Below are 144,179 nucleotides of genomic sequence, written 5' to 3' on the forward strand. Positions count from 1 at the left end.
ACCTCTCTGTGTCTCACTTTCTTCATCTATGGGGACTTCCTCCTTGAGCTGGCAAATCGATTACATGAGTTGCTGAATGCCCAGTACTCAGGAACATGCCTGGCACACAGTAAGCCCTCGATAAACATCAGCCATATTTATTATTGTCCTCAAAGAATTGTAAAATGCTTCACGATCAAGGAAAAAATGTTAGAAGCGTCACCCCTCTCACCATAAAAGGATCAGTACTTGGGGGAAAAATAAAGGTGATACAAGGAGAGAATCCTATCCATAAGGACCTCTCAGTGGAAACAAGGTGATAAAACTCATGAGTGCGATATTTAAACTCTTGAGGCTCAGTTTACTCATTTGAAAGGGAGAAAAAGATAGGTAAACCCTCTAGCAAACCAGGGTAAATTCCTAACAAGACCAGGGCAGAAAGAGGCAGAGCCAAGTTCAGAGGAAAGAAAGAGAGGTAGGAGGTCACCGTGAACTAGACCAGTCAGGGATAGTTTCAAAAAGGCGCTAGCCAGGCAGGACATCTGATCGGCAGAGAGCACAGCACACACAAAGGTGTGGAGAAGGACCTGTAAGAGATCCTCGAGGGTAGAATTCACATGGGGAAAATAATACAGAGTTGCAAGATCAGAAGGCCTGGAAAACCAGACTAAGGAATGTGAGCTTGATTTTATAAGCAATATGGACACGCTTGAGACAGAATTCTGGAAAGGCAAAATCTGCCAGAAGTGTACAGGTTGAAAGGGAGGAAATTAATAAATGCAATCTAGCACAAGAAACGATCCTGGGGAACAGCGTTAAGGTCAAGATCTCCCTGCCCCGCTGCATTCTGGAATTTCATTCACCATCAAGAGCCCCTGACTCTTACTTTCTAAGTTACTGTAACTAATCTCTTCTTGTGCACCTGCCATGTGCCAAGTCTCAAATTCTAATCATCATGCAAGGTTGACACTATTATGCCCACAGAAATAAAGCCCAGGAAGGTCAGAAAACCCAAGATCCCACAGGGGTGAGGGGTGCAGCTGGGCTCCCCACAGCTACATCTTTTCTACTTTTAAGGATGAAGTGCTTTTCATTTGGCCCAGAGGGGCATTGAGGTGTGGGCAACTGTTGCTAAGCTTAATGGAGACTCAGTGCTCATTTTTGAACGTTCAGTTCCCTGCAGATGATATGAAAATGTTACGTAGTAGTCACTCTGCAAAATTTTGAAACTCATCAAGAAGGCATCCTCACAGAAACAGAGAGGAATAAGAGTGCACTTACGGTGATGAGCGCAGAGTAGTAACACATAGGATTGTCGAATCCTTCTATTGTACCCCTGACACTAATATAACACTGCATATTAATTACACTTCAATAAAAACTAAATTTAAAAATTAGAAAAAAAAAACAAGGGTTCCTGGGTGGCTCTTCAAATTGAGTGTCCAACTTCGGCTCAGGTCAAGATCTCACAGTTCCGGAGTTCGAGCCCCGCGTGGGGCTCTGTGCTGACAGCTCAGAGCCTGGAGCCTGCTTCAGATTCTGTGTCTCCTCCTCTCTCTGCCCCTCCCTGACTTGTGCTCATTCTCAAAAATAAAGAAACGTTAAAAAAAAATTTTTTTTAACTAAAAAAAATAAAGTCTCCTATTTCTTAATCAATTTCAATGGAAGGGCACATTCAAGGCAAGTGTCCTTAGAGGTGACCCCACTTAAAGCCAGCAGAGCTAAAAAAGCAAACACTGCCCTCCCTTGCCACCACTCTGATTAAACAGTGGAGGCCCCGCCCATGCTGGTTCGTGCCTGATTTGAGAGGTGAGAACAGCAAGCCACACGTTATGGGGAGAACAGCCCCTCCCTGCCAGGCCAGGGAGATCAGAGCTCCCTGCTGGTAACAACTGTCCAGCTTACAGCTGCTCTGAGGGCTCTGCTGTCCCCAACATGGCAGGGGCCAAAAAATGAGTATCTGACAACAGAAACCTTGACCGAGTGTGCAGAAAAGGCAAGGCGCTATAACTCCATTGTGAAAAAGGAGGATCCCAGCAAACGGCCCGACTCTATTTTACCGCTGTCAGAGGAGTCGGCTTCAGGATCTGCCGGAACAAGGAGCCCCCAAAAATAAGTCTTGATTTTTTTTTTTTTTGCTCGAGGCAATAAATATCACTGAGACCTAAAACAAAATAAAAATACTATAGAAGCGGGGAGAGAAATAGGCTCAAGAATGACTTCCAGCTTAAAAAGCTATTTGAACCCTAGGTTAACAATCAAAACCAAGACACCTTCCCAAATTAAGTGGAAACAAGGAAGGTGATTCCACCTGAGAGTAAGAAATGGGTGTAGCTGGGACATTTTCACCAACAATGTATCTCAAGACGTTAATAACCTGCCTTCTATGCTTGTATTCATGACACTTACGGACATTTTACATATTTATTCTGAAAATCAAAGCAGTCCTATACCTTCCATCAATAATCCTCAAAAGATCTTTTGTTTACATGGCCAGGGGGCCATACCTTTTCCTAAAATAGACAAGTCCAGCTCCTGTAGGTGTTCAGCTGCCCCTCCACTACCCTAGCTGCTGCCTACGTGGCCCCAGGGACATGGAAACACCATCCACTTCAAAATATCAACAACATGTTTGCAAAATAATCTTGCCACTTGGTTGAGCCTTTTCTGTTTGCTTAAAAAAAAAAAAAAAAAAAAAAAAAAAAAAAAAAAGGGCTTCTGGTTACAGACATACCCCAACTTAGTTTCTGCCAACACCAACCTTTTTAACAGCTTAACTCCAAACGCCGAAAAAACGAGTTTTCGCAGAAGTGCGCACACAATTTAATTGAGAGAAGCCATGAAAATGTAAGGTCACGAAGGAACTGCATGGGGAGTGTGGGGCCCTCGGCCTCTCCAATCCCGAGGAACATTCTGAAGTCGGTAGCCATCAGCCGACGGCACAAACCTCACGGGCACCTCGCTGGCCTGCAGTAAAAGCCCTGATGGCTTTTTAAAGCAGGCAAGCGCAGGCCAGAAGGCTGTGCTTGCAACATGCACAGGAATCAATTCCACGAGGCAACGCTCCACGGGCTGGCTCCGTGGTTCTCAATTAGGAGTGACTTCACTCCCGGTGGCTCATGCAGCAACGTCTGGGAACATTTCGGTTGTCACAACTTGGGGGTTCTGCCAGCACCTACTGGGTAGAGACCGGTGATGTTCAACATCCTACAAGGCACAGGGCCGGCTCCCGACAGCAAAGAATGAAGGGAGCCACAAATCACAATGGAAAAAGTTAGCAAAGACACCAGTTACCAGGGCACTACTTAGCGATGAGTCGGTACGGTTTTGCCGTCCTTGGAAACCTATCACTTCCACGGTTACTGTTTCTCCTGTGACAGGACATCCCATGATTTTCTTCACTGGAGAATTTCACGAAATTTAACAAAAGGATGGCCTGTTAGAAGACACTACCAGAGACAGACAGGATCTATATTAGGAGTTTGTCTCTAATACAGCACCGTGTTGCCTCCCTGACTGGCCTTGATGGCCTCCCAAGGTCACTACAATTATGGGTGGAACTTTGTTGATTAGAATATTGTACTACAAATACATCACAAGATTAAAAGCATAAATCGTTTTTTTGTTTTTTTTTAATGTTTTTATTTTTGAGAGAGAGAGAGAGCGCAAGCGTGAGCATGAGCGGGGGAGAGAGAGAGAGAGAGAGAGAGACACACACACACACACACACACACACACGCACACACACACAGAATCCGAAGCAGGCTCCAGGCTCTGAGCTGTCAGCACAGAGTCTGACACAGGGCTTGAACTCACAGACCACGAGATCATGACCTGAGCTGAAGTCGGACGCTTAACCTACTGAGCCACCCAGGCGCCCCAAAAGCATAACTTTAAATAAATGAAAATTTCCCCCAAATACGTGAGTCACCAGCAACAGAGAAAAAAGGCTCTGGATTCTGTAATAAGCTCTTCAACCTTGGGGTTGTGACTTGACATCTGTAGGCTAAGATCCATCATCCAGAAAACTGAAGGGGATGGACTAGATGATCGCTAAAGGCCAGCTTCATATTAATCACTGAAATAAAATCCAACAACCAGGTCTCCTTACACTTAACCAAGGTATGGTGTAAGGAAAAAGTATTTCAGAGAAAGTGCTGGCAGGTCACAGCTGTCCCATGTTATCCTGCAGTTCCCCCCCACTTGCACTAGGGGGCAGAGTTCTGCCCAGGGGGAGGTCACAAGCCCCCTCCCCTCCTTGGTCCAAAAACCAGCTTCAACGGGACTGAAACCCCCAACAAAACCGAATACAAATCCTACCGCTCGCGAGCTTTCCCAAGGGACCCAGAACACACAAAAAAATAAAAAAAAAAAAAATACGAATTAGTGTCCTGCAGGCGGAGCCCAGGTTTTCTTACAGATGAAAGCAATTAAACACAGCCCACTGGTCCATCTTTGGTTAACCTGCAACTCCAGGAAAAAGTTCTGGTGTTTTCTTACAGTCATGAAAACAAAGCTCTGTGGGTTAAAAAAAAATGCTATAGTCTCAACCACAGATTTCCTTAAAAGAAAAAAAAATATATGAATGGATAATTCCTTTCCAGTCTGCTTTTCACGGCAAATGTGGGTATCACATATGAGATGCCACCTTGAAAAAAGTGGATATTGCTGTTAGGCAAGAATGTATTTATTACTTTGGCCATTAAATACAGTTGTCTAAGAATAAGGTAGGCATCCATCAGGGGGAATGACTTGAAATATTATATCCAATTAAATAGGATAAAGCAAGTTAGCGAACAGGGGCAAGCCCTCACCAATCTAATTTGCTGGAAGATTCCAAAACTGTCCTGGATTCACGAAACGTCCCCTGGCTTCCAATGAAAGTCACATCAGACTCCCTTAAGTCAACTCAGTTTACTTTGAGCCACTTCAAACCTCAAACTTAAAACAGAATTTATTAAATAAACACAACCAAGAAAGGAGAGGGGGCCAAGAAACCACAGTAACTCTCCAACCCAGGGAGGGGGAAAAAAAAAGAAAAAAAAGGTTCTCAAGTCAAGGGTTTCAAGTAACCGTGGTGTCCCGCCCTCAATGGCCCTAAAAGGGGCATCAGCTTAAACGTTAAAAATAATCATTGTTTGCCCTAAACGATTTTCTTTAAATTCGAATTCACAATCTGCCAAGGACCGTCAGCACAAGCACATGATCTTTTGATCTCTGCCTCTGGAGTGATCTCAAACCCTGAATGAGCACATCTTGGGGAGCGCTACCACCTAGACTCCAAAGGTCCCGTAGGCAGAGAACACAGTGAATGATTAAACCCTCGCCTCGCTTCTCGCACTTCATTAAGCCGTCTCCTCTGGAAGGGTTTGTGCCCCTCTCACAGGAAGCCGGCACGTTTTGCAAAGGAAATACCAGACCAGAACTTTCTTGGAGAAAGGCACGTCCCGGTAGAACATTCGATTGGGCTTCGCGCACCCCGGCAGCCGCGGCCCGGCGCCCGGCGCCTCACCTCGCGCGGGGCGCCGCAGGGACACCCGGTGAGCCAGCCACCCACGCGGAAGGAGGCTCACCTTCGCTACGTCCCGGAGCGCGGGACAAAACAAAACCTGCCTCGGCTTACTCATCCGGAGACTCCCCGGGGGTGATTTCAGGCGACTCCCGGAAAGTTTTGCCCTCCCGGGCTTAGTTAGGACAGGGTCCCGAGCGTGCGCGCGGCGCGGTGGGTAGATCCCTCCCGGGGCGCGGGGGCCAGGTCCCGGCAGGGTCGCCGGCGCGAGCGCACTCACCTCGGGGAAGAAGTTGTCCATTGTTCCAGGGCGCTCCCCAACTTGCCCGAGTCCCGCGTCCGGCTCGCGGAAGTCAGCCCAGCAGACGGTCCGGGGAAACCATGCGTGTCACGGCGCGATTCCCAGGAACCCGAGCCCGCGGGGCTCCCCGGCTGCCATCGCCTTACCCCCTTCTCGTCTTTCGCACCTTTTGTTTGCCCAAACCCAAGTCTCTAACTCATCCGTCCCAACTGCAGCCTTTGTCTCCCTGCCTCCAAGTTCCTTACTTCTGCGCGCAGCGCTCGCGAGCGGAGAACAGCTGGTGACACATTCTTCCCCCGGGCTGGGGGAGGGCGGCGGGGGTCTTGGGAGCGCGCCCCCTCCTCCTGCGCCCCAGCCGGAGGCGCTCGCCGCGACAGGGGGACAGCGGCCACAAAGCGTGCCCGGAGCAGCTACCCCAGCGCGAGCGCCGCCGCGGTGAGGGTTCGGGCGCCTGGACTCAGCCGGCTCACCGCAGCGCGGAGATTTGCAGACAGGAGCACTCGCCCCGCCCACCAGCCCCGCCCCGCCCCGCCCCTCCAGGCGCTGGGCCCCGCCCACTCGCCCGCCCCTCCAGGAGCCCAACCCTCAACCAACCCCGCCCCGCGCTGCGGCAGGGTCCGGCCCCGCCCACCCCGCCTGGGGCGGACGCCGGCTCGGCGGCGAGAGGAGAGGACAGGGGAGGGGACGGGAGGGCCGGGCTGCACCCTCTGGTGTCTCCGCCTCCCCATCCAGGCGTGGGCGGAGGAGTCGACTCTACCCTCTGGTGATAGAGACCAAATAGTCACCGGGGAGGAGGGGTTGGGGGATTCTTTTGTGCCTTTGATCTTCAGCGGACCCTGGAACCCGCTCAACACGGATCTCATTAATGCAGCTCGGCAGATGAGCGACCCCGGGGAAGGAAGCGCGGTCGGCCGAGCTGCCCCGGCTGTTGGGCCAGATCAAAGCGGAGAACGGAGGCTGCTCAGAATTTCTAGAAGCTGCCTTCCCGTGTAGAGTTTCTGTCCTGCAGTCGGGTTCACAGACGTTTTCCTTAGCAGCCGGGGAATGTAGTTTTGTAACCTGGAAGAGGACATGGCCAGTTGCACCAGAAAAAAATGTAACCCTTTTCCTAGACCTGAAGGAAACAGGCAAAGGGAAGTGAGGTGAAGGATCAAACCACCTGATACGGAGTTGTTTCCTCTAAGGCAGGTCCTTAAACCTGAGCGTGCACAGGAACCACCTGGGATCTTATTAAAGTACAGGTTGGAATTCAGTGGGGCATTTCTAATAAGCTTCCAGGTGCCCTCAAACGGAGGCACCAGGCCCTGTGCTGTCTGCAAACGGAAGCCCGTCTGTAACAGGTAGAAAAATTGAGAGCAAAGGTTTAGGAACTTTTGTAGCCATTTAAAAATGCCTCGACAGCCAAACAAATGACCGGAGGACTCTCTCAACCGAGTGTAAACGAGCTTTGGTATTGTCGGATTCGTGGTGAGTCATGCCTGGCACAGCGGAGTTTTCCTATTGGTACCTGGCAAATTGGAAACAAAAACGACTGGTTCTTCGCCACAAGTGGTTTGCGAAGTTCTCTGCAAGGGATCTGCCAACTGCTACTCATCCTTTAAAACTCAAGTCAGAAAGTCACATCTTCCAGGGGCAGTCTTCCCAGAAATGCCAGGCCACTTACCCAGCCACACAACACGGGGTGTGCCTTATTCCTAAAACTGTTGAGGACACTGTATGGCTTAAGGTTTTTTTGTTTTTTGCTTTTTTTGTTTTTTGTGGTTTTTTGTTTGTTTGTTTTTTTGGTTTGTTTGAGGTTTTGTTTTGTTTTGTTTTTCTGGTGTCCTGTCTTTCTTCAGTTGGGAGAATTGAAGCTCGTTAACAGAGGGAACTGTGCTTTAAAATTTGTATCCCCAGCCTGTCTCAGAGAATGAAGGGATGTAGCATCCTTCTGTAATCCTTAGGTGAAAATCCAAGTGTGTCTGTAACCTGAATCTCAGAGCAGTGTTTCAGCATAAATCTCCTCATACCCACCCTGCTTCCCTTTGGAAAGAGTCAAGGTGTAAATTAATTGGTGACAGTGTGCTATGCTAGTGCCCTGATTCACGTTTACACACCTAAGCCATGGAAGCTTGTGTCCCGGGTTGCCAGCAAAATTAAGATGGGGCCAGGATAAATACCAACAATCCCAGGCACCAGCCAAAGTGCTCAAACGAGTCCTGGGGCCACCTGTGCCCAGATGCTGGCGTAAAACAATTAACAGTCATTTTGGTGTTAATCTGTATAGAACATCTCTCAAGAGAAATTACCAGGCAGCTTGTTCAAGCAAGTGTGTGGGTGTGGCTGGGTTCCCGGCATCAACCCAGCCACCAATGTCCTGCTCGGCTTTGGCCATGTCCTTTCAAAGTCACTTTCCAGTACTGGCTTCTCAATTGTAACAAATGTACCACACCAATACAGCACGTTAATTACAGAGACTGGAGGGAGGGGGGCGGTGAGGGGACACTTCCCTTTCAATTGTTCTGTAATCCTAAAACTGCTCAAAAACATAAAGTCTATTAATTTTTTAAAGGTCACTTCCCTGTTGATTAAGAAGATATAGTTAATAATTACCCCCACTGTGACTCATATAAAGAATTGTGAGCCAGATCCAATACATAAGGGTTGAATTTTACTGAATCATTATATTTCTTTTTTATTCTTTTTTTTTTTTAATTTTTTCAACGTTTTTTATTTATTTTTGGGACAGAGAGAGACAGAGCATGAACGGGGGAGGGGCAGAGAGAGAGGGAGACACAGAATCCGAAACAGGCTCCAGGCTCTGAGCCATCAGCCCAGAGCCCGACGCGGGGCTCGAACTCACGGACCGCAAGATCGTGACCTGGCCGAAGTCGGACGCTTAACCGACTGCGCCACCCAGGCGCCCCTAAATTATTATATTTCTTTAAAAAAGTTTACACCACCTTATCAAAATCTCCTGAAAGTTGTTACAAAAGAAAAAAATATATATATATGTATGTATATATATATACATACATATATATATGGGCTGGGTGCCTAAAAATCGGCATTTTAGTAAGTACCCAAGTAGGCAATTCTGAGTTTGAAAATCACTCCTTGTGGTTATCAGAATTCATCAGATTTTCTGTATAAACGTACATTCTCCAAAAGGCATAAAGATGAACTGCAACAGTAAGACTGTTGAACAAACAGCAAAGTGCATGTTATTTTAAGCATTCGGAAGCCATTGTTGAAAAGGACCATGTTAAATTTACAAGGGCCTAGACAAAATTGGACAGAGAAGGGGAAGCGATTTAAATCGATAGATCTCTAAGAATATCTATTCTTCTTACCAGTTTTTTAAAGTTATGTGCTTCCTTTTAAGAAGCTGTCTTACCCATTGGTCAAAGCTGATTAGGCTAAGACAGTTAAACCTTGACCTCTAACAAGTGACAGGCTCAAGAATGTGTGTGTGTGTGTGTGTGGGTTTTTTTAATGTTTATTTTTCAGAGAGCGACAGAACATGAGCAAGGGAAGCCCAGAGAGAGACACAAAATCTGAAGCAGACTCCAGGCTCTGAGCTGTCAGCACAGAGCCCGATGCAGGACTCGAACTCGCGGACCTGGAGATTATGACCTGAGCTGAAGTCGGACGCTTAACCAACTGAGCCACCCAGGCACCCCAAGAATGTTAATGACAGAATGGGCACATTTCCGGAGACAAAATTCTTCTCAATTATCCTTATTTCTCAAAGACTCCATGCTAATTGTCATTTTCAAAACAAAACACCAAAGAAGCTCAGGCTACATTCTCTTATTTAGCTGCAAAAATTAACCCACACTGCTGAAAAATTTATTTTAATACAATGGGGGCCATTTCCCCACACAAAGGGAGAATCATGTAGGGTATATAATGAATGAAGTAATATGATCTCCCTCTGTTTTTGTTTTCCACCGTGTGTTTGTTTGATTTTATTTGAAGTGTGTTGTCTTAACTTCCTTGGTGATTTCAAATCGAGTTCTTTGTTGTTGTTCTGTGGCTGCTACCGGTTCCTAATCTGGTTGTGTCTTCGTGTATAGAACCTTTTCCATTACTTTTGTTTTTATTAAATACTCACCTGTAATTGCTCCCGTCAGAGTAATGGTTTAATTACTAGGTATGGAAAGGGAAAGTGCAGGAAGGTTCTTTCACACAAATTAGAAGTTAATAACTGACACAACTCTAAAATCCTGTTTTTCATGCTCCACCAAACAGCGGGTGTTCTTTGGGTTCACCTATAATCTTGGATATTTTAAAAATTAAATGTATTTGCTTTTCTGAACAAAAATGAAGGGCGTTTTTACATGTTCTTGAAACTTGTAGACAAATGTTTGTGTGTGTGTGCGTGTGTGTGTGTTGATTTCTCATAACTTGCAATTCAAAAGCCCTGAAGGGATTTTTCTTTTCATGTGAAACTGAGAATGATTGGGAAAGATTTGCCGAGAAAGAATAAAGTTGGCGGTGAAATGATGTGAAGTGTTTTACCCTGTAATAGAACTAAACAAGTACAAAAGAATCAACAGAAATCAAGCAGGGATAAGACACTCAAAAAAAAAAAAAAATGAATTTGCTACTCTTCCTTGTTTTCTAAACACGATGGACTTGGGCTAAGATGTAATTGACCTCATCAGAAGCAGGCCACTCAGTGGATAGTAGATTCTAACTAAATCCCCATGGCTCCAGACTACAGAGGGAATGCTTTCTAAATTGACGGCCCACAGAAGCACAGAGGATGGTTTTCACAAATGAATCTGTTTCCTTTTAAAGTGCGAGGTCCTGGTTCTGTTGAATGTGATAAACGAATGGAATCCAACTCCTTGAAACCCTCCAGGGTGATATACTCTGCCTGCTTAGAGACTGTGACGGCCCCCATTCTCCTTGATTTCTTTGTATCTTCCTGCTCTTTCATTGTTCCAGAGCGGCTCTGAAGCGGACTTTCCGTTAATCACAACATGTTTACCACTTCCCAACCTCGTGTCTTCGCTTACTCTCCTTTCTTGATTTTTCAGTTTTTCCTGGTTGTGTTATTCAAGCCAATAAATGTGTTTGTGTCTGTTCCACTTGCAAATGGCTGTTTCTGGGGCCCCTGGGTGGCTCGGTCGGTCAAGTCGAGTTGGGCTCCTGTCACCATCGCACAGTTCATGAGTCGAGCCCCTACTCAGGCTCTCCGCTATCCACGCAGAGCCCTCTGCAGATCCTCTGTCCCTCTCTCTCTGCCCCTCCCCGCCTCAAAAATAAACATTAAAATAAATTTAAAAAAATTTTTTTAATGTTTATTTTTGAGAGAAACAGACACAGAATGCGAGTGGGTTAGAGGCAGAGAGAGAAGGAGACACAGAATCCGAAGCAGGCTCCAGGCTCCGAGCCGTCAGCACAGAGCCCGACGTGGGGCTCGAACTCCCGAGCCGTGAGATCATGACCTGAGCCCAAGTCGGACGCTCAACCGACAGAGTCACCCAGGCGCCCCTAAAATAAAATTTAAATACATGGCTGTTTCCTAACCCACTTGCTCTCTGAACTCCTGGGCCATCTCTTCAAGCCCCGGCCTTGTCACTTTCTACGCCTTCCTCTCTGAGCCATCAGCTCTCCAACCCCTTACAATCAGATATTTGCCCGCAATTCCACTCTCGAGAAGATCACCGTGACCTTGAAATAACCAAATTCAACAGCCCGTTCTCAAATGTCATCTCCCTTGACGTCGCCCCTCCTCTGGAACTCTCGAACTTGTCAGCTCCTGGGCCAGCTTCCAGAGCGGGCAGCCTGGAGAGAGAGCCGCACAGGACCCGACGGTCAGAAGGGGCCCTGGGCTTGGGTTAATACTCTGTTGTGATGTCTCAAACTCCTTACCGACCTCTGAAACAAGGGGCCCCGTTCTTCCGTTTTGCACTGGGCCCTGAAAATTACGTAGCCGGTCCTGCCTAGCTTCGAGAGCGCTGCATTTGTCCGGCTTCCCCGTCTCTTGGAGCGCTTTCGCTGCCACTTTTACGGGCCCCTGCTCTCCCTCCGCCTCTGAAATACGCTCAAGCCTGAGCACACTTCCTCTTCCCCACGCTTACGTGGCTGCCGCACGCGGTCCGTCACTTCCGGTCTCCTCGGAAATTGATCCCACGTCCGTAACTCAAGCTCTGAGAAGTCCCAGCCACGTATTCCCACACCCCTGTTGATTGTTTCCTCCCCGACTTCCTTCTCCCCCCTTCACGTGCCCGAACTAACTCTTCACTGTCTTCACCACCATCTACCAACCGGCCTGTATTGATTCGTGGAACGATAGAATTCGGCCACCTGGATGAGCAGGGCTCTGTCACCTAGAGCTGCCCCGGGTCTTCTGATGATCCTATCACGTGCTGAGAGGGCCTTCATGATGTGAATCCCTCTAGCCCAACGGAGAATATTCAAGCTTCTTTTGCTCCAAACATGTGACTTCAGTTCTATCAGTCCCACGCACCCACTCGAGGTTTCCCCTCCTCGGGGGAAATGGGGGCTTGGAGGGCAAATGGGGGTGACCCTGTTTGTGACAGAGTTGAGTGGATCTGTGGTCAGCCGTGAGGGCAGCGACTACCCGGCCAGCAGGAGCGGCAGCAGGTTCCTTAGCGGGGGTAGGCGGGGAGGCCCCCGACTCACCAGGCCCATTCTGGGCTGTGGTTCTCAGAATTGTTTTTGGAGACCTAAAAACCCACTCCTCCAGCCCTTCCAAGGATACAGCAAGCCCTGTAATACCCTTTGTAGTACCTCTTAATTCAATTTGCGGTCTGGAGCCTGCCAATACCTTAGAAGAGCATCACCTTAAGGGCCAGGCAAGTGCCACCTTTAGACACCTTTCGACGTGGGCTGCTTTTCTCAAAGTGGTCTCAGTGCTCCTTTGGTGCCTGCAACTGTCTGGGGCCAGCTGGGCCATCCACGGGAGCCACCCTGGACCCAGATCAGTCCCGTGTGGATTCAGTCTTCATTTCTCCTCTTTGGGGCTCTCTCCGACCCTCTCCCCCACACAAGGTGTCATCCAGAAGTCCAGGGCTGGCATGTCTCGGGGACCCTCTGGAGCCCGTGGCTGGACCTCAGTCCCAGGAGGACAGCCACCTGGATTCTCCTGCTGGCCGGTGCAGTGTGTTTTTCACAGGATTGTGAGGGATGGGGCCACCTGAATGAGGCTAACGAGCCATGCTTGAGTGACTTTCACTCACCGAGGGCGCAGGATGACGACAGTAGTCCCGGCTACCAACAGGAGAGCCGGCACCCGGACCCTAAGAAGACTCTTCACCTACGTTTGCCGGAACAAACAAATACTGAAGGGTTCTTATTCTAAATCTCCGTGGAGGGGTCACTCTACCTCCCATGGGCCCATGAATTTTGTAATAAATATTTAAATCAAAGTATTTGTATATATACAGGGGTTTTATATACCTTCAGGGCAGCCTTGAACACCAGCACAGAAAACAGCTCAAGGCTGGCATGCAAGAGAGAAACTTGGGGGCGGGGGGGGTAAGACTCAGGAGCTACGTCGCAGGGCCAATCCTCTGCAAAATCAGATAAGGGCAGAAAGTTGTTTGTATAAGAATGTCCAGGATAGAGTTGTTTACAGTAGTTAGGAACCTGGACACCACCTTAGCGCCTCTCGGCAGGAGCCCGGCTGAGTAAATTGTGACAAATGTGCCTAGCAGACACCCTCGGGGTTAGAGATCTGCTCCTGTGCAACAAGCTACCTAAAACTCAGTGGCTGCAGACAACAATGACTTATTATTTCCCACAACGCCGTGGCTTGACTTGGCTTGACTGGGCTTCATGACTTCAAGGTCAACTGGGTTCTCTCCGGCAGCTGCAGGCAGACAGGTGCTCAGCTGTGGCTGGTCCTCAAACACGGCGTCCACATACGGCAGGAACCTGGTGGGGGGAGGCAGCCGGGACAGCTGGGCCACTCTCTCCACGTGGTCTGTCTTCGCACCGTGACAGGGAGAGGGCAGGATTCGCAAGACCTTTTGAGAACTTGCACAGAAGTTACACGACATTGTGCGGGCCGCATTTTATTGGTCAAAACCTGACCTAAGGCCAGCCCAGATTCCGGCCTCTCTTGATGGAAGAAGCTGCAAAGAACGCGTGACCTCGTTGTTTGTTTTTTGGTTTGTTCGCCATTTTAAAGTGCACGGTAGCGTTTCATGTGCGCAGTGCGTTTGGTAGCATTTAATATATTCACGGTACCTGCACCTCCCTAGTCCAGAACATTTTCACCCCCAAAGGAAACCTCAAACCTATTAACCAGCCACTCAGATTCCTGTCTACCCCCAGCCCCCAGCAACGGATTTGCTCTCTGTCTCTATGGATTTGCCTATCCTGAATATTTCACGTAAAGGGGAACCACACAGAGCTTTTGTGACTGGCTTCTGTCACTCAACACAGTGTTTTCAACGTTCATCCATGCTGCCACGTGTTTTAGTACTTTATTCACCTTTCTGATTGAATAATATTCCATTGTATGGATAGACCACATTCGGTTGATCCGTTTGTCAGTTGACGGGTCTTTTCATCGTTTCTACCTTCTCGTTAAGGCGAATGGTGCTGCCGTGAATACTCAGGTACCTGTTTTCAATTCCTTTGCAGAATCCAGTTCAACGAGGGGTGAAATTGCCGGGTCGTATGGTAATTCTACGTTTAACCTTTGGAGGAGCCACCAGAGTGGACTCATCTGTGGCCGTTTTAACCCATCATACTACCCATATTTATTGATGCGGAAATATGACTAGGCAAAGAAATGACATGTTATATCTGCACGTTATAAACATTTAAAACTGGCCATGGCTTAAGGCAGACAAGTTTGTTTTTCTCTCATAAACCAAGCCAGGAGGCCTGGGATGTTGCCCAGTCTTTAGGGACACTGACTCCCTGCAGTACGCCTCCGTGGCTCATGGCAGTTAGGGAGCCCCGGCTTTCGAGGCAGCAGGAAGCAGTGAGTGATGAGGACTGACAGAGCGGACACACAGCATGCCCGGGTTCCCCGGGACGGTCGCACAGGGTACCTATTCGTATGTGGTTGACTAGAACTTAGCCGTCAGCTGCGAGGAATACTGAGAAATATAATATTTATTCTGGGTTTCTATTTACCCAGCCAAGAACTAGAAACTGGGAGGAAGAAAAGGGCTAGATGCTAGGGAACAGCCACCTGGCTCTTCCCAGCTGATAAAATGAATTGTGTAGAGAGCTTTGAAAGAAACAAACCCAGGGGCTTCTGGGTGGCTTAGCCGGTTCAGTGTCCGACTCCTGATTTTGACTCAGGTTATAATCTCACGGTTGGTGAGGCCAAGCCCCACATCAGGGTCTGGACTGACAGTGCAGAGCCTGCTTCAGACTTTCCTCTCTCCCTCTCTCTCTGCCTCTTTCTCTCTCTCTGTCTCAAAATAAGTAAATAATCATTTTAAAATGTGTTAAAAAGAAAAGACAAAAGCAGATATGTTTAACAGATGTTATTCCTAGATAACAAGGACAAAGACCATTAGAAATTATTCTTTGACCCTATTCTAGATTTCCTGATTTTTTGGTGACACCTATGGGATCAGAAAGCTATTCCCGTTTTGAAAAATAAAATACACATTTTTTTTCTGTAAGAGCAGCATTTCATTTCTTCTTCTTTTTTTTTATTATTCAAACAATGTTATCGTGCATCTGTGATGTCAGGTATCAGGAGATATAAAGATGAGCAAGACAGGATCTCTAAAGAAATCAATAGACCAGCTGCAGAGAGATACTGAAAGATAATTTTGAAATGACTCTGGAAATTTCTATCATAAGAAGCATACACAAAATTTTAAGGGCAACGTTAAGATACGAAGTAAAGCTTGGGGAGCGTTATGGGCTGAATTGTGCCCCCCCCCCCCCCATTCACAACTAGTAGTCCTAGCTCCTAAAACTCTAGAATAGGACTGTATTTAGAGGTAGGGCCTTTCAAAAGGTGATTAAGTTAAAATGAGGTTGTTAAGGTGGGCCCTAATCCAGTAGGTCTGGTGTCCTTATAAGAAGAAGAAAGGGGCACCTGGGTGGCCCAGTCCGTTGGACGTCTGACTTTGGCTCAGGTCATGATCTCACTGTCCGTGAGTTCAAACCCCACGTTGGGCTCTGTGCTGACAGCTCAGAGCCTGGAGCCTGCTTCAGATTCTGTGTCTCCCTCTCTCTCTGCCCCTCCTCCACTCATGCAGTCTCTCTCTCTCTCTCTCTCCCTCTCTCTCTCAAAAATAAACATTAAAAAAAATTTTTTTAATTCTCGACAACATGGCAATCTGTTGTCACGAGTCACTGTGAGTGCACCCCTGTTTACATCGACTATTTCATAAATTATTGCACTTGCCCTTGGGGGGGGGCAGGGATCAGGACTCAATAAGGGAAACCTTGCAAATTGTGTCATCTGACTGAGGAGGTGAACCTGAGGAACGTGCTGAGAAGGTAGAGGCTTGTGGGAAGCAGGAGGAATAATGTTCACGGCTGTCGTAGTAGTTACGTCGTCACACAGGAGTTGTGATTGACTGAAGCCCTCCAGAAGAGGGGTAAGGGCATTTGGGGAACGCAGGAGGAAGACAATGGAAGATGGCAGGGAGAGAGGAGATCCAGGGGTGGGGCTGGGGGGCAGGTTCAAATTCGATGGCCCTGCAGGCTCAGCTCCTTAGTAACCAGATCAGACCCCACGCACCCTTGCTCTGCTAACTACTCAGTTGACTCGGGTGACTCACTGTTGTCTCGAAAGCCAGAGCATCACAGCCTCGAGAGATGGAGGGATTCTGGCAACTACAAACCTCCAGGTGTGGTGGGGGGTGGGGGGGTTGGGGCGGTGAAGAAAAGCCGCACATCCGTGGTGATGCAGGTCTCGGTTGGGTACCAGAGGGAAGGCATCAACAGAAGATGCAGGAAAACCAGCCCGGGGGCCCTCCGCTCCCTGAGATCGCAGACACACCCAAACGGGGACTCCTCTGTCGTCTCTCTGGAAGCCAGCATCCCACCTGCAGCTTTACGGCCTGCAGCCACCAGACCAGGGCACCGCCTCGTTCTCTCTGGGCTCCGTCTTTCCCTTCCCTCGTCATCCTGCCCCACCAGAACCATCTTCTTCCCTCCCAGACCCTCCTGGCCGGCAGACAGCTGCTCTAGGAGCCCCACCTTTAAATCTGTCATTTAAGGCAACTCGTCCTTCAGTGGCTCCCCTGTGGCCTTCCCAGCAAAGCATACCCAAGGGATTCTGTGTCCTGGGGTCTCCACGCCTTATCGACACTTCCTCCTCAGCTCGCCTCCCCACCCCCCCAACTGTCCGTGTCACCAATGATTGCTCTGCTCCACAGCATCTAGAACAATATGTTTTTTTAATGTTTATATTTGAAAGAGAGAGAGAGAGAGAGAGAGAGAGAGAGATGCAGAGCAAGTGGGGGAGGGGCAGAAAGGGAGGGAGACACAGAATCGGAAGCAGGCTCCAGGCTCCGAGCTGTCAGCACAGAGCCCCGCGCGGGGCTCGAACCCACACACCGTGAGATCATGACCTGAGCCAAAGTTGGATGCGTAACTGACTGAGCCACCCAGGCGCCCCTAGAGTGATATCTTAAAGTGTAAATCAATACTCTACTGTTGCACCAAAACTCTGCAAGGGACCTCTTTATATTTTATCTACTTTTTAATTTTCTTTTGAAATTCCAGTGTGGTTAACACACAGGGTTACCTTAGTTTCAGGTGGACAAAATAGTGATTCAACATTTCCATAATTCGTGGGGCCCCTGGGTGGCTCAGTCGGTTAAGCATTGGTTTCTTGGTTTGGGCTCAAGTCGTGATCTTGCGGTTGGTGAGTTCGAGCCCCGCGTCTGGCTCCGTGCTGGCAGTGCAGAGCCTGCTTGGAATTCGCTCTCTCTTCTCTCTGCCTCTCCCTCACTCGCGTGTTCTCTCTCTCTTTCTCTCTCTCAAAAATAAAATAAACTTAAAAAAAAAAGAAGGTAGTGTTCTTAATCCCCTTCACCTCTTTCACCCATCCCCCTACCCACAAGGGACTCCTTTACAGTTATCACCAAATACCGGCTCCTTTTGGGCTGACAAAGCCCTGCGGGACAGCCTTCCTGCCTCTCCCCTGCCCAGCACCACGCTGGCCACCCGGAGCACATCAAACACGGAGCTTGATCCTGCCCCTGGCCTTTGCACGTGTGTCTCCTTTACCCTCGATGTTCCCTCACCTTCCACTCAGCCTATTCACTCTGCAAGGCTGCCCCCTCCACTCAGGGCTCAGCTCGAGGCAGCGTCGAACCTGCCCATCTCATTCTGTGTGCCACACCTGTCATGTTGTATGATCCTGCCCCGCCTAGTTTTTCAGGGCGTCTGTCACTCTTTGAAATGATCTGATAGTCTCTTTGTGTTCCTGGGGCGGGGGGGGTCAGCAACCCCGGGGCCAAAGCTGCCACAGAACCTGTTTTGGAAATGCAGTTTCATCAGAACGGCCGCTCCCCTTCGTTTAGACGGTCTGTGGGTGCTTTGGGACCATGGAGCTGAGTAGTTGCAGGTGAGACCGTGCGGCCCCCAGAGCCTAAAATATTTACTCTCTGTCCCTTTCAGAGAAGATTTGCTGATCCCTGGTTAACTTGTTTACTGTCTGCCTTTCTCTCCGAAAATGCCAGCTCCCTGACAGCAGGGGATTCGTCTGTTTCCCCGCTGTATCTCAAGCCTTCGGAAGGATGTCTGTCACTATTGCCTAAAGGAGAGGGTGATAACGAAGGAGCGATAGAATTGTTAGCTAAAACTTGCGTGTTAACGGGCTAAGCCTAATAATCGTTACAATACCCCTGGGACTGCTACCAAGAATAAGGGCTAAGGCATATTAGCAAGAGCTAGCGTGTCGGGAGATGCTCTAAATGCATTGCTGGCAATTCGGTTAATGCTTGCATCAACTCTGCAAGGGAGGACTCATTCTACCAGTTTTGAGTCCATTCTACCAGGGAAAACTACTCATTCTCCCAGGGAAACTGAGGCTCTCAGAAGGCAAGCAGTTGCCCATTTTCCCGGTGTTGACACACGGTAACATGACATCTCTTGAACTTACGCTCTTTCTTCTGTCCCAACCTGGAAAGACCATGAACTTCAGAGAAAGAGACCCTGGCTCACAATCGGACTTTGCAAGCTCTACAACTTTCTCCTTGGCCATTTGGCTGGTGTGAGGCTGGGAAGTTACCACCTGGTCTTCAGGAATGTAAGGATTGAATAAGATAAGAAACACATAATGTAGCACCTGATACATAGTGAGTACTCAAAAATGTTATTAGCTTCCTTCTGTTGTTTTTCTTTTAAGTTTATTTATTTATTTTGAGAGAGAGAGAGCATGAGTCGGGGAGGAGCAGAGAGAGACAGAGAGAGAGAGAGAGAGAGAGAGAGAGAGAGAGAGAGAGAGAGAGAATTCCAAGCAGGCTCCCGTCAGCACAGAGCTCGATGCGGGGCTTGAGCTCACAAACTGTGACATCATGACCTCAGCTGAAACCGACTGATCTCAGTTGGATGTTCAACCAACGGAGCCACCCAGGTGTCCCAGCTCCCTTCTGTTTTTATAGGCAACGACGGGCAAGTTTCCTTCAGTCTGCAGTATCGCTCGCACCCGGCAGTGAGTTTCCCTGGGCAGATTGTGTGGGGCCAGCTCTCCCGCTCAGCTAGGCATTTGTGCCTGTGTTTCCACAGCAGGGCTGGCCCTCACCTGGGTTGGGAGGCTGACAAGCACACTTGCCCCACAGTTTCCTCCTGCTTAACCCTGGAAACTCCCTTTGGTTGGAAACAGGCCCACCCCTTCTTCAACTGCCTTCCCTTCGGGACCTAGAGTTCTGTTGGGACTCCTGTTTCTGCCTTCTCACATCCAGCCCCCCCGTTCTGGTCACTGCCCCAGAACAAAGAGAAATGGAGACAGAAAGCAATACCCAGCAAGGAGTAAAATTATCTGTGCTTGTGGCACTGGTGCCTGATTAAGCTCAGGGAATGGTGCAAGCGGGGAAGGTCGTGACGAGTCTTGCAGGAATCTCAATAGGTTAAGAACAGGATCAGTTTAATGTTGTCAAGAGCATGTTGGGGGTGGGTTGGGAAAAGTGATGGGGAAATATATTTATACCGTGGGTTGTGAATTATGGGCCTCTCCGAATTAAAGAAGAGAAACCAAACCGGGGCAAACTTAAGTGGAAAAAATTTAATTTGCAGTGGACCGGGCAGCCTGTAGAACCAGAGAGTAGACGCTTCTTCTTCCGGCGCCATGTTGAATAGCAGCACGGATCACCGCGAACATTTTGACCCCACTGGGCGTGGTACAATAAGCATCCTTCGGAGTTCACGTAGATTCAAGGTGAGGGATGTTCTCCAAAGAAACGTGACTAGTACTCCTCCAAGCGCCGGAGTCATCGAAAATGAAAGATTGAGAAGTTGTCACAAACCAAGGAGGCTCAATGTATGGTGGGATCCTGGAACAGTCAAGGGGACATTGGTGGCAGAACCAGTGAAGTCTGAAGAAAGTCTGACGTTTGGTTAATAGCAGTGTACCGACGCGGGTTTCTTCATTTTGACCAATGCACCAAGGTGAGATGTCAGCAAAAGAAAAGGAATTCTCTGTACGACTTTTGCAACTTTTTTGTAAACTGAAAATTATTCCTCCCCAAAGTGTATTGTTTGAAAAGTCCATACATCTGCCCACAAGAAAGTAAGGGATATCCGCAAAGGCCCAAAGGAAGACAAGGCCAAAAGGCACCAGAAAGGGATTCCTGGTGCCAAAGAGGAATAGTGGACTAAACTTCCATGAGTCACAGCAGGGACTCTTGCATAAAGCAGCAATCCTCAAAGGGCTACACCCTCAGAAGCACGCAGCACCGAAAGTTGCCAACTGTTGTCAACGATGCTGACAAGAAAACGTGGCCATTTAAGCCTCGATGTGAGGTACAAAATAGAAACTCTGCTGAAAGCACATAAACACCAGCAACTATCATTCTGATTTAGAATTTCAATTTATACTACCTGTCGTGGGTAGAATGGGGACCCCTGAAAATCCATATGTTGAAATCCTAACCTCCCGGACCTTGGAATGTGACTGTACCTGGAGGTAGGGCTCTAAAGGGGTTATTAAGTTAAAAGGAGACCATTAGGGTGGACTCTAATTCAATACGATGGGTGTTCCTAGAAGAAATATAAATTTGGACATATAGAGAGACACCGGGAGCACGTGCTCACACAGAGGAAACATGACTTGAGGACAGAGCAAGATGGCTGCCGTCTGCAAGGCAAGGAGAGAGGAGGCTTCAGGAAAAACCGGGCTTTCCAATACCTTGATCTTGGACGTTTGGCCTCCAGAATTATGAGAAAATGAATTTCTGTTGTTTAAGCCACCCAACATGTGGAACTTTGTTATATGGCAGCCCTTACAAGTGGCCCAGGAAAACCCAAGGAAAACAGTAATTTTAAGCACATGCACAGGTTAGAACCCTTTAAAGGCAAATCTAGGTAAGAATTCACTCTCATCTCATCATCCTTAGAATTTCCACTGATGAAGATAAGCCGTACGTGAACGCACAACAAAACAGAAAACCTACATAATCAGTAGTTTGTGTCTCATTAAAATAAGGAAGTAAGCAAGGTGCCTGGGTCGCTTGGTTGCTTAAGCGTCTGACTTCAGCTCAGGTCAGTCTCACAGTTCGTGAGTTCGAGCCCCATGTCGGGCTCTGTGCTGATGCCTGGAGCCTGCTTCAGATTCTGTGTCTCCCTCTCTCTCTGCCCCACTCACTCTCTGTCTCTCAAAACTAAATAAACGTTAAAAATTTTTTTTAAAAAAAATAAGGAAGTAAGCTGTCCAAGGCTGGTCCCTGGGCTCCAAGGCCCTTGGGGCCCTCTATTTTCAGTATTTTCTATCAAGCTCATTGGAATGAGTCTGAAACAGTGGAAGAAGAAGGCGGGATGACATCCAGTACTGACTTGCTGGGAGTTTTATTATAAAGGGAAGCAGGGAAATGGAGAGGTATGTAGAGAAGGAAGTAAAGACGAAAGAGAGGTCTTATTTTAAGATGGAGAAGTCATGTTTGGATGCCGATGGGAACGGCACAGTTGAAAGGGACAAGAAGGCAGATAGAGGGGAGGGGAACATCACTGCAGAGATGTCTTTGCGTTGGTGAGAGGGAAGGAGGGTTAGTCCCGGGACTGTCCAGGAAGGGGGCTGACGAGGAAGGAGGGCTTCAGAGAAGAAAGAGCCCCCAAGCTCTGAGTTAGGACCATGTAGAACTGAAGAAAAAGCTCACCTAACTAAAACTTGAGGGTCTCTCCCCGTTGAGGAATGGCGGCAACACATTCCTATGGTCCCATGGTTTTGTAAATCTCTTATGGGATGTTTTCCTTGTGATGGATTCACCATAAGACAGTTGTATCTTTCTACTTCAAGTCTGCTGCGTCACATTCCTGTACATTCTGGGGCATTAGCGTAGAAATAGAACCAATGGGATAGATACACACACGTGCAAACACACCCATTTATTTTTTGAAAATTGGCTCAGGTGATTTAGGCAAGTCCAAAATCTGCAGGCTGGGCTGGCAGACTGGGACCCAGGGAGGGGTGGCAGGCTGAATTTAAAAGCTGACAGCTGGGGCGCCTGGGTGGCTCAGTCGGTTAAGCGTCCGACTTCGGCTCAGGTCACGATCTCGTGGTCCGTGAGTTCAAGCCCCGCATCGGGCTCTGGGCTGATGGCTCAGAGCCTGGAGCCTGCTTCCGATTCTGTGTCTCCCTCTCTCTCTGCCCCTCCCCTGTTCATGCTCTGTCTCTCTCTGTCTCAAAAATAATAAAATAAACATTAAAAAAAAATTTAAAAAAAAACTGACAGCTGTCTGTTGTCAGAATTCCTTCTTGCTCAAAGAGGTCAGGCTTTGTTCTATTAAAGCCTTCAAGTGATTGGACACGACCCACCTACATAATAGAAGGTAATCTACTTTACTCAATGCACCGTGAAAGGATTCCCATTATTTGGTTGATTAATATATCCTCACACATTTATCTTTTTGTGTGTGTGTGTGAGACATGTACGTTCTACTCATTTAAGTAGATTTCACTCATACAATACAGTTTTATCAGCTATAGCCATCATGCTTCATGTGAGATCCTCAGACCTCACTCATCTTCCAGCTGAAAGTTTGTACCCCGATAGCAACTTCTCTGTATTTCCACCACCCCCTAGGCCCTGACAACCACTTTTCTGTTGCTAGGGGTTTGCAATGTTTTTCCTTAAAGATTCCACTTAGAAGCGCTAGCGTGTTGTATTGGTCTCTGTCTTATTTCACTTAGCATAACGCCCTCAAGGTCTATCTGTGCTGTTGCAAGTGGCAGGATTTTCTTCTTTCTCATGACTCAATGATAGTCCATTGTGTGTGTGTGTGTGTGTGTGTGTGTGTGTGTGTGTGTGTGTGTCACATCTTCCCCATCCATTCATCTATTGATGTGCCATTAGGTTGTTTCCATGTCTCGGCCATCATAAATAATGGTATGATGAACATGGGGGTGCAGATATCTCTTCATCATAGTGTTTTTATTTCTTGTAGGTAAATACTCAGAAGTGGGATTGTGGGATCATGCGGTAGTTCTATTTTTAATTTTTTGAGGAACCTCCCTCCTGTTTTCCACAGTGGCTGCACCAGTTCACATTCTCACCAACAGTGCACGAGGGTTCCTCTTTTCTTCAAATATACTTGTTATCCCTTGTCTTTTTGATAATAGCCATTCTAACAAGCGTAAGGTGATATCTTGTGGTTTTTGATTTGCACTTTCCTGCTGATTAGTGATGTTAACACCTTTGGATACATATGGACCATTTGTCCGTCTTCTTTGGAAAAGTGTCTATTCGGTTCCTCTGCCCATTTTTTAATCAGATTATTTTTTGTTCCTAGTCATTTTTTTTAAAAAAGTTTTATTTGGTAAAATATATATCACATAACACTTGCCATTTAAACCATCTTAAGTGTATAATTCAGGGCCATAAAGTACATTCCCAATGTTGTACAACCATCACCATTGTCGCCTTCCAAAATATTTTCATCCCCCCAAACAGAAACTCTATAACCACTAAGCAGTAACTCCGTTCATTATCCCCCAGCCCCTGATAACCTGTATTCCATTTTCTGTCTTTATAAATTTGCCTGTTCTAGATATTTCACGTACACGAAATGTTATTCCTTTTGTTGCTGGCTTATTTCATTTAGGATCACGTTTTCTTCTTTTTTTAAGGTTTTATTTAAGTTTCAGTTAGTTAACATGCAGTGTCAAATTCGTATCAGGTGTAGAATATGGCGATTCTCTCTCTCTCTCTCTTTCATTTAGGATAATGTATCCAAGGTTTTATCTGTGCTATAGTATATATCAGAACTTTATTCCTTTTTATGGCCGAACAATAGTTCATTGTCTGGATATATCACATTTGTTTATCCATTCATATGTCAGTGGACCTCTGGGTTGTTTCCGCCTTTCGGCTAATGTGAGTAATGCCACAGTGAACATTGGTATACAAGTATCTGTTTGAGTCCCTGCTTTTAATTCTTTTGGGTACATACCTCAAATTGGAATTGCTGGATTCTATGGTAATTCTGTACTTAGCCTTTTAGGATCTGCCAAATTTCCTACTTACTGTTTACAGCCTACCTGTTATACATGAACAGCCACTGAGCTCCAACATATAATAATACCTAGAGTCAGCTTCTTGGCCACGTGACCTGTGCCATTTCACAGGGCTCCATGCTGAGAAGAGCCCGTATTCAGGAGGATCCCATGCTCAGAATGGCCCCGTGCTTGGTTAAATCTCTGCTGCCACCACGTTGAAGTTCTTGGTAACCTTGCCTTTGGACTTGTGTTCTAGAAGTGAAGTCCAACAGGACGATGGAGCACGTGCGCAGAGGAGAAATTCACCGGACAGGTGTTCTCGGCCGTTCCTTGTTGCCCTGTTTGCATATAGCGTCCATAATGCCCATGAGGTCAAAATTCTGGAGGACCCAGAATGCACGGGAGTTCAGTGAGACTCAACGTGAGTACAAAGCAAGTGTGTCAGTCTATGGCTGAGTCAAATGGGTGCGGGGGTTACCGAAAACCCCATGTGGCCTCAGTTCTGTTCAAATCTAAACTTGTTTTCAATACAGAATGAAAGCAATGGTGTTTTAAGAAATCACCAGGAACCCTGGTGTCATATTCTTTCCTGTTCATACTACTTCCCCGTATTCACCAACTTTCATGCCAAAAGTGATGATCTAGAAGGAAGGGGAAAGACAGTGCCGCACATAGTTTCTTTCCCATCCAGTCCTTCCTTACTCAGAAGTAAACCACAGGTAGAGACGGGGGGATATGTGCGTGCAGCCAGAAGGGGAGTGGAAATGCTGTGGTTTTCTGCACCGTTTCCACTGTCCTCGTCAGAATGAAACACCTAGGACACGTGTACAAACAACAAAACACGAATTGTGTAAATTCAGTGATTTTGCACAACTCAGACACTGATGTTTTCATTTAAAATTGCTATTGCATAACATAAAAATGGACAGTAAGGTTCCTGCTAACAATTTAAAATTTCTAAATAGCAAATAAAAACCACCATGACACGTCAAGAGAGAGAACATGGAAACAGGAAAAAGGGTTTTCTTTTTTTTTTTTTTTTTTTTTTTTTAAATTTTTTTTTTCAACGTTTTTTATTTATTTTTGGGACAGAGAGAGACAGAGCATGAACGGGGGAGGGGCAGAGAGGGAGAGGGAGACACAGAATCAGAAACAGGCTCCAGGCTCCGAGCCATCAGCCCAGAGCCTGACGCGGGGCTCGAACTCACGGACCGCAAGATCGTGACCTGGCTGAAGTCGGACGCTTAACCGACTGCGCCACCCAGGCGCCCCAAAAGGGTTTTCATTTCAGTGCTTGCAGTGGCACTTTTTCCTCGCTTCTTGAACGAAAGGTCACGGATTTTCATTTTGCACTGGGCCCCGTAAATTATGTAGCCGGCCGTGACAGCCCCTTATTCTCAGATACTACAACAGTAGTTTTTCTGTGCAATTAGGGTAGTGGGGGAGGGATGAGGTAGGTCTTGAGGTGCCACGGTATTATTTTAGGAAGGGTGGAGCTGACCACGGTTTCGTGAAGGAATGCACTTCAGAAAATAAGTATACAGATGAAAGAGCTTGCAGACTCAGGCTCTCATTATATATTGTCTCAGCGTCCCTGTGCTCAAACGAATGACAGATATCTTATGAGAGAGAGAGAGAGAGAGAAGAAGAGAGGAAAGGCAGAGGAAGGCCAGATCAGTAAATATAACATATCCCACAAATAAAATTCAAGAAGTATAATAGGAACAATGATAGGCTCTATATTCTTTGATACTGTTATGAAAGACTAAATATATATATATATATATATATATATATTTTATCAGAAATCAGTATACACTTCAGTCTTATGGTCTGATGTATATTTAAGGAGGCTTTATTTTGATTAACTGATCCCACAATAAAAAAATAAACTGCCTCATCCTTTTAGATTTTTTTAACAAATATTTTATGGAAATCCAAGGAAGCCAACAGATATCAGAAATAACATCGGAATCAGAAATAATAGTCCTGCTCTCCTTTGGCAAATTAAATTCTTTTTTTCTTTGAAAGCTACTCTGAAAATAACATAAAACATTTTGGATTAATGACTTTGAAAAGCCTGTGGTTGGGGCGCCTGGGTGGCTCAGTCAGTTAAGCCTCCGACTTCAGCTCAGGTCACGATCTCACGGTCCGTGAGTTCGAGCCCCACATCGGGCTCTGGGCTGATGGCTCAGAGCCTGGAGCCTGCTTCCGATTCTGTGTCTCCCTCTCTCTCTGCCCCTCCCCCGTTCATGCTCTGTCTCTCTCTGTCTCAAAAATAAATAAACGTTAAAAAAAAAAAATTAAAAAAAAAAAAAAGAAAAGCCTGTGGTTATGGCTAAGATGAGGAAATACAGGCTGAATGGTGATATGTCTACATGTGCTATATTATCATAGTTTTTTGGGATCCATGTGGACCTGGGGAGCATTGCCATAGGTTGATACTGGTGACTTTGTCTGCATAAACTTTTTTCAAATCAGTAATTTTGATAAAAACACAGAAGAAATGTTTATCAGATTTTAAAGTGATCAAGTGTCCATTGTAAAGCATGATTGGATCAAGATTCTTAGCGATCGTGAAAGCCTTGAAGGCTTGGCCACTACAGAAAAGATGAAATTGAGTGCGAATGAATAAGAAATTCCGTTTTGATTTTAAAAACAGGCTCATCCATAGAAAGAGTTTGTATCAGTCAGGATAGGCTAGATTATGCGGTAGTAATAAATCACACCCCGAAATTCTAGGGGCTTAACGACAAGCTTTTATTTCTCGTTCACCTTACACATCCACAGTGGGTCATCTGGGAGCTTTGCTTTGTGTTTTCCCCACTCTGGAATTCAGACAGTTGGAGAAGCTATCATCTGAGCATTGCTAGGCACGGTGACAGAGAAAAATCTCTAATCAGTCCTTAAAGCCCCCCAGTGCAGCAGACTCATGCATCGCACATCACCTTGGTCAAGAAAGTCACATGACTGCTTCTCGGGAGAAGGCAGTCCAGCCCTCCCACATGCCTGGAAGGAGAAAACAGTCCTTATGACCCCCACAGTTTAGACCCAGCACAACAGTCGTTGATAGGAAAAATAGGGTGAATGTACTGGCCGATGGCAAAATTCGGCTGATGAAAACGTTAATATAGTCTTAAGAGTGCGTTGGCTGAGGTATCACTGGTGGGCTAAATAATGGCCCCGAAGATATCCAAGCCCTGATGGCCAGAGCCTTTGATTGCTGCCTTTTATGGCAAAAGAGACTTTGCGTCTGCGATGAACGATTTTGAGATGGGAAGATTATCTTGGATTATGTGGGTGGGCCTTACCTGTAATCGCAAGTGTCGTTCTACGAGAGGGAGACAGTGCAAGCTAAAGATGGAGAAAGGCAGAAGCAGAGCAGACATCTTGATTTCAGTCCTGCAAGCTTCATTTTACACTTCTAGAATTTTTTTTCAATGTTTATTTAGTTTTGAGAGACAGAGAGAGACAGAGCGTGAGTAGGGAAGGGGCAGAGAGAGAGGAAGACACGGAATCCGAAGCAGGCTCCAGGCTCCGAGCTGTCTGCACAGAGCCCGACGCGGGGCTCGAACCCATGGACTGTGAGACCATGACCCGGGCCAGAGTTGGGCGCCTAACCGACTGAGCCACCCAGGAGCCCCACATTTCACGCTTCTAAAGACCAGAAACGTAAGACACTGAATTTATCTTGTTTTAAGCCACTAAAGTTGTGGTAATTTGTTACAGCAGCAATAGGAAACTACTGCAGTGTTTAAATCAAGAATTCTTTTGGGGGCACCTAGGTGGCTCGGTCGGTCGAGAGTCCGACTTCAGCTCAGGTCACGAGCAGGCTCAAGCCCCACGTTGGGCTTTGCGCTGGCAGCGCTGAGCCTGTTCGGATTCTCTGTCTCCCTCGCTCGCTGCCCCTCCCCCACTTGCGCTGCCACACTCTCTCTCTCTCAAAAATAAACACACATTAAAAAAAATAATAAAACAGAAGAGTTCTTTTGTTCCCAGACAAAACAAGTAGACTAATAAAGAGGCTCAACATATACAGAAGCACATCATATACAGAGTTGCTGAAGCCGCAGGAAAAGTTTCACCTGAAACAGAAAATACAATGGAGGCTTTCATATATAAGGGCTGTCTTGTGGATTTGGGTGAGGCCTGCTCTGTTGTGGACACAGAAGCCAGAACTCGATCAGCGAGCGGTATCGTCGTAGGGTTTGGCTCACGACAAGGTTGAAGCTTGTTCAACATTAGAACAGGCCCCGGGATATAGACTGAAAGATGCTGGGTGACCACCAGTCAAGGATATTGTCAGAGAGAGTGCTGAACTGGGCAGGAAATTTGGATCGGTAACTTCTCGAGTCCCTTCTGATTTTTCCCCCTTCTGTATCTGATCATGATAATTACCTTGATGAGCAACCCATAAGGGAGTTTGCGGGTGTGGGAGGTCCTGGGGCTATGCTAAGAGGGGGCATTATTGGTCCCGGCAGTCAGTAGAGGTGTAGATTAAAGGGAATAGATAGAATTCAGATTAGAATTCAGATGTCAGGAAGCAGGAAGGTGCCCCGTCACAGAACCTCAAAGGAGCCACTAGGCAGAAGACCTAGAGAAAGGTAAGTGTGGAAAAGGCTTTGCCTGTAGGTAAAGCTCAGGTTCAAATGGGTCAAAAGGGAAAGGCAATTCTGGCGTGAACCCTGTGAATATTTTCATATGTATTAAACTCTCAATGTCAACTGTGTACTAAGGTTCAAGGTTAGATTTTTTTTTTTAAGTTTATTTTGAAATATTTTTTGAGAGACAGATTGACAGCAAGTAGGGGAGAGGCAGGGAGAGGGGGGCAGAATCCCAAGCAGGCTCCACACTGTCAGTGCAGAATCCCATGCGGGGCTCGAACTGCCAAGCCGCAAGGTCATGACCTGAGCCCCAAATCAAGAGTCGGATACTCAACCAACTGAGCTACCCAGGCGCCCCAGGTCAGGGTTAGATCTTAAAGGAACCTCATAAGTTGCCTTTCCTCTTCCCTCTATCTCTTCTCATTCTCTTAGCGACACCCTCTCCTCCAGCCACTCTGAGTTCTCGTTCCTCTGAGCACCCCCTGCGTCATCATCACCTGGGTGGTAGTTAATAATGCCAAGATCACCAAGGTGGGGCCTGAGAATCTCAATTCTTAGCCAGCTCCCTAGTTGATTTTTTTTACTCCTTGAAGTTTAATATCCAACTCCTTAAATACTAACACTCTGAAATTCTACCCTTAGAATCTCTTCCTCCTTCCTTTTTGCTCTGGCTAGCCCATCACGCGGCATGTAGGAAAGAGATAAGATATTTGTGACACAAATGAGTAATGTCACCCAAAGTCCTTCAACTATTGTCTATGTGCTAATGAGGAATTCCTAAAATCAGATCTTTAGGCCCCATCTCTCCTGAGACTTAGACCAAACTCCCAGCTCTCTATCATTCAACAGATACCCCAACCTGAACAACAGTTTGCAGAACTGAGTTCATTGTCTTTTCTCTATAACCCCTTTCTCCCTTGCAAACACATTCTTTCTTCAGTTTCTCCTTAGTTACTATGGCCACCAGCTACCCTGCGTTTCAAGGGGGAAAAAAATGGAATCTTATTTTACTCAACCCCATTCCCACCGGGATATTCATCAACCCCAAATGTTATTATTGCAACATCTCCTGATTCTGTCCCTCTTCATTCCCCACTGTAGTTACCCTAGCTCAAATTTGTGTTTTTGTTGCCAGGAAAACTGCAAGAGCCTCACCAGTAATCTTTTAATTACTGATCTCGTCCCATGGCCGCCATTTTTATCACAACACAAGAATTAATGTCCTAAAAGAAAATTCAGTCCCATTAGCTCCCTCTCCTTTTTGGTAGGATGACTTTCAGAGTCTCTAGGATGACGAGCACAATGCTTCAGTGGGTTTTCAGGCTTATTCTAGTTTTGTCTTCCTTCCCATTCCCCCAATCACCCATGAACCTTAGGGACCCAGTTATACTGAACATCTCATGGTTCTGGACTAAGCCAGCTTTTGACACCTACATGCCTTTAAACATGCTAGGTCCTCTGCCTTAATTTCCCACCTTCCCCTCTGCCTGGCACTTTAAGACCACCACATCTCTCTTGAATAAGTTTTTCAGTGAGGGCATACATCCATAGCCTTCTAACACTCTCAGCATCTGTTCATGCCTCTATTAAATTACAGTATTGCCACAAATAGAAATGAGCTATGTATCTGCTCTCTCCCCCAGCAGGCTATGATCTTCTAAGGAAAGAGCCTGTGTCTTTTTTATCTGTGCATTTCCAGTGCACAGACATAGAACCTGTTACATAGTAGCTGCTAAATAAACGTTTATTTGTAGATTCAATCAAATCAATATCGGAAATGATTTCAGGGAGATCCCTAGAATGGGTCTATTTTGGAGGGCATCCCAGACACCACCTAGCACCCAGGGCGAGTAATGCTGCCTTTGGATATTCTCACTGAGATCTTAGAATTGTAACTGTATTCTATCTCTCCTTCCGTACTTGGGATAGATGAAAACTATTCGGTGATTTTTTTTAAAAAAATTGTATTTAAAGACTTAACCTTTCATAGAACTGTCTAGATCTGATTCTTGCTCCAATTCACATGAGAGAATCTTTTTAAGTCTTATTCTTAGAGTTTAATATGGCAACAGTAGGACAAGCTATGAATTATTGCGATGGGGGATGAAAGTGCTTATTCAGTTCATTCAGCAATCAAATATAACTACATCCTGTATGAATTAAGACTACCAGTTTTCTGTGGGGGATGTAACTGCCAAGGCTTTCTCCCTATTCTGAAAGACCCTTCCTGGAACTTGCAGTCCATTCCTTCACATCTGTCTCTCTGCCCGTTGGGAGGTCATGACTGTTGATGATCGGAATCAAAGGAAAAGCAGAGAATCACCACCAGTCCGGTAGGGACTTAAAAACCTGGTCTGGGCAAATATGGAGCAGTGACTTCAAAGCACAGAATCTCTCTCCTACCTCAAGGCATGAATAAAACATAATAAAAACCAGGGGAAAAAGTTCTTGGCAAGAGCCAAAGAGGTACCGCCTCATGCCATTACCTTCAAAATGGCTTAGGATGCTAAGAAGAGGAACAGAAGATTCTGCTGTGGTTTTCCTCAGTCTCTAAAGTGCTCGTCAAGCTTCCCCAATTTGGAAAGGTGGGAACTGACTGGGTAGGTCCAGGGAAAAGAGGAGGGAAAAGTAGCAGGAGCCAGGGCCTCATCTTATACCACCCCAGAATTGAGCAGAGTGCAAAGGATATATCAGGCTTTCTCGTTTTCCAGGGGATACCGCTGAACTGCGGGGCTGAGCTAAGTCTTGCAGCAACCTCCATGAACATAGGCTACACCCACCACTGGGTGGAGTGAACCTCGGCACAGAATCCTGAGTGAGAACATCTCAGACAGGAGAGAGGAGCCAAGTGTTGGGTGAGTTATGATTTTCTATTTTCGTCTTTGTATTCTTCCTCATCGATAAATGTTTTGTAATGAGGGTAGGCCTTTAAAAGAGGAAAGCAATGAACTCACAATCATTTAAGAGAAAGAAAGAAGCCCATGGAAAACCCCAAACCCAAGAAATCCCTTTTTTGGCTTTTCCTAGAAACCCTTAGGGAAGGAATCCCAGTTTGCCAAGGCAAACTCAGCTCTCCCTTGGACTAATTAAAGTGATAAATCACCTTGTGAGCTTTCTTCCTGTCGAAGTAAACAGAGTAAGCCATCACTTGTCTAACCTAATACATCCAGAGACCGAAGCAATGGGGAGTTAAGGCTAGTTAATGAGGGGAGCCGGTTGGAAAACCTCCAACGAAGTACTAGCAGGTTTCAAGGACAAACGCATTTGGGAAGGGAGCTGGATTTTTCATACTGTCCTGGTGGGGTTTCCATTTCTTCCTCAAGCCAGATAGAGCCGGAGGGACAGATTCATACAGAGTTCCACTGCCAAGCCAGAATTCCTTATGGGAGCTTAGCCTCCGGGTCTCCCTTCCCTTGGAGCCCCAGGTAGTCTTGGCCCCACGTACCCCTCGCATCACTTTTCTGCCTGGGAGGCAGTCATATTTCAGGAGTCAAAAGCACTGAACAGGCCTGTGTGACTCTAGCTGCCACGGGCTTACATGACAAAACCATTTACATATGAGAAAATGCTAATGTGACTATTTAAAACAAAATCCTATTAACCAATAATATAACCATGACATTCTCCCTGGGAGGATTTATATTCCTTACACTTTTCTCCCACCCACCCCCCCCCCCGGCCCCCATTAGCAAAATAGACACATACTATTTATATATCTGGAAAAAATAGATAATTTGCAACGGCATAAGACATTCTGAAGGGGATGTTTAAAATATTTGTATCCCCTGACCTTCTTCCCTCTGCCTTCACCCACAACAGAACAGTAATTCAATTAATTTCTCCTGTAGAAAGTTAGTCCTTAAATGAGGACAACCGGCGAAGAAGGCCACAGAGAACAAATAAAAGGAAATAGCTCCATCAGGCAGCTTGTGGTCAGCGAGAGGAATTTGCTGTCACCGAAGGTCAAATGCAGTCGCTGGCTGTCTTGACAGGCCAGGGAAATGAGACGTTTTGGGGGGCGATGGCTGGAGGGAGGGAAGGGGTGGCTGGCGGGGGGGGGGGGGGGGGGGGGAGGGGGGGGAAGGCAGGGAAGGGCCGCCCGGATTCTCAACTGTTAAAAGAGGAAGTGAGAGGTCCCGCTTTAGAGCGAAGAGCGTCACCTCTAACTGGTAACAGGAACAAGGGCCCGACCTTGATTTGAATATTCAGAACAAGACCTCACTGATAAATTGCTCGAAAAGTGAAGCTACTTGCGTTTTGCTGCCGCATTTGACCTTTGCTCTGCCCAGTGGGCTCCCAGGAAGCAGCCATCTGGAGGTAGCTGTTATTCATGAATGCACTTGGCACTTGGGCGTTTACTGAGTTTAAGACGCTTTGGTGTGGCAACACCAAAGAAAATAAGACGGAGAGCTCAGAGTCTACCCAGGAAAACAGACATTGTAAAGAAATAATTGCAGAACAACCTATCAACACTGTGATGCAGGTGAGATTGAAGAGCCATGAAAACCTAGCTGTTACACATTTTGCTGAGTTGGGGACCACGTGTTTTCCTAAACGTTCTTAAAGTAAGAATCATCCTGAAAAACTTGCTGGGAAGGGATGCCTGATTGGCTCAGTCGGGAGAGCATGGGACGCTTGATCTCAGGGTCTCGAGTTCAGGTCCCACTTTGGGCATGGAGCCTACTTAAAAAAAAAAAAGTTGGGGTGCCTGGGTGGCTCAGTTGGTTAAGTGCCAGACTCTTGATTTCGGCTCAGGTCATGGTCTCAAGGTTCGTGAGATCGAGCACTGCTTCAGGCTCTGCGATGACCGAGCAGAGCCTGCTTTGGATTCTCTGTCTCCCTCTCTCTCTGCCCCTCCCCCGCTTGTGTTCTCTCTCTCTCTCTCTCTCTCTCTCTCTCTCTCTCTCTCTCTCTCAAAAATAAATAAACATTAAAACAAAAAAAAAAAGTTAAGAGAAAAAGAAACTTGCTGAAAAAATAGATGCTTTGATTCCAACACAGATCTACAGAATGAGAAGGTCCGGGGAGAGGCCGGGAATCTGTACACAGATGTTCCCCAATGCGCGATGGTTCGACTTTGCAGTTTTTCGACTTTCCGGTGGCGTGAAATCAATATGCAATTGGTAGAAACTGTCCTTCACGTTTTGAATTTGGATCTTCTCCCAGGCTGGAAACATGTGGGACAATCCTGTCTCGTGAGGCTGGCCAGTGGGACAGCTCCCAGTCAGCCAGGCGGTCGCCAGGGTCAACAACTGATACACTGACAAACTTTTGTACCTCTCTGTGCCTTTCTGTTCGTTACTTTCAGTGCTGTAACCAATACATTACATGAGATGGTCAGCATTTTATGATAAAGTAGGTTTTTGTGTCAGATGATTCTGCCCAACTGGAGGCTCATGGAAGTGTTCTCTACGAGCACATTTATGATGTTCAGTAGGTTAGGGGCGTTAAATACATTTGGGGGGGGGGCACCTGGGTGGTTCAGTCAGCTGAGCATCTGACTCTGGACTTCGGCTCAGGTCATGATCTCCTGGTCTGTGGGATTGAGCCCCTCACTGGGCTCTGTGCTGGCAGCACGGAGCCTGCTTGGGATTCTCTGTCTCTGTCTCTCTCTGTTCCTCCCCTGCTTGCTCTCTCTCTTTCTCTCAAAAGAAACAAATAATAAACTTAAAGAAATAAATGCAGTTTAGACTTAGGATATTTTCTGCTTACTACAGGTTTATCAAGATGTAACCCCCTCCTACGTGGAGCGAGATCTGGGAGATTGTTACCCAAGGGTTTTTTTGGTAGCCTGGGTGGATAGGAGCTTGTCAGGTGAAGTGGGGGAACAGGTTTCAGCCAGGATAAGGAAGAGCCCCTCAGAATCCCGGGGCTGTGTTACAATGCTGATTCGACGTAGTAATTCTGGGTTGGCCCATGATCCCATTTCTTTTTTTTTTTTTCTTTTTTAATTTTTTTTAATGTTTCTTTATTTCTGAGAGAGAGAGAGAAAGAGAGAGAGCACGAGCGAGCATGAGCTGGGCAGAGGAGAGAGAGGGAAGCACAGAATCCAAAGCAGGCTCCAGGCTCTGAGCTGTCAGCACAGAACCTGATGCGGGGCTTGAACTCATGAACCGTGAGATCATGACCTGAGCCGAAGTCAGATGCTCAACTAACTGAGCTACCCAGGCGCCCCACCATGATCCGATTTCTAACCGGGTCCCAGTTCTGCCAAAGCTGCTGGCCAGCTGACCACACAGGATTTCTCATTGTCTTTATAATACAGCACAAACAATCTGTACCCAAGATCCTTTTGGTCCAGCCTCTCCCGCGTCTCTAGTCTATTCTCTGTCCTTCCCATCCTGTACCCCGTTCTGACGAATTCACCCATTTGTCTACAGACATTCACATGTATCTTCCCTTCTACCCACCCTCTATCTCCTCATTCAACCAACTTCTGGTTCCAGTTTTAGGTTCCTATGCATTCTTTAGGCCCCAGCTTAACCAGCATTTCTTTTCTTGAAGCATCTCCTGATCTCCCCACGTCTGGGTTAGGCACCCACCCTGAGCATTCTGACAGCACTTGCCGCTCTCCCTGCCACACTGAGTTGGCAGTTACACGTTTGCTTGTCTGACTGGCTCACAACCCGATGACCTGTGTGGCTGGCTTGCAAGGAAGGGCTTCATCAGGAGACATTCATGAATTGAATCGAATTAAATGGAAGGTCCACACCAAACGGATGGAAAAGCATTTGCAGAGCTCAGAGACTCAAAATCGTGCAAGATGTTTTGGAGACCCAAGGAAGAGTTTAGTGAGACCAGTGCTCGTAAATCACAGGGAAAAGTAACGAAAGACATAGCAGGGAGTGAGCCCCACTGAAGGCCATGGGCTGGCTCTGTAGACAGCAGCTGATATTGGAGCTTGGGATCTTGGGCTTAACCTTTCTTGAGTCCTAGAACCTTCGAGGGTCTGATGAGAGGTATAGATCCCACCCCAGAAGAATCCCCGCACAAAAGAACATGTTGAAAGAATTCTTTGAACATCTTGAAAGAATTATGGTGAGTTTAAAAGCCTGAAGCCTAAGGACCCCAGGTTAAGAAGTTTGATTTTAGGGGTGCCTGGGTGGTTCAGTTAGTTAAGCATCCGACTTTGGCTCAGGTCATGATCTTGGGGTTCATGAGTTCAAGCCCCACGTTGGCTCCGTGCTGACAGCTTCGAGCCTGGAGCCTGCTTCGGATTCTGTGTCTCCCTCCCGCTCTGCCCCTCCTCCCACTCATTCTCTCTCTCTCTCTCTCTGTCTCTCTCTCTCTCCTAAAATAAATAAACATTAAAAGAAAATAAAAAAAAAAAAAAAGAACTTTGACTTTAAAGGAGACCCTGTAGGGAGAGTAACTCTGGCGGAAGAGGGTGGCTTAAATCAGGCCTGGGGGGCTGTTTCTTAAATAAAGTTAATGGAACACAACCACACCCATTCATTGAGGTATTGTCTGTGGCCGCTTTGAGCTACAAAGACAGTTGAACAGTTGCAGCTGCGATCTTAGAGCCTAGAAAACCCAAAATGGTCCTGACTAACTCTTGATGGAAAACACTTGCTGACCCCTGGATTAACGCTCGGGAGCATGACCACGGAGCTGGCCCTGCGCATGTTCTGGTCTGGTGGGTTTTGTACACATAGATCCTGCTAGTGGTGTTTCGTCTCGTTTTGTTTTGAAAGAACTTTATGCGTTTTAAATTGCTTTTCCTTTGCCAGATTCAAGAAATAAATAAACAAAACAAAACAAAGCAACACAACCCAGAAAAGCTGAATGCCAGATAGTGGCATGGTCGGTACATTTTTTTTCAATCGGGGGGCATGAGGCTGGCTCAGTCGGTTAAGCGTCTAACTTCAGCCCAGGTCATGATCTCGCCATTCGTGGGTTCGAGCCCCACACCGGGCTCTGTGCTGACCGCTCAGAGCCTGGAGCCTGCTTCGGATTCTGTGTCTCCCTCTCTCTCTCCTCCTCCCCTACTCGTGTTCTCTCTCTCTCTCTGTTTCAAAAACAAACATTAAAACAATTTTAAATTATGTAAGTATTTGAAATGGATTACTTGAAGGTGGATCCAGCCTTTTCCCTCTGTTTTCTTCAAGAATGCGAGTGGCAGCACAGGATAGGAGAGCCCCCTCTGTGAACTTGCCTAAGTTATTTAGCCGCTGGTGCCTCAGTTTCCCCTTTTGTAGAATAGAATAACAGATGCTCATTGCTTCCCGGAGTTGCTGTGAACAGTAAATGATACAGGGCAGATCTGGACAGTTCTCGAGAAGCGTAAGTGACTAACAATGCTGGTGTTTGAAAGAAGTCACAAGGGCTGGTGTCTCAAGCATTTTATTCCCAGCCTGGATTTGACTCCGTTTACATCTGCATAAAAAGGACTCCAATTACAAGGTAAATCAGCCGTGTTGAGGAAACCGAGACCATAGTCCGGGGCCTGGCACATATTTGGATCTGAATAAAAGCTTGTCCAATGATTGCTTGTCAATGATCAATAGATGATGACCCGTGAGAGCCTTTTATACACGTCAGAAGATGGAATTGCCTTTTAATGAATTAAATGAGAATCCCATTTTCGTACCTTTAAAAATACAATGCACATAATGTGGAGACGATCAACACATAAGCAATTCTGAGCAAGATTCTACTGAGGTGAGAAGCAGATTATGCAAAGGATCACTAATCTCTAAGTCTTAAATTAAAAGGAAAAAAAAAAACACCAACCTCTGTGAAGACGCGGGGCAGGTATGCTTGGCTGACAAAGAAATTTACCATTTTCATTTACCCAACATCCTGCCCTTTCTCATCCTCCTTCCCCCCTCCAGTCAGTCATAATTCATTTTCATTCCCATCAGAAATATTTAAAGAACCCTTTGTAACAACGCCACAGCTGTAGATCAGGGCTGCAATTTATCTCTTAAATCCTTCATAGGGACCTTTTGTTTTCTGCCTGCTCCTAATCTCTCAGGGTGGCTGTTGAAACAATTTATGGGTGTGCTCGTGTTTCCTCCTTTTTTTTTTTGTTTTGTTTTGTTTCTTTTAGATTCTTTATCCAAGGTTCCCAAGCATTTAAACATATTTGTTCTTTTTAGAGAAGTTTTCATTTGTTGGAAACTTTTTTTTTTTTTTTTGGTCCTTTCATGTTAATTTCTCTCTTTCTTTTTTTCTGTGGAGGTAAAAACAGATAACATGAGATCTACCCTGCTCATAAATTTTAAGTGTAAGTGCACTGTTGCTCACTGCACGCACAATGTTGCAGTGGACCCATAGAGCCTCTTCATGCTGTAAAACCGAAACTTTCTACCTGTTGAACAGCAACCCTCCGGTTCCCTCCCCCCACGTTAGAGCATATATTTATTTTTTTTGACACTGATATATTGTGAAGATCACTGAGATTATTTTAGGACAGGGGGGGTAGAGGGAAGAGAGAGAAAATGTGAGAAGAGAATTGATCTGTTTTCTAAAAGATACTCCCTATCGTGAATACATGGCACCTAACTGGGGGGCGTGAGAACCTTTTGAACTTCAGAGTTAAAAGAAAATGTCGAATCTGCCAGAATCACAGTGGCAAGAAAGGCCATGGATAATAAAGCGCAGACTGAAATTGGGAGAACTGAAGAATGAAGAAAGCTTTGAGGGAACCCAATGGACTGTGCTTCAGTCTGGGAGTCCAGCGTCTCTGGGACTCTGACTGCCAGCCACCGTGGTTCTCTTGGGAACCTTCTGGATCATTCTTCTCCAGGCACAAACACGCAGGCCTGGCTTCTTTCCTAGTGAAAAGAGTGGTCATATCCGGCACCTTTCCAACACATTGCACAGTTCTGGGGCTACCTGTCCCCTCTGCTTTTACCACGAGAACAAAAAAAGAGAACCATGGGACAGAAAGCTGACGTTGTGTCCTTCTGTAAACAAGATTTTTTTTTTTTTTTTTACCTTCAGAACGAAGATTTATGAAGCTTAATTGGTACATTTCTATAAAGCGCTTTGATATTTTGAGAAGGAAAAAATGATCCATGAGTGGGCTTAATCGAGCCTGAAATGCAATTACCTAAAATAAAGCCACAGTAGTTTGGGACTAAAATCTTTTGTTTCTCTTTGAAGACCTGGTTTTTTGAAAGTATGAGTTAACCACCAGCTGCAGCGTAGGGTTCACTCTGGAAAATATTTAACTTTCCTCTTAAGATTTACTTTAAAACTCTTCTGGAAACTAGAGCCGGAAAGAGTCCAGCCCACGCCACAAATACCATAGATACAAGCGTATTCCTGCCATGAAAATTGTTCTTTGGAAGTTGTTGTCATCGTATGAAAATCTGTGAAGCTGACATGATTGGAGTCAGGTTGAGAGACTTAGAGAGAGAGAGAGAGAGAGAGAGAGAGAGAGAACAGCCATTAATTTCATGTTTTGCCTGGAAGAACAAGACTTGAGGCCAGGCATGGGGCCCATGGTCCAAGGCATTTTGGACACGACAGAGGAATAAATTATAAAACAAGTGAAAAAACAAAACGGTGAGGGATAGCACCATATGGTTACCAAATTTTTGTTTTTATTGAACTCTCCCAAATTTTGTATTCATGAATTTCAAAATAGGACCTCATGTTATTTATATTCTCATTTGTTATATATATATATATATATATATATATATATTTTTTTTTTTTTTCTCATTAGTTTTATATATGTATATATATGAAACAAGAAGACAGGGAGATATATGATCTTTCTTTGCCTTCCTTCTTCCTTTTCTCATCTCTCCCCGTAACCTCAACCTCGTTGCCTCATCCCGGGCCTGGTTTTAAATGTGGTCGGAGGTAGTGATCGTACTGCAGTTGAACCACAGTGGCTCTTGGGAGGGAGTCACCGTGGGAGGCAAAACCGAACCTCCTGGAAGGAATTTTGCGCGTCAGCGTCTGCATGGACTGGCGTTCTGTCGTGGTTTATGATGAATGCAGGTGTGGTGCTGACACCCATGGGCAGATGGGCAGACGGGAAGAAGGAACCCTTAACACTGTGACACCTTGATGTCGCCCACACATGCGATTGCCCAGGGTGTGAAGACGTGATGAGGAAATTAAATGGGACACAATGAGATAACTGAAGGAAAGGGAAATAGATGCTCTTCCTTGAACAGCATACAGAGCAGTTGCCTTGGTGAACCCCTTGCTTTTTTTTTTTTTTTAGGTTTATTTATTTATTGAGAGAGAGAGAGAGAGAGAGAGAGCAGGGGAGGGGCGGGGAGGGGGCGTTGGAAAGGGAAAATCCCAAGCAGGCTCCACGCTGTCAGCAAAGAGTGGATACGGGGCTCAAACTCACAAACCGTGAGATCATGACCTCAGCCGAAACCAGGAATCAGCCGGTTAACCGACTTGAGCCACCCAGGCACCGCCCCCTCCCCCCCCCCCCCGCCACTTGTGTTTCTTATTATCGAATATTATGATATCTCTTCTGACAGCCGGCTGTGTGCAGAAGGCACCTGGATAGGGGCAGACTTTTGGCAGGGTGAAGTGGGCTTATTCTCCACCGTGGCATCTCACAGAGGTCCCCTCCCTGGGCTTTGGGCCAACGGCAGTGCTGCAGCCTTTGTAGTGCCGGTTACCCCCAGAACGTTCTCTCTTTTCTGTTAAGTAGATGAACACCGTTCTCTTTCCGATTTATGAATGAGTTTTTCCTGGAGAGCTGGTCACTTTTGTTTGGCATAGGACTATTTTTTTTTTCTTTTCTGTTGTTGTTCTTTTAGGGACTTTTTTATTACGTCCTCGCTCATTTCCTGCAGCTGGGTATGATTTGTCAGTTATTTCAACAAGCCAGTCCCTTCTTCTTCCCATTAGTCAAGAAGAAAAGGATTGAGGGGAAGTGATCAGGTGTCTCTCCTCCATTTCTCTTTCATTTTTCCCTTCTCACTCTCCAGTGTTGATTTCCAGGACCAGACCCAGCTTACCTGAATGAATCTTAGTTTCATTTCTTTATAAGTTTCTTCAGTATGCACCTGCTGGTCCTGTCATGACTGACAAGATCTACATTCTGAAAGCCCGAGTTAATTCTAGAAGGCAGGCACCTTGTGAAATAAAAATTGGCAGGAATCGGGAAGAGACGGGTTGACGTGAACAAAGAGGAAGAAAGGAAGAAAGCGGAGACAGGAGGGAGATACGCAGTTGAAGGAAGAGGAAGTGAGAACAAAACGGGAAAGAAAAGGATGTGCTTTTAAAAAACAAGAACGAAAGAAAGATTAACTCAGAACCTAAAGCGTGCAGAGGATGCTACCAGGTCCCCGGGGACCATGCAGATTGATTAGTTTTAGTCTCTATCCATCAAGAATTTACAATCAAGACAGAAATAATATTTAAAAATATGCAAAGACCCATCTGTCTTTGGCTTTACTCATTTCCTGAGATACATAGGAAGAGAGGTGTTTTGAAAGTCGGTAACATTTCACTTCTCTATTGAAGAGCTTCAAGTCGGTGGGAAAATCTTAAAATCTGATATCTAAGGTAAAGCAACAATCTGTTTTTTGTTGCTTATAAATCCCCTTCTGGCTTGCAGCCCAGGCGGGAAGGGGGTGGGTGGGTGGGGGCTTCGTGGACATCCAGGGCGTGGGGGGGGGGGCAATTCCGGGGCTGTACCCCATCCTCTCCATCCAGAAGCCAGAACATTCTATGTCAGATAAGTTGGGGGGGGGGGGCAGGGGCAGGGGAAAGGACGCATTTTCTCCTCCTCCCAAAGCTGTTAACGTTCTGTTCTCCAATAAGCTATTGTAACAATTGATCTCTGCGTGGTGAATCGGATCCTGGCTGCATCTTGCTGAGCGAGACACTTCAGCGAGCAGAATTCCATTACAGGCGACCTCTTCTCTCCTCCTAATGGACAGTCGTCTCTGAACCACAAGGGCTTGGTGTCGGCCCAGGTCACTGGCTCACAGCCTCAGCGGCACACAGAGCAGTCTGGGCAGGAGAGCGAGAGGGACAGTACTCCATAAAAGGCGGCAGTGTGCTGGGTGGGGTGGGAGGCAGCCGGGCACATGACCTTGACGCGCAGAAGGAAGTCAGGGAAAGGAAGTTTGCCCGCGGGCTGCTGGTGATATTTTTGGCAGCGATGTTCTCACTACCTGCGCCGCGTGTTTGCGTCTGTTGTGATGTTTACGGCAGCTTGAGAAAGAATAGGTTCTAAATCGGGATATGATGACCTTCTCAGCTGGAGGGAGACCTGGATCTAACTGAGAAACAAATTTGGGATTGGAGATGTTGTGTTCTCTCCGAGTTCAGGTTTAGATGTTAGGATAAGGAAGGGGGCAACGCTTCCAGAAGACAGACAGGTTTGGCTTTGTCCGGTCCCTGGAAGAAAAAACGGCCACGTTTGAAGTGAGCCTCACGGTTGTTGTGTCTAAAAAGATTAAGGGCTCCGGGCTTTGCTCACCTCTCATCACGTCCTTTTACGCTTTTAGGTGGGTGGCTGGGTTTTCCCCCAAGATTCTGTTTTAGTTCAGCAAGCGTTTGGTGCTCCTGGAGGATAGATTTCCTATAAAACCGTTTTTGGGTTTTGATCACCTTTCAAGATGAATGGCTTTTTTTTGAGGGTTGTCCCTGGAAAGGAGTTTGAAGGCTCTGTAAAGGCTTTCTGTGCTCTTACACTGTGCTGCCCTCTGTGTTCGAGGGATAAAGTCACACGACACACGTGATGGTTTCTGGACTTGTCGGGAGCCCCTCGCAACACAATTCAAGATAGTTTAGGCCTGGGCTGGAAGGAAACGATGAATGCTTTCCTCCGAGGAGAGCGAATGGGGGTCTAGATGGAGGGGCCTCTGGGCAAAACCCCACTGCCCGGGAGGATAATTAGTGGGTAGATAATGGTGAGCAGAGACTGTTCTTATAGAAAGTTCCTTGTAATTACCCCCCGGCAATATTCTTAGGACATCCTTTCCCCTTATTAAAGGGTTGTGAGACCACTGAATGATCAATGTTTGGCCTTTTATCTTAAGGAGACTTCTCTTTCTCATTTTTGCCTATCAAGAGTATAATATCCCCAAAGCAGTGGTTCGTTTGTTAATCCACTTCTAAAACCTTCTCTATACTCACACCCCCACACACCATGTATAAATTACATTCATGTATTTTACATATATACACACACACACACACACACACACATATATTTAATAAAATAAAATGCATAGAAAGGATGTTTAGAGATCTTAGTGTGGGGGTGCCTGGGTGGCTCAGTTGGTTGGGCGTCCCACTTCGGCTCAGGTTATGATGATCTCACGGTTCGTGGGTTCGAGCCCCTCGTCGGGCTCTGTGCTGACAGCTCAGAGACCGGAGCCTGCTTCCGATTCGGTGTCTCCCTCTCTCTCTGCCCCTCCCCCGTCCAAGCTCTGTCTCTGTGTCTCTCAAAAATAAACATTAAAAAAAAATTAAAATAAAAAAGATCTTAGTGTGTATCACCCAGTGAGATTTAGGGATGAGAGAAGTTTTCAAAAACCAGACTCTGATGATAACAAAGGTATTTATTTATTTTGAGAACTCACTGAACATCCACACCCCCATTTCACACTAACGACCACCCCCCTCCCGTTTTAAATGTCTTTATTAGAGGTTTGAGGGGTAGGGGATAGGGATCGACTGTACTATCCAAACTCTACTTTTCCCTATTGGTATGAGAACAAAAAATGACTCTTGCTGATGGAATTCAATTGTCAGGCTCTAAGTCACGTGTTTCGGACTCCACTAGCTCTGCACCTGCCTCCTGCAGCTTCTGGACCCGCACCTCTGCCTTTCGAGAATCAGACACTGACCTCATCGTGCTGTACGTCCCATTATGCCCACTTGGCTTTTACAGCAGAACAATAAGTAGTCTTTTTCTGCCTCACCATTTGCCCTTGGGTGCTGAAAAGTTGCTTTGCTGGTTGTCCATTCTTGACTTATTTAATTCTCCCTATTTCCTTCAGAGGGTCACCATTTTGCCTGTTTTCTGATGTGTCAGCTCAGAGACATCTGAGAAAGGGGAGAAGTTATTTATTTAAGAACTTGATAAATAAGGGGGTAAAAGCTTTTTATGGGAAATCAATCAACTGCCTCAAACTTAGAACATTCTTGATCATCCATGCTTAACTATTTATGAAGAGAGATGCTATGAAAATACATATACTTAAAAACCACCAGTAAACCCACGGTACAACTTCTTTCTCTAGCACTCTCGTATTCTGAAGTAGAGCCTCTTTGCTTTTTCTGTCCAATGTTTGATTTTTATCAAGAACCACAAAAATGTACCTAAGGCAGTCTGGAGAACAAGTGCACTGAAACAGAGAATCAATACCGGTCATCACTCACAAATGTAACACTCAAAATTTGAAAACTTGAAAATTAAGTATAAAAAGGTATAGGCCTTCCTTGCTTTGGTAACCCATTGCCCTTGTAACGATTACCATATTTACCAAAACTATTGAAAAAGCAAAGGGCAAATTATAGAGACAGAAAGTAGAATGGTGAGTGCTAGAAATTAAGGAGGGGGATGGGGAGTTGGCGTTTAATGGGTATAGAGTTTCAGTTTGGGAAGATGAAAAAAATATTGGATGTGGATGGTCGCACCACAGTGTGAAGATACTTAATGCCATTGAACCGTCCACTTAAAAATGGCCAAAATGGTACATTTTACATGTGTCTATTTTATCGCAGTAAATAAATGGAAAGGAAGAAAATAGAAAGAAAAAGAATGTTGCTAGCATGTCTGTATTCAAGTTATCAGTTAGTGGAATGAACTAGAACATTTATTGCTTGAGCCTTAGTGAAAAACAGGCAATAGTCCTCTTAAAATTATGGTTGGGGCATATCTCTGCAAAAAAAGAAATCTCAACAGCTTAGTATTTATAGGATACACCACTGGGAGTAAAACACATGTGAAAAATATCATGATAGAAGGCCTTTATTTAAAGTGTGGTTGAAGGCCGCTGACTCATTGGATAACTGGAGTATTTGTGGCTTGAGTAATGGCAGAGCCTAGAATCTTGGAGTTAGTTAGACTGTTTCTTCCTTGGGAAAAAAAAAAAAATGAAAGGGTCAAGTAAATTCTATCCAACTCTATCTCGGATATTTTGTTCAACAATGATTTTGACCAACCTCAAATTCCTCAAATAAGGGAGGAATGTTCAGTGTTTTTGTAACCTTGATTCACTGTGATATTATTCCAAACCAGAAGGCATACCCATCTGGGGGCAAGAGGTGGAAAGGAAAGAGCTAAATCAGGAAACTGTTTTTGTTAGTAGATGATGGATGCCTTGCGAATGGGGGTCACTGCCACTTCTGATCTCATCCTTAGAAAAGACACTCTTTAACCAGCTGGGCAAATATCCAGACTCAAGTGTGAAGCAACTTGATTGACTCAACTAAACACCTGAAGGAAGTCCTAAATTATTCTGATATGGTATATCGATTATTTATGTTCCTAAATTTGCATTTGTTTCTGTGTGTTATTTGGCTGTGTTAGAGTGATAATTTATCAGTTAGGTTCTTGGAACTGCCACGCTCACAGTTACTATTTTCTGTGAAGTCCCTGGTACTAGGTTAGCAGGGATCTGGTCATCTTAGGGATGCTGCTGACCATGGTCAAGCAAGGATGTTTTGGAGTCAGATGTCCTGGGAATGAACCCCAGTCTGCCCCTTTCAAGATGAGACCTTGGGAACCTGCCCACATCTCTGTGCTTCAGGGTTCTTGCCTATAAAACGAAGATGAGGGGCGCCTGAGTGGCTCAGTTGGTTAAGCGTCTGACTTCAGTTCAGGTCACCATCTCGCGGTTTGTGACTTCAAGCCCTGCATAGGACTCTGTCAGTACAGGGCCTGCTTTGGATCCTCTGTCCCCCTCTCTCTCTGCCCCACTCCCACTTGTGCTTCCTGTATTTCTCAAAAGAAATAAAAAAAGAAAAGCGAGGATGATCGCAGTAGGTCTTACATCACTGGTTGTTATGAAAATATGGTTGACCATGGGGGAGGGGAAGGAAAAAAAAAAAGAGGTTAGAGTGGGAGAGAGCCAAAGCATAAGAGACTCCTAAAAACTGAGAACAAACTGAGGATTGATGGGTGGTGGGAGGGAGGGGAGGGTGGGTGATGGGTATTGAGGAGGGCCCCTTTTGGGATGAGCAATGGGTGTAGTATGGAAACCAATTTGACAATAAATTTCATATATTGAAAAAAAAAAAGAAAATATGGTTGAAAACATGTAAAAATGTTTAAAACAGAGCCTGGTGTGGAGGAATTGGGCTGTGAGAGTTAGCCATTATTACCATTATTTGTTGTCTCTTTGGAGGAAGACATGGCTACGCAGTGATAGTATAGGCTGGTGTGGTAGTCCTGTGGCCTGTGAGCCAGAAACCATTTCGTATTTGCATTGAAGAGTTCAAAACTTGACAGCTATACTGAATCATCACTTTGTACGCTTTAAGTGTATTACAATTAAACTTATCAATTACAAATTATAAAACTGGAAAGGAAAGGAAAGGAAAGGAAAGGAAAGGAAAGGAAAGGAAAAGAAAGACTCCATGGCTGTTGTACACATGGATCACTGAAAATAAAATACTGGATTTAATAAATAATTTCTACATTCATTGAATGAGTCACCACGTGCCAGGCACCGGGGATACCAAGTCAATTACGGCGTGATTTATTATGGTGCTTAGTCTAGTCTATTATGATGCTCTACTCTCGTAAGTAGAGACACTTACACGAAGAGATTGTTATGCAATATGTAGGTGTAAAGATAGAGACGTGTGCAAGCTATGAAATGAATGAAGACGATCCTCAGAGGTGGGACAGAAGGTGGATAGGAATAGAGAAAATTCCTGAAGAAAGCAATCCTGGAAAATAACTGGGTTTGTCAAATAAGAGTTGACTTGTAAAAAATGTGTAAATGTTTTCGTCTGTATCTCAAAAAGATAAGGACTCTCTCCCTCTCCTGTAACCAAAATACTATTATTACCTCTAAAGGAGATGCCAATGGTCGCTTAATTGTAATGAAATATCTGGTCAATTATCAATAGTTTCATATATGTCATGTTATTTTTCGTTGATGTTTTGGAATCGGGGTGCAAATGAGCACATACCTTGTAATGGGTACAGTCTCTTAACTGTCCCTTAATCTGTGCTACCTTCCCTCTCCATCATTCTCTCTTTTTATTCCTTATAATTTATTTGAGGAAGAAACTGGGTTGTTGATCCCATCGAGTTTTCCATAGATGGATTTTGCTGATTGCGGCTCCACCGTGCCATATAACATTTCCCTCTATTCCTTATATTCCCTAGAAATATCTAGTGAAATATAGGTATTTCACTAGATATATCTATCTGCTTGTCCCTTTTTTGGGGATATCTGCAGCTGTTTACACTCAATGGGTAGATCGGGGCGTGCACAGGGGGATGAAATGGATCTATGCTAATCCTATCACTTCTTCTTTAGCTGGAATTCTATAAAGAGAGGTTTCTCTTCACGTATTGTTTGCTTACTCAGTGGTATAGTTGGACTAGGAAAGACAAGATGAGTGCCTGATGAAAACCCATATTAGCAGTGGCCCACAAACTTGAAAGTCAATAAATTCGATTTAGCATACAGTTTTACTAAAGCAGGAAGGTGAACTGATGGGTTTTTATAAATATTTGATACAGGAAGAAGACTTTTCCGCCTGTAACATAGCTTTAGAAACACTTAAACATTCCCCCAAACGTTTAGTAAAAATAGGTGTTTTTTTTTTTAACAGCAATTACAAAAAGATAATCTCGCTAAACTGAAATCCTAGACTACATCTGATATCAGTTTTCAGTGACCTACTTACTGCATGGCATGATTTACAGTTGAGGTTTATTGCTTTAGCGAAATGATGCTTTGGCCCTTCGCTTAAAAATAAAAAATAAAAAATCCTCTCAGCTTTATTCTCTGGTATGGAGTGAAACCTTTACCGGTCAAAAGTGGCTCAAGGTTAAGTCATTAAAACAATGTTGTACCTCTGGCCTAAGAGAGATATGACCTTAGCATTGATGTATACAGTCCCCTTTAATCCAGTCCCAAGTGAAATCAGCTCTTTGCATTCACTTGGTGCCATAAAACATTAAGGGCGTTAGAAACATAAGTCACTTCTGAGCTCCTGGGTGGATTCCTGTGTGACTTCAAGGCCCCAGTTCAAGTGACCTCGTCTCTGACTTCCTCCAATGGGAGACGGGTCACCCCAGATCCTGACCAGCCTTCCTCTTGCCCTCTCCCTCCAAATCACTTCATTCCTTTGTCTCCAACTACATTAGATCTATTCAGTGTTTCCCTTTTTAATGCCTGCACGATTTCTTAATTTCTACAAAGAGCGGATTGATTCCCACCCCCGGAATATGCCAGCAGGAAGCAGCGGGGTGTGCGTATTGGATGGGCCCCAGTTTAAGGAACCAGCCAACAAGGGGAATATTGTCTTCCTTTTCATGCTTTCTTTTATTTTTTTGGAGCATTTTTCTTTCTTATCCAGATTGGTCTGACCTCAGCACAATACAGCTATATACTACTTTTAACGGCGAACTTGGACGTCACCTGGTTCGTGTTGGTTGGTAGTTTTCCTAAGAACGTAATACAATAATCCCAGTGGAGCCACGCCGGTCGCTTATTACTCTGACCCTGATAAGAATACGTTGTTGGGGCTATGATGGTGTCTCTTATTTTTAATCCAGTTGAAAATGGAAGCACTAAAGAGCTTGGAAATATTAACGAGAAAATTTCCGGCTTTACGTAGCAGAGCCCCGCTCCCCCACAACGAACTAGAACGAAAGTATTTTGCTCCAGTTTAACCTAAACCGAAAAATTCTCCGCTGAGGCTTTCGAGCTAGGCTTTTAGGAGTCACATGACACACACATACACAAAATGGAAATGCCCCAGTAGATAAAATTAACATTCTCTTATTGCACCTGTAGTGCAAACAGTTATAAAAAGAGCCGCTGGATAATGTGCACTCTCTGATGATTTCAATGCAGCTGTGCTCTTTCCTATTTTAAAAATCCCGAGGGTTCAAGCCCAATCTAATCCTTTTATTGTCAAAGTTTCTTTCAAGTGATCAGACCCTTGGACATGTTCTCGTTCGGGACGGATCGGCTGTCTTGAATCTAACCTACGTTATTAAAAGACCGCTCATATGCCTCCAAGGCACTTCTAGTGTGTGCGTATTTAAAATTTTTTTTTTTAACGTTTATTTATTTTTGAGACAGAGAGAGACAGAGCATGAACGGGGGAGGGGCAGAGAGAGGGAGACACAGAATCCAAAACAGGCTCCAGGCTCCGAGCTGTCAGCACCGAGCCGACGCGGGGCTCGAACTCACGGAGTGCAAGATCATGACCTGAGCCGAAGTCGGTCCCTCAACCGACTGAGCCACCCAGGCGGTTTGTTTATTAACAGTGTTTGCTTATTAACAGATAGAACTTGCCATCGTATGCTGGTCCTGACTAAATGAACCCGTGCTAGAGCTCCAGAAGGGTGTTAAAAGCAGGTGCGGCTATTTTCCTAAAGGACATGGCTTTCCTGTCGTATTTTACCACGGGGCACAGTCGCGTCAGGATGCGTTGTGAGACGGCACCGTGATTACGAGAGGGAACCACCTAGCAGCTGAGCTCTTCTTGTTGGTCTCATAAAAACAGAAGGGAGAAAAGTCTCCCTCTGTTGTGGTCATCCCGTGGGGTCATGCTAGAAGGCCACCGACAATTGGGTTTGGAGTTCAAGGCTGCTGGTGCCACACAGGCAGCAAGGAGCTTTCCGGGGAGGGCAGGGCGGGCTCAAGTAGGTGTTTCAGTTTCATCTTGTGCATTCCCTGCACCGGCCTGTCCTCTAAGGGCCCCGACTTCTTTCATTAGAGAATGCTAGCAGAAAACCAGATTTAGATGTGACGTGAGCTTACTGCCATGGGGTTGTCATTGCTTCCGGGTGGCCCTCTCAGCCGACAGAGCAAGGAAATACATGTGCTTGTGCGAACCCTTGTATATACATCTATAAATATCTGTATACACTTCTGTATGTACCCATTTTTAAAAAATAGTTATTTAGAGAGAGTGTGCATATATACTCGTGTACATGTGGGGGCGGGGCAGAGAGAGAGAGAAAGAGAGAGAAGAGAGAGGGAGAGAGAAAGAATGCCAACCAGGCTCCGTGCTGTCAATGCAGAGCCCAAAGCCAGGCTTGATCCCATGAACCAGGAGACTAGGACCTACACCAAAATCGAGAGTCGGACTCTTTACTGACCGAGCCGTCCAGGCGCCCTGCATCCATTTATTTCTATGGTAAGCTAAACATTAGTTCATAATGATGTCTACAACCCGGATCAGTACCACATGGATTATTCTAGTCTTCTTCCCTTGCTTGCCTGGGTAACCTCCCTCTTCACCAGGCAGAATCCTGGCTCCCACCATCTGCCATTCATTTGTTAAATTGTTCAGTTCGTTACGCACGTGTGTTTTTTTCAGAATCGTTAATCTGATTTGGGGATATTTTCAAGCTTTGTCTTCCAATTCATTTCCTGAGTTATATTTCCCCAATTGTATCTTTTAAAATTATTGGCAAGATGTCTTTTTCTCTCTCTTACAAAAAAAAAAAAAAAATTGGATCGATGTCTTCTCTTCTCTTCCTAAGGGTATTGATTACAGTTTAAACATTTCATTCTGTCTTCAGGATTGTCTCTGTTTCTTCTTTAGCTTTTTTTATTTGTTGGTATGTAGCCTTTGTCTTTTGTCTGGGAGCCCCTTTCTTCAAATACCTGATGATCTTTGGCTATTGAAATGTGTTCAATTGTAAGGCACGCTAATTTAGAAGCGAGACAAGTGCCTCTATAAAACACTAAATAATTTCCTGTGTCAACTTTCTGTACTGATTGATTAGTTGTTAATTATGAAAAGAAACCAAAAAATGCTATTATTGTTGCCATGTTCAGCTATCTGTGACCAAAAGGTACTCTCTGAGTTCAGTCAGAATCAGGGACCAAAACGTATTTTTAAAATATAAACTACCAAGGAGATTATAGTGATTGCTACATTTATATGATAAATAGCTGGCTGGATAGCCAGCAAGCTATCGAATGGGGCATTAAACAAGCTGATCGTCAGCTGTGTATCTTGAAATAGGACTTGTTGGTGGATGGGCCGCTTCAAGGCCGAGAGAAAGCATTTTTACGGGGACCCCCTAGAGAAGAGCGGTCACTTTATAGCCAAGACGACATGTCCCCTAAGGAACCAGTGCACACACAAGCACCCGCTTCCCTGCCCAAGTTTATGAAACAAGATTTAAGTTTCCTAAATGCAAAAGACCCTGATGTTTTCCATTTAAAAAAGGTCATGACCCACTAAATTGATTCCACAACCCAGGAATGATCCAAGATCAAAACTTGAAAAAAGTTCGCCCAAAAACTTCTGTGAATTGGTCTCTACCTGTGGCTTCACCTTGGTTTTTTTTTTTTCTTTTTTTAACAACTCCCTACCAAACACGCTTGTCATGTCCAAAGGACTTAAAATTCCTGGAAGTACTGTGATCTCTCTTCACTCCAGATTTTGCACATGCTGTTCCACTGCCTGATAAGTCTTCTTCCCTTTTCTGCCGGGTAACTTTTTCATGTCCCGTAGATTCAACACGGCCACTATTTACCTCGGGGAAACTTTCTTGATCTTTTCTTCTTTCCTGTTCTCCACTCATCCCTGGACAGAGGGAGTTTTATCTCACCTGTTCTCTTTTTCTTTGTTTCCATAGCAGCTAATACATATGTCATTATCATATCTAACACACACGCGTGTGTTAAAATACCCACTGATTTTTATATCTGTGTCTCCCCTGAGAACATATAGTCAGGGCCTTTATTTTGTACTTTGTCCTTTGTTCTGGAGTTCTGATCAGACAAGGACTCAGCTGAGAATCAGAGATTAGCATATACCTTCTGCCTCTACCTATAAGACTTCTAGTACGCTTTGCCAGGGCATACAGCTTAGATCCAAGCTGACTACTCAGAAAGTTATTCTATAAACTCTACTAGCCCTGCCCTAAACCTGCATCAACACCGAGCCATGAATCTAGGTCTCATACCCACTTGGAGTAAAGCTGATTCCACAGAGGGCAGGAGCTGTCCCCACACCACGGGAGACAGTGAGCCGTAGACATGAACCTCCAGGCTTGTGTTCAGAAAGATGGTAGGCCTCTGACTCTGAGCCAGATGTCCTCCCTACATGGGGACAGGAGTGGGGAGAGGACGCCAGTCTTGGGCTCATCTGGCTAAAGCCATCCCCTTCCCAGTGGGATAGGAAAGACAGGCGGAGGAAAGGAAGAGAGGCGTTTCTCCAATACTGTTTCATACTGGATGTGTAACACGGCTCTGTTCCCCTTCGGAGGACATTCCCTGTGGCTCCAGAAGTTGAGTATCTCATTCTTATATCTATGTCCTTAGCATTTAGTGAAACAGTCATTGGGGTGTGATGTAAGCTCGGCATTTATGGTTGGAAAATAGATGTGGATAATGATGTTGGGATTTGTAACAATGGAACACACTATCTTCAGGACGAGATGATGGGGAAAAGGAAGAAGACAAAGAATACAGAGTATAATATTTTGGTGGTTGATGGCTTCGAGTGATTACTTGTCTTACTGGATATCTTAAATGGAATAGAGATGGAAGTTATTAAGGAAGAAATTGAAGAATTGTGAGACCGGCATATTAGAAGTATCGTTAGCGTGAACATTAATACGGTAAAAGATGATGGCAGAGAATTAAATAAGGAGTGAGATTAAGTCCTGCTAAAATAATCTGAGGGTCCAACAGAATATTCTGGAAGCTTATAGATGGCTGGACAGGAAGGACAAAGTCGTTATTGTGTTAAAAATAAATACTCCTGTATTACACACACACACGCACATTTTTTTGCACACACACACATACACACACTTTTTGCAATTACTTTTGATGAATGCTTTGTGGTGGTTGTTTTGAAATGCTTGCTTTTAGGATCAGAAATTAAATACCGCCACAGAGAGTGATGCATTTTGGCTAAAATAGGAATGATGTTTTAGAAAGGATAATACTAGCTGCTATAACAAACAAACACAAAAACATTGTACAAAATGTACAATGGCTCAATCATGATAGAAGTTCATTTGTTATTCATGTAAAGTTCGAAATGGGTGTTCTTTATTGGTGGGTGGCTCTTCTCCAAAGGTGATTCTGAGATCTAGACTCTTTATATCTGGTGCCTCTGCTCTAAGATAATTTGGATATGTCCATTATTAACATAATTACATTTTCCTTACAGTTTTTAAATGTCACATGCCCCTTCTATTGTTGCATGTTACCTTTAGAACATGTCAGCCCAGAGCATTTTTTTTTTTTTACTTAACCCTCGTGGTGGTTTCTGATGACTTACAAATTTAAAGTTGTTTTTAAGGCCATTGGATTTGGCCCTAGTTAGAATTAGGCAACAAATTGTGGGTCATAAGTGGAACATTGTGAACGTGTAAAAGTCAGGTTTATTACTATTTAACGAATTTTCACAAGAATAACAATATCCATTCATTTCAGTAGAAGACAAGAAGTCATTTTCATTTATATTGAGTAGATGGCATCTCTCATTCAATTACAAAATTTGACAAAGAAGAGAAGGGCTTAGCTCAAAAGGAAAACATAAGTAGTTTAAGTTATTTGATAGCCAGAAATGTTCGCAAGGTACCTTTGTCCACACCTACCCCAGTGTTATTTATTTTCCGTCATAAATTTCCCAATGTGCCCAAACTTCTTAGCAAATCCTAGCCCCAGTCCCTAATGCGTAGAACGTTAAAGGAAAGACTGGCAAAGCAAGCAAGGCTGTCTTGGGAATCGTGACTTTAGATAGGATGAGGAAGGAATCAAGATCACTATACCTTGGTGCAAGGGAAATTTGCCCCTTCATTTGATACATGAGGATGATGCGACCTTGGTAGATGGAGGTACTTATTCAGGGCCTCCTGGATACTTCAGTTCAGAGAGAGTGTGGGTAGCGAAACAAAGCATGTCTTTACGCTAGACATGAGACACCCTTTGATGTAATAGAAACACACCAGAGCAGCAAAGCGTTCAGTGGACCAGAAAGGAGATGAAAGGCAGCTGGCAGCATGGCAGGGAAGAGTCTGGAAGGGGATCACACAGATGTGCTCACAGATACAGTCTTCCTGCGTCCTTATTTCAGTAAGTCTAGCCGTGCATAACCATTCACTTACTCATTCACGTCATTCAACAAGTATTATTAAGTTACTATTATGTGCCGGGTCCATAAATACCTGTTTTCATGGAGTTTATCTTTTAATGGGAACATTCTCCCCCATACTCAGTGCTTTGGGTGATAAATTGACAAAAGCCTGGAACTAAGGCAGATTGGGGTAGTTAAGAAGGTCCACAGATAAGGTATAAAATGGGTACTTTTAAAAGTTGCACCATTACACCTTCAACACAATGACTAAAATTAAAAAAAAAAACCTACAATACCAAGTGTTGGGGTAAGAATATGGAGTAACTGGAACTCTAATACGTTGTTGAAAAGAATGAGTTCAAGCCCCGCGTCGGGCTCTGTGCTGACAGCTCGGAGTCTGAAGCCTGCTTCGGATTCTGTGTCTCCCTCTCTCTCTGTCCCTCCCCTGCATGTCTCTGTCTCTGTCTTTGTCTCTGTCTCTGTCTCTGTCTCTGTCTCTCTCTTTCAAAAATAAACAAACATTAAAAAAAAAAAATCCCAAGCCTAGATATTTACCCAAGAAAATGACAATACAGGTCTATTAAAAGAAAAACTTATATTAAGCACGTTCACAGAGTGTTTATTTGTTGTATAGACATTGTAAACTGGAGACAACCCAAATGTTTGTTCATCCATAGGAGAGTAGATAAACTATGATATATTCATACAATGGATGCTGCACAGCAATTAAAAAAAAATTCGTTGCAGTACTAAATATCATCTAAGACTATACTCAAAGAGGAAGAAATACAAAGGATAATTACTTTCAGGGGAAACTTTTTTTCTTTTTGCTAAGCGTGTCATCAAGAAAAGACACAGCAGGGAGAGAAAAGGCTTCCAGACTGGCTCTGAACTTGGAGTCTGACAGTTGTTGATCTGAGGCAGGTCTCTGGCTGTCCTTGCTTGATGTCCTGGTTCCTATCAACTAACTGGGCTCCAATTTGGGGACCTGGTTATTTGACACTGGGAAGATTGTCAAACTTTACTTTGGACGAATGGGGCTGATAGTGCACGCTACCTGACTCCTGGGAGCGTTGCCAAGACCCGTAAGAAGACAGGACTCGGACAGTGAACGGCTCTGGAGAGCTGATCTTGGATTACTTATTTCCACTGCGGCCCAGAGGGCAAGCTACGGTCTGCTAAATTCACCCTTTCTCAGACAAGAACATTCCACGTTTGGTTCCACATTTTAAAGGCCCTCCTGAAGGACTTTTATGCCTCATTTCATTAACAGGGCCCTGTGTTATTTTTGAACATTGGGGCACATCAGAAGTATGGTCATTTATTGATCAGACTTAGAGGGAAAGGAAGAGTTTGAAGAGCTTGCAGGAAGCCTGTGGTGTCAATCTGAGATCCATTTATATCTGATCCAAGTTGAGTAAATGAAAGCGAGACTTAAAAATATAAAGCTATTCTCTTTCTCAGTTTCCAACTACGGCCAGGACGCCTGGGTCCTGGTTTTGTTTTGTTTTGTTTTGTTTTGTTTTGTTTTCAGCTTCTTGAGTTCATCCTTTTCTTCAGTTCCTGCAAAAACCAACTTGTCTTTCTCAGACATTTGGTTCTGTTACTTCCTCTTCCTTGGTCCTCAATTCCAAAAGCATCCTTGTTGGTCTGGAATAACATGGCATCATGTCCGAGGGGTAAGGTGATCAGAAAGTCCCTGCAAGTCCTCTCTGCCTTTTGGAGGTTGAAAAAATGAGAAAGAAAGGTGAGAAAAAAATAGACAGAGATGAGAGCCGGATGCTGGGGGAGCAGTTCTCATAAGTGGTGAGTTCATGATAAGTTTATAGAGTTTATAGGTCTTCTCTTGCAACGTGATAGCGATTGAGACTGTCCCGTGAGAACAGAGGTTGTTCATTTAATTGAATAAGTATGTTAAGGCAGGGAATCACTTTAAAAACTGATACAATTTCTTCTACTTTAAATATATGTATATGTGTGTGTATACACACACACACACACACACACACACACACACACATACATATATATGTTGAAGACCTTTTTGGTTTTGAGTTTAGGTCCACTGATTGGAGTATAGTGCCATTTTGCTTGGTAAATAATATTCCCTAATATACTACCTAAGAGTCTCCTTATAATGGAGAGAGAATTTAAGGACACCGTGAGACAACCAAAGTACACAATCCTTCTAGGTGTTTTTTAAGTTTATTTATTTAATTTGAGGTGGGGAGGGGCAGGGAGAGAGGGAGAGAGAGAGAATCTCAAGCAAGCTCTGCACTGTCAGCACAGAACATGATGTGGGGCTCAAACTCAAGAACTGTGAAATCATAACCTGAGCTGAAATCAAGAGTCAGACGCTTAACCAACTGAGCCACCCAGGCACCTCAGTCTTTCTGGATTTTTGGGACCTCCCCTCACTTCCAGTCATTTATGGCTTTCTCCCATATTTTCTTTGACAGCAATGGTTATTGTCTCAATTTCATTCCATCTTTGCACAGTATTCTGTGTTTCCGTTGAAAAGAATACTCTTTCCTCTTATACTCCTGTTTCGTTACTTTTCATAATAGTTAATGAGCTAATTAAATCCTTAATTAAAATAACAAGTCTAATTTAGATTTAAAAAACCAAACAAACTTGGAAACAAGTACAGCTAACTTTGACAGGCACACAGCTAGCTGGTCGCATCGGAAATTTGTGGCTCTACCAGAGAGAAGCTTACTGGCTTTAACAGTTCAGCGTGTTGTGGGTCTCAGTGGATTTGCTTTACCGATGGATTTGAGAGTGTTGATTAACGCAAGGAGTTGGTTAAGCAGAGATACTTTTCCTCTGCTCTATGGTTTGCAGAACTGATTGTGCTTCCAGAATTGAAAAGTGGAGGCCTTGGTCTACCGTCATAGCATAAATATGGTGCCTGCTTTATATGACCTGAGGTAGTCTGGTGAAAATACCTTAGAGTCCACATCTTAACTGCAGTGATAGGAAGTACGTGAAATTCCACCACAGACTTCTTGTGGCTTTACCATAAGCATTGCCTTATACAGGTATTCTCCTTGAAACTAATTAAGTTTAGTTTAATTCGTTTAATTTTAAACTCATTTTGACCATCGTTACCCAGCTTTATCATTAATGTATTCTTTGAATTATCACTCTTATTGTTGAATCAGTTTTACTGCCAGGAAGAGCTTGGGAAGAGTAAAAGCTTCAAGGGAGAGAAAGAGTGCTGAAAATAGAGAGAGTTGCCCAAAGAATTGTCTTCTTCATGAACCTGCCCAACGCTGGCCCTGACTAGGACCGCTTTAGCTAATAAATGAGAACGGTCTAGAAATTTTGAGGCTCTACCATTTTCCAGCTCCGTGCTAGCTTCTGGGGATGCAAAGGGGTGCTGAGTGATGAACTCTGTAAATATTTACTAGCACACTCCCGGTCCAGAGTTTTAGGGAAGGCATACATGGAACCATGAGGTTTGACTACAGAGGACCTTACACAGTGCTTGACAGAAGTAAGGACGGAGCAAGTCATTTCTGGCTGGGGGACTTGTGGAAGGACTCCAGAAATTTACACTTGGGCTGGGTCTTGGAGGGCGAGTATGTGTTTGTCAGACCAGGACGATGGGGTAGGGCCCCCAGGCAGAGGGAGAGAAGTAACATGGCCTACTCAGGGAATGGACATGTCATGGCTGAGCAATTGTTTGCTTATAGGATAAGCATGGTGTGAGCTTGTATGAGTCAGGGTTCTCCAGAGAAACCGAAGCAGTAGACTGTGTGTGTCCACACATGCATGCACACACACACACGTATGAGAGAGAGAGAGAGAGAGATCTTCTAAGGAATTAACTCATGCAGTTTTGGAGGCTGAGAAGCCCCGAGGTCTTCAGCAGGTAAGCTAGAGACCCAGGGGAGCCAACGCTATAGCTCCAGTTCCAGTCTGAAGGCCTGAGAACAGGAAAGATGATGCTGTAGGTTCAGTCCAAATGTCTGACCAAATATCTGGGCACCCCGTGGCCCAGTCAAGTTGACATATAAAGCTAACTATCACAGGAATCGTAGGTGAAATCTTTGCTCTCTTCTCCTGATACAAGTTAGAATGTGGGACACCTCTCTCCAACCTAGTTGGACTCTTCCCCGTTGGGACCGACAGTCTATAAACACGGCTGAGCTGCCATTAACCCAAACCATGTAGGTCAATGAAGATGCCTCAAGTGGCCATGACTTCCACTGAGAATTCAAGAACGTTTTCTAAAAATGTGACCTTTCAGGGGCTTAGTGTCCACTTATATCAACTGGTAATATTTGTAGGATTAAATGTGTAGAATTAAAATTACACTGAAACAAAGCACTGACAATTTGGGGGGCTATTTTCATACCATAAGTGTTGATTTGTTGAGCTGTTCTTGGAAACCTATGCACACCCCTCCCCACAAATATCCATGCCTTTTTGCTAAATATTGCACAACCAGCTAACTTAGAATATTCCCTCACTCTGCACTGTGACCAGCTCGAGCATTTGGAATTTAATAACGGGCAGTGACTTATTTAGTTGAAAACTTAAGGCAGCTGCAAATTCATTCTATACTTAGAAGGAGTAATAGCCAAATTCCTCATTTGGGCTGTGTCCTTTGAGCTGTAGGTATTTAGTGACGATTGAAATGATGGCAATTATAATAATAGCCAACCTGTGTCAATTATGGTCAAGTTGCTTTATGTTGATTAAATTTGCATTCTCATTGTATGGGTAGATAAACAGACTTACTGGATTTTAAACTTCAGTTGTATTGGCACATCTAATTCCCTAAGATGCTAGACTATCTCTATCTGCTTTCATTAATGTTGATAGTGAACCTGAATGATTTCTAGTTCAAGGTGGATTTCACCATGTCTACATTATCCACTGTACCTATCGATTAAATTAGTCAACCGCTATTAGCGAGATTTCAAAATAACTTCTTTGTGTCAGTGAGAGGAGGGCTACTTCTTCAGGGGTTTGTGGATAGCTCATGGATGCAGATGACTTCTGGAAAGCTAATTATCTGGATTATTCATGGAGCATGTTATTTCTATATTTCTATGTAGAAAAATAAGTATAATCCTAAGAGGGAAAAGACACAGGCATATATACAGAAAGGGGCAGAGATCTGCTCACTGTTTTGTCCGGGCCATAGGCTGATGGTAAAAATGTAGCTTTAGTCAGCTTTTGGTTATAGCTTTGAGTCATTTACATTCTGCTTACCTGGTTACAGCCCTAGGACCTGGACCCAGTGACAAATCCCCCATCGCAAGTTAAGATGATTATTTGGTCGTACTCGGATGAAACAAACTCAGAGACAGTGGAGGAAATTCCCCATCCCCGGAGGAAGCTTGGGGGCCATAACATCCTGTAGACACACGCTAGGGCGCATCCGATCCCCTAGAACTCCCAGATACACAGTCTGTGCTGAGGGCAGGAAGGTTGCCTTTGCTCACCTGTGTCTGTTTTTAACAGTTTACAAAACCTTTTGTAAGAACAAAGAGTATAAAACACACTGGGCTGACTGAGGAGAAACAAATATGCATGTTGAACGTGGTGAGCGTTCTGCTGTGTGCTCAGCGTGAGATATCCCAGCTCTGAGTGGGAAAATAAATAATGCCATTCCTTGAAAACCACTGGAAGGAGAATGTGGGGGAGGCATACATAGACGAAGACTCCCATAACTGTCAAGTTCTCACTGAGAATTCATTCATTCATTCACTCACTCTTACAGCCAATAATGATTAAGCTCATGTAAACGCCAGGCACCCTGATCACAACCGGAAAGATAATTCAGAAGAGTTAATCTCTGCCCTCATGAGTTTATAGCAGGGGTAAGGAAAGGGGGAGTAGACAGCAGGAAACAAGTAATTTTGTTTATAGTTCTACAGAAGAGACACGGTAGGACATGGCTGTAGATCAGTCTCATGAACAACCCAATCTAGATCGTTTCCAGAAGAGCTTTCCCAAACAGGTTAAATGTAAAGCCAGGTCAGAAAAGTGAGTCAAAGTTAAAAGGGAAAAGGGCAGTAGGAGGAAGCATGGGAGGAGCTGGGCAGGTGGGAGGAATCTCATGGTGCCTAATTTTCGTGGAATTAATTGGCAGGAAGTTAATTTTAATAGCTTGCCTTTCGGAGACCTTACCAAGTGCCACCGCGTGTGCTGAGAGCTTTATGAACATTGTCACAATTAATCCCTTATGGTGACCTCTGGGAGGTAAATATTATTATTCCCAATTGAAGAAAGGCAAGGTCTAGAGAAGTCCAATGACAGTAAGGGGAAGAAAAGGAAGCAAGGTTTAATGTCCACATGACATTTAAAAGGGAGAAAGAGAGAGAAAGGCAAGAAATTATAGATGGTAGGCATCCTTAATCTCAAGCAGCGTTGGCTGTCTTTTCTCACGCTCTGTGTCCGGACTCAGTCCACCCACATGTGAAGTGTGTCTTTTGCTGAGTCTGGGACTCTAGCAGCTGATGCTAAAAGAGACTTTTGTGCTTCTCTAAACTATCCTCTTGGTTGGAGCTGCTGTAATAGGATGCCAAATGATGAAAATTTATTTCTCACAGTTCTGGGGTTCGGGAAGTTTGAGGTCAGGGTGCCAGCCAGGAAGAAGGAAAGGAAAGGAAAAGAAAGGAAAGGAAAGGAAAGGAAAGGAAAAGAAAGGAAAGGAAAGGAGGAAGGAAAGAAGGAAGGAAGGAAGAAAAGAGGAAAGAAGGAAAGGAAGGAAGGAAAGAAAGAAGGAAGGAAAGAAGGAAGGAGGAAAGAAGGAAAAAAGGAAAGAAAGAAAGGAAAGGAAGGAGGGAGGAGAGAAAGAATCTTTTTTTTCCATATGGAAATTGAATTCTAAACCTCCTTCCTTATTTGTTGTTAAATTCACAATACTATTATCCCCCTTTTAAAAACCAGTTCATGGAGTTTTGGAGACTTGCCAACTTGACCGGCGGGCACGGTTGGGGCATCCCGGGACTTCTGGGTCTTTCTGCATCAACCACTCCAGTGAGTCTGCTTGTTTCCTTCTGGCGGCTTGTCCTGCACTTTTGGGGAGCAGTCGTACCTCAAGTTTGGGGGTGCACAGTGATCCCAAGGGGTGAAAGAAGCAGATTTCAGCACATCTAGTTCCTCTTTAGCTAAATAGATCATCATTTAACGGATAGCCAAGACAACTCACTGTTAATCTGTCCTACTTCGGCTTTTAAAAACTGAGCAAAAACAGCATTTTATGAGCACAAAGGCATGTCAGTTTCAGACTTATGACGACGTTAACTAAAAACAGCAAATAATAAAACGAAGCGATTTTGAGCCACACAAATGCGAACTTGGAAGGCGCGGGTGACACTTGTAATTGCTTGTCGACCTTGGCAATCTCCTCACACTGTTGATTTGCTTTGGGTGCCCAGCACTGAGAAAAATCCTGAGTGACACAGCTGAATAATAGCGGGTTGTAAACATTTAGGAAACCCCTCATCTTGCAGTCTTGGGATACTTTCCGATTAAAATGAATCCAGAAATTTGGGAGAGGAATAGCAGGAAACGTTTGTTTCAAAGTGCAATCGCTTCTATCTTCTTGATTTGTTTTTCGTTCACTCATGATGGCATAACCGACCATTCTGCCATGACTAGAATAGGTGTGACCACCATGCCTGGGGCTCGTCGGATATTCCAATGGAGGGAGCATGTGCTATAGGGGTATGGACAAGAGTGGGCTTAACATTTTTTTACTTTTCTTTTTTTTTGCCATTTTACCCATTTAAAAATTTTTTTTAAATGTTTATTTTTGAGAGAGGGAGGGAGAGACAGAGCGCAAGCGGGGGAGGGGCAGAGAGAGAGGGAGACACAGAATCCAAAGCAGGTTCCGGGCTCTGAGCTGTCAGCACAGAGCCCGACACAGGGCTTGAACTGATCAACCGTGAGATCATGACCCCAGCCGGAGTCAGGCGCTTAACCGACCGAGCCACCCGGACACCCCATTTTAACCATTTTTAAGTGTACAAATCAGTGGCATTAAGTACATTCACAAGGTTGTGCCACTGTCACCGCTATCCCCTACTTTGCTGTGGTTTTTAAATGCAGTTTATTTATTTATTTTGAGGGAGAGAGAGAGAGAGAGAAAGAGAGTGAGCAGGGGAGGGGCAGAGAGAGAGGGAGAGAGAGGGAGAATCCCCAGCAGGTTCTGTGCTGTCCACAAAGTCCGATGTGGGACTCGATCTCATGAACAGTGAGGTCATGACCTGAGCCGAAATCAAGAGTCAGACGCACCACTGACTGAGTCACAGGGTGCCCCTCCCTTGCTTTGTTTTTGAAAGTTATTCCCAAGGGTCTATGTCAGGACACTTTGAAAGAGGCACGTGTGATATTAGTCATTATCTGAAAGCCATCATTTGTATGACTGCTTTTAATATTATTAATACTTATTATTAATTATTAATTATTAATACTTGAGCTCACATCAATCCCAATGTTGATTAATCTCTTCAATTTAAACTTGACTCCCCCCCCCCCTTTAAGATTAGAATTCTCCTGGATTGTCATGTCCTGGTAGTGTTGCCAGAAGATTCGGAACCCTCGGGGACGCCGGGATTTGGAACTTGTGATCTGACCTGATCCCTCGCTAGTGTCTTCAAGACTTTAATTAGCTTTTACCCTAATTTCTTTAGTTAGTATCTCACCCGGTCCCTGAGCTGGTCTAATGACCTGAAGCCTCATCAACTTTTTTCCGAAGAAAACCAGAACATTCACTCCTGTGACATTCTTTTGTACGTTTTTTTTTTTTTTTTTTTGGTCAGAACAGAAAAAAATGGAGTAAAAAATCAACCACATTGTTCTTTTATAGACACAAGAAATAATAATTGTTGATGAAAAGGTCCCATGGTACTGAGGTTCATTTTCACAACAGCCTCATGAGGATATTGTTATTGCCGTTGTAGAGATGGTGAGACGGTAGCACAGAGAGGTTAAGCAGCCTGCTGCAGGGCACACAGCGAGATGGGTGCACAGCAGGAACACAAGTCCAGGCAGCTGGCTCCAGGGCCCACGCCAAACCCCTGAGCCCCAGGACCCTCCCACTGAGAGCCACTTTTCTTGGGAGACCACCGTGCCTCCTCCCCGGAACTCCAGCATCTGGGGAAAATGTGTGTCACAGACAAGCAAGGCACAGGCAGACTGGGCACAAGGTTGTTCTGAGCGGTCCCCACCGAGAGAACTGCGTCTGTGGGCTAGGAGAACAGGTGGTGTAGACAAGTCGGGGCAGGACCAGCTGTGTAGACCAGAGGGCCCTGGGCAAAAAGGAAACGCAGGTCTCTTTATTCAACAATTCCTAGGAATTTAAGAGTGACTGCAGAGCATCGACTCAGGTGCAGGGAGGGCCCTTTGGAGCGGGGGACCCTGCGTGGCCGTGTGGTCTCCCGTGGAGCCTCCTGGCGGGGCTAGGGTGGGGACTCCCCTACCCCAGAAGGAACTGTGGCCGTGTGTTTCTGGTGAGTGAGTCTGAATCCAGAAGCTGACGTGGGGGGAGGCTCTTGAGAGAGTCCTTATCAAGGCATAACTCAGCGCATGACGAGTCTGAGATGGCAGCTAGATCTGCATCGTGCCAGTCGGCATCAGTACCTGAGGGAGGGTTTGCCGACCGCGTGGACATAAGCAGAGACACAGCTATTAAAACTGAGAGCTGGCTTAGAGAGATTAATTTGATTTATTTTCTTTTTAACTCCCTTATTTTGTAAACAAAATAAGACCCAGAAGAGTGGTGGAGGGGGGGGATGTCTAATAGAGAAAGTTCTAGAACTAGAACCCTAGTGTCTAGCTACTAGCTCACCACGTCTTTCTCGTCTGTGACGCACCTTTTCCCCTGATATGGGAGTTCTGGGGCGGATTCATGGTGGCCTCCCAGGAGGAGGGGTTCTCAGTGGGAGGGTCCTGTGGCTCAGGGGCTTGGTGGGGACCCTGGAGCGGGCTGCTTAACCTCTCCGTGCTATCTCATTATCCGGACCATGAGATGACAACAGTATTCTCGTAGGTCTTTTGTGAGGACTGTAAGAAGTAATACACCTAGAGGGATTAGCATAAAGAAGTCAATACTCAGTGTGTGCGTCCTCCAAAATTCACACTGTCATGTCCTAACCCCCAGGGTGCTTCTCTTAGGAAGTGGGGCCTTTGGCGGCTCATTGGGTTTAGATGAGCTCCCAAAGGTAGGAGCCCCGTGATGGATTCGTGTCCTTATCAGAAGAGGCAGAGACACCGGAATTTTTTGTCTTGTGCTTTTCTCTCTGCCAAGTTCGGGCACAGCAAGAACGTGGTAGTCTACAAACCAGAGAGGCGGTCTCGCCAGACACAGATCAGCCGATGCCTCGCTCGTGGACTTCCCAGCCTCCAGAAGTGAGAAAGGAATGTCTGTTGTTGAAGCCACCTGGTCGATGGCTTTTTGTTAGGGCAGCTGGATCTGACTAAGACAATGATCATCGGCTACTACTGCTTGGAGACAATAGAACTGGCCGCCACTTGGTCCCGGCAGGTTACCCAGCGACTCCAAGTTGCTTCCTACATATACAATGGAAACAATTGTAGGTACCTTCCAAGGTCCCAACGAATGCTTAGCACCCCATCTGACAGATTCGGCAAACAGAATAATAGCAGTTTTCAGCAATATTAGTTGTTACCTAAAATCCCAAGGTCTAGAACAGCCAAGTTTTTACAAAGAGGACCTGCTTTTCATTAAGCAGAGGCTAAAAAGAGGACCCGAAGGCCCATCTCCCGCCATGCGGCCCCCGAGGGACCGCTCACCCCGAGGCCCATAAGTCAGTGATGCGTCGGGGTTGAGCCGCTGAGCTAAGTCCCCTTAAATGGGTCATTCACCCCTAAGGCCGTTGAACACATCTCATTTCTAAAATGCCTGTTGATCGTTGACCCCAAAAGCTATCAGACTAGCAGGGGAAAAATAAAAGCAAGCATAACAAACAACCGGGCCTGTGACATCTGGCTAGCCGGGCAAGATAATGTCAGGAGAGAATGCGGTTTATAACATTTACAGACAGGGCTTAGGTCCAGCCGGCTCCAACCGGCTGAGGTGTCCCTGTTGGGGGCCCAGTGGGTGGTGTTTGCAAAATGACCTTGAAACCAGCCTGGGGAGGGGGGGGGGGACCCTGCTTGACAATCATGACTAATATGTGTAAAATTCAAAAGCATTTGGTGGATCTGAATTCACTTCAAGGGTATTAAAAAAAAAAAAAAACAACTCAGAAAATACTAAGGATGAAACCAGCAGTTTCTAGGCTAGTTAGAAAAGGAGTATTGTGAGTGACACCAGGACAAAACAAAACAAAACAAAACACTTCAATTAAGATTATTTTTCTCTGTTGGGAGATGTGATTTTAAAACAATGACCTTCACATCCTGCTTACATCAACTGTTAAAAATAACATTTGGGGTGGTTTTTTTTTAGTCTCTCCTGGGCATAAGCTATGCAACGAACCACCTTTGTACATAGAGCAACTTCTTTGGAGGAAAAGAGAGGCTGGAATTTCAGAGTGTGGCTAAATAATGCAGAAATGCGAGAGCCCCACTCTGACCCCGCTGACAGCCTGGAAGATTCATCCTCCCGGGATTGCGTGCCCCTCCTTCCCTTCCACGATTTCACACAGTTCCAAGCGTGTGTCTTGTACACCCTTGTGCTCTGGGCCCTGGAGGGAGGCAGAGAGGAGAAAGCTCCATGTTGGAGGCTCTGTTCTCTCACTCTTTGCTGTGCAACCCCAAGCAACTTGTGTCTTCTGTTTGCTGAGGCTGAAACCAGAATGACTGCTACTAAGTAGGAAGCTAACCAACCAGATTCATAACCTTGAAACTCCTAGACGAAATTTCACGGGAGACTTCATGCTTGTGTTAACAGTCTTCCAGAAGTCTTGTTCCAGTCCGAGGACAGCTTCTAAAATGTTGACTGCCGTCTGTTTGGCAAACATAGACTGGATAGTTGAGCAAAGCGCAACACGAGAATAATGTCTGGGAACTTGTTAGAAATGCGCATTCTCGGGCCCCAGGCCCACTGATTCGGAAGCTCAGGGGCCCGGGGCCCAGGGATCTGTGTTTTCACTGCCAACTGTGGGATCCTGGCACGCTCCGATGGCTGTTTTCCATAATTTCTGCATTTCCGGGCCGTGTCGTTTTACTGAATTGTTTGTTCTATGTAACATTTGGTGACGAGTCCTCTGACTGACTTCCCTATACAGTTTGGGTTTTCAAGTATGACCCCCACTGCTGGAACCCCGTGCCACAAGCGCTCTCCAACTTGACAACACCGTAAGCCATTTTCCCGGGAGCACCTTAAACATGTGGTTTCCCCCGAAGACGCGAAGGCTGTGATGAAGGAGGAGGACAAAGTTCCATCAAACAGTCTACAAGACAGGCCGATGTGCAGATTATTCATGAATTACGGCATTACAGTATTTACCTGCTCCGTGGTTATACATGTGCCGGTCAGGACGAGAGAATACATTATGTGCATGGCAGTGTCAGGTGAGCTAAGTCGTATGTAGAAATGTCCCTTCTCCAGGGACAGCATGATCACTTAAGTGCTGCGGGGTGTCAGCCGCCTTTTGGGGGCCCTGCCGTTTGGAGAATGAAGAAGCAATGTTGTGCTGGACGAAGTCAGAAGCCGCTGAGTATATCCTGCTGGTATTGGCCGCGGTGGGAGAATTTACACCGTGGAGACTGACAAATGCTAGAAATGAGGGCTTTAAACATTTTTGATTTTTGAGGGTGGGTTTACCAGCAGGCCACTGGATTTAGGAGCATATGGAGCTTTAAGGTGGGTCGCATTCACTAAGCTCCTCTCCTCTGGAATAGCAGTGTTTGAAATACTATTGGTTTCAGGATCAAGCCTCTTCTTTTTTGTTGTGGTTTTGTTTTGCTTTTTTACTGTTTATTTATTTTTGAGAGAGAGAGAGAGACAGAGAGAGAGGGAGATAGGGCATGAGTGGGGGAGGGGCAGAGAGAGAGAGAGAGGAAGACACAGAATCCCAAGCAGGCTCGAGCCGCTGAACTGTCAGCACAGAGCCCGACACGGGGCCCGGACCCACGGACCACGAGATCGTGACCCGAGCTGAAGCTGGACTTTTGACCGGCTGAGCCACCCGGGCCCCCCAGGATCAAGACTCTTCCTTATGGCGGGCAAGATGGTACCCACACTGGGATTCGAAGCAAACGTGTTGGAGAATTTCCTTATGCCTCTTGATCATTGCTGTTCTCGCTTCTGCGATGAGGCCTCCGCTAGACCCCTGAACGGTTTTTGCAGAGGATCACCTAGGTGTCTGCCAGGCACTCCTGTCTCCTGGAAGTGCCAGAGGTGATGGGCTCGGCCACTACGGGTGGCCCCCTCCATCCCCCCTCACTCTCTTTCTCCTTGCAGTCTACCCCAACAGCAAGCGGACGACCGGAGGTCTTAGAGAAAGGGCGATTTCCATTCACTTATAGTTAATGCTTCCTGAGCACCTACTGTGCTCCAGGCACTTAGGGGAATAACTCTCCAAACATGGCCTCATTCAGTGTTCACAGAAGCCCCCAAAGATAGATACCATAAATGTCACCATTTTCCAAGTGAGGAAGCTGAGGCTCAGAGAGGTAAGCAGAAGCCAAGATCATAGAGGATTTGAACTTGATATGTCTGATTCCTTTAACCCACGTGAAGCCAGCTCACAGACCCTGAAGTCTACTCGGAATTAATCTTGTGCCCAGTTCTTTCTTCCTCTGGACTGTGTTATCTCCCTGGAGCCCGTTAGCCCTTGGCGCAACAGGTATCTGGTGGGTTGGCCCCAGACGTGCTCAAGTCGTCTCAAGCCCAAGAAAGACTGTAGTTCAGGTTCTAGGTAGGACAGACTCCCTCCTCCCCCAACGAATCAATCAGCGATTTATTGACTGCCTGCTGTAGAAATTTTGCTTCGTAGCCACCCATGGAGCTTTAAAGACATAGAGATGCTTTGGGCTCTGACCCAGAAATTCTCATTTATTGGTTAAGGTGTAAGGTCTGGGAGTTGTTAATAGGCTTTTCAAGGGGGCTAGATAATTAGAAAATCCTCCCAGTGTTACATACCTAGAAACGCCAGACAAAGTTTGAAAAACACATCCTTTTAAATTGTGTAAGTGAGCTCTTGAGACAGTAAAATCCTCTGGGGCCCCAAATCATAGAAGGAACCGAAACCCGGACTGGTGAGTCCAGAATTCTGTAGCCATGCCTGGTGACAGGGTGCTCTGAGGGGAGGAATGTAGCCTTTTAGCAATCAATTAGGAGACTATTAAAGCATCGCTTATTATTTGATGCACACAAAAGAATAATACTCTTTTATTTTTTACACTTTATTTGTTTATTTTGAGAGAGACAGAGAGAGTGCAAGTGGGGGAGGGGCAGAGAGAGAGAGGGACAGAGGATCCAAAGCAGGCTCCGTGCTGACATCGGTGAGTCCGACGCGGGGCTCGAACTCACAAACCGTGAGATAGTGATCTGAGCTGAAGTCGGACGCTTAACCGACTGAGCCACCCAGGCGCCCCAAAAGCGTATCACTCCCTAAAACATATTACTCAAATTCGTTTATATTGTTTCCAAATGTAGTTCATTCACTTCACGGCCGTGTAATATTCATTCATTCTCCCATCGTGGACACTTGGGATGGGCCAAGGTTTTACTCTCATGCAGTTATGAACAGGCACGTAAATGTCTCCTGGTGCGGGTGTATGCCAGATTCTCTCCAGGAATAGAATGTATTTAAAATGGAACTGAGGATTCTTGCCCCCGAACTACCTCTGCCTACCCCTTCCCCATGTCACCCGATGACAGCTTCATCCTTCCACTTGCTTGGTACAAAACTTCGACGCCCTCTGTATTAGCTTCCGATCGCTGCTGTAACAAATTACCACAAACGTTGTGACTTAGAACAATGCAGATTTATCGTCTTATGTTTTTGAGATTAGAAGTCCAACATGGGTGTCACCCAGCTAAAATCCAGGCTTTGGCAGGGCTATGCTCCTTCTGGAGGCTCTAGAAGAGAATCTGTTTCCTTGCTTTTCCCAGTTGCAGGAGGCCGTCTGCGTTTCTGGGCACGTGGCCCCTTTTCTCCACCTTCAGAGTCAACATCGTTGAGTGGAGTCTTTCCCAAGCTGCCGTCTCTCTGGTTTTTCCTCGTAGGATTATATTTGGTCCAGCCAGATAATCTAGGATAATCTCCTGATTTTTTTCTAAATGTTTATTTATTTATTTATTTTTGAGCGGGGGGGGGGGGGGGGGGGGGCGGGGTGGGGGGAGGCAGTGCAGAGCCTGACATGGGGCTTGATCACACAAACCATGAGATCATTACCTGAGCTGAAGTCGAACACTTAACACGACTAAGCCACCCAGGTGCCTTGATTTGAAGGTCATTTGGTTAGCAACCTTAATTCCATCTAAAACCTTAATTCATTTCCTTGTGTCATGTAAGCATGTAAGTCACTCAACATATTCACAGGTTCAGGGATTGGGACATAGGCATCTTTTTTTTTTTTTTTTTTTTTAAGTAATTCATTTTGTTATTGAAGTATAATTGACATACAGTATCCTGTTAGTTTCAGGTGGACACCATAGCGATTCAGCATTTTGATACATTACGAAATGATCCCCACAAGAAGTCGAGATACCATCTGTTATCATACAAAGTTATTGCAATAGTATTGACTATAGTCTCTATGGTATACTTTACATCCCCATAACTTATTTGTTTTATACCTCGAACTCTGCACCTCCTAATCCCTTTCATGGATTTCACTCTCCCTCTGACCCCTGACCTAGGACACAGATGTCTTTGTGGGGCCATTGCTCTGCCTACCGCACCATTCTTGATGACTCTCTCCCGTAATAAAACCAATCTGTTAGGAGACCCTGTGGGCTCCGTTTTCCACATAACTTGAAAATCCAGCCACTTCTTACCAATCTGCTGCTATGACTCCCTGGTCCAGCCTCCGTCACTCATGGGATTATTGCAGTGGTGTGGTGACAGGTCTCTCTCTGGCGTCCTTGTGGTCTCATCTCAACACACCAGCCACAATGAACCTCTTCAAATGTCAGTCACACATTGTACTCCTCAACAAAAGTCTCCAGTGTCTTCATTTCTCTCGAAACCAAGGCCCTGATTCTCACAGTGGCCCCCCAAAGCTCCCTGATTCACGCACTCCTGCCCCCCTCCAATTTCTCTGTTAATCCTCTACTGTCCCCGCATTGCTCCTCCCCCACCTTTAACTTCCTTTATAATTTGGTTATTGTTTTCTGCCTCCTTCCTTCTAGAAAGTCAGTTCCGTGAGGGTAGGGATTTTTGTCTGGGTTATTCACAAATACCTGCTCAGAGCCCAGAATTCAGTATTTATACTAAGAATGACTTTCAGTCTAAAGGGTTTCCACCAACAGCCTGGACAGAGACGAGTCTCTGGACCAGCAAGAGAGGAGAAGGAAACAAGACCCCCACATAAAGCTGAGAATCTGAAAAAAATTTGCTCCCACAGCCAAAAGCAACGACAAGGGGATTTTTCTGTCTTGGACTGGGCAGGTTAGTGGTTACCAGGGTCCAGGAGGAGGGGACGGTAGGCACCGGGTTTCCTTTTGGGGTGATGAGAATGTTCGAGAACCAGTGATGATGGTTGTACTAAATGCCACCGAATTGCACACTTAACATGGTTAGGGGCGCCTGGGTAGTTCAAGCGGTTGAGCATCTGACTCTTGATTTCCGCTCAGGTCATGATGATGAGATTGAGTCCCATGTCAGGCTCTTGCTGACAGCATGGGGACTGCTTGGGATTCTCTCTCTCTCTCTCTCTCTCTCTCTCTCCCTCTTCCCCACTCATGCTCTCTCTCTGTCTCTCAAAAAAAAAAAAAAAATTAAATGGTTAGAATGCCAAAGTTCACTACAATAAAATCTCTGGAATCTCCTAAGGAATTGTTACCACAGCGTTATGGTCCCGTGGATTTGGGGTTGAATTTATACCACCTGCATGGTCAGGGGCTCCCGAAGCGAAAAAATTAACATAAGAAGTAGTCTCAGGCTGGTGATACCCCTTGAACTTCCGAGATAACAAGTGCTTCGGTAACTCAGGAGGAGGAATGTGCCCCCGGCTCATGCAGCATCGGATTCCCCCAGGCAAATCCCCACTGAACATGAGTTCACTATTGTGAATCCCACAGCCCACAGAGGAGGACTCCACGTGAATAGATGTCAGCAGCAGAGGGAACGGCCAAGAACTCTAGAATGGTCGTCTAGAGACCAGAGAATATGTGTCAACTGATTAAAGACCAAAAATAAACGCGTAAATAGGAAACGGGAAAGAAAAACGTAATATACCATATCAAGAAGACCAGGCATGTCTGAAAAAGAGTAACATTTCTAGAAATTAAAACAAAAGACTTTAAACATCTCAAAAGACAGGCCAAAGGAGCTGTTTTGACAGGGTCTCACGGTGAATCTAGGAGCTGCAAAATTCATCTGTGGCATTAACCCGGAACGTACTACAGAAAGACAAGTAGAGGACAAAATGGCCTGGAGTATGGGGCAGGAAGGTCTAAGTTACCTGTAATAGAATCTCAAGAAGAGATAAAAGGGAGTAGGGAAGAGTTCATATTCAAGAAACAACAGGGAGTGGCGCCTCGGTGACTCAGTCCGTTGGTTAAGCATCCACTCTTGATCTTGGCTCGGGTCACGATCTCATGGTTCGAGAGTTCCAGCCCTGTGTTGGGCTCTGCGCTGCTTGGGATTCTTTCTCTGTTTCTGTCTCTCTGTCTCAAGATGAATAAGGAACTTCTTTATTAAAAAAGAAAAGAAAAGAAAGCAAGAGGGAAATTTCCAGAACTGGATGCAAGACATCAGATTCAGGAAACAGTGAGTCCTGAGCCACTGAGGTATGATGGACCACCCGGAAGCGGGGCAGAGGCAGGCCCACAGGGCGCACAGAACATACACAGGTTTTCAGGGGGAAGCACAATTTTTCTTCACACAGGCAGGCAAAAAGTTATAGATAGCATCCTAGAAATACCCAGAAAAACTTCAGATATACGGGAGAAATAATTTTAAAATCGGCTTCACATCTTTTGGGGGTGGGGGGGGGAGCTACACTGTTAATCAGAAGTCAGATTTGTTGACCCCTTGCTCTTGTAACAGAGTAGGTTATATTCTGAGAGGTATTACAAAAGATGTAGAAGGCAAGGTGCTTTAGGATATTATAATTATTGAGCAGTTATGCCTGCACGTATGGAAAGAACTATAAAAAATAAATATATGTATGGCATACAATGAAACGAGCTCAAAGGGACAAGGCCAAGGCTGATCGGAAGATACATTGAGTCCCTTCATTCACAAACCCTTGCCTGGGAAACAGATTTGGGGAAATTCCCAGTGATCTGTTCATTGCGATTAACGTAAGGGTTTTTCACGGTACACGTAGACATGATCTTCGCTAAGGGGCGTGTGGCAGATTAAAGAAGGCTGCAGATTTTCCGCCCATCAGGAGGCGGGTTGACGTTGCCTCTCTTGAATCTGGGCAGGCTCTGTGATTGCTCCGGCCAATAAGGTATTGAAACTGTGATGCTGTGCCAGTTTTCAAGCCCAGGCCCTAAGAAACTGACAGCTTGCTCTTCCTGGCGCTTGGAACACTTGCTCTTAGAGCCCCGAGCTGCCCTGGAGGAAGTCCGGCTATGCTGCTGGAGCCATGTGGAAAAGACCCAGGTATCTGAGAAACCATCCAGTCCAATTCTGTGGCAGCTGAATCCCACCTAGTGACCCTGGTCAGTGCCATAAGGGACTGAAGAATGTCCCAGCCAAATCTTGCCCAAATTCCTCTCCTTCTCTTTCTCTCTCATTGTATATATACACATACACACATATACATATACATGTATATATACATATACATATGCATATATATACATGCACACATATACACATATACATATGCATATGCACATGTATATATGACTCAAACACAATAGAATTTTATTTCTGGATCATGTAACCATACAAGGAGCAAGTTTCATGTCAATAAATGGCCCTCCACATGGTGACCCAGGGACCAATAAAATGGTTTGAAGCCACGTATTTTAGGTAGTATGTTACAACACATAGCTAGAACTTGGTCTTTTTTTTTTTTAAAAAACATTTTAAAAAATGTTTTTATTTATTTTTGAGACAGAGACAGAGCATGAGCAGGGCAGGGGCAGAGAGAGAGGGAGACACAGAATCCAAAGCAGGCTCCAGGCTCTGAGCTGTCAGCACAGAGCCCGACGTGGGGCTCGAACTCACAGAGTATGAGAGCATGACATGAGCTGAAGTCAGACGCTTAACCGACTGAGCCACCCAGGCGCCCCTAGAACTTGGTCTTTGGGTCACGTGTTATTTCTTTCCATTCCCACTTCAGTTAATATCATCTTCTGGAATCCATATGCTGTTTTGGTAGACGTGGGAGACTTGTGACTTGGGCAAGATGGATGACACTTGTCTTCTCAATACCGTTACATTTCTGGAGTGAGCCTTTCATGTATCCCCCGACTTCTATATCCATATTGTCCCAGGGCCAGCTTCCTGGGCATGTGTGACCTGTGCGGTCCCTCAGAGCCCCATGCTCAGAAGGGCATCATGCTTGATTAGATGTTCTGTGGTTGTCATCCTGAAGTTCTGAAAGAAATTTGTCTTTGAACTTGTGTTTTGTAAATGGAATCTGCAAGAACAGTGGAGAAGAGACTGTAATATGCGTGTGCACAGCAGCTCCTTGCTGGCCCATCTGCACACACCTTTCATGACACGCCGTGAGCACAGATTTCCAGCGGACCCATGATGTATAGGTGTTCACTAAGGCTCAAAGCAAAGTACCAGATACACATTCTATGTCTTCAGATAAGTATGGGCGGGAACAAGCCCAAAAGGCCATACTCTCCTTTGGAACCAGAGTTTGTTTTGGCTGCAGAAAGAAGCAGTCACATTCTAAGAAGTGTGGACTCATGTGGGAAAGAGAAGATTTTTCTTTCTGTTCTTTGAGGATATAGAAGTTGAAATATGGGCATCTCAAACTGGTGGTAGATAAACAAACATTTGTAAGTGCTGGTATTTTTAAAACCAGAGGGATTCTTGGGCAGAACTTGGTATCAGATGGATGGTCTTGCAGCCATTTCAAAGCAGGCTCATCATGGAAAATTCTATTGAGGATCAGGTTACTGCTTTATCTTGAACACTTATTTAGTTAGCTAATTTTGCAGCTCCGTGTGAAAGCTGAACTCTTATGAGCTCGAATTAGAGATGCAGTAACATACGGGCACCTGGGTAGCTCAGTTGGTTAAACGTCCAACTTCGGCTCAGGTCACGATCTCGCGGTTCATGAGTTGGAGCCTTGCATCTGGCTCTGTGCTGGCAGTCCAGAGCCTGGAGCCTGCTTCAGATTCTGTGACTCCCTCTCTCTCTGCCCCTCCTCTGCTCACGCTCTGTCTCTCTCTCTCTCAAAAATAAATAAACATTAAAAAAAAAAGATGTACTAACATACTAACATAGAAAAGGCGGTATGCCATCTCGAATTCAAACCTGTTAGGATTAAGGCTTATGATTTTGAGTTGATCGTCAGACTTCAGTATGGCAGGTTGATCAGTTGGGTCATCCACAATATTTCTTAGCAATGACAGCAAGCAAACAGCTCTGTGAGAGGTGGTCTAGGTTGTTAGGACATATCTCAGTTTGCTGTGTAACACACGATGTTTTTTTTAGCTTGATCAGGACTGTTTGGAGCATTTCAGAAATATCTGGAGCGACAAAACTACACAGTGATAAAATATAATGCCAGTGGCATCAACTGAAGAGCTGACCCCAACAATCATGGCCAATCTTATGGGAAAGGAGAAGCAGGTCCTTGTAATAGTTGACTTGGAAGGATTTCCTCCAGCCTTCCTGGTCTCGGTAATGGGGCCGCCATTTTTGGGTCCTATTTCTCAAAACAGAGAAGGTGAAATTGTCATCCTCCCTTTCTGTCTCTTTCCCTGTGTTTCTGTATCTCTCTCTCTTTTATACCCCTCTTCCAGCCAACCCCTCATCCCATCCATTGTACCTCCTCAGCATTTCCCTAGGACACTTCAATTGGAATAGACTACTAACGGGGCAAATGGCTGCTTTTTATTTGTTTTATGTTTCCCAAATTGAAAACCTTTAGGTGAAGTGGGATGATGAATTACTCAAGAAGACACGTAAGAGAATAAAACAACAAAGCTTAATAAACTTTCGTCCAACTTTAGAATAGAATATGTAAAAAAATTGGGAAGATCTAAAAATTAAGCATGGTAACTTGTTTTCTCATTGATTGTAATTTCCTAGGCGTGTTGCCCAAGCTAAGGCAGGATAACAAAGTGGCTCTGGAGCTGGAGTGTCTGGTTAAACTCCGTGGCTACTTTTCCCAATCCCTGGCTCCTACAGTACTTGCCTGGAGTGATCCAATGATCTTCTAAGTGCTCGGTCTCCTCCCTTTGAGCTTCCTTCCATTCCATCATAATGAGAGGGGTCTATTTAATTTACTCTGATCACTTCAACTGTAAACATTTGTATACGTGTGTGCGTGCGTGCATTTTTAAATTTTTTTTTTCAACGTTTTTTATTTATTTTTGGGACAGAGAGAGACAGAGCATGAACGAGCATGAACGGGGGAGGGGCAGGGAGAGAGGGAGACACAGAATCGGAAACAGGCTCCAGGCTCCAGGCTCCGAGCCATCAGCCCAGAGCCTGACGCGGGGCTCGAACTCACGGACCGCGAGATCGTGACCTGGCTGAAGTCGGACGCTTAACCGACTGCGCCACCCAGGCGCCCCCGTGCGTGCATTTTTAATTAGCGTCTATGGCTGAGTCCAGGAAGGATACAAAGACCAGGGGCAGAGCAAAACTGGTTCTTGCCCTCAAGGAGCTTACAAATGAATGAGTGGATTTGAATAACGTGTTTGAATGATGACAGTTCAAAAAAAAATGCTCACCGCACGTTTTGTTGACCCTTGAAGAACAATGCAGAACAAGGTCGAATACAAATTCCTATTTGCGGAAGTAACCGCTGTCAACAATAGCATGACCTCACGCTGCAGTTCACGGCCGCCACGCGGAGGCCAAGTTTTGTTTCAAAGCTTTGGGATTCTTGTGGAAACCTGCACAGCAGTGTTACTGGAAACAAGGCAGCTGTGAAGGCGTGGGAAAACCGAACATCTTATCAGATCTAAAACCTATAGATAAAAATTCTGTTTTAAGTTTAGTGCTTCCTGGCTCAAGGAGACGTGAACGTTAAACTTCATGCATCTGCGTGAAATAGCACGGGTCCTTCAAAGCAACTTTTCACGCAGAAAGTGCTGGACTCTTTTTCTCTGGGACGTGACAAAGTCCTGTCACCACTTGATATTGGACTATAAGGCTGCTGATTGTACTGTCAGGATGCGAAAGTTACACTAGAAATACTGAGGAAGTAGAATTTTCCGTCTGAAGAGAAAAGGAAAGGTAACAAAACGCTTTGTAGGGGTTTTTCCCCAGAAAGCCGGGCGGTGATCAAGCCTTACATACACTGTTGTGTTTATTAACTAAAGTCGATTATTTCCCAACAGTGGAAACAACTTGTATTTTTCCTTAAACACACCAGGAGTTTTGCAACTCATGCTGGCATACTTTCCATTTCTGGAATTTCATAAAACTGTGCGTGAATGAATTCTACTTTTGGGTGAAACTGACGTTTTATTCTCCCACACTGAGCATCGAAGGCAAAGTACGTTGTTGAGCAATGTATTTGAGTGGAATAGATCACTAACGTCAGTTCGAAACCTTTTTTTCTGAAATGACAATTCTTTAGCTGAAGTGGGATGGTATGTTACTCCCTGGGACAACCCAGGGAATATGAAGATGTAGTAAGTTTTTATAAGTGAAAGGTTGAATATGTAGAATATCTGAAAGTTTGAAAATCAAATAGGAAGACTTCTGTTCCTTCCCCTTATGCTTTTCTGGGTATGTCGCCCTAAGTGAAAAGGGGGTGGCTCAGAGGCTGGCTGTGACATTCACACCCTGAGGGTTTGGGCAAGTCATTTCTCCTTCTTTTGCTTCAGTTTTCTCCTCTGTAAAATGGGGATGGCATTAGCAATACTTACTTCTTAGGTTGCAAAGAGAATAGACCCCGATTACACGGGCCAAAGGCTCTGAACAGAATCTGGCAGAACTTGGCTCGGAGCGAATTGCTCTATCAGTGTTAGATACCTTAATCGTATTGTCCTATGCGACCTAACCACAGGGTTCTGCCTTGGCACCAAATGAATACAGATGAAATCAAAACATGAACAATAAGGACAGTGGTGGAGGGCTGGCTTAACAACCAGATGGCAGGCCCTGTTGGGGCAAGGCATCTTTTTGATTTTCAGACCGACCTGATACGTAAATGAGGTCATCCCTGGGCCCCCGCGGGAAACCCAGCTACAAAAATCCTTCTATGGCCCCTTTCTATTGTTTCCTGACCATGAAAACAAAGATAGGAAAGCTTTGCGTAAAGAACCTAAATATGCTTCAGGAGGAATTTTAATATAATTGCTCTCTCTTAGTTTCCCTGCTTCAGGAGGAATTTTAATGTAATTGCTCTCTCTTAGTTTCCCTGAGAACCGCTTCGACGTATTTTCTTACTTGTTTGGCAGAAGCAGGTTGAAATGTTTTAAAACAGGCTTTACCGAGGAATTTTTCCATGTGTTCAAAATGATTAGATTTTGGGTAAATCTATGCGAAAATTTTGGAGCTATGCTCATGCTCGTCTTATGCTTATGGAAAAGGGTAAGGCCTCTGGATGGCTTCACCTGGTATTTGAGAGAATGTCCTGAGTGTTCACAGATGTCAGCGCCTGCCTTCCTGCGCCTTCAGCTTCAGGGGTAACTGAAGAAGAGCATACTGTTCTGGAAACATGACAAGCAGCCATGCAGCATCCGGGGAGCAAGTCTCTCATGTCAGTGGTCACTTTATGGCAGGTGGAGTTCAATCAGGAAGTGGTGTTTATCTCCCTCATCGGTGGTGATTCCTGCTCTGAAAGAACCCTCTGGAATTTCCTGATGTAAGAAACATTTCTGGAGTGACTGCATGATTCAGGAGGTTAGGCATCTGGCTCTTGATTTCCACTCAGGTCATGATCTCATAGTTTGTGAGTTCAAGCCCTGCATCAGGATTCTCTCTCTTTCCCTCTCTCTCTGCCCCTCCCCCACTTGCTCGCTCTCTCAAAATAAACAAAAAAAAAAAAAAAGAAAAGAAAAGAAAGAAACATTTCTGTGAAAAACTCTCTCTCTTCAAGTCTACCAATGATCCAAGCATGATCCTCCTGAAATATGGTACCCACCTCTCTACTCCTTACATTGAAAACTGGAACTTAACTTTGTGTGTCTTCTAGAATTCTAGGTGCCTATCAATAACCTTCATAAACACTAAATTAAAAGTTTCTATGTATGCTGGGGATGTAAAACATTTATGAATAAAAGAATGATGCCGGGGTGCCTGCATCGGTTAAGCATCGACTCTTGGTTTAGGCTCAGGTCGTGACTTCTGGGTCTCGTGGGTTTGAGACCCCCTTCAGCTCCACAATGACAGTGCTTGGACCCTATTTGAGATTCTCTGTCTCCTCTCTCTCTCTCTCTGCCTCTCCCAGATTCACGCTGTCTCTGTCTCTTTCAACATAAATAAACTTAAAAAAAAGAAACTATGAAAAAGAATGATGTCGATGATGTTAAAAATAATGATAAAAATAACGTTGCTCATAGTAACATATTTGGGAGTGTGTCCCTTTAAACACTTGAATAAAAGGAAATAACTCACATGAGCAGGGTAAGATACACTTTTAAATGATTTTTTTAAATATTCACCTCTGTCGCAGATGTGAGCAGAAATAGCCCCCCCAAAAAGCGTAACCAAAAAGGAAGTTTATAATATCGGCAATTCTGAACTAGTTAGGTGAAATGATAAGCAGAAAAAGCTAGAGAAATTGGTTGTTTTACCATATCAAAGTGATACCATTGTCCTGGGTGGTTTATATTATATTTGTCAGCCATTGAGTAGGGTTAGATTAGTTTATTTAGTTCAATTAAATTTAGCAGAAACCTCCTGCTAAACCCAGTGCGGGGGCGGGGGGGGGGGGCAGTGAAAGTTTTCATACTCACCAGAGAATTGGTTACAGGGTCACGTTTCACCTTTGCAAACAGGCTGTCCCCACACTGAGCCAGGCGAAAGCTACTGTAATGAAGGCAGACAAGTAACAGGCGTGTTGAAAACTCTGAGGGTCGTCCAGCGGATTTTGCCAATCTGCACACAACCTCCCCTGTTATTCCGAGTCTCTGTCCCAAAAAACTTCCCACCGGGAGCCACAAGATAAAAAGTCCTTGCCTCAGCTGATCTCCTAGATCAGCACTGCTGGGCGGCCAGGAGTCCCCAAAGGGAAACAAACAAACAAACAAAAAACTTGCTAAACTGGTTGTTCGGGCACTTTGATTGGAATGAGACTCCCAGCTGAGAGGAAGAAGCAAATGGGAAAGAGAGAGGAAAAAATGGAAGGTTATGCTTTCTGAATCTCAACCTCCATAACATAGTGTACCTGAACTACAACAGGAAGTCCAAGCAGAGTTGAGATTCTAGGTAACGTCCTGAGTGGGGAAACGCAAACCGATATATTCTGTATCGCAGATCATTTCTTCCGCATGAAGAAAAGTGTAAATGTGAGAAAAGACGACGCCAAGAACCATTATACGCCTATTCTCTTGTAAGAGTCACTGGCGAGATTTATAAGCAGCCAGGAGCTAAGTCTGCTCTGCTTTGTTTTGAAACAGAAAAATCCTGGAGCTTCTGCCTGAAAGTCAGGCCAGGTGTCAGTGTTTCACAGTTTTGGAGGAAGCAGATGGGGGGGGGGCTCCTCCCCCGAAGTCTGTTTCTCCCTTGTTTCTAAGCTGCCTGGCAAAAGCGTTTTTCAAAAATATGAAAACTGGCACCAATAAAAGGCGGCATTTGGGGTTTACGGAGGGCACTGAGTAGTAGTGGGTGTGGTTGGAAAGCACTCAGGGAACACTTTCCTGGAGATAATCCCTTACTGGCCAGAGCCCCAGCTTCTGCAGCTTGTGGGAATTCCCCTAACAATGGTAGATGACACTTTGGCCCAAATACATCTTTTTAAAAAATTTTTTTTAACGTTTATTTATTTTTGAGAGAGACAGAGACAGAATGCGAGTGGGTTAGGGGCAGAGAGAGAGGGACACACAGAATCCAAAGCAGGCTCCAGGCTCCGAGCCGTCAGCACAGAACCTGACGCGGGGCTCGAACTCACAAAGCTGTGAGATCATGACCTGGGCCGAAGTCGGACGCTCAACCGACTGAGCCACCCAGGCGCCCCTGGCCCAAATACATCTTGAACTTCATCTGAGACCAGGTTGCATTTCCATTTTCTCATTTCATCCTTTGAGTTTAACTGAATGGCCAAATTATTCTCTGATAAATTCCTTGGTATACAATTGTTTTTTTTTTTAATTCTTCCTTTTTAGAGACCATTTTTCCTACTGAAAATGTCAGTTATTACCCTTCCCGCCCCCGATGTCCCAAGAATCCTGAGGCCCTGCCCGGTCGCATGATACCAAGAATAGAAATAGCCATGTTGGCTTCCACTCCAGTGTTCTGAATTACTTCCCATACTTTTGCCGTCTTAACTACTCACATCAGTGATCAAGAATATTTTTACGACTGTAACATCTCTCACTTAATATTAGAATTCTAGAGTTTTCACTTGGCTGCCTTCCTAGGTGCTGTTTGTAGGGGAAAGTACTCCATTTATTCATTCAACCAATATTTATTAAGCCTATATTATGTGCTGGGCAATATTCTGGGTGCTAAAGAGACAGTAGTAATCAAAACAGGCAAAGATCTCTGCCTTCATAGAACTTACATTCTAGTGCAAGGAGAGATACCACAAGCAAGATCAATAAGAAAATATATGGTACCTTAGAAGTGACTGTGGGGGAAGAAAACGCTTTTCCTGTAGGTTCAGTGCCTGGGGTCTGTGAACTAAACAGGCAGAAGACTGATTAACAGAAGAAGAGGCAGACGCATTTTAAGGTTTTTAATTTTACATGCACGGGAGCTTCACAGAAAAGAAGTGAAAAATCTGAACGAGTGGTTAGGCTCAAGGGCTTACGTACCATTTTGACAAAAGGGGATACACGGTGGGGAAGCGACAAAGAACAAAGGGAAGGGGGTTTGGGCTCTTAGAGCCAATAAATTGCGGGCAGGTGACTAGGAAGTATATGGGGAAAGCTAATGGTAGAGAAAGGTTATTGGGTAAAATTTGTTTATGCAGATCAATCTTGATATGTCTCCGGTGATTAGGATTGTTCTCCTCTTCCTGGTACAGGAACAGGGTGGGGGTGGGGGGAACACCTGCACCAGGCAAATTTATGCCCTGCTTTTTGGTGGATGGGGGAGGCAGAGAGCTCTCTCTCTCTGTCTGCTTTATCTCAGTTGCCTCTGGCTCAAGATAATCCTTATGCGCCAATTGTAAATTTAGACAGGAGAAGTCCCACTGAACAGGGTGACATTAACTTTTGAGTGAAGACCTTAAAGGAGAAAGGGAGCAAGCCAGGAGGGTATGGGGAACAGCACGGCAGACAGAAGGAAGGAGAGAAGGTGGGAGAGTGCCGGCACAGTCAAGGCAAGTGTGCAAGAGGGGCGTGAGTGAAAGAGCAGGATTAGAGAGGAAGACAGACAGGGGCAGGGTGGGCACGTACAGATCGGGTATAGGTCATGAGACGAGGTGGGGAGCTGTTGGACAGTGTTGACCAGAGGAAGATGGGACCTAACATATTTTAATAAGATCGCTCTGACTTCGGGGTTGAACAGATGTCGTGGGGTGACGGGGCTGGGAGCCTGAAACCCTGAGAGGGCAGTGTGGTCACACACAGGCAAGAGGTGGTGGTGACTTTAACCGGGAAGGTGGCGATGGGGGGGAGGGATGGCCATCAGATTCTGTGTGTATGTTTGGGCAGAGTGACAGGATGTATTGGCCAATTAGATGTGAGGTGTGGGAGAAGGGCCAGGGTGGACTCAAGAGTTTTGCCCGTGCAACAAACTGTAAGAATGAAGTCACCACCGTACGAGAGGGAAAATAATCTTCCCTCTACCCTCCTGAGTACCCCGCTCTTGGCTGAGTTCCCCCTGGAATAAAAGGCAGATTAACAAGAGGAAAAAAACAAACCAAGTCTATTGACATGTGTACCTCTTGGATACACGGGAGAAACTGAGTGAAAATGAGTAACTCGAAGAGATGGCTTTAGAATTCAGGCCTAAATACCATTTTAATCAGGGAAGGGGGGTGTATAGGCTTCTTAGGGGAGGAGTGAAGGATCTTCAGGAAAGAGGAAGGGGCCCTTAGAAGCAGGGATGGGAGGTATGACCGTTTGTGACAGAGTTTGCTGGGTGTGGTATCTCCCAGGCTCCCAGTCTCCTCTCCTGTGATAAGAGTCGATCGATCCTTCCTGGTTGATGAAACTCCCAGCGGGGAACTTCCTTTTGGAGGAGCCGTCTTTCGGTGGATAAGGGGTGTTCAGAGAAAGCCTGTCCCTGTATTTGCTGTTTTTGATCATAGCTCAAAATATTCAGTATCCCAAAGTTGAAAGTTCAGAGAAGTCTGAGCTGGAGATGTTTGTTTGGATCACTTAAGCCTGTCGATGATATCGAAAGCCACGAGGACGGGTGAGCTCACCAAGAAAGGGAAGGCAGCCTGGGAGTGAGAAGATCTGGGTCCAGATTCCAGCTCAATGTTTGCGACTCCATAACCACGCCCACTTCCTTATCTGTAACACGGCTGTGTGTTAGGGACTGAATGTTTGTGTACCCTCCCCAAACCGTGTATGTTGAAATCTTAACCTTCCATGTGATTGGATTAGGAAGTGGGGCCTTTCGGAGGTGCTCAGGTAGTGAGGGTAGAAGCCTCATGAATGGGATGGTACCCTGATAAAAGAGACCACAGAGGACTCCCTCGCTTTCTTCCACCAGTGAGAGCACAGAGGGGGGACGTCCACGCAATCAGACAACGGGGCTCTCACCAGACGCTGAATCTGCCGGCATCTTGCTCCCGGATTTCCCAGCCTCCAGAACTGTGAAAAATCAATGTCTGTTGTTGAAGCCACTCAGTCTCTGGTATTTTTGTTACAGCAACCCACATGGACAACTGAGAAGCTAGGATAATATTAGCATCACAAGGGAACCCTTAGAATAGATGCTGAGTTCATGTTGGTTGAATATTATCAATGAATGTATAAATAGAGTCCTGTTCCCTAACCATCAGAAAACATTTGTTCTAGGCGTCAGTTACCTCTTCTCCTTGGCGTTCTCTCATTCACGATCCTGGATTCTGCATTGAGGAACCGTGTGGCAAGGCAGGACTTTGACTCTGTCTGCATGAATAAGCCACTGTTAACTGGGCATTTGCTATGCGCCTGGGGCTGTCTCACGAGAGCCCTAGGAGATAGGTGCCCTCAAGATCTCAGTTTTACGGATGAGAATAGGCCAGGGTGGCTAAAAACCAGAACGTAGACTGTGATCCAGACTGGACTGCAAAGCTTAATCATTATTCTGTGTCTGCCATGTTGGGAGAGGGAAGGGATCTCCAAACTCTGGTCGGCGACACTTCTTCGTGTTCATTCGTTCCCCAGACACCCCGCAATGGCTTGCTCCGTCCGAGGTCCTACAGGTGCTAAGTGCACGGTGGGATCAAATGTCACTTCAGCGCTTCACACAGGTGCAAGCTCCAAAATGACCATTTTGACGTTCAGTGAGGTGCCCCTTCTTCCCGTCTTTCTCTTCCCAAACTTAAACATGAATAGATAAACATCTTGAGTAACATCTCTGGTTTATGGCTCCCTTTGATCTTCCCCCATTTTCACTTGGCCTCTACCTCATGCTTTCCAACCCTGGCTATGCTTTCGAAAACATCTGGAGAACTTTTGAAAAGGGCAGGACCTGAGCCCCTGCCACAGACCAACTCGATCAGGATATCAGGACAAGGCCAGGGAGGTGGTCTTTATTTTTTAAGAATCTGTCTGGGCAATTCTAATGTGCAGACAGACCTAAGAACCACCCATGTACGGGATACGAAAAAGTCGAATACGGGTGAAAATCATGACTACGTAGCTAGCCCAAAGATTGAGGCAAAAATCACATTAAAAAAAAAAAACAAAACCAACAATCGAATTCCTTTTTTGCTCCCAACCACTCAGTCTGAAGACCATACCTATCAGAATCTGGAGTGGGTAATTTAGTTGAATGTGTCCTCTAATGATCTCTATTGATGGGCATGGGTGTCATATTCTATCCCGACCCTGATGCATTTTTGTTGAGAATCAATAGTTTGAGGAAAATAAGACAGATTCAAATTATTTTGGATCTTTTGTGCAAGATGCAAAGAAGCCATGGGGTGAGAAGGGGAATGTGAGGGGGGTAGTTCTCTGGCGGTGATAACCAGTGGCTGGCCTTGCAGGAGAAGGACTAGAGAAGCAGGGCCAAAGGTTTCCACTGCCCCTCTGTTAACCCCATCCTGGCCTTGGGGCCAGTCCCAGATTCCAGCAGAAATGAAGGGATGCTGAGCAAATTCAGGCAGCCTCAGTGGAATGGGCAGAGAGCCCCACATTCAACAAGGCCACTGAGTTGTGAATTCATCCTGGGACAGCCATCTCAGGACGCTGACCTTTGGAGACCACGGACATGCATACCTGTGCAAACTTGAATTTAGAAACTATCCCTTAATTTTATTCGAAAACAATAGAGAGTCCCTGAAATCCCTTTTTTTTTTTTTTTTTTTTGCTATCTTTTTGTCTAATATGTCCTTTTGGGGGAATGAGTTACTGTGGCTCCGTTTAAAAGCTTCTGCTATCCTTCTTCCCTCCATGGAGAGCTAACAAGTAAAACTATGACTTCTTGCAGAATAGAAACCCGAATATTTCTGGAGACATAAACTGGTGTGTTTGCGTCTGTGTTTAGAACTGACTACAATCGGCACCTAGACTCTGTCTGGCTGGGAGAATAAGAGGCTTTGAGTCAGCGGCAACTATCCATTCCTTCCCATCTCGTAGCTTTTAGTGCACTTTAGAGGAACCAGCTGACTAAATGCAAAGACAACTCCTGTGCCAAAGTTTCTTCTGGGCCTCTCTCCAGGCAGGTGTCTCCAAGTGCGATCTGTGAGCATCATGAGTAGGCAGAGCAGGGCCTCTTCCATTATTGTTTGCCCAAGAGACTATTATGACCCCCACTCCCTATTTTCAGGAGTTTTTGATGTCCAAGGATAAAGATTTAATAAACGAAGGTATCAGGCCTCGGTACACATATTTCCCTTGCTTCCCTGACCTCGCTTTCACCAGGGGTGGTCGGACCAGGCCATAAGCCAGATGGGGGGGGGGTGGGGGGGTGGTGGGAGGCCCATGCTCCTGCCCAGGCGGCCCTCCTGAGGTTCCAGGAATCTTCTATCTCAGATATCCTGCCAGATTCTAAAGCTCCTCGCAGACAAAGGAATCTATATACGTTAAGTACCATCGCATTTCAGAAGCCAGCTAATGTGGGATCTATTACAGATTCATAAACCGGAATCACATGGGCATGAAATGATCGATGCCCATAAAAACCTGCTTCGCCAGCACCATTGCTGGTGTTTTGCTGTGGTTTGTTTTGTGATTTAAAACACTATAAGATATACAAGCAGTATGTGAAAACGTCCGTGTACCGTTTAAACAAAAGCAAACATCTATGCTGAGAAATGAAAACATCACCAGTACCCCAGAAGTGGCTGTGTGCTCCAATTAGATCATGGGTCTTTCCCCCGCTTTGCATCCCCCATAACCGCTGTCTTGAATTTTGTGTAATGACATCCTTGTTTTTATTGTGGTGTGCGTGTGTGTGTGTGTGTGTGTGTGTGCGGCTATAACCATAATATCAACCAATAGTATTTTTAATTTTGCCTATTTTTGAATTTTACATGAATAATTTGTTTCTTTGGATCAATGTTGCTTTTGAAACATTCAGCCACATGGATGCGTGTAACCTGATCCATTATTTCCACCGGGTAGGGTGCCATGGTCTGGTAAACCAATGACGAGGCCTTTTAATAATTGCACTGTTGATAGATGCTTGTGTTGTTTCCTTTATGGAGAACACTGCTAAAAACATTTGTGAACATGTTTCCTGATGAACATGTGTCGGGTTGGATTTTGACAGCTTTTGTTTACCAGACTCCCTTCCTTGAGGAATCATCAGGAAACGAGCAAAATTCCCAAGACTGGAGTTGCTAAACCTTTTCCCTATTTTTAAAATGTGGGATTAGTTGGAATCTAGAATCCATTGAAACAATGAGCACGATGAGGAATCTTGGCAAAATTCTAAGAAAAGAAAATTTGATGTGATTTGTTCATAAGAGTGGTTAAAAAAATGAGGTCCCCATGACTTAGTATAATGTCACTAAAAATAAGCCATGACAGGGGCACCTGGGTGGCTCACTTGGTTCCATGTCCGAGTTTGGCTCAGGTCATGATCTCCCGGTTTGTGAGTTCGAGCCCCACATCGGGCTCTGTGCTGTCAGCTCAGAGTCTGGAGCCTGCTTTGGATTCTATGCCTCCCTCGCTAGCTGCCCCTCCCCCACTTGCGTGCACGCACACGCGCTCTCTCTCAAAAATAAACATTCAAAACGTTTTTTAAAAAGCCATGACCAATTATTTTAATCAATGCTTCGCTTTAATCAGTGCCGTGCACTGGTAGATCTAGGAAATGCTTCGTTTATCTTATTTTCCTAAGAGCATCCTGTGAGTCTCTATATAGACTCTCCATTATATGTCTATTCCCAGTGGCTTATATTTGTTTGTTTCTCTCACGACAACTTCTCTAGACCACAAGCGCTATTGGGCAGGGACCCTATCTCGATCATTTAATGATCATTTAATGAAGTGCTTGACTCCAAGCTATTTCACCCTAGGGATTAGCTGAATGGGTCCTTTCCTCGAAGATAAGACTAGGAATATAGAATCACAGCAGTACAGGTAGGAGAGCTGGTAGTTTTAGAACCAACACACCTAATGATTATTGATGAACAGATAAATATCTACTTAGAAAGTTCTATTTAAGCTTTTGCCTTGCTCAATATTTTTTGAGAGTTCGGGTAAGTTATTTCTTTCTTTTATATGACAACTTCATTGGGATATAATTAGCATATACACAATTTGCCTATTTAAATTGTACAAGTCAGTGTTTTCTTATATCTACAACCATCACCACGATCACTCTTAGACATTTTCAGCACTCCCAAAAGAAACTCTGTCCCCATGAGCAGTCACTCCCCATGTCGTCCCAACCTTCCCAGCCCTAGGTATCCACTAACCAACTTTCAGTCTTTATTGATTTGTCTATTCTGAATATTTCATATAAATGGAATCATATAATATGTGCTTTTTGGTGATTGGCTTCTTTCACTTAGCGTAATACTTTTAAGGTTTGCTGATGTTATGGTATATGTCAGCACTTTATTCCTTTTTATTGCTAAATGATATTCCATTCTATGGGCATAACACATTTTACTTACCCATTGATCAGTTGATAGACATTTGTGTCATTTCTACTTTTTGACTATTTTGAATAATGCAGGTGTGAACATTTGGGTACAAATTTCGGGGGAGATATATGGTTTCATTTCTCTCTGAAACGTTTTCATTTATTTCTTTTCTCTTGGGTATATGCCTACAAGTGAGATTGCTGGGCCATATTGTAACTCTAGGCTTAACGCTTTTTGAGAAACTTATCTTGATCAATATTTTAATAAGCCACTTATATGAAGACAAAATTTATAATGATCAAATTTCTGAATGGTATAAATCTGTTAAGAAATCCATGTTCCAGGGTGGTGCCGTTCACTATGGTAGTCACTAGCCACATGTGGCTGTTGAACACTTAAAATGTGGTTAGTCCAAATTAGGATGAGTTATAAACGTAAAAATATATACTGGATTTCAAAGTCCTAGGGTGAAAAAAGAATGTAACTTGTGTCATAAATTGTCTCGGAAATAATTGGCATACTGATTACATGTTGAAATGGTAGCATTTTTGGATACATTGGGGTAAACAAAATACATTTCTAAAATTAATTTCACTTGCTTCTTTTTACCTTATTAATGTGGCTACAAAAAAATTTAAATTACATGTGTCTCACATTCTATTTTTTAAAAATTTTTATTGAGTTTTTAATTTTAAGCCCAGTATAGTTAACAAACGTGCTTCGCTAGTTTCAGGCATACAATATAGTGATTCAACAATTCTATACATTACTTAGGGCTCATCGTAAGTGTACTCTTTTTTTTTCTTTAATTTTTTAATGTTTATTTTTGAGAGAGAGAGAGAGAGCAGGGGAAGGGCAAAGAAAGAAGGAGACACAGAATCCGAAGCAGGCTCCAGGCTGTGAGCTGTCAACACAGAGCCCAACGTAGGTCTCACAGACCGTGAGATCATGACCTGAGCCGAAGTCAGAAGCTTAACCAACTGAGCCACCCAGGCGCCCCCATGGTAAGTGTACTCTTAATCCCCATCAGCTATTTCACCCATCCCCCCCCAACCCACCCCCTCTCTGGCAACCATCAGTTTGTTCTCTAAAGTTAAGAGAACTGTTAACTTGGTTTGTTTGTTTCTTGGTTTGCCGCACATTCTATTTTTATTGGACAGCGCTGCTCTATTCTCTTCGTATTCTTTTCCTCCTTCAAATATTAGATGGACACTAGCCTGGCCGGATTTGGAATCAGACCAGCCTGGATTCAAAACCAGATTCTTCTTAGCTGTGTGTAAAGCTATTAACATCTCTCAGCTTCGATTCTCTTAACTGTAACATTTTTGAAAGTGATAAATATTTTATTTCTTTATCAAAACGTTATGAGACTTCAACAACAGAAGTGACCTAAAAAACCCAGCTGAATGTAGGCATATGGAAAGAGCTACGTAGATGTTATTTCTCTTCTCTCCTTTCCTCATTTACATTCTGGTAAGTGATAGGTAATTAACTGAGCCAGATGATTTACAGTTCTTATTGCCATCAAGTACCACCTCCTGTGACTTACAGCGTATTTATTTGAATAAGAGACTTTAAGGTATTATACCTAATAAAATGTTTCAATGTTTGAATTGTTCCGGTAGGCAAGTTTTCATAAATAATATGAATAACCACTTTCATCTTTTCTGTGACTTCAGCATTTAACTTTGCTCATTTGCAGTTCGATACATGCCACGTTTTAAAACAATTTTGGGCTGTTTGAACTTTACTCAACACTAGGGAGATGTTGGGATTGTTTGCGTGTGGTTCAGGATGTCATTCGAACTATCCAGAACTCATTCAATACGGAAAACGAAGTGAGAACTTCTCAAGGGAACTTGTTCTCTCTCCAGAGGTCAATGGAATTTCCTGTTTCTGTTTGGACTCAAAATATCCCATGAAGTTCTACTTTCTCTGAACACTCTGGATCCTGGCTTGGCTCGGGAAGGCACAGTTTAATTTAAATGAAAAACACACACACACATATGACAGAATCACCACCTCCTCCAGTTCTGTGGCCCGTCTGGTGGGTCAGAAGTTGACTTGTCCCATCAACAGTGACCGCGGATGGTACTCTCTTCACTTTGCCGGGGAGAGTTCCTTCTTCTCCAGAATCGGCAACTACCCACAATTTTTTTTTCTACCTTTTTGCAGTTTTGGAAGGAGATGGAGTGTCAAATATAGAGGGAAATGGTTAGAAAGGAATTGGTAATTACCTTTACTTCATCAAAGGAAAAATTTGCCTTTACACACTAAAGTTTCACGTAGTTAAATAAAACCTCTTGTTATACGGAAGGTTGGAGGCCGTTCTTTCCCTTGCTCTAGGTGTAGGTAAGGGCAAATAGAATTATACTACCATTGTCTGAGGAATAATTTCTTTCTTTTCTGTGTTTTTCCTCGCTAGGTGATCTGTGTCTAGATCCTTCCTATTTGGTGTGCAGTTAAACATATAAAAAAGCTGCCTCTCTACTTTTTGGAGAAATGTAGACAGCTCCTTCTTGGGTTATAGACCGGGCACCCTCTGCAGACTCTCGGACCATCTTGGTCCCATTTGCTCGATTAGGGACTAAACATCTTTCAACCATGTGTTGAACTTGGCACTCTGAGAGTCCTGCTAAAAGTTGCAATTCCTTTGACATCCTGCTGCACCCTCTGAGAGAAGTTTCTAAAGACCTCCAGCTGTCACTAAAAATGACGAAGGGCCATTTACGGACAGAATTGCCTTGATTGTCCCTGCCTATGTCAACAACAGAGAGAAGAGCACCTATGGCCATTTCCAGGGCAGTAGAATATTGGAAATACTTAGGTTCTTTTCCTCAAGGACAGGAGAAGCCATGGCCATGTACTGACTGAATTCCTCTACTGACAACATTCTTCTGTTGCTTGGGATTGACGCAGACATTATTTGATTCCTCAAAAAGTCAAGTCCAAACGCAAAGCAGTGTTGATTTACCAAGATCAATTGAGGGACTGCCTTGTAGCTTCTAGTCTATTAAGTCTTTCTCAACTTCCTATTTCTCACATTTACAAAAATGTATCAGTTTGCTCCAACCTCTTTGAACCTAAGTCATGCTGTTCCCTGAAGCAGGAAAGAGGTCACTGAGAAGAAGCCAAAGAATTTCATGTGTTTCTTCTTCCTCCAACTCACTGAGCATTTTTGATGACTCCTCATCTTCAGAAAAACAATACAGATGACTAGATATGGGTCGTTCTGAATGGAATTAATTGCTGCCCAGAGACAGGAGCCAGGCACACCTACTTTATTCTCAAATTGAAGTTGTTTAGAGAATTTAGAGAATAATTAATAATCCACCTCCTTAACAGAGCAATTCTTAATTTTTTCCTATTTCTCGGTTTTTTAAGTACTGTTTAATTTTAGTTCCAGCATAGCAACATTTGTTTGAAGTATGAAAAACTTGTTTTACTTGCATTTTTTTTTTTCAGGTTTTGTCCAAAATAATTCAGAGAAAATAGTGCTGTCTTTACATGTGATAACCCCCATGTCATTTAACCAAATGGCTAACCATTAAGCATGAAAGCTGAATATACAAAGTAAAAATACATCGAATATCAAGAAAACGTAAAAACAAACAAAAACATTGTTCTGGGGGATTTCAATTATATCTCTTTCAGAGGTTAATAGACCAAGCAGATCAAAAAAAAAATATGGAGGAATAGAGTTTGAAAAAATTTATGAACACCCTCAACATAATAGAGTTATGTATAGGACTTTATATCCTACCGAAAATGTATGTTCTTTTATGGCTCTGGGCACTTAACCGCATCCAATCATGTAACTGACCACAAAGAGAACTGAAATCAATTCCTAAAAAAGTAAGTTTCGGAGGCCATGTTCTCGGCTTCTAATCCAATCAGACTGGAAATCAGCAATGTTCATATAAGGACACCAAATGAAAGAAAGCTTTGCCTCACTTAGTAGAACCTGTTTAATGTCAGATTTTATCGGCAGAAGCGATAAGTAGTATAGAAGTCCTACATTATTTGAGAACTTGTGAATACCGCTACAGCCGATGGTGCTGGGTAATTGGGAGACGAGAATTTTATTGGGGGAGTCCCGATCCTTGAGACAACCTGAGTCAGCCTTTAATCCTTTGAAATATTCGCACAGGTTCAGAAAATGTTGGTAAGGAATGAACTCTTGGCTGCAAACAGCTGACAAGCAGGAGTGAACTTTAACTGTTATTTCTTTTTCTTTCCGCGCACCGAGGAAACGAGGACCACGGTAACAATGAAGCTTTTTCTAAGGGCCATGATAAGATCTTTCTTCTGAGTCTGGAGCAGGACTCTGAATCAGCAGAAAGAGGAAACCAAGCCTTCCTTCCCGGATCTTCCTGGCCTCCGCGGAACGCCAAGCCACTTTGTGCAAAATTTTCTGAGGTTAATAGAGCTGTCGGCTCAACATCCATTTTACGTCGAATTCCCCTTGGCGTTAGACCAAACAAAGGGCTGTGTTCCCTTTTCAACGTGTAGTTCCTCAAAAGGAATTCTTTTCTGTTTCTTGCAAGTAAGGCAGCTTAAGTTATGTCAATCAGCCTGTCTGTCAATATCACGATGATTTGCGTTGAATTAAAAAATATATATCATGAGGTAACTGTGCGGGTTGGCTTGGGATGAGGCAGGGGTTGTTTCTGGTGAAAGAAATCTTTTAACTTTGGATAAAGAACTCCCTGGGTATATGTCTCTGCCTGTGACAAAAAGAAAATTTTATTTTGTCCATTCGGTGACACTCAGAAGCCGTGGGATGGGTCCAGTTGGTCGGAAGACAGCCTCTCTCTTTGATTCTGAGGTGCAACCAAGTCTTCCGAACTCTTCCCATTTTTCAAATCCCCGTGTGTAATAGGGGGTCAATTAAGAACAGGAACGTGAGTCGCCTGTGGCTGAACGTGAGTCATCTTCTTGTAAAGCCCCATGCTTCTAGAAGATGCCACATTGCAAAATACTTCTACTAACCTGCTCTGGACCAGCCCGGAGGAATTTCAGCTTCATTCGGAAGTGAAATGGTTACCTCAGAAGAGTGAACAAGACAAAACCGAGCACGACCGGAAATCCACAGGCCTGCACGCTCTTGTTCGCCTCTCGCAGACTCGAACACACGGAACTCTGTTGCAACAGTGGTCTTGATAGAACCAGCCCGTTTCATTAAAGCAAGAAGCTGAATTTAATAATCATTGCCTCGGGGCGCCTGGGTGGCTTGGTTGGTCGAGCGTCTGACTTCAGCTCAGGTCACGATCTTGCGGTCCGTGAGTTTGAGCCCCGCGTCGGGCTCTGTGCCGACAGCTCAGAGCCTGGAGCCTGTTTCAGATTCTGTGTCTCCCTCTCTCTGTGACCCTCCCCCGTTCATGCTCTGTCTCTCTCTCTGTCTCAAAAATAAATAAACGTTAAAAAAAAAAATTAAAAAAAAAATAATCATTGCCTCACGAGGCTGTCGGATATTTTCAACAGGCTCCTCCTTTTTTTCTTTCTTTGCTCACCTTCCTCTTTCTGACAGCTCTCCCACATGGGGTGTTCTTCTCTTTGGAGGTGTTTTTGTGTTGTTTTGTTTTTTCTGGGAGCGGGGGCAGGAGGAGACGGGATGGTGTCCCTGAGTGCCTGGGTCCCCGAGCTTGTCTCGTGGAGTCTACTCCTCCTCCGGCACCGGCCAGGCCAGGCCTGGCGTTCCCATGAACAAAACCCCTAGGAGGCAGCATCAGAGCAAAGCACAGTCACGATTCTGCCGCCATTTTCCCGGGCGGCGTGAAGTTACCCAAGCTTTGTTCAACTTCCTTTCCCACAAAGGGGAACAAGGTGTATTTGTGTGCTTGTTGGGCAGAAATCTGGTTGGGAAATTGGAAAGCCGGCTGCTAGGAAAGGAAAATCGCTTGCCAGCCAGTGAGGTATGTTTCCCCCTCAGCGTTTGCTTAGGATTTAAAAGGAATGCTGATGTTTATTGTCCAATGTGCAGTGAGTAAGCGAGAAGAGACACATGTATATACATGAACGGTGTTGCACTTCTTGAAAGGAAGTTGTTCTTATAGTTAAAAGAGCAGAAATGCCGGTATTCAGCACACGTTAACTGTTCGAATATGTGATTTCATGGTTTGGAACATCTAACGAAATGTAGAGCGAGTAGTGTTCTAGTAAAAGAAAGGGAATGAGAGAGTAAGAGCATGTATTCTTATTTTTTTTAATGTTTTTATTTGTTTTTGAGAGAGAGAGAGAGAGAGAGAGGCAGAGCATGAGAAGGGGAGGGGCCGAGAGAGCGAGGGAGACACAGAATCGGAAGCAGGCTCCAGGCTCTGAGCTGTCAAGAGCCCGACGCGGGGCTCGAACCCACGGACCCCGAGATCATGACCTGAGCCTAAGTCGGACGCTCAACCGACTGAGCCACCCAGGTGCCCCTAAGAGCACGTATTCTGATGTGAGTTGATGTTATTAATGTTTCTGTTTCATGGCACTGTAAGATTTATAATAAACCTACGGGTATGTGAAAAATTCGGGCCAGATACACAGCACATTGGCTGCTCACAGATGCGGCGTGCGACGTCTCAGAACCCTGAGGTTGGCAGAATTCAGTAAGCATACGAGTGTGGGTTCTTTTTTTGCCCATCAGAAGACCAAACACTTAGAATCGATTAACAAAGCGTATGCGTGAAGTCCTTGGACGATTGTACTCAGCGGGATAAGTTTAGATACATCCCTGATGAGAGCAATGCTGTTAACTCATCCAAACTCATGTTTTGTTTTAGGGCCAATGTCACAAGATCAATGGGCTCCTCCCAAGCCACTGGGGGCATCCATTTACCCCACTTGGAAGGGGGTTCCTCAAATTGTTGTATCCGCTGTCGTGAAAGCCTTATGATTTATATAGTGTGAGGACCACGGGACAGCTTGGCTGGGCCTAGAGGTGACAGCTGACAGTCTTGGGAGGTGACTGCGCAGCACGGTGGGTAGAGACCCTTTGAGCCCACAGTGCCAGCAAAAGAAACTGTCTCCCACTACCCACAGGAACATATCCAGAGAAAAGCTGCCATTTGAGACACACTGAGCTAAACCAACGCGACCGTTTCCTTTCCCATTTGTTACCCGTCCAAGCAACCCGTGCAAGACGCGGTTTTTGTCGGTCTTTTTTCTGGGGTTTCACATCATACTGATCCGCTCAGCTTGCACTGACTTTATGTTGCACTTAGACATTACCTCTCGTTTGTCTAAGGTTTTAAAAAAAAAAGGCTTTTTATTTTTTTTAAGTTTATTTGAGAGAGAGCGAGAGAGAGAGAGAGAGAGAGAGCACACACATGAGCGAGGGAAGGGCAGCGAGCGAGAGAGAATCTGAAGCAAGCTCCTTGCCATCAGTGCAGAGCCTGACCTGGGACTTGATCTCACCAATCCTGACCTGAGCCGAAATCGAGGGTCGGACCCTTAACTGAGTCACCCAGGCGCCCCCAAACCTGTTGGTTTCTGAAGCCTGTTGATGTCCCAGCCTCCCTCCCTCTTTGCGGCTAGCAGCTCTCACCCCGGACGTCGCAGTGAAGAAACAGAGGGAGCCTGAAACAGTCCGGTGCCTCAGCACCTCCGATTTCACCGACGAGGGAAGGCGGGCAGAGCGAAACCGGCGTCTGCGGGGGGGTGGTGTTTTCATCCGTGTTTTTCAAATCTCCTTGATTTTTTCACGTAGATCTTTTTCGGGATTTTCATTTATCTATCTTTCTGGGATTCCTCATACTTGCCACCATCCCGTGCATCTCATCATTTCATGTTTTTTAAATCTCTCTTCTTTCCTGTTTGTTTGTTGTTTGTTGGTTTCTCCCCCCTGGGGACAGTTCCCGAATCTAATTTACTAATTCAGTCTTCAATGGCTTCCGCTGTACTTTGCGGTCCATCATTTCCCTTCTTCATGCAAGCATGCTACGTTTCCTAATATTTCTTTTTTCCCCCAACATTTGTGATGGAAAGGTCCAAACATGCAATAAATAAATAAATAAAAGAATTTTAGGGTGAACACATGTACACTCCACACCTAGCTTCTACGGTTAACATCTTTCTATCCCTGCCTTCTCACACGTCTGGCCCCGTAGTTATTTATCTCGTGCCACATTTCAGAGTAAATGACACACATCAGTATACTCCCTCTGAACACTGCAGCATCGCGTCAGTATAGTTAACAAGCTCTTGGAGTAAGTCCTAAATGCAGCCGGGCTTGGGAAGCGTGGACCTGAGCAAACCCTGTCCTGTCCTAGCTCACAGCTGCCATACTCAAAGGGCTTAAGAAACTTCTTTATCTGCTTGCTGCTTAGGAGTTCTCTTTAAAAACCTTTTTTAAGGGGCGCCTGGTTGGCTCAGTCGGTTGAACGTCCAACTCTTGATTTCAGCTCAGGTCACGATCTCACGGTTCGTGAGATCGAGCCCTGCCTCTGACTCCGCGCTGTCCTCACAGAGCCTGCTTGAGGTTCTCTCTCTCGCTCTCTCTCTGCCCCTCCTCTGCTCGTGCACGCTCTCTCTCTCTCTCTCTCTCTCAAAAGGAATAAATAAACTTTACGCAAACAAACAAACAAGTATGAGAGTGCAACAATTATCACAGTGAAGCAAATGTCACATTCTTCATGACAGCTTGGGCTTTCTCTATGTTCTAAAAGATTGGATTTGTTGGTAGGTAACGACAGCAGAAAAACAAATATTTTTAAAAAACGAGTGCACTGTTTCCCGGCCAAACTCTTGTCCTGTTGGAAGTCAGTGGAATTGAACTTCGTGTGTTTATAGCTGAATGAATACTTTTTTTGGGCCTCAAGTAAAAAACTTCATGCATGAAAATGAAAGCATGTTAGTTATTTAAAATTAAGTTTACTGTTTTTGTTAAAGTGATAGATGTGTACGATAAAAATTCAAGCCATTAGAAAGTCTAAAGATGAAAGTAAAAAAAAAAAACAAAACCTCTCAAAACTCTAAAAGCTACCGTCTGGAATAAAATCATATCATTTCAAATACCTCTATGCCATACAAGATTTGTTTACAAAATGGGGATCATATGCTCAATGCTCAATGTGAAAAACAATTTAATTTTTGAATTTAACAGAAAAAATACTGAATTTGGGGGGTGCCTGGGTGACTCGGTTTAGCATCCAATTCTTGATTTTGGCTCGGGTCATGAGCTCATGGTCACGGGATCGAGCCCTGTGTCCAGCTCCATGCCAAATGTGGAGTCTGCTTGGGATTCCTCTCTCTCTCTCTCTCTCAAAATAATAATAATAATAATAATAATAATAATATAAAATTAAAAAAATACTGATTTTAACTGAATTACCAAACTTTGGAAATTAGTGCTTTAAGAACTTCGTAAAGAAGATTAAAACATAAGCTTATAGGTGATTAAACTTTATTGTAACCCATATGATTTTATTTATTTTCCCTCCTGCTGCGAACAATGAGGAAATTAGTAAATGTATACTTCCTCTCTTCTTTTTCTTCTCTTAACCCTCCCAGGTAAAAAAAAAAAAATTAAATATTTTTAAATGTTTTATTTATTTTTGAGAGAGAGACAGAGCATGAGGGGAGGGGCAGAGAGAGAGGGAGACAGAATCCGAAGCAGGCTCCAGGCTCTGAGCCGTCAGCACAGAGCCTGACACGGGGCTCGAATCCATGAACCGCGAGATCATGACCTGAGGTGAAGTTGGACACTGAACCGACTGAGCCACCCTGGTGCCCCTCAAGCCTCCATTTTTGTTGGTTATGTATTTTTATACATTGACAGGATTCATAGCATTTATATTCTGTTTTGTTGGTTAGGCACCCAACTCGGTTTTGGCTCAGGTCATACATGAGTTCAAGCCCCACGTTAGTCTCCGTGCTGATGGTGCAGAGCCTGCTTGGGATTCTCTCTCTCTCTTCGTCTCTCTCTGCCCCTCCCCTGCTCACTCTCTCTCTCTTACTGTCTCAAAATAAATAAATAAACTTAAAATTTTTTTAAGTGAAATATAATCCCATTGTTGCTTCAATTTAGCCTATACTGTTACCTTTTGCTAACGATGATGATGATGATAAATAGTATTTATTTAGTGCTTATGAAGTGCCAAACATTATGATAAACACTTTTCTTGTAGTATCTCATTTAATTCGTGTAACAGTTTTCTGAGGTTGACACTCTCCCATACAGATGAGAAAACTGAGTCACAGAGAGGTTAAATAACTTGACCAAGGTCACACAGTGAGTAGCTGTCTGACTCTTAGATTCAGTTGGAGTGCAATACTGGTTGTACTGGGATATTTGAGTGGTCTTTGTTGAAAATGTCACGCGGATGCTGTATTTCCCAGGTTCTCGCATGTCTGAAGATGTACGTCGCTTTTATACTTCAGGGACAGTTTGGCTGGATATGAAATTCGAGAATCGCACTCTCCCATGTGACTTTGTAAATATCATCCACTGGCTTCTGGTATTGACCATTGGGAAGAAGTCTGAGGTTAAAGTGATTTTTTTTTTTTTTTTCTTCTTGGAAAGAACTTGTTTTTCCAGCCTAAATGTCTGAGGAATTCTTTCTTTGTTCTTGAGGCTCCATAAATTTTCCACGATAAGACAGAATATAAATAGGTCTGTATAAATTCATACAGAAAATGTGTGCCCTCTTCGTCTGCAGGGCTGAGGTTTTATTTCAGAAGTAGTATTGCTTTCTGTTCCGCTTGTGTATTTTTTCAAGGACATCAGTTATGCATATATTGGGAATCTTTTTCTCACTTTCTATATTTACCATGTTCTTTCTAGTTATTTTCACCATTGTTCTTTCCTTTTTTATTCTGTTTAATTTCTTCAAACTTTTTATCCAAGTCTGTGATGGTCTTAAATTTTGTTTATCCTATTCTTTGTTGCCTCTGTTGTGGCTTTGAGCTTTGTAATGATTCTATTCCTCTATTCCCTTCCCACACATTGCCAACTGGCTTTTCCCCCTGTCTACTCTCAACGTCTTTACTTTCCCTTTTTGTAAATTTTGAAAGATCTCTTTTCAAAGAAGTCGCTTAATCTTGAGTTCCTTTGAGACTCTGGGGAATAATTTGCAAATATTTTCCCTGGTTTTCCAGAGTGATCCTTCTTCTGATGTATGTTCTTTATGTGCTTTTCTACCTAGGTTCCTTTTTTTTTCTCTCTTTTCATTATCAACACATAAATCCTATGTTAAGAGCATTTACGTGTATGACTCATGTTTATTTTTTTATTTTTTATTTTTTTTCAATATATGAAATTTCTTGTCAAATTGGTTTCCATACAACACCCAATGCTCATCCCAAAAGGTGCCCTCCTCAGTACCCATCCCCCACCCTCCCCTCCCTCCCACCCCCCATCAACTGTCAGCTTGTTCTCAGTTTTTAAGAGTCTCTTATGCTTTGGCTCTCTCCCACTCTAACCTCTTTTTTTTTTTTTTCCTTCCCCTCCCCCATGGGTTTCTGTTAAGTTTCTCAGGATCCACATAAGAGTGAAACCATATGGTATCTGTCTTTCTCTGTATGGCTTATTTCACTTAGCATCACACCCTCCAGTTCCGTCCACGTTACTACAAAGGGCCGTATTTCATTCTTTCTCATTGCCACGTAGTACTCCATTGTGCATATAAACCACAATTTCTTTATCCATTCATCAGTGGATGGACATTTCGGCTCTTTCCATAATTTGGCTATTGTTGAGAGTGCTGCTGTAAACATTGGGGTACAAGTGCCCCTATGCATCAGTACTCCTGTATCCCTTGGGTAAATTCCTAGCAGTGCTATTGCTGGGTCATAGGGTATGACTCATGTTTAAATGGAGCCCATTCTATCTGCATTTGCTACAGGATAATGTGGAGTGATAGGGTTGAGAGGAGATGCCGGGAAGGGCGCGACAGAGTGAGCTGGGCAATCCCCAGAATGAATTAAGGAGTATCATTTGAACAGCTGCTCGTCTATCACTGACTTTTGCAGAGAGGGTGTTTCACTGCAGACTCTGATATTGAGAAGGTAGAGGTGGTTCATGGTGTAACCCAAGTCTCAGTCTTTCTGTGTGTTATGGGTTGAGTTGTGTGCCCTCCTCCTCCCCCTCCCCAACATTAATAAAGTCCTAACTCCCAGTACCTCAGAATATGACCCAGTTGGAGGTAGGGACATTGTAGATGTAATTAGTTAAAAGGAGGTCATACTGGAGTAGAGTGGGCCCCTTATCCATATGAATGGTGTCCTTGTAAAAGAACCCACGTGAAGAAACGGACACACACACAGGAAGAATGGCAAGTGAGCATGAAGGCAGAGAGTGGATGATGCCATCTACAAGCCCAGGAGGGAGACCTGGGATAGATGGTTCCCTCACATCTCTCAGACGGAGCCAAACCTGCCGACATCTTGATCTCGGATTTCCAGCCTCCAGACCTGGGAGGCAAGAGCTTTTTGTTGATAAGCTGCCCCGTGTGTGGTACTTTGTTCCAGCAATCCTAGCAAGCGAGCACATACTCCCTGCATTTTGATTTGGTGACTAACCCTTCCTTTCTGTAACATCTGGTAGTTTCCCTGGACTGGGGTGCTAGACTTTAGATACTGAGCTTGATGTGTTTGCAGAATCCGGGTCTCTGTCAGTCCTCCTTAGTTCTGCAGCCAGAACTCTCTCTCTGTGTCCTCCCAAATGTCCCTGCGTTGGGTCACGAGTCAGGCTACTCTTTCAGGATTATGGTTCTTCCTTTGAGAGAAACTTCTGAGGAAATTATGTCAACTCTTACATACTCTCTAATTTTACTACATTTTATTTTATTTGTTTGACTGATGTTCTTTATAATTTTAATGTGAGGCAGAGACTTGCTTCACTTAATTTAAAATGGAGTTTCCTTGCCTTTGGGGTCTTTTTGTTGTCTGACGGATTTCAGTGACTGTGGTGGACTGAACATAACTTTCTTCTACGATCTATAAGTAAGTACTTAAAAAAGCCTTATGGTGACAAACATTTCCATTTTGATTTTTCAGATAAATAAGCTCAGTCAAGGAATTTATTGAACAGCAAGGGGATTTATGATGAAAATGAGAGCTGGTGCCCTAAGATTCTCTGTCATGCTGGTAGTTTGGTGCAAGTCGATTGAAAGTGTGTGTAAACACCTCTGTCAAGCACTGGGCTGAGTGTGGGACATCTCTGTGTCTTCCCTCAGAGAAATGATAATAGTCCTTCGGTGGGGCATGAAGGTAGAAAAAAAAAAAAGAATTATAATCCAATGTGGTAAGTGCAGTATCAGAGATATGGATAGACAGGTTCTTTGGGGTCTAGACTCCAGATTCTAGAGGAGTAACTTTACCCTGATTAACAGGCACTGAATTAGAGGCTACATTTGTTACTTTCAGAGCAGATTTTGACTGGGATAGACATGGATCACTTCTAGTGCAGACGAGAGGGAGGTTCCAGAGGTAATCTCAAATTAAGTTTATGCCAGGGGTTGACAAGCTTTTTGTAAAAGGGTCAGATAATAAATATTTTAGACTTTGTGGGCCATACTTGGTCTTTGTCCCATATTCTGCGTCCCCCTTTTTAAACACAACCCCTTAAAAATGTGAAAATCGTTCATTGCTCTTGGGTCATATAAAAATAGGAGAGAGCAAAAAAGAGAGCGGACTAGAGGTTCTCTCTCTCGCTCTCTCTCTGCCCCTCCTCTGCTCGTGCACGCCAACCCTTGTTCTATTCCAGAGTGCATCTTAAATTCATTCCATACTTATCTCTAAGTCTTGGGAATGGCTCCAAACCAATAGAACAAGATCTCAGATAGGAATGCTGTTGAGAGTTAACCAAGCCTCAGAGTGGAGTAGACTGTGTTATTGTTGTCGTTGGCTGCCCTTTGTGGGAGGGATGTGTGTGCCCACTCCTGCCACGTGGCTTGCAGTGTTGCGCCCTATAGGTGGATTTCCTTCAGCAAACATTGGGCAGGCTGGGCTCTATAAAAACACGAGTGGAAAGGTGGTGTGCCTCTTCCTGGTAGAAGCTGAAGAGCCATCATGTGGTCACACCGTTATGTGTTTCTGCCACTGGTTGGATCCACCATTGCATTCTCGTTCTTCCTTGAGATCAACATGATCCAGATGGGCTTGGTCCCAGGATGAAAAGACAACAGAGCAGAGTCACAACCAACTCTCAGTTGATCTGTAACGTAAGTGAGAATTAAATCTTTGTTCTTAGAAGCCCGTGAGCTTATTTGTTTATTTGTTTGTTTGTGTATTACAGTTATATTATGTAAGGAGGCTGCCTAGCACACAAAGAAACTTGTGTCCCCCGGTTTGGTCCACGCTTCTGAGCTGAGCAGGCATGGAACAAAAGAGTGGAGTATGTTTTAATGCATGAGTAAACTTAAAAAAAAAAATAATTCTCACATTTCTTATTTTATAAAATTAGCTCATTTTAGAGAGGGGCAAGACTTGCTACAGATTGTTCAGAGTTCTAAGCAAGGAAATTTAGAAAAGCAGAAGCAGGAGGCATGTACATCAAGCCAATGCTGCCCCAACAGCTGATTGTCTGGGAAACCCAGAGAACACTGAACCCAAAAAACAGTCAAGGTAAGCATGAATTGTGTTTATGAATAATGCATAGCTAAAAAGTGAAATAACAACGCTGCAACTATTTCTAAATAATGGTCTATAAATAATAAGCAAAGTTTTAATCACTAGGCCAAGTAATAAAACCTGTCCACGGCGCTGAGCCTTTTTGAGTTTCGGAGCATTAGTTGCTTACAAAGTGCCGTTGTCTTCAAATGCTAAGATCTGCGTCTGTAAATTCCACTGCCAATTCAGGATCTTGTCCTTGCCAGTTGATGAACATACAGGATTAACTTTTAGTGTCAGAGATTCCTTTGCAGGCTGCTCTCATGTAGGTTGAACTTATTTATTAATAATAATAAATGACATGTCCTGAACAGTTTACATGTGCCAGATATGACGCTAAATGCTTCGGATGACTTCCTCATCGCTCTCAACCCTGGAGCAACTTTGTGAAGCAGGTACTATTATTATCTCAGGCTGAGAAATGAACAAGCAGAAGCTCAGAGACGGGCGATAAATTGACGCGGGTTACACAGTGAATGAACGGTGGGATTGGAATTTCGATTCAGGGTTGACCCTACAGCTCCCTCTCTGGTCTGGAGGATACCTGCACCTTACATCTGTCTATTTTCTCTGCCACTGGCAAGCCACGGGACCTTGTAAAAGTCCAATAAGATCACATCTTTGAGATCCCTTTGGAAACTGTCATGCACTGTGCAGATGTAAGGTTTCAAGGCTAACACTTTTTGTAACCCCGAATCGTCCAGGAGACACAGCAAACGACCAGTCTGGAGGATTCAGGTGTGAGACTCTCCAGATGTGCGTTGTGAGGTCTCTCCTTGGTATGATTAAATGATGAGAAGACCTGTGCCTCAGAAAAGTGCAGGAGCTGGGGACTAAGTCCCAATGGGACTTACAAGGGAGAACTTCTCTCTTGCCCTCGCATCTCCTCCCGGAGTGAATTCATTAGCACAACATCTCATATTTTCTAGGGTAAGCATAATACGTGGCCTGAAAACCGACCTCCTGAGACCAGTTCCTTGGACTCCCTATACCTGAATTTTTGGATCAAACGTTTAATGTTTCAGGCTAATGTTTTAAAAATGGAAATGAATCAGAAGACAGAGGGTGCCTCTGGGATCTCGAACTGGTTTTTGTCCTCTTTTCACAGAAGAACGAAGGTAAGCGATTTGCATTTAAATCACTCTGATGGAAACACCTAGAAGGACAGAACTAAGATTTGAGAGCAGAGTGGAGAACCAAACGCTTCTGGCTCTTGGCAGGTGGTGGAACACCCATGAGCCCCTCTTGGAAGAGCCTGCAGCCGGCACCTGGGGACATGATTCACTAGTGGTCTCTTGAAGTGGCCGAGTCCTTGAGCTGGACTGACACATGGCTCTTTCACGGATTGGACATCAGCGACTTTTATAAGGCCAGGGACCATAACCAGGGTGTTTAGTTGTGAGAGAGGGCTAAGAGCAAGGAGGGGGAGGAGAGTGAAGGGGAAGGGAGAGGGGAGAGGCAAATGAATGAGGGAGAGTAGGAGCAGGAAGCTTAGAAAAGAATTAGGAAAATGAGGAATGTGTTGCCCTAACCATCAGGGAGAACAAAACCCAAAAACCAATCAAGGAAATGTAGTGTTGAATCTTTTAACTAAGATCCTTGGTCTTTCCATTTCCGCCTTCAACGTATGAAAACGGTTTGTGACTAATCACGTAAATAAAAAGCCGACTGTCATGAAAAATCACTGGACCTCAATCAAAACAGTCCCCAAATGTCTCCATAACCGTTAATCATTTGAAACAGAACGATCCATGGGCGGTTGTTCATTTCTCTTGAAAGTAGCTGTCACTAAATACGTAGTGCCTCTTTATTTAAAGGATAAATCTTTAAAAATATTAGGTCCTAGTCTATCTGTTAACACTCAGGGAGCCCACGCTCTTACTCGATTTAGAAGTTTAAAAAATTATAAATTTCTGGAGTTTCAGATGAAGTCTCATTGTGATTTAACACCAGCTTCGATACATCCCAGATTCTTGCATTTTCTTCGTTGAAAAAACTCAATATTATAGAGATACTATGGATGATGTGCTTCCTTTGAAAGCAAGGGCGTTTTAGTTCACCGTCTCTTCATCATTGTTTTTCCAAGGAAAGCCAGCGTGCTTTCAACACTGGGTATGTTTGAAATGCACATCATCCACGTAGTCGGAAAGGCGCTCTGCACCAGCTTGTACAAGTTTGCCAAACTTGGGAGGAGACGCAAACGTCCTACTCTAGGGCTCAGAAAAGGCCAAACTAGAGCTGTGGATTTCCCCTCATCAGCTTTACTTCTGTCAGGGTTTTGGCCCTTGAGGCTATCTCAAATGACAAGGGTTGGCTTCCAATATACAAATTACGGTCATTGCCGCTATAGAAATGCTGCGTATGTTTACTTTTACAACCCAAGCTTTTGAAAAGGGGCAGCAGAGAGAAACTTGAACTATTCTCTAGAATCGTGCAGTATACGGAGGGGAGGTTTATCCTATAGTCGTGGGAGGGAGAGGCTGAAAAATTGTCATAACTGCATAAATCCAACCAAAGGATGAGTCTGTGCTCCAACTGGCGGTTAGGGATTAAGAGACACTGAGCATAGAAGCATGTGTCTTCGTCTGTATGTGTCCCGTACACAAATGTAGGGGGAGACACTGAAGGGACAGATCTGTTCTGATCCCTGGCAGTTTGAATTAACAAAATAAAATGGATCTTTTGCAGTGTTCGTGCAGAGTCTAGAGAACTACATTTTGGGAATGATGTGGGCATTCCCGTATCCATCTGGTGGGGGTTTGGACTAGTTCACGCTGCTGGCCTAGAGATTTTATGAATTCCACCCGGGGCCTTCTTCTGTTGCCACAAGATCTGCGTTTTATAGGAAGTACGTTACTGACCTCCCCCCACGCTGACCCCTGTGCTTCCCCAAACCACAATAAGTTCTATATAAATGTGGTTAATAAATCCGAGTTAATGTGACAACCAATGAAGTAAAATCCAGGATCTTCTTGCCTTCTCCAGGAGAACATTCTTACCTGTCTGGAAACCGTCTATCTATTTCGGTCATTTAAACCCCCCCAAAAGTGAGTCTAATGAAGGATTTTTCAGGAAGGAGAGGAAGACCAGCTTAGCAAAAGGTATCACCTAGGTCCTATTAATCCAGCTCCCCAATTAGCATCTTCTGGAGTGGGATGCTTTGTGCAACCTCAATGGCCATGGGCCGTGATCTTGGTACAGAATCAGTGGGCTTTGCAAAGGTATGTGCTTATAATGTGGAAACAATCTGTCACACGTAGCAAGAGTTCTGTGTGTGTGTGCGCGCACACGTCTGTCTGTCTGTCTTCTCTGTGTCCCTGTGTCTGGACCTCCACAGAATTGTATGTCAGGATATTTGGTGCACAGATGTGGGCTACAAGTGCTGTCTGATATCGCCCCCTCCCCCACTGACGTTGAAGACCTTCTTTTATCACCAAAGCAGGCTCTCATGCATGATCGGTGGGTCAGCTGAGGGCCATAATAAGTCCTGGCCAGCCCTGCCCAGTAATCTTTAGACTCCGACTCCTCCTCGACTGCCTTCCTGGGAAATTCCTTTGGCACATTGCTTGAAGGTGAGTAAATGGGCAGGAGCAGTGGAGGAGGTGTTTAGAAGTGGCCTTGACTCCTCTTTCAGTTGGAAACTGTATCTGAAACCTGAGCCAGGAGATGCTTGTCTTACACTACTGTGGCTGGGAGAATTACTGTTATAACCTAGAGGGCAAGGAAGACAGCAGAAAAAGAAAACCTGGATGTGAATGCCACGTAAATCATGGGGCAAGGGTCCTGAGTATTTGCAGCTACATCTCACCATGTTTTTTGTCTGAGATGGTCATGGAGTTTGACTCTGAAAGTCATGCAGATGATCCAGCAAAAGAGCCAGGAAAAATGGCTAAAAGGCAACACCGTCCAGGGGAATGTTCTGTGATGATGGGAATGTTCTATATCTGTGCTGTTCTGTCAGTAGCAACTAGTCATATGGCTGCTGGGCACTTGGAATGTGGTAGTGTGATTGAGAAGCAGAATTTCTTATTTTATCTATCTATCTATCTATCTATCTATCTATCATCTATCTATCTACTGTATTTTATTTTAGAGAGAGAAAGAGCGCACAAACAGGGGAGAGGGCCTAAGGGAGAGAGAGAATCTTAAGCAGTCTTCACGCTCAGCGTGAAGCCTGACGTGGGGCTCTATCCCATGACCCTGGATCATGACCTAAGCCGAAATTAAGAGTTGGACACTCAACCGACTGAGCCACCTGGGCGCCCCCAGAGTTTCTAATTTTAATTGATACAGACGTAAAGAGCCACCTATGGCTAGGGGCCGCCCTATTGGAACTGCACAGATCTAGGGCAGCCGTCTGCAGTGAGGGAAATGCATAGCTCCTCTGTCCCAGAGGGTAGCCACTAGCCTCATGTAACTATTGAGCACTTGAAATGTGGCAAGTGTGACTGAGGAATTGAGTTTTGAGGGTCATTTGCTTGTAATAAATTCAAATTTGCATTTGGAAAGCCGCATGTGGCTACTGGCTGCTGCACTGGGCAGCACAGGGTCAAGGCATCGGTTCAAGATGCAGCACACTCTCCTGCTCAGCGGGTTTGCTTTTCCCTTCCCTGAGATGATGCGTATTGCTCACTTCTCTCTTGGTTGAAGGAAAACTCCCCTGAAGGCACTTGTAATGCCCATCACCTTCCTTATTCTTCAGGCACCAACTTGTTTCGGGAGCCCGTAAAGAAGGTTTAGGGCAAAATGTTTCTGGATATGATATACTTGCTACCTGCGAATGTTCTCTCTGTGGACACATGGACCAAATCCAATTTCCTGAGCTACTTTCACACTGGGCGGGTCTCCCGTCTGCCCACGGGATTTATCTCTGAGAATGCAACGAAGCTTATTTTCTGAATTCAAGATTCTCCAGGCTCCTTCTTCCTCTCATTGTTTGTCTTAGCTGCAGTTTTATTCATCTGTTTTACCATTGCTGTCACGTCAAAGTCTAGAAATGTGATCATGGTCAAACAACTTGAAGGAACTATCTGCTTGAGTTGGATTCCCCCTGTGTCCGTGGCGGCATTGATAAATATCCCTACAAACACCACTTGGAAGGATACACTGAATCATCCTGAAACCCCTCGTCGTTCCTGGTTTTACCTATTTACTATCTTACAGTTCTGGAAGACAGGAGTCTGACCGTGGGTCTTACTGAGCTAAATCAAGGTGTTGATGGGCGCTGTTACTTCGGGTAACTCCAGGGAAGAGTCTGTTCCCTTTCCTTTTTCATCCTCCGAGAGGCGGATGTGCGGTCACCTCCTCCATCTTCAAAGATAGCAGTCGAACATCTTCAGATCTCTCTATTTGTTCGTCTCGCGTCATATCTTTTTCTCTGACTCTGGCCCTTTGTCTCCCTCTTCACTTACAAAGACATTTGTGATTGCACTGAAACCATCCAGATAATCATCCAGGATAATCTCCTCATTTCCAAGTCAGTTTATGACCCCCTTTGTTTGATGTCCCTTATTTTGATTTCCCTTTGCCATGTAATATAACATATTCATAGACTCTCCGGGTTAGGATGTGGATATCTTCAACGGGGTAAAATTCTGACTGTCACATGCAGACCCAGGTAGCACTAACCCTCCCAGAGGGACCTGGTGTTTGTATAGTGAGTGCGACAGCGGTGCTAAGAAAGTCAGGGTTGCTTTGTCATACATTTACTTTACGTCCTTGAACATTGTCAGATTCCTCATTGCTATAGTGGAGCTAACGATGGCTAATTCACGCAGTTGTCGGGATGATCGAGTAACTTGCGTAACATTCCTCGTACGTGCCTTGGCATCTCCCAGTACTCAAGACAGCTCGCTTCCCCTTCTCTCCTGGGCTGCGTGGTTGCCGTGGTGCATGGGGTCTTTCCGTAAAGATGTGACCGGAACCGCACACCGTTTCTTCCTCTCCTCCCGAGAAGGCATTCCCCCCCACCCCTTTGTGTTTTCATCCCCTAGGGCAGCGTGCATCGTGTTGTACAATATTACAGATGTAGGGTTTTAAGCAAGACTCTGTGGAGTAACGTTTAGCAACCTATACAAACACATCGTCTAGCTTCATACTGTGGCTTTTGCAGACACTCAGCCTGGCTGTCCGTTCTGGGGCTGCTTGGATGCCTGGCATCAACCTCCCGACGCATTGCTGGTGCCAGAGGAGACGTGCCATTTGAGCAGAGCCACCCGTGGTCTAGATGGCGGTCGGGTGGCCCCACCTCTGGGTGAGGGCCGCGGAGCTGAAGTTAGGAGGAGAGAATGCTTTGGTCCCTTTAGAGTCAACTTGGATACCAAATCCTTGACCTTGAGCTTAGGAGTAAGAAGCAAAGAAATCCCTCAGCTCCTGGGACCACGGGCTGCCACCCGTTGGTCACTCCCAGGGTGCGATCAACATTCTGTGTGCTTTGCATTTACTAACTCCTGAAATCCTCCCCCTGCTCCTTAGAAGTGGACGCTATTACTATGATTTCTATCAAGCAGAGAGAAGCTGACCAAGGACACAAGCCTAGTAGGGGATAGAGTCAGTTTGGAAGCCAGGTGGGGAGTCCAGAACCCAGTGAACAAGCACCTGGAAGGGCTGAAGGGAGTTAGTGTCTTCTCCCTTCTTTTTTTTTTTTTAACAATTTTTTAAAAATGTTTTTACTTATTTTTGAGACAGAGAGAGAGCATGAACGGGGAAGGAGCAGAGAGGGAGGGAGACACAGAATCGGCAGCAGGCTCCAGGCTCTGAGCTGTCAGCACGGAGCCCGACATGGGGCTCGAATTCACGGACTGTGAGATCATGACTTGAGCTGAAGTCGGACGCTTAACCAACTGAGCCACCCAGGTGCTCATGTCTTCTCCCTTCTTTATCTCCTCCCCGAGGCAGGAGAAGTTCTAGGAGAAGGAGGCGGTCTTTTATTTATTTATTTATTTATTTATTTATTTATTTTTTACTTTTTATTTTACAGAGAGAGAGAGTGCGCACGAGCACGGAGAGGGGCAGAGGGAGATAGAGAATCTCAACGAAGCTCCATGGTCAGCGTGGACCCAGGTGTGGGGCTCAATCCCATGACCCTGGGATCATGACCTGAACTGAAATCAAGAGTCGGATGCCCCACCGACTGAGTCACCCAGGCACCCCAGAATAAGGCAGTCTTGTTAATAGAAAGAGTAGAAGAAACGGGGAAGAGAATTGGTGTGTGTTACGTCTAGAATTTTCTAGCATGTTTGTGAATTAAGACCATAAAAATTCTATTTGTTTGATTTCTTTGAGATTTCTGTGTTCTCATTGTTATCATTCTTCCTGAGAAGGTTCTTTTTATTATTACTCGAAAGTTGAGGTGAGGGCAAATGTTTGTCTCCGTCAGCATTCCTTCCTTTAACAATGGAACCCTGTCAACCTTTCCTCCAGTTCTCTCCTTATTTTTTTCCCTAGCAATTTAAATTCTGTATTGGCCACAGACCCTATGCCTTGTCAATGCCTTTTTTTTAAATGTTTATTTATTTTATTTTGAAAGAGAAAGAGAGAGAGAGAGAGAGCACTGAGCACAAGTTGGGGAAAGGCAGAGAGAGAGAGAATCCCAAGCAGGCTCCACACAGCCAGTGCAAAGCCTCAATGTGGGGCTTGAACTCACCAACAGTGAGATCATGACCTGAGCTGAAATCGAGAGTCAGATGCTCAACTGACTGAGCCACTCGGGCACCCTGTCAATGCTTTTAAGAAGGAACAAGGAAAGATGATATAATTCAATTCAAACCTCCAACTTCTTGGGAGTTATACCGACAGGCTCTGCCACATGTGGACAGTTAATGCACCTTGCTTGAAGCACATTTCACCTCATCTTTCTAGCACACTATCAAAATGCTGAGGCAAAATCCAAAGAAAGGCTGCTACCTGGGTGCACCAGGATTATCAAAAGTGCAAACAATACATCCATTGTTATGGGGGGGGGTCTGAAGCCTTATGAGGCAAAGATAGTGGGCTAAATTGGGCTTGAAAGAGTGTTTTCTTCTAAGTTCAGCTCTGGGATACATTTTGATTTACACTTTTGCAGCTAGAGGATGGGTTCGTACAATTTGTTCAACAGTGTTATATAGATTATCGCAAAAAAGAGTCGGGGAGCAGGGAATGATAGAGCATATCCCAGGATATTGACGATAAAGGAAACTTGGAGTCATGCGCGGGAAGTACAGAAGGAAAAAATATCAGAAAGCTATGAACAAGAAGTAGGCTGGTCACTTGCTGTGGAATCCCTTGCGAAGTGGTTCTTTCCACATTCAATAACCATTGTTTGGACACCTACTCGGTGCTTTCAGGCGTCTACATGCTGGTGACACGGTGGCCGAAAAAATGGTTGTCTTGTCAACTTCACATTTTAGTGCAGGAGCCCTCCCCACCTCTCAAATCAATAAATGTAGAATACCTAAGGTAGTGATGAATGCAGAGTAAGAAAATAAAGAGGGGTGAGAGGAAGAGTTTTATTTTATATAGAGTTGTAGAAGACCTGCCTGATAAGGTAACATTTGGGTTGAGAAAAGAAGGAAGCAGGGAACTGAGCTGAGCAGATATTGGGGGCAAAGAGCATTCCAGGCAGAGGCAACAGCGCGTGCAAAGGCCCTGAGGTAAAGAACATGTTTGGGGCTATTCAAAGACAAGCAAGGGGGAGAGTAAAGGAAGACGGGGTGGGGCATGTGGAGATTCTGTAGTGTCATCTAAGGACTTGTCCGCCATCTGAGCACTTTGGTTTTCACTCCGAGACAAAGGCAGTGAGTGGTTTGGAACAAGAGGAGTAGCATGATCTGGCTTAGATTTTAGAAAGCTCGCGTTTACTCTGTGCGGAGCCAGACTTTGGAAAGGCGAAGGCTGTGTAGCTATGAGAACTGTCTTCCAGATCTGTAAAATGTCCCTGAGAGTAACTGTTCTCCAACATCTCGCATGAAGACTCTATCCAGCTAAAAGAAACAAGGCGTTTGGCATGATCTTTAAATGACCCAAGGGGAGGGGGAAGAACTGGGCAAACATAAACAACATTGCATTGGAGAGGTGAAGTTGAGACATGCTTTCAATCTAGCATCCGCAGTAGCCAAATCTTCGTAGCACAATCAAAGCCAGCTGGGACCACGGAAGATGACTCCACATCCTGTTGATGCTCTGCTTGGCACAATGTGGATGGAAGCCAAGGAGGACGGGAGGAATGGAGGCCCCGCGACTGCTGCCAGCTTTTGTTCGAAGCTACCAGAAACTTCTCGTTCCGCTCAACTCTCTGCTGCAGCTGGCAAAGGGGGAAAGGCCTTACAGGGAAGGTGCTGGGGCTGCCCTGATAAACGTTATGGGGGCTCCCAGTGTCCCCGGTGGAGCCATTTTGGATATTTTCTAATTTTTTTTTTGTTTTTTTAAATGCCTAGGTCTTTCTGCTGGTAACGCTAGCCAGCACTGACTCAGTGTTCGCTACGTGCCAGGTACTGTGCTAAACGTACCGTATTCATTGTCTGCTACGTTTTCTTAACAGCTCCATGTGAGAGGTGCTATTATTATCACGTATGTATAGTTTTGAGGTGTGATCCGACGTTTAGAGACTTTTCGAATGCACTGGGAATCAAAGCCAGATAATCAGATGATCACCAGTTAATCATCTCTACCTTGGAACAATTACACATCGTCTCTGATTGTTACTTGCCGATGTCTTACATGAGGAGTTGCCTAAATGGTGGCAGAATTTATTCTTAACTGGTTTCTCTTTAATAGTCGTTGGCATACGTGGGGCGCCTGGGTGGCTCACTCGGCTGAGCAGCTGACTTTGGCTTAGGTCACGATCTCATGGTTTGTGCGATCGAGCCCCATGTTGGGCTTTGCACTGACAGCACGGAGTCTGCTTTGGGTTCTCTCTCCCTCCCCCTCTCTCTCTCTCTCTCTCTGCCCTCAGCCCTCAAAAATAAAAATAAACGTTAAAAAAAATAGTTGTTGGCATACGTTTTGTATCACCATGAGGTCTACTCACTCTCAGCACAGGAAATAAAGAGCAGTGAGGCATTGGACTGATGAGAGAAAATGCATGTAACCAATACGCAAGTCCTACTTTCAGTAAACATAGTAACTTGAAACAACAGACTTACAAAACAGACACGAGAAGGGCATGATTTTAAATTTTATTTCATTTTATTTTATTATTATTTCGTTTATTTTTTTAAATTTTACTTTTTAGAGAGAGAGAGAGAGAGAGAGCACAAGCAGGGGAGAGGGGCAGAGGGAGAGAAAGAGAATCTCAAGCAGGGTCCAGCATAGAGCCCGACACAGGGCTCGATCCCATGACCCTGGGATCATGACCTAAGCCATGAGCTGAAATCAAAAGCCGGATGCTTAACTGACTGAGCCACGCAGGTGCCTTGGGCATGAGTTTATCAAAAAAAAAAAAAAAGGTCATTTCTTTGCCAAAGGATTTGCCAGAGTATTCCTTTAAATGGTAGGCTCAATAATGTGCCTAGTGTGCAATTTACATTTATCCAGGGAAACAATGGTTATGACAAATAGAACAACGTGACTACCAGTGTGAATACAGTCCATGGTTGCTGGTGAAACAGTTCATCTGGGGTAAAAAGCCACTGAGTCTGGTGTCGACAATCACACATCAACATCTCAGAGTGAGAGTTTCTTCCTGGAACAGTTGTACCAGGTGGTAACTTTTCACCATGGCTGAAAGCTGTGTCTGCTACTCCCTAGCGGAGAAGCCCTGTGCGTTCACCGCCTGATTCTAGGTCAAATTACTTTCGTGACATAGGGACTTTTTCTCTATAGAATGGCTAGGTATTCCAGTGGTAAATATCGTGTAGATGTTAACTTATTAATAAACTGGCTGGTGAAAGAAAGAGATAGAAATGGAAAGATGTCTCCTTGTTTTTTAATCCTGAGTATGAAATTCCATCCATCCCTACGTTGGGGCTTAGGGACGCGCTGACAATGGAAAGGACAGGAGGTGAGGGCACTGAGTTACTTTGCCTCTTTCAAGAGCGGGAGAGTGGAATAAACCCCACCCATGGCACGTGAGTGCTGCGCTAGCCCATGTGAACCACACAAGCTGGCAAACAACCTTCGGGGGAAGGGAGTGAGAAACGGGGCGGGGCGGGGTGGGGGTGGGGGGTAAGCTCATTCCAAATTCACAGCCAAGGACCACCATGGAGAAGTCACCCCTCTGCCCTAAACCTGAAGGCAGTGGACGGAGGGGTGAGTGGTGGGTAGTTGAGAATCTCATTTTTGAAAGACTATCAAATGTGTCTCTGTCCACTTAATTCCAAATGGAGAACACCAGTCTAAGTTCAGACGAAGCAAGCTTCATATGCGATGGGATATAGTTCCCATTTCAGCACCAAACATAAATCTCCCCAACCCCTGCCCTGCTGGTTACCAAGGAACTGACACCTGTTTACTGATATTTATGATGAACTCTCTTATCACATTTTCTCTTCGGGGACACTTCAACACTTCAGTCAATCGCTCAGAATTTTTCCTTAATGGGAGACTAGAAGTGTTGAAACTCTTTCGAGAAGGTTTTTCCATCCAGGTCACTGTGAATTCTTTCTCTTTCCCCTTTTTTATAGTTTTAATTTCCCAATTGTTGATTTTTCCTGTTCACAAGTGTTTCCTCAAATATTTTGCAAAATTATTTAAAATAAAACCAGTCCTTGCCTCACCCTTTGATGTTAAAAAAAAAAAAAAAAGAGACAGAGAGAGAGAGAGAGAGAAAGATACCACAAGAAAACCATTCCTTCTCTGTGCTTAGCTTACACTTTGGACAAACCTTTTATGTCTCAGTTGAATTAGCACCAGTGACGCCATACATGAGAGGATATAAGAATGATAAGTATAAAGAATTTTAAACATCTTAAAAAGCTGCAGCAATTCAAATTAGTTCCAGTGTATCTTCCTTACTTAGAGTCAATACTTTAATGGTACAAGTTTGTAGTTTTTGCTTATTCATTTTAGAAAAAAACTTGCTTTTAATTACTTCTCAATGGAGAAACAATCATATTCTGTGCTAGATAACCATATTAACTTATCACAAAGCCATACTATTTTTTTTTTTTTTTTGAAGAGACCTACTTACGCTGATTGACTTAAGTGTGGGAGAGCCTTTAGAAGCTCCGGGAAGTTTGCATTTTGGCTACAAAAATCTTCCCTTGGTCTGTAAAGACCGAATGGTTGTAGATTTTATTTTTTTAATTACAGAGGAAGAGAAATGAAAGCAAGCCAGCATTTCCCTAACAATTAGGGAAGTAACTGTGGCCCCCCAAGATTCCCTTCCCTTGGGCAAGGTGACATGTTGCTGTAATATCAGTTTTTCACTGTGTTTTCCACTTCGGTTTCGGTGCCTAAGCTCCACGGATGAAGTGGGTTGAGTTGATGCAAATAGCGACTCAGAAGCAGAAATATCCCCCCAGTTTAGCAGCTACCATGAGCATATCATACATCAGAGTTAATAGACCGTGAAGACATCCCCGATAGTCCCTAATCATTTACATATGTTCTCTCCTGAGCCGAGTTTACATTATGATTACTCTATCCATAAATCAAAAGGTCCATTTAAAAGAGATTATATGGAAGAAAAATTATTTCAAGCTTTGTTTACCAGTGTTTTCACTTATGCTAGTTCTCAAATCCTATGAATAAAAGGGGTTCTTTTCAAGGAAACTGCTTAACCAGTCAGTATATGCAATGCATCTTGTGCAGAAGACAGATTCCCCTCTGAGAGAAATTTCCAGAAATTTATTTCTATTCAGAAAAAAAACTTAAGTTATGAGATGCTCTAACAGTGTGTGCGTATGTGTGTGTGTGTGTGTTATCATCGAAAACAGTATTGTAGCAAATATTCAAATACACAATGGCACTGTCTGCAGACTTTCTCTGGAAGTTTCTGTGACATTTGGGGTCGAGTCTAGACGCAGCTTGAGCTACATTGCACAAACTTCCAGGGAGAGGGCTGCATATCATTGAGGAGAAAACAGGCCTTAGCTTTCAGAAAGTTAATCTAGTCCGAAAATCTAAAGTGCAACCGTCCCATCCCATCTTATGTTTCACTCATTGAGCCTGTCCTGGCTTGGAGATGATGAATTACTAACACACTCTTAGTTTTATCCCTAAAGTCAATCTGCAGAGGCTAAAGGGAACTTTCCTAATCTCTGTTATTTCTAACAAATCCATTCCAGTGTACGTGTGGAGGGGGAGAGAGGTGAGTAGATCACAGTTCGGGCCAAAATGCATAACAGGAGGGGTCACATGTGAGGATGTCGGTACGTGTCAGGGCTGTTAGCTCCATGCGATGTTTTAGGTGGGGAGGGAGATTCACGGTATCCCAGCTTCCAACTTTTTACGTTGCAACGTCAGATGTTTATTTCAGCTCACGTAAGTAAGCGTATGATAAAGTTGAGTCCCATGGAAGGAAGCGGTGCCAAAGAGGAAAGCCAAAGGTAAGGTCACGGTGGCAGGCAGGGAGACAGCCGTGCCTCCTCTGGGAAGCCTCTGCTTTAATGTTCAGAAATTCTGGGAATTTTCTCAAGCTTCTGGACTGCCCCCAGGAACTAGTTTGACCTCTTTTGTGTGGCTGGTCAGTTTGGGGGGGGGATGAGATTCCAGCCTAGAGACTCCCTACTTGCAGAGGGCTCTGAACGTTTCCTTTCTAGTTTCTGTTTCTATATTCCCTCTCTCGGAGAAAGTATTATCTGGGGTCCTTCATAAACAAACTTGTTAACATTTCTTTAGGTCTGTCAGATGCAAACAAATTAGAACTATGTCATGTCTTTAAAACTATTACCATCATTTCATTTTCTAATGGCAAATATTCAATATTGATCCTACTAGGCTGTGGCATCTTGAATGCTCAGGATCCTAAAAAATAGTTTGCCATCTGTCTTATAAATGGTTGTCAAAACTTGTGTACATTATAGTATGCTTGAATATGTTACCAAATTCATCTGTGTTTCCTGGCATTCATTGTTTAAAAGAAACAACATACTCCCCAAATAATTCACAGAGTATAATAAAGTCAAGTTTATTGTGGCATTATATACTGAAGCCACATATATATATATATATATATATATATATGTGTGTGTGTGTGTATATGTGTATATATATATATATATATATATATATATATACACACACAGAGGGGCAGAGAGAGAGAGAAAGGGGGAGAGAGAGAGAATACCATGTGAATTGTCAGCATGGAGCCCCATGGGGGGCTTGAACCCATGAACTGGGTGAGATCATGACCTGAGCCAACACCAAGAGTTGGACACTTATCTGACTGAGCCACTCAGGCACCCCTGAAGTCTTATATTAATTATTCAAATACCTTCATACAATTGTAGTTTATAACAACCCTGAACGTATGAACTGTGGCTGACTTACTTATCCCCAAGTCTATCCGTATTTCCAGACCTAAGCAGGCACTCAGCGACTGTTCAAGAAGTCATTGTTTAGGGAATTAATATGAGTCCAACAGAAATAACATTAAAAGAGGTTTTTTTTAACATTTATTTATTTTTGAGAGACAGGGCATGAGTTGGGGAGGGGCAGAGAGAGAGGGAGACACAGAATCTGAAGCAGGCTCCAGGCCCTGAGCTGTCAGTACAGAGCCCGACGCGGGGCTCGAACTTGCAAACTGCAGATCCTGATTGGAGCCGAGGTCGGACGCTTAACCGACTGAGCCGCCCAGGCACCTGAGAAATAGGATTTGAAATGTGCATGTTTGTACGTGAACTTAGTGTTTATGCCCTCCTCTCCCCCAAATTCATATGCTGAAATCATAATATAGGAAGTGGGGTGTTTGGTAGTCCCTCAGGTCCCGAGGGTGGATAAATTATGAATAAAATTAGCGTCCTTATAAAAGAGACCCAGACAGCTCTTTCTCCCATTTCTGCCATATGAGGACACAGCAGGAACGAGGCCATCTATGCACCGAACCAGGAGACAGGCTCTCACCAGATACTAAATCTGTCAGCGACTCCATCTTGGATTTCCCAGCCTCCATAATTGTGAGAAATGTTCTGTTGTTTATAAGCCACCCAATGACATTTGTTACAGCAGCATGAATAGCCTGAGCCATGCTTCTGCACATCTAAATGCTATTTGTCTTGCACTTCCCTTTTCATTTCTTTCTTGACTGCCTCAGAGCTCTTCCAGTGGAATGTAGAAAACATTCGAGCAACTTACATTTAATGCATCAAGTCTATCAAATGTACGGTTATTAACGAATTCATGCCTTGTCGGTACTAATATCCTTAATTTGCTTGGGGGTGGATGGAATAGAATCCATTTTATTCGTGTTGAAGCCCCTTGCTTAGAAGTGGAATTCAGCCTCCTACTACCACCGTCCATCCCCAGGGCTCAGGCTATTATAGACAATGGCTGGTTTCAGATGCAAGGAAGAGATACAGAAGAGCATGCTGTGTGGGGACGGGCCTCTCACTTGGGAGTACATAGCCTTGTGGAGATGAAGTTTGTTTTCTTCCATTATATATTTAAAGAGCACTGTCCCCCAGCTCGTATGGTCTTGGAGAATCTCTGAAAAACAAATTCACATTCTTTACTCTCAACTAGACCCACAACCGTGTAATTCTAAATTCCCATGGGGCTTTGGGTTTGACTTTCCTGGGCTCAGCCTCGGGTCTGGAACTGGGCGGTTTCTTTATGTGATAAGTTCCCTGGCTAAAATTTCAACAAGACCGGCAATTATCCTTGAGGAAACACTATCTCTTTATCTTGAGAAGTCTTTTCGTACCAAACTTTCAGTGTTCTGGTTGATCCAAAAAGTCAGGAGCGGAAGTGTGTGCCATTGGAGAGTGTCGTTCTCTATTGGTGGGGGGGGAAAAACCCTAATATATTTGAATCATGAGGGGGTTCATAGAGATTTTCTGTTCCAAAACCCCTTCATTTTTTTTTTTCAGATGAGGAAACACAGGCCCAGACAGGTTGCTTGAAATGATCCCAGATGCTTGCTCTGCACTTGGGGCAGGAACGGGACCCTTGGTCTAGTGAATGAAACACGACTCCTTAAACACCCTTGCCTAGTTTTAAATCGCTCTTTAAATTCCTGATTATGTGCACAGTCCGTGAGCTTGGCTGAGTGCTACCGTTCACAAGTGTATCTTTTTACTGAAGGATTAGAATATGTGTGCTGACTTAGCACAGGTGAGCTTTGATCTTGCTCAAGGTCAACGTCGAGAACTGCGCCTTTTATGAAAGAGGAACAGGAAAATCCAGTATGAGATTTCACATACATATTTATTTTCCTGATAAGCTTCACATTTCCTAATGCTGTGGCTTTCACTTCCCTTGGTAATGATTTGACTGTGTGAACCTCTCCATCATGATTTTGGTTTCGCGGAATGGTAAGGACTGTAAGTAATGGTCGAAGTCTTAGTCTGCCTCACTCTATCATGAGGTATTTGACCAGAGAGTCCGTATCATCTATTTGCTGTTTAACATGTAATTTTTTGTTATTTTCTTTTCTGAGTGAATTGCGCACCACCCCTAAATGTAAGCTAGCTAAAGGAACAGGCTTAGCCCAGTATCTTTCACATAGCGAATTCTAAATAACACTCCTGAAGCTACTTGAAAGCCGGAATTTTATAAGGCGAGCAACTTAAAAGTAATTATGACAAGGTGTTAATTTATTGTTCTGGCAACGATGAATTTCCGCGCGTCAGAACTGCACGGAGCGAGGTATTCGTACAGTCATAACAAGCTCCTCTTTCTCAGGGATTTCTGGGTACAGCTCGTGCCTGTACAGACATTTGATTTTCCCTTTCTTGGTTTCCGTTCTAGACTCAGTTGTTTGAATTACCAGGTGCCTGGCCGTTTCCCCAGTGTGGATCTGTTTTGAAAATTCCTAGCTCTTTCCACCTTCTTAATATGGCCATGCGTGTCCTCAAAAGAAATGACCATGAATTGGCCAGTGTTTCATGGATCGTGTCTTCCAAAACTCCAGTATATTTATTTACAGATAATGGACTGGGGTGGGAAACCCTGCCATTGAGTCCATCCTCTCTGTAGGCGATACTGCTTGGCCGCTAATCCTACGCTCAGAGGGTGTTTTTCCTCTGTGGATATGCCTTTAAGACAGCAAACGAAAAGGCTTAAAACCACCGGGCAATTTCAGGAGGAGGGTAACTCCTTTGTGGTGCTTCTGTTGACACCTCTGTTCTCAAGGTTAATTACACATTGGGTTAATTGGTTTAATTAGTTAATTGGTTTGCTGAGCCTGCCCTCCCTGGTGAGAATTTCAAAACCCCCGTGAACTGCCAGATCATGCATGGATATGCCTTTTCGCCGTCCGTGGCCTATAACCGAGGCACACACACTTCTTCCTTTTAAAGGGTTTGTTTTGGGGGGATTTACTTCTTGTGCTCTGAAACAGGTTCTCATTTTCCTTAGGACACAAGCAGAGCAAATGCCAGTTTACTTGCTGCCGGTTCCAGAAAAGTCTGCGAGGGAGGCGGTGAGAATGGCAGGTGCCAAAGCCGAGATTGTCCCCTGAGCTTTGGAGGCGCCCTCCTTCCAGGGAGTCCCCTCAGCAGAGAAGACCAGAAAAATAAACGGGAGTCAGAGTGTTTCTTCTGAATACTAACATGCGCCGAATAACCATCGAAAATGAATTCCGCCTACATTGCTGGTGGGATAAAAGGAGACAGAAAAGTAGTTTTTTAACCATGGAGGGGTTGTATAGCTATTGACTAAACTCTCTAATCCTTGCTAGTCCTTTTGATTTTCAATTTGCCTCAAACTGTAGTTTTTTCACAGGATGACTTTAGAGATGCTGTAGAAGTTTTTAATATGTCTCATTTGGCATCCTGGGGGTCACAGCTTGGAGAAGAAATACTCCAAGATCCTTTTCCCTTGACAGGCTACATCAGAGTGGAGTAAGAAGAAGGTTGGTGACACCATGCACATTCGCTCACATGGCCCCGAAAGATCTGGGAGGAACACAGCGAATGATTATCAAATAACAAGTTTCTTTTTTAAATTTTTTTTAATGTTTATTTATTTATTTATTTATTTATTTATTTTAATGTTGACTTAGTTTTGAGAGAGAGAGAGACAGAGTGCAAGCAGGGGAGGGGCAGAGAGAGAGAGAGAGAGAGAGAGACAGAATCCGAAGCAGGCTCCAGGGTTGAACCCACAAGCTGGAAAATCATGACCTGAACCCAAGTCGGCCACTTAACCGACTGAGCCACCCAGGATCCCTTAAAGGGTTAACAAGTTTCTAACCTCCATTGTCAGAGTTGCCTAAGAATCTTCTTTCCTATCTCATAATTAGAGAGGGATTTTTCTTGGGGGGGGGGCAGTTTTTAATCAAACTTTTCTTTGAGCATGCTTAACTCTGCCTTGTTTCGGCTTTACTGACCGATGTGGCTGATTGACCTTTTTTCTTCCAAAATATTGCCTTATGCATCTTAAAGGCAATTACCGCTCTTGTTATTTTCATTCTTTCCATGGCCAAATATCCCTTTAAAAATTATAATTATTTTTAAAATCGCAGAAGTCCTGTAACAGGAGTACTATCTGGCCTTTGTTTTTCCCCCTGAATCAGCCTTTATGTTGCTCCCTACAAATCATACTTCAAGTGACATTTGCTTTAGATTCGAGGTTTGAAATCCAAACATGAGACCAGCATCCTATAACCAGGGCGGAAGTCCGCGGCAGAAGTTCTCATGCTTTGTGCCATGTGTGGAACTCTTGTTCATACATCCCAGAGTCAGAGGTCATTTCCTCTTTTTTTTTTTTTTTTTAATTTTTTTTATTTAGGGAGGCTTGGGGGAGAAGGGCGGGTGGCAACAGTGTCTCATTGATGACTCATGTTCCTGTGTCCGTGAGCGTTGGATGAATGGCAGAACTCTCCGGAACAGTATTCTCTGGGTAGGCAGCTCTTACCTAGCGGGGTCTGTTTCCTTCCCCTGTTTTATGCCTTTCCACCAAATTCTGGCTAGGTGTTCAAATAGACCGTAAACCTTAGTGAGGAGACAGGAAATGAGATCAGAACTCGAGCAGATAGACCAGACTATGTTATTAAAAAAAAGAAAGGGGCGCCTGGGTGGCTCAGTCGGTTAAGCGTCCGACTTCAGCTCAGGTCACAATCTCGCGGTCCGTGAGTTCGAGCCCCGCGTTGGGCTCTGAGCTGATGGCTCGGAGCCTGGAGCCTGTTTCGGATTCTGTGTCTCCCTCTCTCTCTCTGCCCCTCCCCCATTCATGTTCTGTCTCTCTCTGTCTCAAAAATAAATAAAATGTTAAAAAAAAATTTAAAAAAAAGAAAGAAAGAAAGAAAAAGAAGGAAAGAAAGAAAAAAGAAAACAAGAACGAGAAAAACAACAAAACCAGAGGAGAGAAGAGAGCGATCGAAGGTGGAGAAAGAAATGACACACACAGAAACACTGCTGAGAAAATGTGAAGCATACAGAGTTGTCTTGAAGAAGTCATTCTTGTTCTGGTTACTCCTGCCTTGGCATTGATGGAAAGGAGATGGTTCGGTATCCAACTCTAAAATGTTTTAGCTGGGGGTTTATGGGCCCAGACACGTTCTGCATGAAAGACGTTTCCCTCATCTGCTGGCACCTTGGCCAAGGGTATGTCGGTGAGTTCTGTGCAGCAAAGTGGGCTGGGTGGAGGGGAGGAGGAAGGGGGAGGAGTCCCAAAGAAGGTCGAGGTGGTTCTGTGGGAAGCCGCCCCCTCCACGGAAGCCAGCGGTCTGGTGAGTAAGCAGAAACCAGCGTGGGTCTGAGTTGACGCGATGTGCAAGAATGGTCACAGGCGGCTGGAGCGGGATGGACTGACGGATGAACTCCCTGGGGCCACAGGAAAAGGCGCAGTGAGATGGCCCAGTCTACTGCTGGCTGCACTTTATTCGACAAAACAGCCGGGTGAGCAAGGATTTCGTGAGAATTAGCCAATATTCCTATGCTGCATTTTTATGCTGCGAAATGATTAACTTCAGGTGTCCCTGTTACGGTTCGCTGTAACCTAATCACCTCTTCTGATGAGAAGGGTTTTGTTGAGTTGCTCTTATCTCATATTAACGTAAGCTGTTAGTGTCAACTATAAACTAACATTAAATATTTGCCTTGGAGGCCAGTGAAGTCAGAGATAAGGCCGAAACTGGGATCACACGTGCCTCTGGTTTCACTGGCTGCGAAACTATCAGGAGAAACGATGAAGGTGATGTTAATCCCATCTGGCTGCCAGGCCCCTTCTAGCACCTGCAGATTTCCTTATCTTACGTGCCGGGCACTCTGCTGGGTGCTCGAGATCCTGGTACCCCTGCTGTGCCCCCCAAGTCTACTAGCAATGGAAATAATCAATCAACCCAACACGTGCTTACTACGCGCCAAACGCTGCTCTAAGCACCAGCCCCTATGCACACAGGCGATCGTTTAATCCTCCAGACTATGAAGAACATTGTGTGTATTATTCGTAGTTTGCCCATAAGAAAACAGACCCACGTGAAGGTTACGGTGGCCCCATTTCACACACTAGAAAGTAGCAGAGCAAAGTTGGGGGAACGAGGTCTAACGAGATAGGTTCCCAGCCTGCCTTCCGAGGGCTGGTCATCTGGGAAGGGAGTTGGACCATTACACGGCCGTGGCAATGAAGTGTGGTTGGTGCCAGAGCAAAGGCACATGTAGCAAAGGCAGCCCACTCAATCAGGAGGCCAGGCAAGACTGCCTGGAAAACGTGTCGCATGCACTGTGCCTGATGGCCAGGTCGGGGGGGGGGGGGGTGGTAGGGGTCAGCGGAACTCAGGATAAACAGTCTGCCAGGAAAGGATGTTTCAAGTCCAAGGACAAAAAGAAGTGAAATGTAGTTGGGATGTTGAGAACAGAGCGAGGGGGATGGTTTGAGGCAGGAGGCAGCAGCCTCGAGAGGGAAGGAAGGCTGTGGGAGTCACGTTAAAGATGGACTCTCTCTAGTGCAGGGAGAGCATCATTAGAGGGTTGAGCAGGGAAGTGAATTGCTTGTATTTGGCTGCTGTGGAGAATTGGTTAGGGTTTAGGTAGAGGCGGAGAGACCTGAGAAGAAACTCTTTAGCGATAGGGGTGAGAAATAATGGTGCCCTGAACCGGAGCAATGGCCGCAAGAATGGAGAGAAGATGGATTGAAAACAAAGGGAGAAGTGGAGCGGTTCGGTTTAGCAGTTGACCGGAAGTCAAGGAGTCAGGCCTGGGAAACTGGGTCCATTGCGGTGTCGTGTGCTGACGGAAGGAACAGGTCAGACCTTCCCATTCCCTCGCCCTGCAGCACCCCCATGTCCCGTGTCGAATCTGGAAGGGTGGGCTTGAGCCAACGAAGATGGAAGACTGGTAAGTCTCCATACTAAACAGAGGGCCCCTTGAAGACCTATGTTGAAGGTGATGTTGGTGCCGTGCTTGGCCCCTCTTAGTCTGGGGACGCCGTCCCCCAGCTGCTGAGTGCTCGAGTGGACAGAACCTGACAGCTGCTTGGCTCTCTCCAGAAAATCGCTCTTGGTTCCCAGGAGTTGTCTTGCCTGGAGATGCAAAGGCAGAGGCTTGAAGACCGCCCCTTCCCACGCCCTCCCCCTTCTCTCCACCAGACACATTTCTATGGTCACAGAAAGACCCAGACCCCTCACTTCAAGGTGGGACCACTCCATGGTTTGATGGATGGTACCAATGGCCCCTCAGCCCATGGGCCAGGCTGAGACTAGGCTTTCCCAGAGACCAACTTCTGTCTCCCCTCCTTCCTCTTTCTTGTTCCTCTTCTCTCCCTTCCCCTAATGCACTGAATTGTCTTCTCATTTTTATCCACTGAAGCCTTAACCCCTAGTCCTCAGAATGGGACTCCATTTGGAGCTCGGGCCTTTGATGAGATAATTAAGTTAAATGAGGCCGTTAGAATGGGCCCTAATCCAATCTGACTGGAAGAGGAAGAGGAAGAAGAGGAAACTGGGACACAGAGAGACCCCAGGGAAACCCGTACATGGAGAAACAACCCCGTGAAGGGGCGGCGAGAGGGAGGCTGTCTGCAACATAGAGGCCTCACTAGAACCCAACCCTGCCAACGTCTTGATCTTAGGCCTCCTGCCTCCAGAAGTGTGAGAAAATAAATTTCTGTTGTTTAAGCACCCCTGGCTATGGTATTTGGTTACAGCGGCTTTAGCAAACGAATACGTACATTCCCTTCCACATTTTCCTAAAGAGGACCCCCCCCCCCCACACACACACACTAAACCCCAAGTACCTGTATCTTGGTCTCAGGCCCTGCTTCTGGGGAACATGACCCAGGACATCAAAGGGTTAAGGAAACATGTTTGACTGTATTCCAAATGCGTCAGCCCTTTGTTGATTACTTTATTAACTCGTTAGTGGAGAGTTAATACTCAGGAAACAGAAAGGCTGCCCAAGGGCTCCCAGGTCAGTCTGTTCTGCCGCTTGTCCAGGCTTTAGGGGAGGGGTCTTCAAGTTTCATCTGGGATTAGAGCCTTTCTCTCTTTCCCTCAGTTGCTCAGCCTTCCACGTTTTTAAAACAGTCTAAGTGAAAACAAGTTCTAACGTACATGAAAATTGATTTGTTTCTGGCTAAAATTGGAAAGAAGTTCTTCAAACCAGCTTCAGTCTATGAGAACACAAGCATCTTAAAAACATGTCTTGACACGAAATGTGTTCCACTTGGTTGTACCTTCTGGTTGAAGGGACAAAATGACTTAGAAAACGACCTGGGGTCAAATTCTGATCCGACCGGGTGTGGGATTTTAGGTTCTTTACCATTCTCAACTTCGGGTTTCTTGTTTTGTTTTGTTTTGTTTTGTTTTGTTTTGTTTTCAAGTTTATTTATTTATTTTGAGAGAGAGAGAGAAAGCACGAGTGAGGGAGGGGCAGAGAGAGAAAGAGAATCCCAAGCAGGCTCTGAGCTGTCAGCGTAGGCCCAAACCCACGAACTGCGAGATTATGACCTGAGCCAAAGTTAGATGCTTAACTGACTGAGCTGCCCAGGGACCCCTGTTTTATTTTATTTTATTTTATTTTATTTTATTTTATTTTATTTTATTTTTTAATTAAAAATTTTTTAATGTTTATTTATTCTTGAGAGATAGAGACAAAGCATGAGCAGGGGAGGGGCAGAGAGAGGGAGACACAGAATCTGAAGGAGGGTCCAGGCTCCGAGCTGTCAGCACAGAGCCTGATGCGGGGCCTGAACCCACGGACCATGAGATCATGTCCTGAGTCAAAGGCAGACACCTAACTGACTGAGCCACCCAGGCGCCCCATGTTTTATTTTATTTTTAAAAACAAAACTAAACAGAAAAAATGAGTTTCAAACCTCCCCCGTTCTCTCTCCCCATAACACCCTGATTCTTCTGATAATAAAATGGGTATTTCCCACAAAGACATTATGGGGTCTTGGGTCCTTCCCATAAGAAAAGTCTCACCTCCTTGCCCTTTGCATGGTGGTCACAGCCCATCCTTGTGCACCTGTTTCCATTCACAAACTTCAACTCCCTGTACCTTTCTGTCCTTAAGTCCCCTGCCTGGCTCTGTGTGTCACGTAAGCCTCTGCAAACAGACTTGGAGTCTGGCTCAGCAGTATTTATTGAAAACTCATTATGTCCTGTTTACTTCTTCTGCAATCAGAGCCTGCACATTTCTGATACACATTAGTGGGAAAGTTTTGGCCAACGAGGACTCAATTGTTCTGGCTCTGTCCTGTCCCGTGATATCAAACACTCATTCATCTGTGGAACACATCTGAAACCTTTTGTCCAGTAGTTGCTACAGTGGTTAAGCTTCAGAGAGAGAGAGAGAGAGAGAGAGAGAGAGAGAAACAGTGAGAGAGAGATAGAGTATTGGGGGTGGAGTGTTGATTTTATTAGCTTGAGACACTTTATGCTGTGTTTTCGAGGAACTCTCAAAATCCCAGAAGTAAGTCCTCTAGCATACAGTTTATTTTGCTAAGCCTCTGACAGTAAACTGACCGAGAGACCCTGGAGGTGTCTGACATGTTGGAGGAAAGAAGAAAGTCTTCGCCTCTGCCCAGCAGAGCGGGGTTTTTACACCTCGCTAAAAGCTGCCTAGTGACCCCCGTTCAAAGCAGCCTGAGACATGACTCATGAACACTTATTAAAATATGGATTAGATGCATTCAGTTTTTTCAGCGTACGATGACAATGGAGAGAATAATACAGACCCTTTTAAAGCAAGGACCTTCCAGAGCTGGGTTGACCGTGCCTGGTGCGTAGTCGGCGATGGATAAATAAAGGCACGGGTAATGAAATCCTAGTTCATTCTGCAAGCCGGTAGAGCAATGTGAATCCTGCATTTTGCAACTGGCAGGAGGTCAAGTATGACTCGAAGTTGCCTACTAACCCCGTATTGTGTGAGGCAGCTACTCCCCGCCATTACCCTGGTTCATTTCTTCATGGCACCTACACCCTTCACAAAGGACCCTCTATGTTGCACTGCAGGGCATTTGTTCCTTGTCTCCCAGCTAGAACGCAAGCTCCAGTGGACACACACTATACATCTCGTTTGTAGCCGATCCCACCCCCGGATTGTCTCAGGCACGTACGGTTGGACACTAATAAATTTTTTATTGAATGAATGAATGTATGACTAAATGAATGAATGAATGCAGAGGGTGTAAAAGTATCCCTTCATTAAATAAGTATGAAGTGGGAAGATAATAGGTGCGTTGTTTTGTTAGACCCTATAAAAAAAACAACCAGATCCTGTTTTCAAAAAATTTGTCAGCTTCCTGGAAATAAGGAACAATTATTGGTACCCCGCTTTGGCCTTCGCTCTCCCCCCTGATAGACCTGGCACCCCTGAATCCATAGTCATTAGGAAAATCATTTGCCATTTACCTCCTGGAGGCATAGATGTGCCTGTAGCATTGGAAATGGCTTCACATATGCGATTCCACATACATGAAGTTCAAGAACAGGACAATGTAACCGTGGTGATGGAAATCAGAGCAGTGGTTGTCTTCCTGGGTAAGGAAGGGGCACAGTTGACTAGAAGGAGGACAAAGAGAACTTTGTGGGGTCTTGAGAGGCTTTTTAAACTTGATTGGGCGATGGGTGACACGTGCGAATGTCGTTGTCAAGTTCCATTGAACCATAAAAATGTGTGCATGTCATGGTATTTAAATTATGTCTCAATTAATTAATCAGTGAACGATGTTAAAGATCAGTATGATAAGGGCACCTGGGTGGCTCAGTTGGTTAAGCGTCTGACTCTTGAGTTTGGCTCAGGTCATGATATCATGGTTGTGAGATCGAGTCCCGAATTGAGCTTGGTGCTGAGTGTGGAGCCTGCTTGGGATTTTCTCTCTCTCTCCCTCTCTGCCCCTCTCTCATTTGCACACACACACACACACTCTCTCTCTCTCTCTCTCTCTCTCTCTCTCCCTCTCAAAATAAATAACATTTAAAGAAAAGAATTAAAGGGCACCTGAGTGGCTCAGTCGGTTAAGCCTCTGACTCTTGATCTCAGCTCTGGTCATGATCTCACGGTTTATGAGATCGAGCCCCACATCAGGATCAGTGCTGACAGCATGGAGCCTGCTTGGGATTCTCTCTCTTTCTCTTTCTCTCTCTCTCTGCCTCTGCCATACTCATGTGCTCTCTCTCTCTCAAAATAAACAAATAAACATTTTTACAAAAAGAGAGAAAGAAAGAAAGAAAGAAAGAAAGAAAGAAAGAAAGAAAGAAAGAATTAAGCATGATAAAGCCCATTTCTATCCAAGCACACTTGCTCCCCATTAGGTCTTAATTTGTTCCTGACCAGATCCCAGGGCTCCATGGACTCCTCTCCCTCCAGCAGACACAGGAGTGGAGGGTGGTGGAAGGGCGGGGAGGGACAGGTTCTCTGAAACGGCTAAAACATCGTAGGTTGGTTTGCATCACCAAAGTGGGCAGAATAAAAATGTGTTTATCCAAAAACCTGCACCTTGCCTGAATTTAAGCACCTTAATCTACGAGGAAACAGGCCCAGATCAATCAAGTGACATGTCCAAAGGCCATACAATTAACCAGTCACAGAACTGGGTTTAAAACTCTGACCAGCCCCCCTTCCCCCAGCCCCCAATGTCTAAGCCCCATTTTCTTTCTACGATAGAATATGAAGTAAGAAAGAGTCATTCCTTGAACTAGCCTAGGTTCTGATCCTTGATCTATCATGTTATTAACTGTACGAACTCAAAGTAGTTTGCTTCCTGTGTCCAGGCCTCAGTTTCCACATCCATGAAACGGAGATACAGCATTTAGCTGGATGAGCCAAATGAAATAATGCCTCTCAACACTAGGCGTTTAGTAACTGTCAGCCCCTCTTTTCATTACTAATTCCATGTACTTCCTCTCCATACTCAGGCCCTTGGTCTGTTTATTCACAAGGTTATAATATAATGAATCGACTCTTTAAATAAATATTTCTCTTCATGAGAATTAATAACCCTAACTGTTCAAGTAGAGTTTTAAAAATTCCCTAAGCCTCCTCTTCCCCATCCCCGGCAAACTCTCGATCAAGTAAGAAAATAAATCTCGTAAACATGACGAACCACAGTGTACTGCACAGAAACCAGATCCCTTTATTTTTTAAATAAACTACGTGAAAAGGTAAAAACACTTGAATTTCTAGCAGATTTTCTGTCATCTTTGGCGGGTCGTTTCACCTTCCCGTGCCTGTTTAAGAACCCCTCAGAACAAAAATGGCCATCTCTTTTGCCAAGTCGAGAGCTCTTGGAGGAAATACAAAGTACTTTCTCCATCTAAATACCTTCCAGGAAAATTTTGAGGTCCTGCACCAGCCTGTCATGTGGTCCCTCGGATGACCTTGAGGACATTCCAATGCTGAGAGTCTGCTATTTGAAGGGCCCAATGGGCCCGTGCTGCTTGTAGATTTTGCAGAAGAAAAGTGAGCAGTCCAGAACAAACTAATTGATATGCCCACTACCCTGGCTTCCCAGCATGCAGGGCCTGGCCTGACCAAGAGGACAAGGCCAGGGAGGCCCGTGCCCCCAACAACAGCAACCTCACAACATCCCAGCACTGCCCCACAGTGATCTCATTTTATGCGTCAAGTGTGGCTCATCCAGGGTTCAGCATTCCTGCAGCCGGTGCTTAAATGGTTGCTGCTTTTTCTTTCGAGGTAGAGTCAACAGGGCTCTGAGAAATTACCCACAGGAACGCATAAAACAAACATGCTCATCGAATCCCCACGAAAGCCAGGTCAGGCCAGGCCGAAAATTAAACGCCAACCTTTCTCACTTATACGGGACTGGACTCGGTTGGGAAACTCGAACGTTCCCTTGGAAATATCAAACACTAGACGTTCGTTCTTTGGAGGCTCATCTCTCAAACTTTGTACCTTCTGGGGTTCGCCTGGCAAATTTATGCTAGTCATATGCTTATGCTTAAAAAAAAAAAAATCACATCCTGTGAATTCTAGCCGAGGTTCTCGGATCAGTCTTCATGCAAACTATTCCTTTTAATCACATGGCAAGAGAATTTGGCTTCGGGACTCTGTTTCTCAGAAGGTCCAGTCATTGTTGGGCTGTGCTTAGCATAAACTGAGTCTTAGGTTGAGGTTAGTACTGAGATGAGCTTTAGAAATTATACAGGCAAGATTTTATATGGTGACTTTATTTCACAAAGCACGGAGCAGCCACATGGCAAAGAAGTCAGGTACCAGAGCCGTGTGATGACTGATGAGGACTTCAGACCTGGAGCTGAAGAATCCTGGTTGGGTGTCCTCTGCCCAGGTTTTATTTTCAGCAATTGTATGTTTTAATCTGACCATGCTTCCCCAGAGCAAAGCGTGGTCATGCTTCCCAGAAGCCCATGGGATCACCTTAGTTCACAGCTGATAAGATGGGGACAGTGTTGGAAACAAACCAGCACCTCCAGGCAAGCCTCACCCCACCCTCTGTCTCATTCCGCCTCATGCCTTCCTTTCTCTTGCAATTGGGAGGCAGAGCAGAGACAGAGAAAGTTCCAGGTGCTGCACGTTTCTCATAAAGAAGTGAACACGGGGGCAGGGACAGTTAATCCCAGGTTCCTCTCCAAAAAGATGTAAGTGGAGAATATTCATTGATTTGGGGTTTCGACTGTATCTTCTAGTTTAAAAAATGAAAGAATTTGATGGAAACTTCCTTCAGGTTGGTTCACCAGAAAACCTTGGGACTGAGGACTACCAAAAAAAAAAAAAAAAAAAGTGCTCTGACTCTTTTGCATATGATTTTCAAAACTTTAATAGAATGTGGAAATTTCTATAAAAGGGGCAAGGACTCCATGAATAATAGCAACTTCCGGCTTCATGGGGTACTGTGTTCTAGCTCTACTAACTGTCAGCAAAGGTCAAATAATAAAAGAATAGGACCTAAATTTTAGGAGCACCAAATATGCAGTGAGGGCAGCCCTAGGCAGGGCTGAGGGCAAATGAGCAAATCCTGAAAACAAGAATATGCTGCAAAGTCTACATCCTGTCCAGAGGGCCCTCTTCCAATATTCCAAAACCTGGTCTCTACCTCTTTTGTTCTAAAACCTTGGGTTACATCTCAAGAAGAATAAGAGTCTTTCTTCCCAAACATTTTCTGTACAACCCAATGGACGGAAATCTATAAGTAGAGTTTGGCGCGGGAGTGGGGGGGTATACTTAGGGAAATTCATTTTCTAGCGTGCCAGAATTATCTTAAATAATGAATAAGGAGCCATTGACTGCAAGCCCAAGCAACATGCTGAGCTCTATATGTTAACAATAAAACTAACAAAAATAAAGACGGCACTTGGCCCTACTTCATTCACCAACTGGGAAATGAAATCACGAAAATGCCTTATAAGTGGTTGGCTCGTTTCCATCAGGTAGAATGCCAAATTTAAAAATAGGAAACTGAGCTTTGAAGTATATATCACAGAAGTCCTGCAATAAATTCCACATTTTACAAAACTGTATCGTCATTCAAGTGTTGGTATTTAGAGGGGGCATTTGGTTTTCAGTTCTTTTTCCTTTGTGAGATGTTTGTAACGTCCAAATTGAAGACTCTTCTGCTGGTTTTTACTGCTGGGAATAAAGGAAGCCCTCTTGTGGGTAGAAAGTGCACAGATCAAAAAATGCAAAATGCGTTACTTGTGTAGTTTCGGGGGTTATGTTGGTTTTCTTCTTCTTTTCTTTTTTTCCCTTTTCTTTTCTTTCATTTTTTTTTTTTTTGAAGGCTTAGTTACTCCCATTCTAAGCCTCCCATTCGGTTTCTATCCACCATTAGGAAAAGAATAGTTTTAACATATATTCTGAAAGAACAGAGTGTCTAAAAAGGAGCAATTTAATTGTACGTTGTAATTTTAATGAAAACAGAAAAACAAGCACATTGTAGGGGTTTCTTAGCTGCCCCTGCCTGCCATGACTTTCTTGTGGGTTTTCAAAATTAGATGCTACATCATCATGTGATGAGATGTGTACAACTTGGCTCTTCGAGGCCATAAAACATACTCTGTGGATTTGGAAGGCAGTAAACGCCTGTAGCTGGAAGACAGAAGGGTCTGGGATCAGAATTGGCTTGGTTTGCACAAAACCAGTGATTTCTCTCCGTGTTCCCTTGTGTCGATTTCTGGATTTAAGAAAGGGATGTTGGCACACCTCTCCTTTTTCCCTGGGCTTCTGAGAACCCGGTTCTTGGATTTTTCTACTGCAGCTGCTGTTTGTAGGGCCTGGTGTTGCCAACCGGCTGCTGCTTTCTTTTCCTAAGGATCTTTCTTTCTCTTTTGTTGGATGTACTTTAAAAAAAATAAATAAATAAAGTAATCACGGATAGGAAGTTGTGGGAAAAAAACCCCACAAATGGAGAGGGAGATCTCATGGACTCTTCACGTGGTCTCCTTCAATGGTTGCATCTTATGTAACCATCAAAATCAGGACATTGGCATTGGTACAACCCAGAGAGGTTTCTTCAGTTTTTACCAGCTTTACAATTACTCATTGTGTGTGTGTGCGCACGCGTGTGTATAAGGGTCTACGCGATTTTATCACCTATGTATATTCGTGTTGGCACAAGCACAGACCAAATGTCGAAGCGTGCCCTTATCACAAGACTTTCTCATGCCACCCTTTGTACTCACACCCAACTTCTCCATCAACCCCTACCCCGTGGCAACCACTAATCTGTCCTCCATCTCCATTATTTTGTTCTTTTGAAAATGTGTATGAGGAACCATACAGTACGCAGTTTTCTAGACATGGACTTTTCTCAGCCCATTTCCCTTCAGAACTATCCAAATCGTTGCATGTCTCAAGTGATCCTTCTTTTTCGTTGCTGAGTTGTATTCCATAGCGTGGCTTAACCATCCACACACTGAAATACATTTGGGTTGTTTCAGAATATCTGTTTTTGGTTGTTAAGAATAGAGCTGCTATAAACATTCTTGTTTTTTGTTTAAAAATTCTGGTTCTTCTTAAATTACAAAATGCTTATGAAAGAAATGAAAGAAAACCTAATAACCCTTTCTTTAAGGAGAACAAACTCAATTTTTTCACCTGAAAGTTACATTTATTGATCTGATATTAGCCTTTCTTGATGGCTATTTATGGGACCTGCCTTTTGACAGATGTCATTCTGGGCTCTAAGCTTGAATTCCCACTCTTTTATTATGTGCCAAGATAAAATATCATTTACTGGTGTGGTTTAAATCTTCATACACGGACTGACGGCATGTAGATTTCATCCGTGCCATTGTTCCCATTGCTAAAGTGCTGTTTTAGGATTGATGGTTTTCTTTAAAAAATTTTTTTTTGATATTAATTAATTTATTTATTTACTGAGAGAGAGACAGAGAGTGAACAGGGGAGGGGCAGAGGCAGGGAGACACAGAATCGGAAGCAGGCTCCAGGCTCTGAGCTGTCAGCACAGAGTCTGACACAGGGCTCCAACTCACGGACTGGGAGATCATGACCTGAGCCGAAATCAGATGCTTAACCGACTAGGCCACTCAGGCACCCCAGGATCAATGGTTTTCTAAGAGCTGAGTGTGTCCTAGACCAACATGGTCCAATATGGCAGTCACTGGTCACATGGCTATTGAGACTGCAGTATTCTTTTTGTTTGTTTGTTTGCTGGTTTTTACAATTTTTGATAGTGCTTAATGCATTTATGTTATTTTTAAATTTTTATTTATTTTTGAGAGAGCTCGTGAATGGGAGAAGGGCAAGGAGAGAAGGGGAAAGAGGATCTGAAGCAGGCTCTGTGCCGACAGCAACCAGAAGCCTATTGTGGGCCTTGAACTCATAAACCATGAGATCATGATCTGAGCCAGAGTTGGCCACTCAAGCAACTGAACCACCCAGGTGCCCTGAGAGTGCAGTATTCTTAAGTGAGATGTGTAGAAACTGTCAAATGCACACCAAGCTGGAAGATTTGGCAGAAAAAAAAGAATGTAAAAATGTCATTAGTATATTTTTGTATTAATTACATGCTGAAATATTACTTTGGTTATAATGGGCTAACTGAAGTATGTTTTTAAAACTAATTTTATCTACCTCTTTTTACTTTCTTTATGTGACTAGTAGAAGACTCTAATCTCCAGCAGTCCTCCCCACCCCACCCCCACCCTTATTTGTGATTTCGCTTTCCTTGGTTTCGGTTACCCATGGTCAACCTTGGTCTGGAAGCCGATGATCCTCAGAAGGTCGATAGTAGCCTAACTATGTGACAGGGCCTACATCATTCACCTCAGTCATCTCATCATGCAGGTATTTTATCATTTCTCATTATTGCAAGAAGAATTCTGAATACATTAGAAGATATTTTGCGAGAAAGAGAGAGAATCCTCATTTACATAACTTGTATTACAGTGTATTATTATAATTGTTGGACTTTATTATTATAGTTGTTAATCTCTTCCTGTGCCTAATTTGTGAGTTAAACTCTATCATAGGTTTGTATGCGTAGGAAATAACACAGCATGGGTAGGGTTTGGTACTATCCACGGTTTCAGGCACCCACTGGGGGGCTTGGAATATGTCCCCCCAGATAAGGGGGGGTTATTGTACGTATGCGGCTTGTATGATATGTTTGGTGGAGAGTGATATCCGGTGAGGAAATGAAGGTCTATGGCAGGTAAGTAACTTACCCAAAGTAGACACTTTGTGTGATGTCATCTGCTGATGCTTGTTTTCATCCCAACGACTCACTGATTGGCTATATGTCAATGTCACGACTTTGCGTTAAACTTGTGAAGGCAGGAAGGCGTCCTTGTGTTTCTCTTGATGGAACAGTCAGGGACAGTCTAATGGTGGGCTTCCTTATGGAGTGGCACCGAGATGGTTTTCTTTTGTGCCTCTTGGTTGCTATTGCCATATGGCCACCTCAAGGAGACCTTGCTTCATATGTTCCACCTGCTACAGATGTGTTGAAACCGCCTTCCACTTTCCCCCCATGTCTTTCATTAGTCCCGAAGGCAGATACTAGAAGCTATGCCTTAAAACCCATTGCAGAATTTGTATTGTGTCCTAAGCATATCCAGTTAACAATGGCTAGCAGTTATGCAGCATTATGCTAAATACTGTACCATGAATTATATCATTTTAGCTCCCACAGCAACCCAATGAGCTACATACTAGCATGGTCCCATTTCACAGATGATGACACGGAGGTTTAGTGAGATTACATAAATTGCCAAGGTGTAAAAGAAAGGCATATACCAGAATTCTAGTCCTTGCTATCTGACTCTTGAATTCTTGATCTTGACCACCATTTTGTATTGCTCTGTTAGTGGCTGAATTGCTTTGAATAGAGGAGTGAGTCTTCAATTCACATGAGAAATTTTATGAAAAGATTAAGTACCGATATGCTAGAACATCCCTGTAAAACCCACAAAGCATAACCATTTATGGACTGTATTGTAATCTCATCACTCATGCTACGTCAGAGCCCTTACAGTCTGTGCTTGGAACCTATGGACTTACCTTGCATCCCATTTAGGGTAAGATATCTGTGCCTGTATGCTCCCAGAACAGTAGTGGGTCGTTTTGCTGTATGACTTCAAGGTCCTAAAGTTTCTTCGATCTTCTCTGTATTTCCATCCTTATTTCAAGTGATTTGCTGTGCCTAAGACTGGTGTCCACAATCCACCATTGGTGTAAAAGTCTGGGATGCTCAAATATTAGTGTGGAAGGAAGCTGACTTTCTACTGCAAAGGTCTACGAATGTAAGGCCTCGGACAGGGAATATTTTAACTTTGCAGGCCATCCTGTCTGTTGTACCTGTTCAACTCTGCCATTGTAGAACCAAAGCAGCCACAGACTGTATATAAACAAATGGGTGTGGGTATATTCCAATAAAGCTTTATTTACAAAAACAGGTGGCCATCGTTTGTCAATTCCTGTTCTAGCGAAATGCTTTGCTTCTGTAGCTGAGGAAAGAGGCCCGGATCAAGCAGCTTGCTCAATTTCAACTGCTGGTCTGTTGCAGCACAAGGTCGAGAAATCAGACATCCTGATCAGCAAGCTTTCCTATTATAGGTATATGAAGTATTATACTTATTCATACTTAATTTCCTTCTTCTCTTCTTTTTTAAAAATTATGAAAATTTCAAACGTTCAAAAAGACATGGAGAATAATGCAAAAATCGGCTGCATATTACCATCACCAAGCCTAAGGAAAAAATAACAAACGTGCTTGAAGCTTCCTGTGGGATGCACTCGCTGGTTTTCCTCCTTTACCACAGGTACATGTCCCCTGAAACAATGTGAAACATTGTTCGACATAGGTTAAGATATGCAAATGGCACCATATTGTACATAGCCCTCATCACTCTCTCACAATGAAAAATAAACAGTGTTTTAGAGAAACTTGTTTTTCTAACAGCAAAAAGCTAGAAACCTAAATTACCATTAGAAAGATGGATAAAAACCATCTAGTAAAGATCCAATTTTTTTTTTTGCCCTAAAGCTCCTGGTTAGAAAAAGATTGTTTGAAAGTGAATTGGCAGCAAGATATATGGAGAGTATTTTTTTAAATGCTTCTTTATTTAGTTTTGAGAGAGATTGAGAGTGCAAGGGGGGAAGGGGCAGAAAGACAGAGAGGGAGACACAGAATTCAAAGAAAGTTCCAGGCTCTGAGCTGTCAGCACAGAGACATGGGGCTCCAACTCATGAACCATGAGATGATGACCTGAGCCGAAGTCAGACGCTCAATCGACTGAGCCACCCAGGCGCCCCTGTAGAGTATTTTTTATTTTTATTTTATTTTATTTTATTTTAAAAATTTTTTTTAACGTTTATTTATTTTTGAGACAGAGAGAGACAGAGCATGAATGGGGGAGGGTCAGAGAGAGGGAGACACAGAATCGGAAACAGGCTCCAGGCTCTGAGCTGTCAGCACAGAGCCCGACGCGGGGCCCGAACTCACGGACCGCAAGATCGTGACCTGAGCCGAAGTCGGCCGCTCAACCGACTGAGCCACCCAGGCGCCCCTGTAGAGTATTTTTTAAATCTAAGGCTACTTGTAAAGATGTAGGCAAACTTTTAGCTGAGTGACCATGGGCAAGTCACGTAGCCTTTCTGTGCCTCAGTTTGTAACACTGGAAGGAACAATGGCGTCCACCTTTTAGGTCTTCGGTGAAGGTATGCGACATGCCTACAACAGTGCCTGAAACACGATGTTGGCTCTCATGGCTTTTACTACCTATAGTCTAACAGTTCAACTCTTAAGCTTCCGTATTAGGAAAGAAGATAATGCAAACACACTCAGCTGTTACTGAGTTAGAGGGAATTGCCGGTTCTCGAGACTGACAGCAAGTGTAAACTTGAAGATGACCTTGATGAATCGGAAAAGAGTTGTCGAAGGAACAATTTACTAAAGAATATGAATTGAGTAAATAGGTATGAAAAAGCCTAGCATCAATTATGATCCACAGACAGATACTAAGAAGGGAAAACAGCGTTGGACATATCTCAAGATGGGAACCCCCGGGATCCAGCTGCTGTATTACAGGGCAGACTTCACCACGCATGAACGGGATCATCTCAGGCAAGTTCCTGAACCTCTCCCAGTCCGTGTCCTTTGCTGTCAAGCGTGGATAATGACAGACCTACCACTTAGGGCTGCTGTGAGCTCTAGAACAAGGCAACAAGGTTAGATGCCGCCATTTTGGTTGTTCTTGTTGGGATGATTGCAAGGTTAGTGGCAAAATGACCTGGGTGGAGTGGACTCAGTTTACTAAATGAATATTTTTCAGAAGTGGAGTCGTCTTGTGGGAAAAAGCCAGCATGACACTGAGATGCCAGAAATAAAACAAGAATGGTTTAGGGAATCCTTCTCCCTTGCGTATTCTTCCTTTAAGTGTTCCTCTGTAGTCCACACTTGTCTAGAAAACACATTTGGTGGCGGTGGTGGGGGGTATTTGTTTGTTTGCGCTGTTAAAAAAAATGATGTGAAGAAACTAAAGTCACAAAAGTGTTGTCAAGGATGACAATTAGTTCCATGGGAAAGGGTCACAGGGCTTGGGGTTATGTGGTCCAGAGGACAGCAGGCAGAAGGGGGCTTGATGATCATCTTCAGACAAATGAAAGATCTTCATGTGGGGAATGTGCGTCAGTTTTCAAGCAGTTTTGTGGAGGACCAAATGAGCGGGCGTGGCCTTAAATTAAAGAGGAGGGATTTCACGTCCACAGCAAGTTCTCGAAAGTCTTGGCGACCAGACTGTTGTTTCAGGGAACTGCCAGGAGAGGCTGGGAGTTGGCATCAGGAGGTTTGCAGAAAACAAAAACAAAAGTATGTTATTAAGACGCTCCTTTCTGAAATCTCTTTCGGGCCAATGGGTGTGTTATTCTTCTGGATCTCACTCAGGGCCAAGACTGTAAAAGCTAGAGAAAAAAGTCAAACCGTTCTCTTATTTTCAGCTCAACTGTCTGGTATCCGCTCCCCGGTGTCTGGGACGTTCAGCAAGTCTGTCTCTCCTGGAGCCATTTTGTCCTGGCCGCTGTTCCTCTGGCTCCCCTGTAGGCCTGGCCTGCCTGTCAAAACTGCCCCCGGATTTTCATGTCTAACAGACTTCTTCCTCCCTCTGTTCTGTCCCCCTGGGACTCAGCCCTACCTCTCCACTCAGGGTCGCTGGTTTCTTCCCTTCATTCATGAAACTCTCTGAGTTGCATGTATGTGTTTCCTCTCCTATTATTTCTATTTCTAGGCCTTCGAGTCAAGGGATGTCCTAACAGCTTCTGTGATCATCTATTGTCATATGCATTTACCCTTTATGATCCAGATGCCAGCATTCCTGGGAAGCATTTCCAGGTTTATTTTCTTTCTTGTAAAATTTTTTTTCAAAAATGTTTATTTACTTTTGAGAGAGAGATATACAGAGTATGAGTGGGGGGCCGGGGTGGGGGGCAGAGAGAGAGAGGGAGACACAGAATCCGAAGCAGGCTCCAAGGTCTGAGCTGTCAGCACAGAGCCCGACGCGGGGCTCGAACTCACAAACTGCGAGATCATGACCTGAGCCGAAGTCGGATGCTTAACCGACTGAGACTCCCAGACCCCCCTGCAGGTATATTTTCTATAAACATGTACATGTTCATCCCTTTCATGGAGATGAAACCGAAGTTTGTTCTAACATTATAACACTCTCAAGGACAGGACAGGGCAGTGCTGGACGGCGTAGGTAAGAGGCCGGTCTCACACCGCCTGAGAGCTGAGCTGGTGCTCCTTTGTTTTGTGCCACCTAGGGGCTTTTCCATGTTTTAAATGATTGAAAAAAAACACTGAGGAGAGAGCAACACTTATAGTTGGTACCTTCTGTTCTCCTGCTCCTGAAAGCCAAGCACTCAAAGAGCCGTGAAACCTGGTCCTTGACTTTAGGAGATGGTCGTCGAGGGAAGTAGCAGAAAATCGAATTCTCTAAAGTCTTGTTTTGTGCTGTCAGAACTGCAGGCACGTGACCTAGCAAGCCTGCTCTCGGGCGTGTACTCCAAACCACTGAAAACAGGCACTCAAACAAACGCGAATGTTCACAGCCGTGCTATTTACAGTAGCCAAAAAGTGGAAATAGCTTTGCCCATGAATGAACGGAACGAATGGGAACAGAGTGTGGCATATTCATTCAGTGAGATATCCTTCAATCGTAAAAAGGAATGAAGTTCTGGGGCACCTGGGTGGCTCAGTCGATTGTGTCCCTATCAAATGCCAGCACCTCCCCTTGGGCACAAGAACCCACCTTCTCTCAGCGGTCATGGATATGCTTCAGGGGTGCTTTCTTTTTTCTTCTACTCGTCAAGTTTTCCATCAGCTGGTTTCTACATCATATTTAGACTCTACACCTGCACCCTACAAACTGTCACCCCATTTCCATTTTCTTTTCCCGCAAAAGTCCTTATGATGGCTGTCCACTCTTGCTATCTCCAATCTCTCTCCTCCCTCCATTCTAGAAAATTTGCTAGTCAAGTCCTCGCTCCACCAAGACTCCACGTTGTCCGCCAAGACTTCTCCAAGCACCTCTGCACTCCTAGACCCCAGTTAATACTCGGTTCTCATGTGGCTCACCTATCAGTGGCATTTTATATAGGGGCCTCTCCTTTTCTGTGGCTTTCTTCTTTGGCTTCCAGGATGGTGACTTTCTTCTCACTTTCCTCCCTACCCAGCCTTCATTGCTGGTTTCCTCTTTTCTCCCTGACTTGTTAGATTGGACCCACTCAGTTGCGTCCTTGAAAGCTCTCATCTCTACCCGTATCACTCTCTTGTGGCATCATCTAGCCTCATGATTTAGTACCTTCTAAAAGTTGATGGTTCCCAGATTTAAACCTTCAGCCTGTACTGCTGTCCCCAACTCCAGACCCATGTGTTCAGTTGCCTACTTGGCATTTCCACATGAGTGTTTAATTGAGATTTCAAATGTAAGGAGTTTAAAACTGACTTTCTAGACTCACCTCAAACCTGCTTTACTGGGCACCTGGGTGGCTCAGTCGGTTAACCATCCAACTCTTGGTTTCAGCTCAGGTCATGAACTAATGGTTCATAAATTCAGGCCCTGCCTCCAGGCTCTGTGCTGACAGTGTAGAGCCTACCTGGGATTCTCTCCATCCCCTGTCTCTCTCCCCTTACCCTGCTTGTGCTCTCTCTCTCTCTCTTTCTTTAAATAAATAAATAAACTAAAAAAACAAAAAACAAAAAAACAAAAAACACGCTGATTTACCCACAATCCTTCCCATCTCAGTCAATGACAATGTCAGCCTTCCAGGGACCCAGGCTAAAGCCTTGCAGTCACCCCAAGCTCCTCATTCTTTCAGTCCTCCATCCAGGAAAAGGCTTTGCTGTGTTAAACCAAAGTTGAGGCACCACTTTCCACACACACAAAGGCTCTGCCTGCTCGGTTGTGTAGAGTTGGATCCTTTAGAAGTTTATTTGTGCAGGAGCCATGAATGAAAGCTACCAGCAGGACTGCTTCTACTTAGAGAAAGAAATGTATGGACTTCAAGCTGTATGACAAAGCAGTCATCATCAAAACAGTATGGTACTGGCACAGGAGCAGACACTCAGATCAATGCAACAGAATAAAGAACCCAGAAATGGACCCACAAACGTATGGCCGACTCATCTTTGACAAAGCAGGAAAGAATATCCAATGGAATAATGACTGTCTCTTCGGCAAGTGGTGCTGGGAAAGCTGGACAGCGACATGCAAAAGAATGAACCTGGACCGCTTTCTTACACCAGACACAAAAAGAAACTCAAAATGGATGAAAGACCTCAATGTAAGACAAGAAGCCATCAAAATCCTCAAGGAGAAAGCAGGCAAAAACATCTTTGATCTTGCCCACAGCAACTTCTTATTCAACATGTCTCCAGAGGCAAGGGAAACAAAAGCAAAAATGAACTACTGGGACCTCATCAAAATAAAAACCTTCTGCACAGCGAAGGAAACAATCAGCAAAACTAAAAGGCAACCGATGAAATGGGAGAAGATATTTGCAAATGACACAGCAGATAAAGGGCTAGTATTCAAAATCTATAAAGCACTTAATCAAACTCAACACCCAAAAAACCAAATAATCCAGTGAAGAAATGGGCAAAAGACGTGAATACACACTTCTCCAAAGAAGACATCCAGATGGCCAAATGACACATGAAAAAAAGCTCAACATCACCCAACAAATCAAAACCACAATGGGATGCCACCTCACACCTGTCAGAATGGCTACCATTAGCAACTCAGGCAACAACAGATGTTGGTGAGGATGCGGAGAAAGAGGATCTCTTTTGCATTGTTGGTGGGAATGCAAGCTGGTGCAGCCACTCTGGAAAACAGGATGGAAGTTCCTCAGAAAACTAAAAATAGAACTACCCTATGACCCAGCAATTGCACTACTAGATATTTATCCAAGGGATACAGGTGTGCTGTTTCGAAGGGGCACATGCACCCCCATGTTTATAGCAACACTATCAACAGTAGCCAAAGTACGGAAAGAGCCCAAATGTCCATCGATGGATGAATGGATAAAGAAGGTGTGGTATATATATTCAATGGAGTATTACTTGGCAATCAGAAAGAATGAAATCTTGCCATTTGCAACTACGTGGATGGAACTAGAGGGTATTATGCTAAGTGAAATTAGTCAGTCAGAGAAAGACAAATATCATATGACTTCACTCCTATGAGGACTTTAAGAGACAAAACAGATGAACACAAGGGAAGGAAAGCAAAAATAATATAAAACCAGGGAGGGGGACAAAACAGAAGAGACTCATAAATATGGAGAACAAACAGAGGGCTACTGGAGGGGTTGTGAGAGGGGGGGTGGGCTAAATGGGTCCGGGGCATTAAGGAATCTACTCCTGAAATCATTGTTGCACTATATGCCAACTAACTTGGATGTAAATTTAAAAAAGAAAAAAAAGAAAGAGAAATGAAAGCAAGAATGGGTTCCCTATCTTGCTTAAAGTCAAGTGCAGTTTAATGGTTCCAACCATAGCCCCCTCAACATTCTACGTCCTGCTGCTTCTTCTTAGGCTCAAACAAGCAATCTGATACTGTGATAGATGATAAAAATGGCCACACATTCTGTCCCTCTCTACATCTGTGCCCTCGCAATGTGGCAGTGAAGATCCTTCTATTAAGATACGGAGTTTTTTCCTCCATTCCTTGAATCTGGGCTGGATTTGGGACTTTCATTGATCGATAGTACGCAGGGGAAATGATCTGTGTCAGTTCTGAGCCTAAGCCCCAGGAGGCCTTACAGCTTTTGTGTGCGCACGTGCTCTCTCTCTCTCTCTGCCAGACTGGGCTAGTCACCAGCAAGGTGAAATGCCATGTGGAAAACAACCAGAGTGCCTCAGTCCACACCTAGCCAACTGTGAGATACATGAGTGAGGCCAAGAAGCATGAGCCAGCTGCCAGAGGGCCCGCCAACTGACCACACAGCCAGCAACTGATCACAGATACAGTGACCGGAACAGAGAACACAGGAGGATCGCCCAGCTGAGCCCAATCCAGATTACTGACTCACACAATAGTTAGCTAAAAAAAGAATTGAGATGTGACGACACCACATTTTGAGATAACTGGTTGTGCAGCAGAAACTTAACTGATAACGGACAACCATCTCTAATTTCCTTCTCTTTAATTCGCCGCATTATATGAAACACTTTTCAATGCAGTAAGTGTATGTAAATTATCTTGTTTTGTAATTTGAACTTGAAGCCTTTGACCTCTTAACATGACTTTCCAAACCTCCCGGCTGGGGCCAGGTTTTGTTCTCGTTTTTAGCGTGTTACTCTTAAGAACCACATCTGGTTATAAAAAGGCTTAGATTTTTAAGAGCCCAAAGCAAGGAGCCACCAGAGCAAACTCTTGAAATTCAAAGCCTTGAAAAGATCTTGTGACAGGTTTATTCAAGGCTTTTAACCTATAGGCTTAAATGCAGAGAAAGACGTACAGCCATAAGAAAGAAGGATGACATTCTAGAACATAGGGCCTCACCTTTTACCTGTCTAAACATGTTACCGAGGCGACGGTTAAGCAGTTTAACAGAAAAGGTAATTGTCTCTCATTCACTTAAAGAGAAATTATCCCAACCCTGTTAAGTGCTCTACTGGAGAATCATAAAAAGAGGTATTTTAGGGTATTGTTCCTTACTCCAGGATATGAGGGTTTAGCATTGTATCATCAGGTAGCAGTAACGACAGACACGAAATTTATGAAATTTTTAGTAAATGAACACATTGAGAAATCAGTGGTGCATTTCCTTATTGGCATGGGCAAAGGCCACTACGAATGCCAGGAAATTTGGGGAGAACAAGAGTCTTTCAGGAAAAAAAAACAAACCCCAAAACAAAAAACAGCTGTTCTTAAACATTTGATGTGCAGAAAAATGAATTCCACCCAAAACCATTGTTTGAAAGTGCAAAGAGCTTCCCAAGGGGTTTTTTTCATTGTGAATGCTGTTGCCCCCGTTATGAATTCATAGTATCTGCTTGTAAAGTCTGCGTTTAATTTTCATCGAACCTGGGGGCAAAAATGAAAAATATGTCACCCTTTTCTTTTGAACGTTAAAACAATTTATTTTGGCCAGTGTAGAGAATCTTTCCACATAGACAGTATTCATTTCCTCATCATAAAACCATATGAATATAAATATGAGCTGAAATGTGTTTTTGAAATGCTACCCAAAAAAGCCAGTTTCACAAGCAGCACATGAAATACCCACGCAAATCTATTTTGCATTATTGTGGAGACTACAATGACTCTGTGTGGGTACGTGTTGTGTATTACCTTTGAATATATATCCCAAAGCATTCTGCTGAAAAAAAACCACTCTTTCATGCTGC

General features: G+C 44.5%; 1 protein-coding gene across 3 annotated transcripts in view; it reads right to left on the reverse strand.

Moving 5' to 3' along the window:
- The window catches only part of MYO10 (myosin X), a 225,789-nt gene extending 219,524 nt beyond the window's left edge, over positions 1 to 6,265 (reverse strand). For all 3 annotated transcript variants that reach the window (XM_019450761.2, XM_053906900.1, XM_053906899.1), the window contains exon 1: positions 5,769 to 6,265. In XM_019450761.2, coding sequence (XP_019306306.2) covers positions 5,769 to 5,789 — 21 coding nt within the window. In that variant the 5' untranslated portion in view covers positions 5,790 to 6,265. The remainder of the gene's footprint in view (positions 1 to 5,768) is intronic.
- Between the last annotated feature and the right edge of the window lie 137,914 nt (positions 6,266 to 144,179).

This window comes from Panthera pardus, unplaced genomic scaffold (genome assembly GCF_024362965.1).
Source record: "Panthera pardus isolate Hobbes unplaced genomic scaffold, ASM2436296v1 HiC_scaffold_2, whole genome shotgun sequence".
Lineage (NCBI taxonomy): Eukaryota > Metazoa > Chordata > Mammalia > Carnivora > Felidae > Panthera > Panthera pardus.